Source organism: Carcharhinus amblyrhynchos, unplaced genomic scaffold (assembly GCF_965287045.1).
Source record: "Carcharhinus amblyrhynchos unplaced genomic scaffold, sCarAmb.v2.hapA chromosome_204, whole genome shotgun sequence".
In the NCBI taxonomy this organism is placed as follows: Eukaryota; Metazoa; Chordata; class Chondrichthyes; order Carcharhiniformes; family Carcharhinidae; genus Carcharhinus; species Carcharhinus amblyrhynchos.
The window spans coordinates 5001-110000 of record NW_027649944.1 but is presented as its reverse complement, the minus strand read 5'-3'; the positions used below and the strand labels follow the sequence as shown (position 1 = coordinate 110000).

The 105000-nt window shown below is 49.3% G+C and overlaps 1 long non-coding RNA gene across 1 annotated transcript; it reads left to right on the top strand.

The window, feature by feature from the left end:
* Positions 1 to 22867: 22867 nt before the first annotated feature.
* Positions 22868 to 86903, top strand: LOC145338872 (uncharacterized). Its single transcript, XR_013885920.1, has 4 exons — positions 22868 to 22969; positions 28512 to 28584; positions 75945 to 76172; positions 86809 to 86903. It is a non-coding gene; the product is annotated as an uncharacterized LOC145338872 (long non-coding RNA).
* Positions 86904 to 105000: the final 18097 nt, after the last annotated feature.

Genomic DNA, 105000 nt, shown 5'->3' with positions numbered 1-105000 from the left:
CACAGAGCTGATCCTGTGAGTGTACACAGGGCTGATCCTGTGAGTGTACACAGAGCTGAGCCAGAGAGTGTACACAGAGCTGAGCCGGAGAGTGTACACAGAGCTGAGCCGGAGAGTGTACACAGAGCTGAGCCTGTGAGTGTACACAGAGCTGAGCCTGTGAGTGTACACAGAGCTGAGCCTGAGAGTGTACAGAGAGCTAAGCCTGTGCGTATGCACAGATCTGAGCCTGTGCATGTACACAAAGCTGAACCTACAAGTGTACACAGAGCTGTGCTTGTGAGTGTACACAGAGCTGAGCCTGTGTGTGTGCACAGAGCTAAGCTTGCGAATGTACACAGGGCTGAGCCCAAGAGTATACACAGAAATAAGCCTGTGAGTGTACAAAGGCCTGAGTCAGTGTGTGTACACAGAGCTGAACCTGCAAGTGTACACAGAAGTTTGTTCTGTATCTAACCCTGTGCTGTACCTGTCCTGGGAGTGTTTGATGGGGGACAGTGTAGAGGGAGCTTTACTCTGTATCTAACCCCGTGCTGTCCCTGTCCTGGGAGTGTTTGATGGGGGGACAGTGTAGAGGGAGCTTTACTCTGTATCTAACCCCGTGCTGTACCTGTCCTGGGAGTGTTTGATGGGGGACAGTGTGGAGGGAGCTTTACTCTGTATCTAACCCCGTGCTGTACCTGTCCTGGGAGTGTTTGATGGGGGGACAGTGTAGAGGGAGCTTTACTCTGTATCTAACCCCGTGCTGTACCTGTCCTGGGAGTGTTTGATGGGGGACAGTGTAGAGGGAGCTTTACTCTGTATCGAACCCCGTGCTGTACCTGTCCTGCGAGTGTTTGATGGGGGACAGTGTAGAGGGAGCTTTACTCTGTATCGAACCCCGTGCTGTACCTGTCCTGGGAGTGTTTGATGGGGACAGTGTAGAGGGAGCTTTACTCTGTATCTAACCCTGTGCTGTACCTGTCCTGGGAGTGTTTGATGTGGGGACAGTGTAGAGGGAGCTTTACTCTGTATCTAACCCCGTGCTGTACCTGTCCTGGGAGTGTTTGATGGGGGACAGTGTAGAGGGAGCTTTACTCTGTATCCAACCCCGTGCTGTACCTGTCCTGGGAGTGTTTGATGGGGGGACAGTGTAGAGGGAGCTTTACTCTGTATCTAACCCCGTGCTGTACCTGTCCTGGGAGTGTTTGATGGGGGGGACAGTGTAGAGGGAGCTTTACTCTGTATCTAACCCCGTGCTGTACCTGTCCTGGGAGTGTTTGATGGGGGGACAGTGTAGAGGGAGCTTTACTCTGTATCTAAGCCTGTGCTGTCCCTGTCCTGGGAGTGTTTGATGGGGACAGTGTAGAGGGAGCTTTACTCTGTATCTAACCCCGTGCTGTACCTGTCCTGGGAGTGTTTGATGGGGGGCCAGTGTAGAGGGAGCTTTACTCTGTATCTAACCCCGTGCTGTACCTGTCCTGGGAGTGTTTGATGGGGGGACAGTGTAGAGGGAGCTTTACTCTGTATCTAACCCCGTGCTGTACCTGTCCTGGGAGTGTTTGATGGGGGGGACAGTGTAGAGGGAGCTTAACTCTGTATCTAACCCCGTGCTGTACCTGTCCTGGGAGTGTTTGATGGGGGGACAGTGTAGAGGGAGCTTTACTCTGTATCTAACCCCGTGCTGTACCTGTCCTGGGAGTGTTTGATGGGGGGACAGTGTAGATGGGGCTTTACTCTGTATCTAACCCCGTGCTGTACCTGTCCTGGGAGTGTTTGATGGGGGGGACAGTGTAGAGGGAGCTTTACTCTGTATCTAACCCTGTGCTGTACCTGTCCTGGGAGTGTTTGATGGGGGGACAGTGTAGAGGGAGCTTTACTCTGTATCTAACCCCGTGCTGTACCTGTCCTGGGAGTGTTTGATGGGGACAGTGTAGAGGGAGCTTTACTCTGTATCTAACCCCGTGCTGTACCTGTCCTGGGAGTGTTTGATGGGGACAGTGTAGAGGGAGCTTTACTCTGTATCTAACCCCGTGCTGTACCTGTCCTGGGAGTGTTTGATGGGGACAGTGTAGAGGGAGCTTTACTCTGTATCTAACCCCGTGCTGTACCTGTCCTGGGAGTGTTTGATGGGGACAGTGTAGAGGGAGCTTTACTCTGTATCTAACCCCGTGCTGTACCTGTCCTGGGACTGTTTGATGGGGACAGTGTAGAGGGAGCTTTACTCTGTATCTAACCCCGTGCTGTTCCTGTCCTGGGAGTGTTTGATGGGGGACAGTGTAGAGGGAGCTTTACTCTGTATCTAACCCCGTGCTGTACCTGTCCTGGGAGTGTTTGATGGGGGGACAGTGTAGAGGGAGCTTTACTCTGTATCTAACCCCGTGCTGTACCTGTCCTGGGAGTGTTTGATGGGGGACAGTGTAGAGGGAGCTTTACTCTGTATCTAACCCCGTGCTGTACCTGTCCTGGGAGTGTTTGATGGGGGACAGTGTAGAGGGAGCTTTACTCTGTATCGAACCCCGTGCTGTACCTGTCCTGGGAGTGTTTGATGGGGGACAGTGTAGAGGGAGCTTTACTCTGTATCGAACCCCGTGCTGTACCTGTCCTGGGAGTGTTTGATGGGGGACAGTGTAGAGGGAGCTTTACTCTGTATCTAACCCTGTGCTGTACCTGTCCTGGGAGTGTTTGATGTGGGGACAGTGTAGAGGGAGCTTTACTCTGTATCTAACCCCGTGCTGTACCTGTCCTGGGAGTGTTTGATGGGGGACAGTGTAGAGGGAGCTTTACTCTGTATCTAACCCCGTGCTGTACCTGTCCTGGGAGTGTTTGATGGGGGGACAGTATAGAGGGAGCTTTACTCTGTATCTAACCCCGTGCTGTACCTGTCCTGGGAGTGTTTGATGGGGGGGACAGTGTAGAGGGAGCTTTACTCTGTATCTAACCCCGTGCTGTACCTGTCCTGGGAGTGTTTGATGGGGGGACAGTGTAGAGGGAGCTTTACTCTGTATCTAACCCTGTGCTGTCCCTGTCCTGGGAGTGTTTGATGGGGACAGTGTAGAGGGAGCTTTACTCTGTATCTAACCCCGTGCTGTACCTGTCCTGGGAATGTTTGATGGGGGGCCAGTGTAGAGGGAGCTTTACTCTGTATCTAACCCCGTGCTGTACCTGTCCTGGGAGTGTTTGATGGGGGGACAGTGTAGAGGGAGCTTTACTCTGTATCTAACCCCGTGCTGTACCTGTCCTGGGAGTGTTTGATGGGGGGGACAGTGTAGAGGGAGCTTTACTCTGTATCTAACCCCGTGCTGTACCTGTCCTGGGAGTGTTTGATGGGGGGACAGTGTAGAGGGAGCTTTACTCTGTATCTAACCCCGTGCTGTACCTGTCCTGGGAGTGTTTGATGGGGGGACAGTGTAGATGGGGCTTTACTCTGTATCTAACCCCGTGCTGTACCTGTCCTGGGAGTGTTTGATGGGGGGGACAGTGTAGAGGGAGCTTTACTCTGTATCTAACCCTGTGCTGTACCTGTCCTGGGAGTGTTTGATGGGGGGACAGTGTAGAGGGAGCTTTACTCTGTATCTAACCCCGTGCTGTACCTGTCCTGGGAGTGTTTGATGGGAAAGTGTAGAGGGAGCTTTACTCTGTATCTAACCCCGTGCTGTACCTGTCCTGGGAGTGTTTGATGGGAAAGTGTAGAGGGAGCTTTACTCTGTATCTAACCCCGTGCTGTACCTGTCCTGGGAGTGTTTGATGGGGACAGTGTAGAGGGAGCTTTACTCTGTATCTAACCCCGTGCTGTACCTGTCCTGGGAGTGTTTGATGGGGACAGTGTAGAGGGAGCTTTACTCTGTATCTAACCCCGTGCTGTACCTGTCCTGGGAGTGTTTGATGGGGACAGTGTAGAGGGAGCTTTACTCTGTATCTAACCCTGTGCTGTACCTGTCCTGGGACTGTTTGATGGGGACAGTGTAGAGGGAGCTTTACTCTGTATCTAACCCCGTGCTGTTCCTGTCCTGGGAGTGTTTGATGGGGGACAGTGTAGAGGGAGCTTTACTCTGTATCTAACCCCGTGCTGTACCTGTCCTGGGAGTGTTTGATGGGGGACAGTGTAGAGGGAGCTTTACTCTGTATCTAACCCCGAGCTGTACCTGTCCTGGGAGAGTTTGATGGGGGACAGTGTAGAGGGAGCTTTACTCTGTATCTAACCCCGTGCTGTACCTGTCCTGGGAGTGTTTGATGGGGGGGACAGTGTAGAGGGAGCTTTACTCTGTATCTAACCCCGTGCTGTACCTGTCCTGGGAGTGTTTGATGGGGGACAGTGTAGAGGGAGCTTTACTCTGTATCTAACCCCGTGCTGTACCTGTCCTGGGAGTGTTTGATGGGGGAACAGTGTAGAGGGAGCTTTACTCTGTATCTAACCCCGTGCTGTACCTGTCCTGGGAGTGTTTGATGGGGGACAGTGTAGAGAGAGCTTTACTCTGTATCTAACCCCGTGCTGTACCTGTCCTGGGAGTGTTTGATGGGGGGACAGTGTAGAGGGAGCTTTACTCTGTATCTAACCCCGTGCTGTACCTGTCCTGGGAGTGTTTGATGGGGGGACAGTGTAGAGAGAGCTTTACTCTGTATCTAACCCCGTGCTGTACCTGTCCTGGGAGTGTTTGATGGGGGGACAGTGTAGAGGGAGCTTTACTCTGTATCTAACCCCGTGCTGTCCCTGTCCTGGGAGTGTTTGATGGCGGACAGTGTAGAGAGAGCTTTACTCTGTATCTAACCCCGTGCTGTCCCTGTCCTGGGAGTGTTTGATGGGGGACAGTGTAGAGAGAGCTTTACTCTGTATCTAACCCCGTACTGTACCTGTCCTGGGAGTGTTTGATGGGGGGACAGTGTAGAGAGAGCTTTACTCTGTATCTAACCCCGTGCTGTACCTGTCCTGGGAGTGTTTGATGGGGGGACAGTGTAGAGAGAGCTTTACTCTGTGCTGCACCTGACCTTGCCATGTTGGGTGAAAGTTGCTCTTTCTGTTTGATCAACGTGTGGTGTTGTGACATACACAGAGCTGTTGATTGTTTTGTGCTCGCTGTAGCTTTAGGTTTGTTGTGTGTGAGTTTGTGAACCTTGGCACTGTGTGATTTGGTACGTTATGGTCCTGTTGATTGTCAGCTGCACGTCCTTGCTGAACTGAGTAATCTGATTGTGTCGCAGACACGTGATCTGAGCCATTGGCAGCTGTCTGTGTCTGTACAGGAGGTATAGTTTTATCTTGTGTGGCAGGGCAGAACCCTCTGGTCACAAGGCCATTGGCTGACTCCCAGGATCCACTCACTAAGGCTGTGTTTACACTGAACCTTCTGCTTCCATCCTTGGAGAAACAGAAGGAGATCATTCAGGACCTGAAACTTGTGCTGTCATTGCAAAGGATTGAAGCAGCTTCGCTTATCACTCTCACATTGTCACCTCTCCCTCAGTCACTGGGTTTCTCTCAGACCGGAATGAAGGTGTGAATGGACACCTGCCCCCATTATTGCTTCAGGGGATTTCTGCGTTTGGGCTGAATCTGATGGAGATCTCAAAACATTTCCCACCCCCACCAGCCTGGCCCTGCTGGGTGTTTCCATCAGGATCAGCCTGTCTGACCCTGTGTCAGTGGGGAGACTCCCACAGGAACAGATTCCAGTCTCGAGTGATGGGTAAAAGTATTGAAACGTTTCTGTCAGCAGTCAGGCTGGGGAAAGCATGCCCAGCTCTCTCCACTTGTCCCTCATACTTGAATTTAAATTCACAGCAACTATCGAGAAGTTACAGCATTTGAGGTGCAGATTTTTTTAAAGTTTAGGCTCTCTGCCTCCTCCTCCAAAACAGGCAGCAAATTCTAAATATCCACAACCCTCTGTGTAAAGAAGTTCTTCCTCAGTCCCCTCTACACCTTCTGTCACTCACCTCAAATCTAAGTTGCCTGGTTCTAGAATTCTCCACCAAGGGCAACAATTTTATCCTGTCCACTCTATCTCTTCTTCTCATCATTTTGGACACCTCTATCAAGTCACCCCTCAGCCTACTTTGTTCCAAGGAAAATAATCCCAATCTAACCCTACTCTCCTCTGAGTTACTCTTTTCTAACCCTGGTAACATTCTTGTAAACCTCCTCTGCACTCTGTCTGGAGCAAATGTGTCGTTCCTGTAATATGGTGACCAGAACTGCACACAATACTCCAGTTGTGGCCTCACCAGTGCTTTACATAATTCCAACATTATATCCTTATTTTTATATCCTATACCTCTACCAATGAAGGAGCGGATCCCATACACCTTCTGTACGATCGTGTCTTCTTAAACTGCTGCCTTCAGGGATCTGTATTCTTGTACACTAAGATTTCTCACTTCAACCCCTCTTAGTATATTCCTATTTACTGTGTATTTCCTATAACTGTTCAAACTCTCTAAATACATGATCTCACACTCCTCTATGTTAAAATCCACCTGTCACTTTACCGCCCACTCTACCAACCCATTGATATGGTTTTGGAGATTATAGCTCTCCTCTACACTATCCACTACTCGGCTAATCTCTTTCTGTCGTCTGTAAATTTCCCAATCGCACCTCCCATGTTCATGTCCAAATCATGAATATATAACACAAACAGCAAGGGTTCCGACACCAAGCCCTATGGAACACCACGTGAGACAGCTTTCCATTCACAAGGACATCCATAGATTATTGCCCTTTATTTCCTGTTACAAAGCCAGTTTGCCACATTACCCAGTATCCCATGGCCTCTTACTTTTCTGACCAATCAGCAATGTGGGACCTTGTCAAACTCCTTGTTAAAATCCATGTACACCACATTGACTGAATTCCCTTCATCAACCCTTCCTGTCACTTCCTCAAAGAATTCAATCAAATTTGTGAGGCAAGACTTTCTTTTAACAAATCCATGCTGACCATCCCTAACAAGTCCATCCACAGGTATTCCCATTCCTCAGGATTCATTCTGTTAATCAGTGAACTATGGCGACTAGGAGCAACACATGATTCATAAGAACATAAGAACATAAGAAATAGGAGCAGGAGTAGGCCATCTAGCCCTTCAAGCCTGCCCCACCATTCAATAAGATCATGGCTGATCTGTCGTGGCTCAGTTCCACTTTCCCGCCCTCTCCCCATAACCCTTAATCCCCTCTCTTATCAAAAACCCATCAACCCGCGTCTTAAAAATATTTAGCGAGGCAGCCTCCACCACTTCAACAGGCAGAGAATTCCAGAGATTCACCACCCTTTGAGTGAAGAAGTTCCTCCTCAACTCCGTTCTAAACCGCCCCCCTTTATCTTGAGGCTGTGCCCCCTAGTCCTACTGTCCTTTCTGAGCGGGAAGAGTTTCTCCACCTCTATCCTATCCATCCCATTCATCATCTTATACGTCTCAATGAGATCTCCCCTCATTCTTCTAAACTCTAACGAGTACAAGCCTAGTTTATTCAGCTTCTCCTCATAGCTCAACCCCCTCAACTCCGGCATCAGCCTAGTAAACCTCCTCTGCACTCCCTCCAAGGCCAAAATATCCTTGTGTAAGTGCGGCGACCAAAACTGCACACAGTACTCCAGCTGCAGCCTCACCAATGCCCTATACAGCTGCAGCAAGGCCTCCCTACTTTTATATTCAATCCCCCTCGCTATGAAGGCCAGCATCCCATTCGCCTTCCTGACCACCTGCTGCACCTGCAAGCTGGGTTTTTGCGACTCATGCACAAGGACCCCGAGGTCCCTCTGCACCGTCGCCAGCTGCAGTTTTTTGCCACGTAAGTAATAGTCCTTCCTACCATTCTTCCTACCAAAGTGGACCACCTCGCACTTGCCAACATTAAATTCCATTTGCCAGTTCCTGGCCCATTCGCCCAGCCTATCTAGATCCTTCTGCAGACTCTCCACACCCTCCGCACAATTTGCCGTTCCACCAATCTTGGTGTCATCAGCAAATTTCGACACCCTACACTCGGTTCCCTCCTCCAGATCATCTATATAAATGGTAAATAGCTGAGGCCCCAGCACCGACCCCTGGGGCACCCCACTAGTCACCATCCGCCAATCCAAATAGCACCCGTTGACCCCCACTCTCTGCCTCCTATTTGACAACCAATCCTCTATCCACGCTAGCACCCTAACCCCAACTCCATGTCCCCTGACCTTCTGCAATAACCTCTTGTAAGGCACTTTGTCAAACGCCTTCTGAAAATCCAGAAAGACCACATCCACCGGCTCTCCTCTATCCACCGCCCTAGACACAACCTCATACAACTCCAATAAATTTGTCAGATACGACTTTCCCGTAACGAAACCGTGCTGCGTCTGCTCTATCAAGCAATTCTCCTCAAGATGCCTCGCTATTTCCTCCTTAATGACGGATTCTAACATTTTACCTACCACAGACGTTAAACTAACCGGCCTATATTTCCCTGCCTTTTGCCTGGCACCCTTCCTAAACAACGGCGTAACATTAGCCGTTTTCCAATCTTCCGGCACTTCCCCGGAATCCAGCGACGTTTGGAAAATACCCACCAAGGCATCCACTATCACCTCCGCCATTTCTTTCAGAACCCTCGGATGCATTCCATCCGGTCCTGGGGACTTGTCCACAATCAGTCCCTCCAGTCTGTCGAGCACCGCCTCTCTAGTAACAGTAATGTCATTGAGACCCTCCAGTCCTACCACCTTTCCATCGCTAACACCCGGCAAATTATTCACGCCCTCCTCACACTGCTGTCTCACGGTGCCAGGGACCCGGGGCAGCACGGTGACACAGTGATTCACGCTGCTGTCTCACAGTGCCAGGGACCTGGGGCAGCACGGTGACACAGTGATTCACACTGCTGTCTCACAGCGCCAGGGACCCGGGGCAGCACGGTGACACAGTGATTCGCACTGCTGTCTCACAGTGCCAGGGACCCGGGGCAGCACGGTGACACAGTGATTCACACTGCTGTCTCACAGCGCCAGGGACCCGGGGCAGCACGGTGACACAGTGATTCACACTGCTGTCTCACAGCGCCAGGGACCCGGGGCAGCACGGTGACACAGTGATTCGCACTGCTGTCTCACAGCGCCAGGGACCCGGGGCAGCACGGTGACACAGTGATTCGCACTGCTGTCTCACAGCGCCAGGGACCCGGGGCAGCACGGTGACACAGTGATTCACACTGCTGTCTCACAGCGCCAGGGACCCGGGGCAGCACGGTGACACAGTGATTCACACTGCTGTCTCACAGTGCCAGGGACCCGGGGCAGCACGGTGACACAGTGATTCACACTGCTGTCTCACAGTGCCAGGGACCCGGGGCAGCACGGTGACACAGTGATTCACACTGCTGTCTCACAGTGCCAGGGACCCGGGGCAGCACGGTGACACAGTGATTCACACTGCTGTCTCACAGTGCCAGGGACCCGGGGCAGCACGGTGACACAGTGATTCACACTGCTGTCTCACAGTGCCAGGGACCCGGGGCAGCACGGTGACACAGTGATTCACACTGCTGTCTCACAGTGCCAGGGACCCTGGGCAGCACGGAGACACAGTGATTCACACTGCTGTCTCACAGTGCCAGGGACCCGGGGCAGCACGGTGACACAGTGATTCACACTGCTGTCTCACAGTGCCAAGGACCCTGGGCAGCACGGAGACACAGTGATTCACACTGCTGTCTCACAGCGCCAGGGACCCGGGGCAGCACGGTGACACAGTGATTCACACTGCTGTCTCACAGCGCCAGGGACCCGGGGCAGCACGGTGACACAGTGATTCACACTGCTGTCTCACAGTGCCAGGGACCCGGGGCAGCACGGTGACACAGTGATTCACACTGCTGTCTCACAGCGCCAGGGACCCGGGGCAGCACGGTGACACAGTGATTCACACTGCTGTCTCACAGTGCCAGGGACCCGGGGCAGCACGGTGACACAGTGATTCACACTGCTGTCTCACAGTGCCAGGGACCCGGGACAGCACGGTGACACAGTGATTCACACTGCTGTCTCACAGTGCCAGGGACCCGGGGCAGCACGGTGACACAGTGATTCACACTGCTGTCTCACAGTGCCAGGGACCCGGGGCAGCATGGTGACACAGTGATTCACACTGCTGTCTCACAGTGCCAGGGACCCGGGGCAGCACGGTGACACACTGATTCACACTGCTGTCTCACAGTGCCAGGGACCCAGGGCAGCACGGTGACACAGTGATTCACACTGCTGTCTCACAGCGCCAGGGACCCGGGGCAGCACGGTGACACAGTGATTCACACTGCTGTCTCACAGTGCCAGGGACCCGGGGCAGCACGGTGACACAGTGATTCACACTGCTGTCTCACAGCGCCAGGGACCCGGGGCAGCACGGTGACACAGTGATTCACACTGCTGTCTCACAGTGCCAGGGACCCGGGGCAGCACGGTGACACAGTGATTCACACTGCTGTCTCACAGCGCCAGGGACCCGGGGCAGCACGGTGACACAGTGATTCACACTGCTGTCTCACAGTGCCAGGGACCTGGGACAGCACGGTGACACAGTGATTCACACTGCTGTCTCACAGTGCCAGGGACCCGGGGCAGCACGGTGACACAGTGATTCACACTGCTGTCTCACAGTGCCAGGGACCTGGGACAGCACGGTGACACAGTGATTCACACTGCTGTCTCACAGTGCCAGGGACCTGGGACAGCACGGTGACACAGTGATTCACACTGCTGTCTCATGGTGCCAGGGACCCAGGTCCAATTCCCGGCTTGGGTCACTGTCTGTGTGGAGTTTGCACATTCTCCCCGTGTCTGTGTGGGTTTCCTCCCGGTGCTCCAGTTTCCTCCCACATTCTGAAAGATGTGTTGGTTAGGATGTATTGACCCGAACGGGCACTGGAATGTGACAACTAGGTGAATTTTACAGTAACTTCATTGCAGTGTTAATGCAAACCTTACTTGTGACTAATAAATAAACTTTAACTTTAAACCTTTATCTAGGGTTCTGAAAGAAATGGCGGAGGTGATAGTGGATGCCTTGGTGGTTATTTTCCAGACGTCGCTGGATTCCGGGGAAGTGCCGGAAGATTGGAAAGCGGCTAATGTTACGCCGTTGTTTAAGAAGGGTGCCAGGCAAAAGGTGGGGAATTATAGGCCGGTTAGTTTAACGTCTGTTGTAGGTAAAATGTTAGAATCCGTCATCAAGGAGGAAATAGCAAGGCATCTTGAGGGGAATTGCTTGATAGAGCAGATGCAGCACGGTTTCGTTAAGGGGAAGTCGTGTCTGACAAATTTACTGGAGTTCTATGAGGATGTGTCTAGGGCGGTGGATAGAGGAGAGCCGGTGGATGTGGTCTTTCTGGATTTTCAGAAGGCGTTTGACAAAGTACCTCACAAGAGGTTATTGCAGAAGGTCAGGGGACATGGAGTTGGGGGTAGGGTGTTAGCGTGGATAGAGGATTGGTTGTCAAATAGGAGGCAGAGAGTGGGGGTCAATGGGTGCTATTCGGATTGGCGGATGGTGACTAGTGGGGTGCCCCAGGGGTCGGTGCTGGGGCCTCAGCTATTTACCATTTAAAAGAACATAAGAACATAAGAACATAAGAAATAGGAGCAGGAGTAGGCCATCTAGCCCTTCGAGCCTGCCCCGCCATTCAATAAGATCATGGCTGATCTGTCGTGGCTCAGTTCCACTTTCCCGCCCTCTCCCCATAACCCTTAATCCCCTCTCTTATCAAAAACCCATCAACCCGCTTCTTAAAAATATTTAGCGAGGCAGCCTCCACCACTTCAACGGGCAGAGAATTCCAGAGATTCACCACCCTTTGAGTGAAGAAGTTCCTCCTCAACTCCGTTCTAAACCGCCTCCCCTTTATCTTGAGGCTGTGCCCCCTAGTCCTACTGTCCTTTCTGAGCGGGAAGAGTCTCTCCACCTCTATCCTATCCATCCCATTCATCATCTTATACGTCTCAATGAGATCTTTCCTCATTCTTCTAAACTCTAACGAGTACAAGCCTAGTTTATTCAGCCTCTCCTCATAGCTCAACCCCCTCAACTCCGGTATCAGCCTAGTAAACCTCCTCTGCACTCCCTCCAAGGCCAAAATATCTTTGCGCAGGTGCGGCGCCCAAAACTGTACACAGTACTCCAGCTGCGGCCTCACCAATGCCCTACACAGCTGCAGCAAGACCTCCCTACTTTTATATTCAATCCCCCTCGCTATGAAGGCCAGCATCCCATTCGCCTTCCTGACCACCTGCTGCACCTGCAAGCTGGGTTTTTGCGATTCATGCACAAGGACCCCGAGGTCCCTCTGCACCGTCGCCTGCTGCAGTTTTTCGCCACGTAAGTAATAGTCCTTCCTACCATTCTTCCTACCAAAGTGGACCACCTCACACTTGTCAACATTAAATTCCATTTGCCATTTCCTGGCCCATTCGCCCAGCCTATCTAGATCCTTCTGCAGACTCTCCACACCCTCCGCACAATTTGCCGTTCCCCCAATCTTGGTGTCATCAGCAAATTTCGACACCATACACTCGGTTCCCTCCTCCAGATCATCTATATAAATGGTAAATAGCTGAGGCCCCAGCACCGACCCCTGGGGCACCCCACTAGTCACCATCCGCCAATCCGAATAGCACCCATTGACCCCCACTCTCTGCCTCCTATTTGACAACCAATCCTCTATCCACGCTAACACCCTACCCCCAACTCCATGTCCCCTGACCTTCTGCAATAACCTCTTGTGAGGTACCTTTATATAGATGATCTGGAGGAGGGAACCGAGTGTAGGGTGTTGAAATTTGCTGATGACACCAAGATTGGGCGAAAGGCAAATTGTGCGGAGGGTGTGGAGAGTCTGCAGAAGGATCTAGATAGGCTGGGCGAATGGGCCAGGAACTGGCAAATGGAATTTAATGTTGGCAAGTGTGAGGTGGTCCACTTTGGTAGGAATAATGGTAGGAAGGACTATTACTTACGGGGTGAAAAACTGCAGCAGGCGACGGTGCAGAGGGACCTCGGGGTCCTTGTGCATGAGTCGCAAAAACCCAGCCTGCAGGTGCAGCAGGTGGTCAGGAAGGCGAATGGGATGCTGGCCTTCATAGCGAGGGGGATTGAATATAAAAGTAGGGAGGCCTTGCTGCAGCTGTATAGGGCATTGGTGAGGCCGCAGCTGGAGTACTGTGTGCAGTTTTGGGCGCCGTACTTACGCAAGGATATTTTGGCCTTGGAGGGAGTGCAGAGGAGGTTTACTAGGCTGATACCGGAGTTGAGGGGATTGAGCTATGAGGAGAGGCTGAATAAACTAGGCTTGTACTCGTTAGAGTTTAGAAGAATGAGGGGAGATCTCATTGAGACGTATAAGATGATGAATGGGATGGATAGGATAGAGGTGGAGAGACTCTTCCCGCTCAAAAAAGACAGTAGGACTAGGGGGCACAGCCTCAAGATAAAAGGGGGGCGGTTTAGAACGGAGTTGAGGAGGAACTTCTTCACTCAAAGGGTGGTGAATCTCTGGAATTCTCTGCCCGTTGAAGTGGTGGAGGCTGCCTCGCTAAATATTTTTAAGACGCGGGTTGATGGGTTTTTGATAAGAGAGGGGATTAAGGGTTATGGGGAGAGGGCGGGAAAGTGGAACTGAGCCACGACAGATCAGCCATGATCTTATTGAATGGCGGGGCAGGCTCGAAGGGCTCGATGGCCTACTCCTGCTCCTATTTCTTATGTTCTTATGTTCTTCCCATTACTGATGTGAGACTAACTGGTCTCTAACTGTTAGCAATTCCCTCAATCCCTTTGAATCAATGAGTGTTTCTGGGTGACTCCATCAATGTTTTTACAGATAAACCCAGTGTTGTGAGGAGTTACCTCCTGATCCAATGGTGTCTGGATGGGTGACTCTGGATGACACTTGCTGCCTCACAGCTACCCAGAAAACTCCAGGCTATCTTGCAGAAGTTCTACAAGCTCCAGGTCCTGCATTTCCCTGGCCTTTAGCAGCAGCTGGGCACTGGGGACAGGGAGCAGGACATTAGTTACCTACTTCAGGAGCTGAGTTGGCTGTGGGGGGGTGGGAGGTCACCTACAGGTCACCTTCCCGCCAGGAATTTATTCAGGATGGAGATGGAAAGCTGGCAGAATCTCTACAGTGCAGATGGAGGCCAATCTGCCCATCAGGACTGTACCCATCCTCTGAAAGAGCATCTTTTCACAACCCCCCAGGCTGATTAAATCTATCCCAAACTCATAATGAGAGAGAGACACAAGGTTCTGCTGCTAATTTCACATCTGAAGCAGCTGGGACTAACATTTAACCTGTGTCCTTGTGAGGAACCCCCATCTGCAAGGATTCTAAGGGCAGAATTTTCCAAATGGCGACCGTTTGATAGTCACCATCCTGAGAGTCAACCCGGAGATATTCATGATACAATGAGACTGGTTTTACAGATACACCATAGAAAGCATTCTTTCTGGTTGTATCACAGTTTGGTCTGGGCTCCTGCTCTGCCCAAGACCACAAGGAACTACAAAAGGTCGTGAATGTAGCCCAATCCATCACACAAACCAGCTTCCCATCCATTGACTCTGTCTACACTTCTCACTGCCTTGGCAAAGCAGCCAGTGTAATTAAGGACCCCACGCACCCCGGACATTCTCCCTTCCACCTTCTTCCATTGGGAAAAAGATACAGAAGTCTGAGGTCACGTACCAACTGACTCAAGAACAGCTTCTTCCCTGCTGCTGTCAGACTTTTGAATGGACCCATCTCGCACTAAGTTGACCTTTCTCTGCACCCTTGTTATGGCTGTAGCACTACATTCTGCACCCTCTCCTTTCCTTTTCTATGAACGGTATGCTTTGTCTGTATCGTGTGCAAGAAACAATACTTTTCAGTATCTGTTACTACGTGTGACAATAATAAATCAAATCAAATGAGAAGCAAAAGAAAGGCTTTTAAAAATTACAAGGGGACCAACGGAGGCATTAGTGAGGCCCAGAAAGTGCAGGGTGGAGCTTGACAAAGCAATTAGGAGAACAAAGTGGGGATCTGAGAAAGCTCTGGCTGGTAAAAGTAGGGAAAAGCCCAAGATATTCTATAAGGATATCACTGCGAAGAGGATAACCAGGGAAAGAGTGGGGCCCGTGGAGGTGATCTGTGGGTGGAGCCAGAGGATATTGTTAGAATGTTGAAGAATGTTAGAATGAGGAGCAGCCTTTCCCTTAATTGAAGAATCAGTCACGCGGGGACATAGGTTCAATGTGAGGGGGAGGAGGTTTTGGGGGATGTGAGGAAATCCTTTTTACTGAGAGGGGGGTGAGGGGGTGGGATGTACTGCCTGGGAGGGGGGTGGGGGGTGGGATGTGCTGCCTGGGAGGGGGGTGGGGGGGGTGGGATGTGCTGCCTGGGAGGGGGGTGGGGGGGTGGGATGTGCTGCCTGGGAGGGGGGTGGGGGGGTGGGATGTGCTGCCTGGGTGGGGGGGTGGGATGTGCTGCCTGGGAGGGGGGTGGGGGGTGGGATGTACTGCCTGGGAGGGGGGTGGGGGGTGGGGGGTGGGATGTGCTGCCTGGGAGGGGGGTGGGGGGTGGGATGTGCTGCCTGGGAGGGGGGTGGGGGTGTGGGATGTGCTGCCTGGGAGGGGGTGGGGGGGTGGGATGTGCTGCCTGGGAGGGGGGTGGGGGGTGGGATGTGCTGCCTGGGAGGGGGGTGGGGGGGGTGGGATGCCTCACATCCTTTAAAAACGTACCTGGATGAGCAGTTGGCACCTCAGAACATTCAGGGCTATGGACCCAGTGCTGGCAGATGGGATTAGGTGGGAGTTCAGGTGTTTGTAATGTGCCAGTGGGGACTCGATGGGCCGAAGGGCCTGTACCGTGCTGGATGATTCTAAACAAGTTTATACTCCCCCTCCTCTGAACCTGCCTGGGGCCGCGTAAAATTCTGCCCAAGATTGTGATTTAAATTGAAAGAATCTTGTGTTATTTGCACTGGGGTTATTTTTATTGAGTTACTAGTTCACTTTGATCTGTGAGTAAAGTGCTTTCAGTAAGACATCTGGTGTGGAGAAAGTGATTTTTGTTTATTTGAGCTGGTGTAAAACATTCTGGTGACAGCCTCGTGCCGCTGAGCTGGAGAATGTTCTTATAAATTCCATGTCTGAGTCCTGTGGGTTGGAAATAAACCCTGAATGCAGATTACTGCTCTCTATCTCTCTCTCTCTCTGTCTCTCTCTGTCTCTCTCTATCTCTGTCTCCCTCTGTCTCTCTCTGTCTGTCTCTCTGTCTGTCTTTCTGACTCTCTGTCTCTCTCTCTCTCTGTCAGTCTCTGTCTCTCTCTGTCAGTCTCTCTCTCTCTGTCTCTCTGTCCCTCCCTCTGTCTCTCTCTCTCTCCCTTTCTCTCTCTCTCTTTCTGTCTCTTTCTGTCTGCCTGTCTCTCCCTCTCTCTCTCCCTCTCTGTCTCCCTCTCTGTCTCTCTCTCTCTGTCTCTCTCTGTCCCTCCCTCTGTCTCTCTCTCACTCTCTGGGTGGGATTTTATGGTGAGATAGTAAAATCCCACTTGAAGCTAACCCACTGCTGCACTGCTGCCTCACAGCACCAGGGACCTGGGTTCAATTCCAGCTTTGGGTCACTGCTTGTGTGGAGTTTACACATTCTCCCCATGTCTGTCTGGGTTTCCTCCGGGCGCTCCGCTTTCCTTCCACACTGTAAAGATGTGCGAGTTAGTTTGATTGGCCATGTTAAACTGCCCTTTAGTCTCTCACTGTGTGTAGGGGGATTACCAGGTTATATACCTGAGGTTACAGGGATAGACCTGGGTAAGATGCTCTGTCAGAGACCCAGTGCAGACTTGATGGGCTGAATGGCCTCCTTCTGCACTGTAGAATTCTATAATTGTAAGTCCATCCAGTCCCTCCTTATAACTCATCCCAGCCTGGTGACAGTCACATCCTTCAGGTGGGGTTTCCAAAGAGGCTTTGACAAAGGGTTATCTGGACTCGAAACATCTGCTCTTTTCCCTCCTCACAGTTGCTGCCAGACCCGCTGAGATTTTCCAGCATTGTCTCTTTTGGTTCCAAAGTGGTGTTCTCCTGCCTCGTGGGTGCTCTGAGGTGGAGGGATGGGGTTGGAGGTGAAATGCTAAACACTCAGTGGAACACTGCACCTTCCGGCTCCTCAGTAACCGTGAGCTGGGAGCCCTGGAGCCGTGGCCAAGTGAGGAGAGAGGTCCTCAGTCACTGAGAGGCTGCTGTCTTGGAGGAAGGGAACAGTCTGTGGGCTGATTGTTGACTGGATGAGGGTGAATGTGACCTCAGTTATGTGCTAGCCTTGGAGACCAATCAGACTGGGCAGTATGGGCTGACAGTTTAGACAGTGTGATCTCAGCCCTGTCACTCACCCTTAGATAAACCTGAACCAGAGCCAGGCAACAGGCTCAGAGTTATCCATCAGGAAGGTAACAGGAACAAGGTCAACTGATCGGTTGGTGAGTAACTGAGGTTCAGGACTGTGTTTAAATAGTTGAATCTAAAAGAAATGTATTATTTAATGGGAAAAGTATTGTTTATTATTTGTAATGGAAATGACCATCACCAATAAGGGGCACTCTAACCACTGCCCCATAACATTCAATGGAGTTACCATCACTGAATCCCCCACTGACAACATCCTTGGGGTTACCATTGACCAGGAACTCGACTGGACTCACCACGTAAACACAGTGGCTACAAGAGTAGGTCAGAGGCTGGGAATACTGCAGTGAGTAACTCACCTCCTGACTACCCAAAGCCTGTCCACCATCTACAAGACACAAGTCAGGAGTGTGATGGAATACTCCCCACTTGCCTGGATGGGTGCAGCTCCAACAGCATTCAAGAAGCTTCAACACCATCCAGGACAAAGATTCCTGATAGACAGGGGAATTAAGGGAGAAAGCGGGAATGTGGAACTGATCCACTTCAGATCAGCCATGATCTTATTGAATTGCGGGGCAGGCTTGAAGGGCTAGATGGCCTCCTCCTGCTCCTATTTCTTATGTTCTTATGTAACCCACTTGATTGGCACCCCACCTACAAACACCCACTCCCTCCACCACCAACACTCAGCATCAGCAGTGTGTACTATCGACAAAATTCACTGAAGCAATTCACCAAAGATCCAACACGGCACAGGGTGTCACAGTGGTTAGCACTGCTGCCTCACAGCACCAGGGACACAGGTTCAATTCCAGCCTCAGGCCTGTGGAGAGTCTGCGCATTCTCCCCATGTCTGCGTGGGTTTCCTCTGGGTGCTCTGGTTTCCTCCCACAGTCCAAAGATATGCGGGTTAGGTGTATTGGCCACGTTAAATTGCCCCTAGTGTCGGGGGACTGGCAGAGTAAATATGTGAGGTTACAGGAATAGGGCCTGGGTGGAATTGTGGTCAGTGCAGACTCGATGGGCCGAATGGCCTCTTTCTGCAGTGTAGGAATCTATGAACTTTCTATAATGTGTGGCTTGTCACATGTGGGGAGTTATAGATACTGCCAGTGTCCTAGCTGATCACAGGAAGTGCTCCCAGCTGTAGACGCTGAACCTCCACGTTCTATGGGCTGACCCACAATGCCATTAGGGAGGGAATTCCAGGATTTTGACCCAGCGACTGCGAAGGAACAGCGATATATTTCCAAGTCAGGATGGTGAGTGGCTTGGAGGAGAACTTGCAGGTGGTGGTGTTCCCATTTATCTGCTGCCCTTGTCCTCCCAGGTGGAAGTGGTTGTGGGTTTGGAAGGTCCTGTCTAAGGATCTTTGGTGAATTGTTGCAGTGAATCTTGTAGATAGTACACACTGCTGTTACTGAGCATCGGTGGTGGAGGGAGTGGATGTTTGAGGATTTGGTGACAATCAAGCGAGTGCTTTGTCCTGGATGGTGTTGAAGCTTCTTGGGTGTTGGAGCTGCACCCATCCAGGCAAGTGGGGAGTATTCCATCACACTCCTGACTTGTGCCTTGTAGATGTTGGATAGGGTTTGGGGAGTCAGGAGGTGAGTTACTCACTGCAGTATTCCCAGCCTCTGACCTACTCTTGTAGCCACTGTGTTTACGTGGTGAGTCCAGTTGAGTTCCTGGTCAATGGTAACCCCAAGGATGTTGTCAGTGGGGGATTCAGTGATGGTAACTCCATTGAATGTTATGGGGCAGTGGTTAGAGTGCCCCTTATTGGTGAATGGTCATTGCCTGGCATTTGTGTGACGTGAAAGTTACATGTCAGTCCAAACCTGGATACTGTCCAGATCTTGTTGTATTTGAATCCGATGAGAGCTTGTGGTACATGCAGCTACCAATGATATTAAGAACATAAGAACATAAGAAATAGGAGCAGGAGTAGGCCATCTAGCCCTTCGAGCCTGCCCCGCCATTCAATAAGATCATGGCTGATCTGTCGTGGCTCAGTTCCACTTTCCCGCCCTCTCCCCATAACCCTTAATCCCTTCTCTTATCAAAAACCCATCAACCCGCTTCTTAAAAATATTTAGCGAGGCAGCCTCCACCACTTCAACGGGCAGAGAATTCCAGAGATTCACCACCCTTTGAGTGAAGAAGTTCCTCCTCAACTCCGTTCTAAACCGCCTCCCCTTTATCTATATTACAGACATATCACTGGCTAACACATGTTCTCAGCGAGTCCATTCAGCACCGTTCTCACATTCCCTTTCTTCATGCCATCCCCAGCAATTGGCCCACAATCCGATTCTCCAGGGTGAAGGGTCATCCAGACTCGAAACCTCGCCTCTATTCTCTCCCCACAGCTGCTGTCAGACCTGCTGAGATGAACCAGCGGTTCCTGTTTTGGTTCAATTCTTCAGTACGCACTGTGATGAGGCCACAGTCTCCAATCTGGACACTATACTTCAGGGAAAATGTGAGTGTCCTGGAGAGGGTGCGGAGGAGGTCTCTCAGAATGGGCCCAGGAACGAGGGATTTTAGTTCCAAGGTTTAGTTGGAGAAGCTGGGCTTGTTCTCCTGGGAGAGGAGGAGGGGAAATCTGATTGAGACCAGTGAGCATAACGTCAGCACTGGGGAACTTCATCCATTATCAAGGACTTCCTAACTGGAAGGGATAATCCGACAAAGTCAGCATGGATTTACTAAAGGGAAATCATGCTTGATGAATCTTCTGGAATTGTTTGAGGATGTAACGAGTAGAGCTGACCGAGGAGAACCAGTGGATGTGGTTTATTTAGACTTTCAGAAGGCTTTCGACAAGGTCTCAAATAGCAGATTACTGTGTAAAGTTAAAGCACATGGGATTGCAGGTAATGTGTTGAGATGGATAGAAAGCTGGTTAGCAGATAGGATGCAGAGAGTTGGCATAAATGGGTCTTTTTCTGATTGGGATTCCACAGGGATCTGTTTTGGGACCCCAGCTGTTCACATTATATATTAATGATCTGGAAGAGGGAACTGAATGTATTATCTCCAGATTTACAGATGATACAAAGTTGGGTGGGAGGGTGAGCTGTGAGGAGGATGCAGAGATGTTTCAGTGTGATTTGGACAGGCTGAGTGTGTGGGTATCTGCATGGCAGATGCAGTATAATGTGGATAAATGTAGAAAGCATGTTCCCAATGGTGGGGGGAGTCCAGAACTAGGGATCAGAGTTTGAGGATAAGGGGGAAACCTTTTAGAACTGAGGAGAGGAGAAATTTCTTCACCCAGAGGGTGGGGAATGTGTGGAATTCACTCCCACTGAAAGTAGTTGAGGCCAAAACATTGTCTGACTTCAGGAATAAATTAGATAGAGCTCTTGGGGTTAAAGGGATCGAGGGATATGGGGGAGGGGGGAGGGGGATCAGGATACTGAATTTGTTAATCAGCCATGATTAAAATGAATGGTAGAGATCAAAGGGCTAAATGGCCTCCTCCTGCTTCAACTTCCTGACAAAATTCCAATAGGTTCGGATCAGGAGGATGAAGGAAAGTGGTTCCCATTGACTGGTATTTGTATGAACAATGAATAAGAAACATGTATCGAGCAAGAGATGCAGAGGGGATGGACAGAATTGTTTTATTACACTGACAGTGTGGCACTCCCTCAGCACTGACCCTCTGACAGTGCGGCACTCCCTCAGTACTGACCCTCTGACAGTGCAGCACTCCCTCAGTACTGACCCTCTGACAGTGCGCACTCCCTCAGCACTGACCCTTTGACAGTGCGGCACTCCCTCAGCACTGACCCTCTGACAGTGCAGCACTCCCTCAGCACTGACCCTCTGACAGTGCGGCACTCCCTCAGCACTGACCCTCTGACAGTGCAGCACTCCCTCAGCACTGACCCTCTGACAGTGCGGCGCTCCCTCAGTACTGACCCTCTGACAGTGCAGCACTCCCTCAGCACTGACCCTCTGACAGTGCGGCACTCCCTCAGCACTGACCCTCTGACAGTGCAGCGCTCCCTCAGTACTGACCCTCCGACAGTGCGGCACTCCCTCAGTACTGACCCTCTGACAGTGCGGCACTCCCTCAGTACTGACCCTCTGACAGTGCGGCACTCCCTCAGCACTGACCCTCTGACAGTGCGGCACTCCCTCAGCACTGACCCTCTGACAGTGAGGCACTCCCTCAGCACTGACCCTCTGACAGTGCGGCGCTCCCTCAGCACTGACCCTCTGACAGTGCGGCACTCCCTCAGCACTGACCCTCTGACAGTGCGGCGCTCCCTCAGTACTGACCCTCTGACAGTGCAGCACTCCCTCAGTACTGACCCTCTGACAGTGCGGCACTCCCTCAGTACTGACCCTCTGACAGTGCAGCACTCCCTCAGCACTGACCCTCTGACAGTGCGGCGCTCCCTCAGTACTGACCCTCTGACAGTGCAGCACTCCCTCAGCACTGACCCTCTGACAGTGCGGCACTCCCTCAGCACTGACCCTCTGACAGTGCGGCGCTCCCTCAGTACTGACCCTCTGACAGTGCGGCACTCCCTCAGTACTGACCCTCTGACAGTGCGGCACTCCCTCAGCACTGACCCTCTGACAGTGCAGCACTCCCTCAGCACTGACCCTCTGACAGTGCGGCACTCCCTCAGCACTGACCCTCTGACAGTGCAGCGCTCCCTCAGTACTGACCCTCTGACAGTGCAGCGCTCCCTCAGCACTGACCCTCTGACAGTGCGGCACTCCCTCAGCACTGACCCTCTGACAGTGCGGCACTCCCTCAGCACTGACCCTCTGACAGTGCGGCACTCCCTCAGCACTGACCCTCTGACAGTGCGGCACTCCCTCAGCACTGACCCTCTGACAGTGCGGCGCTCCCTCAGTACTGACCCTCTGACAGTGCGGCGCTCCCTCCATATTCCCCCAGTAGAGTTAAAGTTAAAGTTTATTCATTCGTCAGAAGTAAGCTTACATTAACACTGCAATGAAGTTACTGTGAAAATGTCCTTGTGGTCACAGTCCAGCCCCTGTTGGGGTTACACTGAGGGAGAATTTAGCACGGCCAATGCACCCTAACCAGCACAACTTTCAGACTGTGGGAGGAGACCGGAGCACCCGGAGGAAACCCACGCAGACACGGGGAGAATGTGCAGGTTCCACCCAGACAGTGACCTGAGCTGGGAATCGAACCCGGGTCTCTGAGGCAGCCCTGCTAACCACCTTGCTGCCGTCCTGCCCCGACACGTGTGTTAAATCTGACATGTGTTGTTCTGTGAAACATGTCTCATTACTTTTTGTGAGTGAGAGTCAGTGTTTCGTGTCAGTGTGGGTTCCAGGTGCCTGTGCTGAGTGTGTCGAATGGGTTGTGTCCTGGTCTGTATATTTGCCGGGGGGGGGGGGGGTTTATTGACAGGGAGACTGCAGCTTGCTTCCCTGGCTCTGTGTGTGTGTGGATGTGACGCTAGGACCTGCTGTCTCAGCACACACACAGCACAAGATTCATGTGAATTGGATCAGTGAGGTTATTGCGAGCTTTGGTGCGGTGGCAGCCCTGAGTGTCAGACAGGGAGATGGAGGTAAGGGGGTGTGGGTGTTGTTTTAGTGGCTCTACCTCTTTGCAGACGGAGTGAGGTTGAGATTATGGTGTGTGTTCTGGGGCAGGTTGTGGGAAGGTTCACATCGCTCCCCTCTCTCTCTCTCCAGCGACACAGGCAGCTGGGGGTGGGGACTGCTGTCGGCTCTTGCGGAGCTGGTTCAGGGTAACTCTGTCCCTGCGATCCTCTGCACCATCAGTCAAGGTCAGAGACAGAAAGAGAGTCAGAGCTACAGCTCCCTGTGAGGGGGGTGGGGGGAAGAGAGACTGACTTCCAATTTCACAAGCACTAAATCCGCCTCAGTGGATTCAAACATGCTTACAGTGTCCCTTTCTGACCGTTAGACAGTGTGTGTGTACCCATGACATGTGTCTCTGTATGTACATGGCATGTGTCCCTGAGTGAACATATGTGTCCCTGAGTGAACATGACATGTGTCTCTGTATGTACATGGCATGTGTCCCTGAGTGAACATATGTGTCCCTGAGTGAACATGGCATGTGTCCCTGAGTGAACATATGTGTCCCTGAGTGAACATGACATGTGTCCCTGAGTGAACATATGTGTCCCTGTGTATACATGACATGTGTCCCTGTGTGTACATGACATGTGTCCCTGTGTGGACATGACATGTGTCCCTGTGTGTGCATGACATGTGTCCCTGTGTATACATGACGTGTCCCTGTGTGTACATGGCATCTGTCCCTGTGTGTACATGACATGTGTCTCTGTGTGTACATGACTTGTGTCCCTGTGTGTACATGACGTGTGTCCCTGTGTGTATACATGATGTGTGTCTGTGTGTGTATGCACAATGTGTGCATGTTGTGCTGTGTGTATACATGATGTGGGGGGTGTGAAATTTGCCAATGCTATTCAGGGGGGTTTGAACTAATTCAGCAGGGGGATGGGAACCTGAATTGTAGCTCCAGTGTTCAGGAGGTTGAGAGTGATGAGGCCATGGATAATGTTTAAAGGTCGCAGGAGTGTACCCACAGGCGGGAAGGTGGTTTGAAGTGTGTCTACACTTCAAACCACCAGGAGCATTCGGAATAAGGTGGATGAACTTGCAGCCTGGATTGGTGCCTGGGACTTCGATATTGTGGCCATTTCAGAGACATGGATAGAGCAGGGACAGGAATGGTTGTTGCGGGTTCTGGGGTTCAGATGTTTCAGTCAGAGCAGAGAAGGCAGTAGAAGAGGGGGAGGCGTGGCATTGTTAGTCAAGGACAGTATTACGGTGGCAGAAAGGACGTTTGATGTGGACCTGTCTATTGAGGTAGTATGGGCTGAGATTAGAAACAGGAAAGGAGAGGTCACCCTGCTGGGAGTTTTTTATAGGCCTCCAAAAAGTTCCAGGGATGTAGAGGAAAGGATTGCAAAGATGATCCTGGACCGGAGCAAAAGTAACAGGGTAGTTGTTATGGGGGACTTTAACTTTACAAATATCGATTGGAAAAGCTATAGTTCAAGCGCGTTAGAGGGGTCAGTTTTTGTCCAATGTGTGCAGGAAAGTTTCCTGACACAGTATGTAGGTAGGCCAACAAGAGGTGAGGCTACATTGGATTTGGTACTGAGTAATGAACCAGACCAGGTGTTAGACTTGGAGGTAGGTGAGCACTTTGGTGATAGTGACCACAATTCGGTTACGTTTACCTTAGTAATGGAAAGGGACAGGTATATACTGAAGGGCAGAAGTTATAGCTGGGGGAAAGGTAATTATGAGGCTATTAGGCGAGATTTAGGATACATAGTTAGAATAGGAAATTGCAGGGGCTGGGAACAACTGAAATGTGGAGCTTGTTCGTGGAGCTTATTCAAGGAGCAGCTACTGCGAGTCCTTGATAAATATGTACCTGTCAGGCAGGGAGGAAGTGGTCGAGAGAGGGAACCGTGGTGTACTAAGGAAGTTGAATCTTTGGTGCAGAGGAAGAAGGATGCTTATGTAAAGATGAGATGTGAAGGCTCAGTTAGGGCACTGGAGAGTTACAAATTAGCCAGGAAGGAGCTAAAGAGAGAGTTGAGAAGAGCTAGAAGAGGACATGAGAAGACTTTGGCGGATAGGATCAAGGAGAACCCCAAAGCTTTCTATAGGTATGTTAAGAATAAAAGATTGGTTAGGGCAAGATTAGGGCCAGTCAGGGACAGTAGTGGGAAGTTGTGTATGGAGCCTGAAGAGATAGGAGAGGCACTAAATGAATATTTTTTATCAGTATTCACACAGGAAAGAGTCAGCGTAGTGGAGGAGAATACTGAGATACAGGCTTTTAGACTAGATGGGATTGAGGTACATAAGGAGGAGGTGTTAGCAATTCTCGAGAGTATGAAAATAGATAAGTCCCCTGGGCTGGATGGGATTTTTCCTAGGATTCTCTGGGAGGCTAGGGAGGAGATTGCAGAGCCTTTGGCTTTGATCTTCATGTCATCATTGGCTACAGGTATAGTGTCTGACGACTGGAGGATAGCAAATGTTGTCCCCTTGTTCAAGAAGGGGAGTAGAGACCATCCTGGGAATTATAGACCGGTGAGCCTTGCTTCTGTTGTGGGCAAAGTTTTGGAAAGAATTATAAGGGATAGGATTTATAATCATCTAGAGAGAAATAAATTGATTAGGGATAGTCAACACGGTTTTGTGAAGGGTAGGTCATGCCTCACAAACCTTATCGAGTTTTTTGAAAAGGTGACCAAAGGGGTGGATAAGGGTAAGGCAGTTGATGTGGTGTATATGGATTTTAGCAAAGGGTTTAATAAGGTTCCCCATGGTAGGCTACTGCAGAAAATGCAGATGCATGGGATTGAGGGTGATTTAGCAGTTTGGATCAGGAATTGGCTAGCTGATAGAAGACAGAGGGTGGTGGTTGATGGGAAATATTCAACCTGGAATTCAGTTACATGTGGTGTACCTCAGGGATCTGTTTTGGGGCCGCAGCTGTTGTCATTTTTATAAATGACCTAGATGAGGGTGTAGAAGGATGGGTTAGTAAATTTGCTGACGACACCAAAGTCGGAGGAGTTGTAGACAGTGAGGATGGATGTTACAGTTTGCAGAGGGACATAGATAAGCTGCAGAGCTGGGCCGAGAGGTGGCAAATGGAGTTTAATGTGGAAAAGTGTGAGGTGATTCACTTTGGAAGGAGTAACAGGAATACAGAGTACTGAGCGAATGGTAAGATACTTGGTAGTGTGGATAAGCAGAGAGATCTCGGTGTCCATGTGCATAGATCCCTGAATTCCAGTGAGTATAGCCCCAGTCTACTTAGTCTCTCCTCATAAACCAACCCTCTCAACTCTGGAATCAACCTAGTGAATCTCCCCTGCACCCCCTCCAGTGCCAGTATCTCCTCTCTATCCTTTCTCATGATCTCCACAAACTCCAGTGTGATTGAGAAATCGCCCAGAACTTGGTCATATCCCTTTAGTTAGCAGAGAATGGCTCCCTGCATATCTCACTTTGAGGACTTGGCAATGGTCTACATTATGAGCTTGATTAGTTATCTGGCATTCTCCATGGCAGCCCCCCAAATCAGTCAACCAACCCCCTATCTCCTGCAGCATAAATGGTGATTGTTTCAAATTTGGCATTCTTGTGTTTAATCTGATGAGTACAACATGAAAAACTTCAACAACATGTTGCTCTTTTCAGCAATGTGTCAAATCATGTTGGGGCCTTGCTGTGGAGAGAATTAAAATGCCATCTGTTGATTGGCCATGCTAAATTGCCCCTCAGTGTCGGGGGGGGAGCTAGGAGGGTAAATATGTGGGGTTTTGGGGATAGGACCTGGGTTGTTGTTGAGGGCTCAATGGGCCAAATGGCCTCTTTCCACACTGTAGTTCTATAACTATGAATTCTCTCTGCCTATGTGCTTGGCTTCTCTCCTTCTCAATCCTCCTTTAAATCTTCCATCTCTGACCATTCCACAGCTGTCCAATTCCCTCTTTGAAGGATCTTTGAAGTTGAGTTTTGATGTTAAGAGCAGTTGTAAAGTGTGAGAGGTCTTTTAGAATTCAGCTGCTCCCAGTGAACAGGGAGCGATGTATCACTCGCTGTTCCTTGTTGCGATTTGGTTCTTGGGCTGTTTTATGAGTTGAAGTCAGTGACTGGGGAAAGTTGACAACCTCTTGATGAACTATCAGCAAAAACATTCTGGAAGGCAGACAGCTGTTTTGGTCATAACGCTTGTAACATAAATGCAGAAATAATTTCAGAGCCTTGCTGTTCCCCCGGCTTCTCTGACTCCTATTTCACATTGCGTTCGTCCAGAGATGTGTGGAACAATTCGTCTTGGAAAATTTCACTCAAGATTCATTGCAAGTTATTGAAAAGAAGTACAAAAAAATCATTTTATTGCCTTTAAGCTGCATACCTGTTGTGCTACTAAAATATGATTCCATTAGGACCTTCCTCTCTGCTTTCTGTTTTTTGTGTAATAATTTTACATGTAAATAATTCCACTTCCCCAGCTGAACAAGATCCTACTGCAATTTTTGATAACCTTCCTCATTGTCTACAAGACCACCTATTTTAACATCATCTGTAAACATACTGATCATGCCTTGTACAACCTCATCCAAATCATTGATCTAGATAACAATCAGCAATGGGCACAGCACTGACCCCTGACGCACACCATTCGTCACAGCCTGACAAGCATCCTTCCACCATCACCCTCTGCTTCCTACCATCAGACTAATTGTATATCCAGATTGCCAGCTCTCCCTGGATTCCACACGGTCTACCCTTCCAGCCTGTCATGTGGAACCTTATCAAAGGTCTTGCTGAAGTCCATATAGACTACATCTACCGTCCTGCCCTTATCAACCTTCCCTGTATCTTCATCAAAGAACTCTAACAAATTTGGAAGGCATAATCTCCCATGCTGAGACCCGTGCTCACTACTCCTAACCAAACCCTGTCTTTCCACATGACTGGAAATCTTATCCCTCGGAATCCTCTCAGTAACTTACCCACCACAGGTGTTAGCCTTACCGATCTATAATGCCCAGGATTTCCTCTGCAGCTCTCCTTAAAGAAGGACACAACATTTGGTACCTTTCAGTCTTCTGATAACTCACCCGTGGCTAACGATGATGCAGATATATCAGCCAGGGCCCCGCAATTTCTTCTCGAGCCTCACACAGTGTTCTTGGATATACAGGGCCAGGAGATTTATCCACCTTTATACATTTTAATATGTACATCGCCTTCTCTTCTGTAATGTGAACTGTCCCTACTATACCGTCTCTAACTTTCCCAGTTTCCCATGTCTCACTCCACAGGGGAGAGATATTCATTGAGAACCTTGACCATCTCCTGCGGTTCCACATGTGTGTCCACTTTGGTCCTTGAGGGGTCCTATTCTCTCCGGCATTGGTAGCTGTACCTTCAATCTCCACGGTCCTGAGCCCAGGAACCATCTCCTGAAGTCACACTGCGCTGCCCCCTCTCTTTGCTGTTTTGACCAAGCTATTTATTGTCTGTACTTATAACTCCTTATGACGCATTTTGTTTGGCACTTTTTCACAGATGATAATTGTTCATCGGTCAGAACGTTGAATACAGGAGTTGGGACGTCTTGTTGAAGTTGTACAAGACATTGGTAAGGCTACACTTGGAATACTGTGTACAGTTCTGGTCACCCTATTATAGAAAGGATATTATTAAACCAGAAAGAGTGCAGAAAAGATTTACGAGGATGCTACTGGGACTTGATGGATTGAGTTATAAAGAGAGGCTGGATAAACTGGGACTTTTTTCTCTGGAGTGCAGGAGGCTGAGGGGTGATCTTATAGAGATCTATAAAATAATGAGGGACACAGATCAGCTAGATAGTCAATATCTTTTCCCCAAAGGTAGGGGAGTCTAAAACTAGAGGACATAGGTTTAAGGTGAGAGGGGAAAGATACAAAAGTGTCCAGAGGGGCAATTTTTTTCACACAGAGGGTGGTGAGTGTCTGGAACAAGCTGCCAGAGGTAGTAGTAGAGGTGAGTACAATTTTGTCTTTTAAAAACCATTTAGACAGTTACGTGGGTACGATGGGTATAGAAGGATATGGGCCAAATGCGGGCAATTGGGATTAGCTTAGCGATTTATTAAAAGGGTGGTGGTGTGATAAATTGAGGCTGTTTTCATGTTGTAAAACTTTATGACTCTGTAAAGGTGTTTATAATGAAATATTATAGCAATTAAAGGTGAGAAATCTCTAATTGGTCACACCCTGGATTTGACATTCAGCCAAATCTGTGTTTATGACGGGTGGGACCAGAGATTTCCACTGGGGTGAAGAGCTGGAATGTTCTGCCCAGTGCAACTTGATGTTGTAATCAGAGGTGACCTTTCATCTAAAGTTCAGGTCAGCGCGGGGGAACTGCACTTTGTAATGAACTCTGGACTCTGTGTGGCTGTCAGGTTAGTAAATGGAGTTTGGTGCTGAGATTGGACAAATTAGCCTGATTATATTAATGCTAATTGATGAACAGGAGTCAGTTGGATGGCAGCGGTGTGAGAGTTGGACAAGGGTTCCAGGGGATTGACAGGCAGTACTGGGAGAGTGTCAGCTCCCTGTCAGGTGAGCACAGGCATTTGTCCACATTAATTCTTCCAGAAAGTCCTGACATTCAGTTGTGTGGTATTGGCTGGAGTTGTTAACTGAATCTTTGTTCTGTCTGGGGTGTGAGCAGCCGTTTTGAGAGCAGTACTATTTATACTGAGAAAAGTGCTGGGGAAACAGATTCCAAAGAGCCAGTCAGACAGTGGCCAGGAACTGTGTTAGTCTGGCACTGGTTTCTGTCCAAAGGACAGCAGCTTCCCTCATGGACGAGTAACTCAGAGACATAGCTGTCTCCAATAATCTCAGCATTTTAACTCCAAGAGTTTCATTTTAATTCTTGGTCACTTTGTACTCAAGGAAGAATTTACTAATACCTGTCTGAGCTTGACCGTGTCTCTTATCTGATTTATTTATTTTAAAACAGTATTCTGGACCGAGCATTTCTTTATCTTAGTGTCCATTTGTGTCTAATTGGGTGAGGGCCAAATGACCTCCTCCTGTTGCAATGGTTTTTTTCACGGGAAGTTGTGATTTAAAAACCCTTACTGCCGGCTCTCCCTCCGTGCTAACCTTTCTCAAATATCCCCAATCGGATTCTGTCTTCAATTCAGCATCTCCCCAGACTGGAACTGTGTCCAGCTGGGTCACCCGAGACACAGTCAGGAGAAAGAGACCAGAACAGTCTGGGCTGGGATTCTCCCAAAAACATTCCGAGTCCCGAATTAGCTGGAAAACAGGACTAACTCTGGCTGTGCTTCTTTTAGTGGGATTTTCAGATTGTATCTCCAACTCTGACCACTGCCCTAGTGGGATTCCCCCTGAAAATTAGGGCCCTATTCCCACTGGAGAGGCCGGCAGTGTATCACTGAGTGCGCCACTGTGCGTGCGCCAATCGGTCAGCGATCAGCCTCCCCATCGCTGGCCAACCTCGCAACACCCCCCGGCCCGTCGCTGGCCTCCTGACAACAGCCCCCCCAACCACTGTCCTCCTGGAAGTCTCTGGGCCAGCACCAATGTCTCCCCCCAACTTCTCCAGCCAGCCCCAATCTCCCCGTCCACTGGCCAATCCCAATCGCCATCTTCCCTCCCTCTATCACCAATCCTGAATGCAGAGAGGCAGCGAGAACCCCCCCACTCTCCCCCACAAGAGCAGCGCAGTGGGCTGGGAGGATCTCCCCCATTGTGTGTGCGAGAGGAATGATTAAGGACACATTATTTTTATCCAATTTCATTGAAACTTCTGACAAATTAATGGAGAGGGCTGTTGAGGGTAAGGTGGTCGATACGTACATTCATTTCCAAAATATGTTTTGTGAAGGAAGGAGCGACATTCTTGTGAATGGAATGAAAGGTGAGAGGAAGCAGGGGAATGGGATGGATAGGAAGGGTATCATCATCATTAAAGAACGTTCTTCAGAGTTATAGGAAGGTTTACAGTGGGATTTCCCCCCCAGGGATTAGTGTTGTTTTCCCTGTGATATATTAATTTTACACCCAGGGATTTAGTGTCCCAATCTGTGGTGGGATTATGTACGTCCCACTGTCATATCTCAGTGTCAGGTTTAAAAGGCAGTCGACATCACTGACCCACTGCTGAAGGGAAACGTGAATCTCCGGGAATATTTGGAAAGCTTCTCAAAGAAACTGAAGCTGGGGATCCGGATAGATACCTCCCCCACCCCACCCCGCCACTGCTGTCCCTGTCCTGGGAGTGTTTGATGGGGGACAGTGTAGAGGGAGCTTTACTCTGTATCTAACCCCGTGCTGTACCTGTCCTGGGAGTGTTTGATGGGGCGACAGTGTAGAGGGAGCTTTACTCTGTATCTAACCCCGTGCTGTACCTGTCCTGGGAGTGTTTGATGGGGGACAGTGTAGAGGGAGCTTTACTCTGTATCTAACCCCGTGCTGTACCTGTCCTGGGAGTGTTTGATGGGGACAGTGTAGAGGGAGCTTTACTCTGTATCTAACCCCGTGCTGTACCTGTCCTGGGAGTGTTTGATGGGGACAGTGTAGAGGGAGCTTTACTCTGTATCTAACCCCGTGCTGTACCTGTCCTGGGAGTGTTTGATGGGGACAGTGTAGAGGGAGCTTTACTCTGTATCTAACCCCGTGCTGTACCTGTCCTGGGAGTGTTTGATGGGGGGACAGTGTAGAGGGAGCTTTACTCTGTATCTAACCCTGTGCTGTACCTGTCCTGGGAGTGTTTGATGGGGACAGTGTAGAGGGAGCTTTACTCTGTATCTAACCCCGTGCTGTACCTGTCCTTGGAGTGTTTGATGGGGACAGTGTAGAAGGAGTTTTACTCTGTATCTAACCCCGTGCTGTACCTGTCCTGGGAGTGTTTGATGGGGGGACAGTGTAGAGGGAGCTTTACTCTGTATCTAACCCTGTGCTGTACCTGTCCTGGAGTGTTTGATGGGGACAGTGTAGAGGGAGCTTTACTCTGTATCTAACCCCGTGCTGTACCTGTCCTGGGAGTGTTTGATGGGGACAGTGTAGAGGGAGCTTTACTCTGTATCTAACCCCGTGCTGTACCTGTCCTGGGAGTGTTTGATGGGGACAGTGTAGAGGGACCTTTACTCTGTATCTAACCCCGTGCTGTACCTGTCCTGGGAGTGTTTGATGGAGGGACAGTGTAGAGGGAGCTTTACTCTGTATCTAACCCTGTGCTGTACCTGTCCTGGGAGTGTTTGATGGGGACAGTGTAGAGGGAGCTTTACTCTGTATCTAACCCCGTGCTGTACCTGTCCTGGGAGTGTTTGATGGGGACAGTGTAGAGGGAGCTTTACTCTGTATCTAACCCCATGTTGTACCTGTCCTGGGAGTGTTTGATGGAGGGACAGTGTAGAGGGAGCTTTACTCTGTATCTAACCCCGTGCTGTACCTGTCCTGGGAGTGTTTGATGGGGACAGTGTAGAGAGAGCTTTACTCTGTATCTAACCCCGTGCTGTACCTGTCCTGGGAGTGTTTGATGGGAAAGGATGCAGGAAAGGATGTCCCCAGGGATGGTACATTGGGGAGACCATGCAGACGTTACAACAACGGATGAATGAACATGGCTCGACAATCACCAGGCAAGACTGTTCCCTTCCTGTTGGCGAACACTTCAGTGGTCACGGGCATTCAGCCTCTGACCTTCGGGTAAGCATTCTCCAAGGCGGCCTTCACGACACACGACAGCGCAGAGTCGCTGAGCAGAGACTAATAGCCAAGTTCCGCACACATGAGGGCGGTCTCAACAGGGATCTCTCACACATGAACAGGGTTCATGTCGCAATCGCACTATCTGTAACTCCCATGACTTGCCTGGGTTTGCAAAACCTCACTAGCTGTCCTGTCTGGAGACAATACACATCTCTTTAACCTGCGCTTAACCCTCTCTCCACTCACATTGTCTGCACCTTTAAGACTTGAATAGCAGGTTAGTTGTAAAGACTCACATTCTAATCAGTAATCTGTAAACTGTGTGTGACTTTATATGCACTGTTTGTGATCAGAACTCTGCACTCACCTGACAAAGGAACTGCGATTCCAAAAGCTTGTGGGTTGACTATCTAATAAACTTGTTGGACTTTACCCTGGTGTTGTGAGACTTCTTACTGTGTTTACCCCAGTCCAACACCAGCGTCTCCACATCAGTGTTTGATGGGAACAGTGTAGAGGGAGCGTTACTCTGTATCTAACCCTGTGCTGTACCTGTCCTGGGAGTGTTTGATGGGGACAGTGTAGAGGGAGCTTTACTCTGTATCTAACCCTGTGCTGTACCTGTCCTGGGAGTGTTTGATGCAGGGACAGTGTAGAGAGAGCTTTACTCTGTATCTAACCCCGTGCTGTACCTGTCCTGGGAGTGTTTGATGCAGGGACAGTGTAGAGGGAGCTTTACTCTGTATCTAACCCCGTGCTGTACCTGTCCTGGGAGTGTTTGATGGGGGGACAGTGTAGAGGGAGCATTACTCTGTATCTAACCCCGTGCTGTACCTGTCCTGGGAGTGTTTGATGGGGACAGTGTACAGGGAGCTTTACTCTGTATCTAACCCCGTGCTGTACCTGTCCTGGGAGTGTTTGATGGGGGACAGTGTAGAGGGAGTGTTACTCTGTATCTAACCCTGTGCTATACCTGTCCTGGGAGTGTTTGATGGGGACAGTGTACAGGGAGCTTTACTCTGTATCTAACCCCGTGCTGTACCTGTCCTGGGAGTGTTTGATGGGGGACAGTGTAGAGGGAGCTTTACTCTGTATCTAACCCTGTGCTATACCTGTCCTGGGAGTGTTTGATGGGGACAGTGTACAGGGAGCTTTACTCTGTATCTAACCCCGTGCTGTACCTGTCCTGGGAGTGTTTGATGGGGGACAGTGTAGAGGGAGCTTTACTCTGTATCTAACCCCGTGCTGTACCTGTCCTGGGAGTGTTTGATGGGGACAGTGTAGAGGGAGCTTTACTCTGTATCTAACCCCGTGCTGTCCCTGTCCTGGGAGTGTATTTTCTCTAACTGCGCTCTGTCTGTCTCTGTCTCTCTCTGTTCTGAAGGTCCCTGTTAGCTGTCAGTATCAGCCTGGTTATGCTGATTTCACATGTTGTGTACACCAGTGTAAGGGATCAGAACCTTTTTTGCAGACATGTTATGAGTACTTGCCTGTATTGTATGGGATGTGAAACTGGGGACTGAAGAGGATGTGAAACAGAGGCTGAGTTATTATCGCTTTCTTAAAGAAAGCCTGACGCACTGTAATACCAGCAGCTGTGGTTTCAGAACTGCTTGAGTTGGTGCTGTACTTTCTGTCACATGCAGTACTGCAGAATCAGGTCGGGACAGGGAGAGAGACAGCGAGACGGGGGGAGAGAGACAGCGAGACGGGGGGGAGAGAGACAGCGAGACGGGGGGAGAGAGACAGCGAGACGGGGGGAGAGAGACAGCGAGACACGGGGAGAGAGACAGCGAGACGGGGGGAGAGAGACAGCGAGACGGGGGGGAGAGAGACAGCGAGACGGGGGGAGAGAGACAGCGAGACGGGGGGAGAGAGACAGCGAGACGGGGGGAGAGAGACAGCGAGACACGGGGAGAGAGACAGCGAGACGGGGGGAGAGAGACAGCGAGACGGGGGGAGAGAGACAGCGAGACGGGGGGAGAGAGACAGCGAGACGGGGGGAGAGAGACAGCGAGACACGGGGAGAGAGACAGCGAGACGGGGGGAGAGAGACAGCGAGACACGGGGAGAGAGACAGCGAGACGGGGGGAGAGAGACAGCGAGACGGGGGGAGAGAGACAGCGAGACACGGGGAGAGAGACAGCGAGACGGGGGGAGAGAGACAGCGAGACGGGGGGAGAGAGACAGCGAGACACGGGGAGAGAGACAGCGAGACGGGGGGAGAGAGACAGCGAGACGGGGGGAGAGAGACAGCGAGACACGGGGAGAGAGACAGCGAGACGGGGGGAGAGAGACAGCGAGACGGGGGGAGAGAGACAGCGAGACACGGGGAGAGAGACAGCGAGACGGGGGGAGAGAGACAGCGAGACGGGGGGAGAGAGACAGCGAGACACGGGGAGAGAGACAGCGAGACGGGGGGAGAGAGACAGCGAGACGGGGGGAGAGAGACAGCGAGACGGGGGGAGAGAGACAGCGAGACGGGGGGAGAGAGACAGCGAGACGGGGGAGAGAGACAGCGAGACGGGGGAGAGAGACAGCGAGACGGGGGGAGAGAGACAGCGAGACGGGGGGAGAGAGACAGCGAGACGGGGGGAGAGAGACAGCGAGACGGGGGGAGAGAGACAGCGAGACGGGGGGAGAGAGACAGCGAGACGGGGGGAGAGAGACAGCGAGACGGGGGGAGAGAGACAGCGAGACGGGGGGAGAGAGACAGCGAGACGGGGGAGAGAGACAGCGAGACGGGGGGAGAGAGACAGCGAGACGGGGGAGAGAGACAGCGAGACGGGGGGAGAGAGACAGCGAGACGGGGGAGAGAGACAGCGAGACGGGGGGAGAGAGACAGCGAGACGGGGGGAGAGAGACAGCGAGACGGGGGAGAGAGACAGCGAGACGGGGGGAGAGAGACAGCGAGACGGGGGGAGAGAGACAGCGAGACGGGGGGAGAGAGACAGCGAGACGGGGGAGAGAGACAGCGAGACGGGGGGAGAGAGACAGCGAGACGGGGGGAGAGAGACAGCGAGACGGGGGGAGAGAGACAGCGAGACGGGGGGAGAGAGACAGCGAGACGGGGGGAGAGAGACAGCGAGACGGGGGGAGAGAGACAGCGAGACGGGGGGAGAGAGACAGCGAGACGGGGGAGAGAGACAGCGAGACGGGGGGAGAGAGACAGCGAGACGGGGGAGAGAGACAGCGAGACGGGGGGAGAGAGACAGCGAGACGGGGGAGAGAGACAGCGAGACGGGGGGAGAGAGACAGCGAGACGGGGGGAGAGAGACAGCGAGACGGGGGAGAGAGACAGCGAGACGGGGGGAGAGAGACAGCGAGACGGGGGGAGAGAGACAGCGAGACGGGGGAGAGAGACAGCGAGACGGGGGGAGAGAGACAGCGAGACGGGGGGAGAGAGACAGCGAGACGGGGGAGAGAGACAGCGAGACGGGGGGAGAGAGACAGCGAGACGGGGGGGAGAGAGACAGCGAGACACGGGGAGAGAGACAGCGAGACGGGGGGAGAGAGACAGCGAGACGGGGGGGACAGAGGGAGAGAATTGGTGTCTCGCGTAGAGAGAGATGGAGAGAGGCTGACAGACCGTCCATGGGGCAGGCAGAGGGGGGTAAAGAAAGGTCACATTTATTCCTTCATGGTATGTGGGTATCGCTGGCAAGGCCATTTATTGCCCATCCTTAATTGTCCTTGAACCAAGTGTCTTGCCAGGCTATTTCAGAGGGCATTTAGGGTCATACAGTCAGAGAGGTTTACAGCGTGGAATCAGGCCCTTTGGCCCAACTTGTCCATGCTGCCCTTTTTTGTTTTTAACCCTAAGCTAGTCCCAGTTGCCCACATTTGGCCCATATCCCTCTATACCCATCGTACCCATGTAACTGTCTAAACGTTTTTTAAAAGACAAAATTGTACCCGCCTCTACTACTGCCTCTGGCAGCTTGTTCCAGACACTCACCACCCTCTGTGTGAAAAAATTGCCCCTCTGGACACTTTTGTATCTTTCCCCTCTCATCTTAAACTGATGCCCTCTAGTTTTAGACTCCCCTACCTTTGGGAAAAGATATTGACTATCTAGCTGATCTGTGCCCCTCATTATTTTATAGACCTCTATAAGGTCACCCCTCAGTCTCCTACACTCCAGAGAAAAATAATCCCAGTCTATCCAGCCTCTCCTTGTAACTCAATCCATCGAGTCCCAGTAGCATCCTAGTAAATCTTTTCTGGACTCTTTCTAGTTTAATAATATCCTTTCTATAATAAGAACTGTACACAGTATTCCAAGTGTGGCCTTACCAATGTCTTGGACAACTTTAACAAGACGTCCCAACTCCTGTATTCAATGTTCTGACCAATGAAACCAAGCATGCCGAATGCCTTCTTCACCATTCTGTCCACCTGTGACTCCACCTTCAAGGAGCTATGAACCTGTACCCCTAGATCTCTCTGTTCTGTAACTCTCCCCAGTGCCCTACCATCCAGTGCCCAGCACCCAGTGCCCTGAGTAAATCCTGCCCTGGTTCAATCTACCAAAATGCATCACCTCACATTTATCTAAATTAAACTCCATCTACCATTCGTCAGCCCACTGGCCCAATTAATCAAGATCCCATTGCAATTGGAGATAACTTTCCTCACTGTCCACTATGTCACCAATCTTGGTGTCATCTGCAAACTTACTAACCATGTCCCCTATATTCTCATCCAAATCATTAATATAAATGACAAATAACAGTGGGCCCAGCACTGATCCCTGAGGCACATCGCTGGTAAATTCAGTAAGAAGTCTCCCAACGCCAGGTTAGAGTCCAACTAGTTTATTTGATAGTAAACCCACAGGCTTTCGGGGTTTGTCCCTTCATCAGGAGAGTGGAGAGTTCTCAAACTTTTGAGACCAGAACTCTCCACTCTCCTGACGAAGGGACAAACCCCGAAAGCTTGTGGGTTTACTATCAAATAAACCTGTTGGACTCTACCCTGGTGTTGGGAGACTCCTCACTGTGTTTACCCCAGTCCAACGCCAGCATCTCCACATCATAAACACTGCAGGTCACAGGCCTCCAGTTTGAAAAACAATTCTCTACAACCACCCTCTGTCTCTGTCAAGAAGCCAATTTTGTATCTATTTTGATACCTCACCCTGGATCCCTTGAGATTTAACTTAATGTGACACCCTACTCTGCATTACCGTGTCAAAGGCCTGGCTATATTCAGTTTGTTTTTTGCGAGACTTTTCCATCCTTGACACAAAGGCAAACACCAACAGCTGTCAGAATCAAAGTTCTTCATTTGTTCTGGGGAGGTAGGCTGGCGAACCTCAGTGCTGGAAGCTAGTCTGTAAAAAAACGCACAAAGCACCAAGGCTGACCCCCTTTTATACAGATTACAATCCCATCAGGTCAATGTGATTTCAAACAAGACTTAAACAAACATCAGGCAGATTGAGTTTAGGAGTCGGGAGGTAATGCTGCAACTTTATAAGACCCTTGTCATTACGAAAAACTGCAGCAGGCGACGGTGCAGAGGGACCTCGGGGTCCTTGTGCATGAGTCGCAAAAACCCAGCTTGCAGGTGCAGCAGGTGGTCAGGAAGGCGAATGGGATGCTGGCCTTCATAGCGAGGGGGATTGAATATAAAAGTAGGGAGGTCTTGCTGCAACTGTATAGGGCATTGGTGAGGCCACAGCTGGAGTACTGTGTGCAGTTTTGGGCGCCGCACCTGCGCAAGGATATTTTGGACTTGGAGGGAGTGCAGAGGAGGTTTACTAGGCTGATGCCGGAGTTGAGGGGGTTGAGCTATGAGGAGAGGCTGAATAAACTAGGCTTGTACTCGTTAGAGTTTAGAAGAATGAGGGGAGATCTCATTGAGACGTATAAGATGATGAATGGGATGGATAGGATAGAGGTGGAGAGACTCTTCCCGCTCAAAAAAGACAGTAGGACTAGGGGGCACAGCCTCAAGATAAAGGGGAGGCGGTTTAGAACGGAGTTGAGGAGGAACTTCTTCACTCAAAGGGTGGTGAATCTCTGGAATTCTCTGCCCGTTGAAGTGGTGGAGGCTGCCTCGCTAAATATTTTTAAGAAGCGGATTGATGGGTTCTTGATAAGAGAGGGGATTAAGGGTTATGGGGAGAGGGCGGGAAAGTGGAACTGAGCCATGACAGATCAGCCATGATCTTATTGAATGGCGGGGCAGGCTCGAAGGGCTGGATGGCCTACTCCTGCTCCTATTTCTTATGTTCTTATGTTCTTATGTTGTCAGACCCCACTTGGAGTACTGTGCGCAGTTCTGGTCGCCTCACTACAGGAAGGATGTGGAAGCTATTGAGAGGGTGCAGAGGAGATTTACAAGGATGTTGCCTGGACTGGGAGGCATGCCTTATGAAGATAGGTTGAGGGAGCTGGGTCTCTTCTCCCTGGAGAGACGAAGATTGAGAGGCGACCTGATAGAGGTTTATAAGATGTTGAGAGGAATAGATAGGGTGGATTCTCGGAGGCTATTTCCCAGGGCTGAAATGGTCGCTACGAGAGGACACAGGTTTAAGGTGTGGGGAGCAGGGACAGAGGAGATGGCAGGGGTAAGTTTTTCACTCAGAGGGTGGTGAGTGAGTGGAATCGGCTGCCGTCAGTGGTGGTGGAGGCGATCTCGCTGGGGTCTTTTAAAAGACTTCTGGATGAGTATATGGGATCTAATGGGATTGAGAGTTACAGATAGTTCTATGGCTCGGTAGGTATAGATGTGATCGGCGCAACTTGTGGGCCAAAGGGCCTGTTTGTGCTGTAGTGTTCTATGATCTATGTACTCAGTAATTACAGGAATTGCTGTGTTAGAAAGAACATCCTATTAAAATACACATTTACTATTTACACCCCCACCCATCAGAACAGAAACATCATGTCTTTAGGATGCACTATTTGTTAATGCAAAAGAGAACATTATCGCGTACTCAGCTAGCCTGGCTGGGATGGCAGTCATGATGTTAACCTGGGGTTGTGAGGCTTCTTACTGTGTTTCCTCTCAGCTGGGCTCAGCGAGCTGGAGCCTGTGGTTAACCTGTTTTGTTAGTTTGCTCCTGTTTCTCTGCCGTCCTCGCAAGCCCAGTAGCCCACCTTGCCCCCGATGGTGGACATTCACTCTCTAATATCTCATTCCCTCCTTTTCTCATCCCATGATGATTAACTCGTAAATCTTTTTACAGGGGGCTGTTGGAAGAACAGGACAAATAATTAGATAGGGCCTTTGACGGGAAATGAAATGATCAGTGCGAGCGATGGTAATGATTCCTAGATGTACTATCATTTCCCCCCAGTCTCCAAATATGTTACTGACCGGTTACCAGGGGGATTGTAATGATTGAAGTTCTGCCCTTCTGATCTTATCTGCTGTCTCTCTAAGGAGATTAACTCGGCTTGTTATATTTTTGGAGGAATCAGGGATATAGGTGCAACACTCTGTTCCCATGAGAGTGCGTGTGTCTCCCCATTCCACCAGTAAATAATCCAAAGCCATTAGTCGGGCTACCATTCGGATGGCGATCACTTCTGCCGGTAGCCCAGATATCTCCGTACCCACACCCCCCAGACCCTCTGCTGTGTTACTGGCAATTTTCTCCAGAGCTGAGGCCATATCGATCAGTTCTGGGGAAGCTTTGGTTGTACTGTAGAGAAGAGAGCGGAGAGACTGTCATCCAAAATCCCTGTGTTTTTCTGGTAGCCGGTTTTCATCTCAAAAGCTGTATCTCGGGGTGAAGGCGGAGGGAGTCATCACATTGGATATAGGGGACCACCTACACTCGATAGCAAGATGCTGCCCAGTCCCAAGGGAGCCACAGAACATAGAACACTACAGCACAAACAGGCCCTTCGGCCCACGAGTTGCGCCGATCACATCAACACCTACCAATCTATAGACCTATCTATAACCCTCAATCTCATTAAACCCCATATACTCATCCAGAAGTCTTTTAAAAGACCCCAGCGAGTTCGCCTCCACCGCCACTGACGGCAGCCGATTCCACTCACTCACCACCCTCTGAGTGAAAAAATAGATGGTCATGGATAGTTATTGTTTCCGCAGACAAAATAGGTACCATTACACATAATCCTATCGCTCAGTGGTTCAGCATCTACCCTTAGTTGGGCAGTACCGTTAGAACATTCAATTTTCAGCATGTCCCTTTGGTGACCCCCAGTGACAGTCTGGGTGCAGCTCCCACAGCCGACCAGCTCAGTCCCATTTCTAAGGGATATGTACAGATCCGTTCTGCTGATTCATGACAATAAAATGGGGTGGGGAGTCGGCCCTATTGTATTTGGGTTTGAAGCTATGAATTTGGGACATTGGATTACACCCAGCAGTTTCCAGAGTGGAAACATCACCTGTAATATCTACTTGGTAATTACCCCCGATAGTCTGGGACCTGCTTCATCTCCCATATTTAATCCCGTTTTGATGCAATATCCATCCTATAGTTTCCCATGTGGAGAAGGGGAACAAGGGGATCCCTCCTTTGGCCTTTCTAAACAAAGGCACAACATTTGCCACCCTCCAATCTTCAGGCTCCTCACCCGTGACTATCGATGATTCAAATATCTTGGCCAGGGGACCTGCAATTTCCTCCCTAGCCTCCCACTATGTCCTGGGATACACTTCATCGGGTCCCAGGGATTTATCTACCCCCCAGAATCTACCTGACCCTGGAGCTTTACCTCCACTTCCCCAGCTGCTTCCAACAGGACATAGAATGTAGAACACTACAGCACAAACAGGCCCTTCGGCCCACAAGTTGCGCCGATCACACCTATACCTAACAAGCCACAGAACTATCTGTAACTCCCAATCCCATTAAATCCCATATACTCACCCAGAAGTCTTTTAAAAGACCCCAGCGAGTTCGCCTCCACCACCACCGACGGCAGCCGATTCCACTCACTCACCACCCTCTGAGTGAAAAACTTACCCCTGACATCTCCTCCTTACCCCTAACATATTCCTCGCTTCCCTGCGAGACCAAACCCCTGTCTCCCCCAGCCTTAAATATATTCAATCCCACAACCTTCTGGGATGGGGAATTCCAAAGATCCCCAACTCTCTGAGTGAAGGGATTTCTCCCCATCTCAGGCCTCTTATCCTGAGACTCTGCCCCCATGTTTTAGATTCCCCACCAGCGGAAACAATCTCTCAGCATCTCCCCCATCAAACCCCTTCAGAATCCTGGAGCTTTCACTCAGATCACCTCCCGATCTTCATCCAGAGAATCGAGATCCAGTTTACTCAGCAGCTCCTTATAGGACAACCTCTGATCACAACCCTGGGGAAGAGCAGATGGTTTTGTGATACAGCATTGGGTGTTGGGGGTATATGGAGTGGAATTTGACACGAGGACAATGCTGCATCATCTAACAGATCGGCAGGAAGTGAGGTCCACACTCTGAAAGCAGCTTGAAGAAAGAGCAACCTCTACAGACACCAGAGTTTCCAGATTTCTGCCTGATTACCGAACAACCCCTCACATGACTCCCAAATAGCCCAGGCTGAGTTAGAATCATAGAATCCCGACTGTGTCATTGAGTCTGCACTGACAACAATCCCACCCAACCCCTATCCCTGTAACCCCACATATTTACCCGCTAATCCCACTAACCTACACGTCTCAGGACACTAAGGGGCAATTTAGCATGGCCAACCCACCTAACCCGCATATCTTTGGACTATGGGAGGAAACCCACGCAGACATGGGGAGAACGTACAAACTCCACACAGTCACCAGAGGTTGGAATTGAACCTGGGTGTGTGGGCTGTGAGGCAGCAGTGCTAATCACCGTGTCACCCTGAGTTGCTCAGGAACATACAACTCCACACCAGGTAGAACTGGTCTTCCCAAACCTCGAGGGAGGGGTGTGGGGGGGTGGAAAGAACCCAGTGCCAAGCCCACAGCAACCCCAGCTGGGAGAGACACTGACAGGCAGGGGATCAAATATCATTAAAAAGGCCCCATGTGGTTACGGTCAGCTGGAAGACAGAGCCTGTATTGTATAAAGTCCATCATTCTGAGGAAACACTCAGACCATTTGAGAGCCTTCGATTCTCAGGTTGTTCTGAAACCAGTGATGACCAGCACACTGGGCAAGTTAATGTTGTCTACATGGGCTTTAGCAAGGCCTTTGACAAGGTACCACATGGTAGGCTGTTGCATAAAGTTAAATCTCACGGGATCCAGGGTGAGATAGCTAAATGGATACAAAATTGGCTTCTTGACAGAAGCCAGAGGGTGGTTGTAGAGAGTTGTTTTTCAGACTGGAGGCCTGTGACCAGCGATGTGCCTCAGGGAACAGTGCTGGGCCCACTGTTATTTGTCATTTATATTAATGATTTGGATGAGAATATAGGAGACATGGTTAGTGAGTTTGCAGATGACAATAAGATTGGTGAACATAAGAACATAAGAAATAGGAGCAGGAGTAGGCCATCTAGCCCTTCGAGCCTGCCCCGCCATTCAATAAGATCATGGCTGATCTGTCGTGGCTCAGTTCCACATTCCTGCCCTCTCCCCATAACCCTTAATCCCCTCTCTTATCAAGAACCCATCAACCCGCTTCTTAAAAATATTTAGCGAGGCAGCCTCCACCACTTCAACGGGCAGAGAATTCCAGAGATTCACCACCCTTTGAGTGAAGAAGTTCCTCCTCAACTCCGTTCTAAACCGCCTCCCCTTTATCTTGAGGCTGTGCCCCCTAGCCCTACTGTCCTTTCTGAGTGGGAAGAGTCTCTCCACCTCTATCCTATCCATCCCATTCATCATCTTATACGTCTCAATGAGATCTCCCCTCATTCTTCTAAACTCTAACGAGTACAAGCCTACTTTATTCAGCCTCTCCTCATAGCTCAATCCCCTCAACTCCGGTATCAGCCTAGTAAACCTCCTCTGCACTCCCTCCAGAGCCAAAATATCCTTGCGCAAGTGTGGCGCCCAAAACTGCACACAGTACTCCAGCTGCGGCCTCACCAATGCCCTATACAATTGCAGCAAGACCTCCCTACTTTTATATTCAATCCCCCTCGCTATGAAGGCCAGCATCCCATTCGCCTTCCTGACCACCTGCTGCACCTGCAAGCTGGGTTTTTGCGACTCATGCACAAGGACCCCGAGGTCCCTCTGCACCGTCGCCTGCTGCAGTTTTTCGCCACGTAAGTAATAGTCCTTCCTACCATTCTTCCTACCAAAGTGGACCACCTCACACTTGCCAACATTAAATTCCATTTGCCATTTCCTGGCCCATTCGCCCAGCCTATCTAGATCCTTCTGCAGACTCTCCACACCCTCCGCACAATTTGCCTTTCCCCCAAAGTGTCATCAGCAAATTTCGACACCCTGCACTCGGTTCCCTCCTCCAGATCATCTATATAAATGGTAAATAGCTGAGGCCCCAGCACCGACCCCTGGGGCACTCCACTAGTCACCAACCGCCAATCCGAATAGCACCCATTGACCCCCACTCTCTGCCTCCTATTTGACAACCAATCCTCTATCCACGCTAACACCCTACCCCCAACTCCATGTCCCTCGACCTTCTGCAATAACCTCTTGTGAGGTACCTTGTCAAACGCCTTCTGAAAATCCAGAAAGACCACATCCACCGGCTCTCCTCTATCCACTGCCCTAGACACATCCTCATAGAACTCCAGTAAATTTGTCAGACACGACTTCCCTTTAATGAAACCGTGTTGCGTCTGCTCTATCAAGCAGTTCCCTTCAAGATGCCTCGCAATTTCCTCCTTAATGACGGATTCTAACATTTTACCTACCACAGACGTTAAACTAACCGGCCTATAATTCCCCGCCTTTTGCCTGGCACCCTTCTTAAACAACGGCGTAACATTAGCCGTTTTCCAATCTTCTGGCACTTCCCCGGAATCCAGCGACGTCTGGAAAATAACCACCAAGGCATACACTATAACCTCCGCCATTTCTTTCAGAACCCTCGGATGCATTCCATCCAGTCCTGGGGACTTGTCCACAATCAGCCCCTCCAGTCTGTCGAGCACCGCCTCTCTAGTAACAGTAATGTCATTAAGACCCTCCAGTCCCACCACCTTTCCATCGCTAACACCCGGCAAATTATTCACGTCCTCCTCCGTGAAGACAGAAACAAAAAAGTTATTCAAGACCTTAGCCATATCCCCATCCCCTACCACTAGGTCCCCTTTCTCATCCTCTAAAGGACCAACGTTCACCCTAGCCAGCCTCTTCCTTTTTATATATTTATAAAACTCTTGCTATCCTTTTTTATATTAAGCGCTAGCCCAGCTTCATAGTTTCTCCTACCCTCCTTTATCAACTTCTTTGTCAATCTTTGTTGACATTTAAACCTCTCCCAATCCTCTTCTCGCCCACTGCTCTTAGCTACTCTAAATTCCTCCGCTTTTAATTTAACACTTTCCTTCACCTCCTTCGTTATCCACGGCTGATTATCTCTCCTCCTACTGTCCTTTTTGACCATCGGAATAAATTTTTGCTGAGCACCAAGAAAGATCTCCTTAAAGATCCTCCACTGCTCCTCAGCAGACCCTCCCTCCAACGCGCTCCCCCAGTCCATATTCGCCAATTCCTCTCTCATCCTACCATACTCCCCTCTATTCAAACAAAGGACGCGTGTCCGGGAATCCACTTTCTCCTCCTCCATCTGCACCAGAAACTCCACCATACAATGATCACTCTCCCCAAGAGAATCCTTCACCACAAGGTCCCTAATTCTACCCGCCTCATTACATAGCATAGTGGACAGTGAGGAAAGTTATCTCCAATTGCAATGGGATCTTGATCAATTGGGCCAGTGGGCTGACGAATGGCAGATGGAGTTTAATTTAGATAAATGTGAGGTGATGCATTTTGGTAGATTGAACCAGGGCAGGATTTACTCAGTTAATGGTAGGGCACTGGGGAGAGTTACAGAACAAAGAGATCTAGGGGTACAGGTTCATAGCTCCTTGAAAGTGGAGTCACAGGTGGACAGAGTGGTGAAGAAGGCATTCGGCATGGTTGGTTTCATCGGTCAGAACATTGAATACAGGAGTTGGGACGTCTTGTTGAAGTTGTACAAGACATTGGTAAGGCCACACTTGGAATACTGTGTACAGTTCTGGCCACCCTAATATAGAAAGGATATTATTAAACTAGAAAGAGTGCAGAAAAGATTTACTAGGATGCTACTGGGACTTGGTGGATTGAGTTCTGAGGAGAGGCTGGATAGACTGAGACTTTTTTCTCTGGAGCATAGGAGACTGAGGGATGATCTTATAGAGGTCCATAAAATAATGAGGGGCACAGATCAGCTAGATAGTCAATATCTTTTCCCAAAGGTAGGGGAGTCTAAAACTGGAGGATATAGGTATAAGGTGAGAGGGAAGAGATACAAAAGGGTCCAGAGGGGCAATTTTTTCACACAGAGGGTGGTGAGTGTCTGGAACAAGCTGTGATGTGGAGATGCCGGCGTTGGACTGGGGTGGGCACAGTAAGACGTCACACAACACCAGGTTAAAGTCCAACAGGTTTATGAGGAATCACGAGCTTTTGGAGCACTGCCCCTTCACAGAGGATGCAGCAAAGGCGGGGGGGGGGATGGATGTGTGATATCTCTCTGGGGAATTTTTCAAGCTGGGAATATTTCTATTACAGTAACCTCTGCAGGAATATCAGGGACAATATCAGAATAAAGTGGCAGCTGATCTTACTGGGTCTCAAAAATCTCCTCCTGACATGTAAATGGCAGGTGTGTGGGACACCTACTGACCACCATCTCTCCATTTCACTCCCTGTTCTCTTCCTGTCTCCCTCCCTCTGTCCCCCTCTCTATCCTTTTCTTCCTCCACCCTCTCTCTCTCTGTCTCCTGCTGTGACCTTTGAGGTTCCTGATGACCAGGCCCTGTATATATTGATAAATTGGGGTGAGTAAGGGTGTTGCAGTGATCCAGTGTTTGGTGATTATTTGATTGGGGGGTGCTGCAGTTAGTCCAACGCGAAACTGCTGTTTTGAGAGGATGGGGCGTCTAGACATGTTTCACTGCAAGGTGACAATGTGACTAGACGAATAGTCCAAAGGTTCAATTGCGCAGCGAGGGGGCAGCTGGAGAATTTTAATGAAGTTTAAAGGGAAAGGTTTGGAAGGAATGAATTGGTCTGTTGCTGAAACTGACTTTCAGACTGTCAGCTTCTTAGAAATTTGTAGCTTTTCCATTTGTATTGCCTCTTTACAACGTGAGAAAACCTCTCAAACTGCTTCAGAATTGAGCCCAGCCTCAGAAGGAGATATAAATTCAGAAAGGGAGGGAGTGCGGTATGAGGAACGGATCAGGATATTTCACTTGGGTGAGGGGAGATTGGCTGATTATTAAATTGCATTAGAAAGTCCTCTTTCCCTGAAATGAACCTATTCCTCCGTATTTTGGTGTTATTAATTCTGTGGAGCAGGTTCCAATAACCACTCTCTGCTTCCAGTCACTATTTCAATGTCATCTTTCAGTAAACAATTGTAGCTGAGATGAATGGCACTCTGGACAAGAAACAACATGAGCTGAGGCTAAGCTGACTGGGTGGACGTGCACTCGGCAGAGAGAGGGAATTCCAGCCACCAAGGACACAGTCAACAAAACACCATCCAAGATTGGGAATAGCCCAGAGAGAGATGATCCAGAAACACAGCAACTAAACTTGGCATGGTTGAGGGAATGTTAGACTCAGTGTGCTGATTGTGCAGGAGGCAGGGTGGGTGAGAGATCAGAGGGTGGGAGGCACAGAGCAGCGTCTGTGAGCTGAGCTGACACAGGGACTGCTGGGTTTGGGGTGAGCTGAGCTTTATGGAAGGACAGCAGAACAGCAAGGACTGGACAGTCAACTCGAGATCTGAGAGAGGGCCAGAGGACAACTCAGCACAGACAACCTGCTGACACTGCGGCACTCCCTCAGCGCTGACCCTCTGACAGTGCAGCACTCCCTCAGCACTGACCCTCTGACTGTGCGGCACTCCCTCAGCACTGACCCTCTGACAGTGCGGCACTCCCTCAGCACTGACCCCCTGACACTGCGGCACTCCCTCAGCACTGACCCTCTGACAGTGCGGCACTCCCTCAGCACTGACCCTCTGACAGTGCGGCACTCCCTCAGCACTGACCCTCTGACAGTGCGGCACTCCCTCAGCACTGACCCCCTGACCGTGCGGCACTCTCGAACCTCTGCCTGAATGAAAATGTTCACTGTCTCTTGGGATAGTCAACACGGTTTTGTGAAGGGTGGGTTGTGCCTCACAAACCTTATAGAGTTCTTTGAGAAGGTGACCAAAGAGGTGGATAAGGGTAAAGCAGTTGACGTGGTGTATATGGATTTTAGCAAAGCGTTTAATAAGGTTCCCCATGGTAGGCTACTGTAGAAAATGCAGATGCATGGGATTGAGGGTGATTTAGCAGTTTGGATCAGGAATTGGCTAGCTGATAGAAGACAGAGGGTGGTGGTTGATGGGAAATATTCAACCTGGAGTTCAGTTACAAGTGGTGTACCTCAGGGATCTGTTTTGGGGCCACTGCTGTTGTCATTTTTATAAATGATCTAGATGAGGGTGTAGAAGGATGGATTAGTAAATTTGCTGATGACACCAAAGTCAGAGGAGTTGTAGACAGTGAGGATGGGTGTTACAGTTTGCAGAGGGACATAGATAAGCTGCAGAGCTGGGCTGAGAGGTGGCAGATGGAGTTTAATACGGAAAAGTGTGAAGTGATTCACTTTGGTAAGAGTAACAGGATTACAGAATATAGGGCTAATGGAAGGACTCTTGGTCGTGTCGACGAGCAGAGAGATCTCGGGGTACAGGTGCATAGATCCCTGAAAGTTGGCACCCAGGTTGATAAGGTTGTTAAGAAGGCGTACGGTGTGTTAGCTTTTATTGGTAGAGGGATTGAATTTCGGATCCGTGAGATCATGTTACAACTGTACAAAACTCTGGTGTGGCCGCACTTGGAGTATTGCATACAGTTCTGGTCGCCGCATTATAAGAAAGATGTGGAAGCATTGGAAAGGGTGCAGAGGACGTTTACCAGGATGTTGCCTGGTATGGTGGGAAGGTCTTATGAGGAAAGGCTGAGGGACTTGAGGTTATTTTCACCGGAGAGAAGAAGGTTGCGAGGTGACCTAATTTAGGCATACAAGATGATCAAAGGATTAGATAGGGTGGACAGTGAGAGCCTTTTACCTCGGATGGTGATGGCTAACACGAGGGGACATAGCTTTAAATTAAGGGGTGGTAATTATGGGACGGATGTCAGAGGTAGGTTCTTTACTCAGAGGGTAGTAAGGGTGTGGAATGCCCTGCCTGCAGCAGTTGTGGACTCACCAACTTTAAGGGCGTTCAAATGGTCAGTGGATAGGTATATGGATAACATTGGAATAGTTTAGGTTAGAGAGTCATTAGATTGGTTCCACTGGTTGGCACAACAGCGAGGGCCGAAGGGCCTGTACTGCGCTGGAATGTTCTATGTTCTGAGTTCTGGTGGTCACGGATCCTGGCTGACCTCGCAGATGTAAATGTTCTCTGAGTCAGAATGTCTCCTTGTATCAAGAGCAGAACCAGGGAAAATGTCATCTGCAGCATAATGAGACGAGATTTAATCCAGCTGCTATTCAGTTCGTACAAATTATTGAGTTTATTTCATCTCTAACCCCATGCTGTACCTGTCCTGGGAGTGTTTGATGGGGGGACAGTGTAGAGGGAGCTTTACTCTGTATCTAACCCCGTGCTGTACCTGTCCTGGGAGTGTTTGATGGGGACAGTGTAGAGGGAGCTTTACTCTGTATCTAACCCCGTGCTGTACCTGTCCTGGGAGTGTTTGATGGGGGGACAGTGTAGAGGGAGCTTTACTCTGTATCTAACCCCGTGCTGTACCTGTCCTGGGAGTGTTTGATGGGGGACAGTGTAGAGGGAGCTTTACTCTGTATCTAACCCCGTGCTGTACCTGTCCTGGGAGTGTTTGATGGGGACAGTGTAGAGGGAGCTTTACTCTGTATCTAACCCCGTGCTGTACCTGTCCTGGGAGTGTTTGATGGGGGGACAGTGTAGAGGGAGCTTTACTCTGTATCTAACCCCGTGCTGTACCTGTCCTGGGAGTGTTTGATGGGGGACAGTGTAGAGGGAGCTTTACTCTGTATCTAACCCCGTGCTGTACCTGTCCTGGGAGTGTTTGATGGGGGACAGTGTAGAGGGAGCTTTACTCTGTATCTAACCCCGTGCTGTACCTGTCCTGGGAGTGTTTGATGGGGACAGTGTAGAGGGAGCTTTACTCTGTATCTAACCCCGTGCTGCCCCTGTCCTGGGAGTGTTTGATGGGGGACAGTGTAGAGGGAGCTTTACTCTGTATCTAACCCCGTGCTGTACCTGTCCTGGGAGTGTTTGATGGGGGACAGTGTAGAGGGAGCTTTACTCTGTATCTAACCCCGTGCTGCCCCTGTCCTGGGAGTGTTTGATGGGGGGACAGTGTAGAGGGAGCTTTACTCTGTATCTAACCCCGTGCTGTACCTGTCCTGGGAGTGTTTGATGGGGGGGACAGTGTAGAGGGAGCTTTACTCTGTATCTAACCCCGTGCTGTACCTGTCCTGGGAGTGTTTGATGGGGGGACAGTGTAGAGGGAGCTTTACTCTGTATCTAACCCCGTGCTGTACCTGTCCTGGGAGTGTTTGATGGGGACAGTGTAGAGGGAGCTTTACTCTGTATCTAACCCCGTGCTGTACCTGTCCTGGGAGTGTTTGATGGGGACAGTGTAGAGGGAGTTTTACTCTGTATCTAACCCCGTGCTGTACCTGTCCTGGGAGTGTTTGATGGGGGACAGTGTAGAGGGAGCTTTACTCTGTATCTAACCCCGTGCTGTACCTGTCCTGGGAGTGTTTGATGGGGGGACAGTGTAGAGGGAGTTTTACTCTGTATCTAACCCCGTGCTGTACCTGTCCTGGGAGTGTTTGATGGGGGACAGTGTAGAGGGAGCTTTACTCTGTATCTAACCCCATGCTGTACCTGTCCTGGGAGTGTTTGACACTCCCTCAGTACTGACCCTCTGACAGTGCGGCACTCCCTCAGCACTGACCCTCTGACAGTGCGGCACTCCCTCAGCACTGACCCTCTGACAGTGCGGCACTCCCTCAGCACTGACCCTCTGACAGTGCGGCACTCCCTCAGCACTGGCCCCCTGACAGTGCGGCACTCCCTCAGCACTGGCCCTCTGACAGTGCGGCACTCCCTCAGCACTGGCCCTCTGACAGTGCGGCACTCCCTCAGCACTGACCCTCTGACAGTGCGGCGCTCCCTCAGCACTGACCCTCTGACAGTGCGGCGCTCCCTCAGCACTGACCCTCTGACAGTGCGGCGCTCCCTCAGCACTGACCCTCTGACAGTGCGGCGCTCCCTCAGCACTGACCCTCTGACAGTGCGGCGCTCCCTCAGCACTGACCCTCTGACAGTGCGGCGCTCCCTCAGCACTGACCCTCTGACAGTGCGGCGCTCCCTCAGCACTGACCCTCTGACAGTGCGGCGCTCCCTCAGCACTGACCCTCTGACAGTGCGGCGCTCCCTCAGCACTGACCCTCTGACAGTGCGGCGCTCCCTCAGCACTGACCCTCTGACTGCGGCACTCCCTCAGCACTGACCTTCTGACAGTGCGGCACTCCCTCAGCACGGACCATCCGAGTATGAACCATCCGAGATGTCCTCCCGCAGGCCAGCTGTGATATTCTCCTTAACCAGTAGTGCAACTCCCCCACCCGATTTACATCTCCCTCCATCCCGCCTGAAACATCAGTATCCTGAAATGTTAAGCTGCCAATCCTGTCCTTCCCTTAACCAAGTCTCTGTAATGAAAACAACATCATCGTTCCTAATACTAATCCAAGCTCTAAGTTCAGCTGCCTTACTTGTTACATTTCTCGCATTGAAATAAATACAGTTCAGTCCACCAGACCCTCTCTGATTTGCAATCCCACCCTGCCTGCTGTTTCTCTGAGTTTTACTGGCCCAACTCTCTTGAACCCCTTCAGCTAATTCACTTTGCTTGGGTTCCCCCTCTAACCTCCCGCTGCCAAACTAGCTTAAATACTCCCGTGACACTCACAAACCCGGTCCAACACACACAAGGAATGAGAGGAATTTCAATCACACAGTTTGTGTTTCAAAGTAAATGGGGGTCTCAGTGTGTGGCAGTGGGAGTGTTTCAGGGACCACCTGACACTTAATCCCAAAACACAGCTTTGGAAAAAAACTGGGAAACCCCCCTCCAATCCGATCGTCCAATCACAGTGGGGTACACAGCGAAGGGTGGGGCGGGTAACCTGGCACCACTAAGCTCACAGGGTCAACTCACACTGAGAGACCCCAACACAGAACCCAGATCAACTATCTCAGTACAGGACAGAGGGAGTGCCGCACTGTCAGAGGGTCAGTGCTGAGGGAGTGCCGCACTGTCAGAGGGTCAGTGCTGAGGGAGTGCCGCACTGTCAGAGGGTCAGTGCTGAGGGAGTGCCGCACTGTCAGAGGGTCAGTGCTGAGGGAGTGCCGCACTGTCAGAGGGTCAGTGCTGAGGGAGTGCCGCACTGTCAGAGGGTCAGTGCTGAGGGAGTGCCGCACTGTCAGAGGGTCAGTGCTGAGGGAGTGCCGCACTGTCAGGGGGTCAGTGCTGAGGGAGTGCCGCACTGTCAGAGGGTCAGTGCTGAGGGAGTGCCGCACTGTCAGAGGGTCAGTGCTGAGGGAGTGTCAAACACTCCCAGGACAGGTACAGCACGGGGTTAGATACAGAGTTATGAACCATTTGCTGTTCCTAATCTCCACCCACAACGATTCCACCCTCTGCTCCTTGGCTCCAATATCATCCCTTGCTACCACCTTGATGCTATCCTTAATCAGCAGAGCTACGCCCCCCCCTTTTCCCTCCTGCCTATCCTTCCTAAACACTTGATAGCCCTGTACATTCAGCTCCCAGTCCCTGTCACCCTGCAGCCACGTCTCTGTAATGGCCACCAGATCGTATCCATTTGTGCTGATCTGCGCCACCAGCTCATCCACTTTATTCCGAATGCTTCGTGCATTCAGATAAAGCGCTTTCATCCCAGCCTTCACCAGGACCCTATTTGCCGTAACGCCACCAACTATACTCACGCCCCCTACTCCCTTTATTATTGGGACATCCTCGGCCTCTTCCCTTACCTGTACCCTATCCTTAACTTTAGACCTCGTAACGTCACCTACCCTCGCACCCTCCCCCCTCAATTAGTTTAAAGCCCTGAGAGAGGCAAGGGAGGAAATTGCTGGAAAAATCTTTGTATCCTCACTGGCTACAGGGGAGATCCCAGAGGATTCAAAGAAATCATAGAACCCTACAGTGCAGAAGGAGGCCATTTGGCCCATCGAGTCTGCACCGAGCACAGCCCCACCCAGGCCCTACCCCCATATCCCTACATATTTTACCCACTAATCCTTCTCACCTACACATCTCACAACTCTAACCCGCACACCTTTGGGCTGTGGAAGGAAACCGGAAAACCCACGCAGACTCCAGGAGAATGTGCAAACTCCACACAGACAGTGAGCCGAGCCAGGAATCGAACCCAGGTCCCTGGAGCTGTGAAGCAGCAGTGCTAACTACTGTGCTACCGTACCACCCAGGTCCCTTCCTGGGGTGGATAGGCCGTAGGTTGGTGCAGGTTAGATGGGCTGAATGGCCTCTTTCTGTACTATCGGGATTCTATAATACTGCATACATTTAGAAATGTAATATATCAAAACATAGAAGATAGGAGCAGGAAGAGGCCATTGGCCCTTTGAGTCTGCTCCATCATTCATCACCATCATGGCTGATCATCCAACTCAATGGCCTAATCCTGCTTTCTCCCCATTACCTGTGACCCCATTCACCCCAAGTGCTCTATCCAGCCGCCTCTTGAATACATTCAACATTTTGGTATCAACTACAAAGCCTTCGACACTGTAAGCCGACAAGGCCTGTGGAGGATCATGTCAAAGTTCGGCCGCCCTCCCAAATTCATTCAGATGGTGCGCCAGTTCCATGATGACATGATGGCCAGAGTACTAGATGGCGGAGAATGCTCTGAGGCATTCCCAGTCACCAAAGGCGTCAAACAGGGCTGTGTGCTTGCACTCACACTGTTCAGCATGATGTTTACTGCCATGCTGAATGATGCCTCCCAGGACAGTGTTGCTGGAATCAGCCTCAAGTAGAGTGGATGGGAAGCTCTTCAAGCTATTACCAAAGTGAACATAGAACATAGAACATAGAACATTACAGCGCGGAACAGGCCCTTCGGCCCACAATGTTGCGCCGACCAGTCTTATTTTTAAAAAAAAACATTGACCCACTAATCTAAACCAATCCCTTTTCGTCCATAAACCTATCCACCAATCTCTTAAACGCCCCCAAACTAGGCGCATTTACAACTGCAGCAGGCAGGGCATTCCAGTCCCTCACCAACCTCTGGGTAAAGAACCTGCCCCTGACATCCGTCCTATAACTACCCCCCCTTAGTTTAAAGCCATGCCCCCTCGTGCTAGATTTCTCCAAAGTGAAAGAGACTGTTCTGAGAGATTTCCTCTTTGCCAATGACTGTGCCTTGTATGCTGGCTCAGAGCCAGAGATGCAATTCAGTATGGACAAATTTTCCACAGCTTGTGACAACTTTGGATTCACCATCAGCATTAAAAAGACTGAAGTCATGCATCAGCCTGTTCCTCATGCACCGTACACAGAACCCATAATCACAGTCAAAGGGTAGAAACTACAGACAGTGGACCAGTTCACTTATTTTGGCAGCACCCTCTCCCAAGCAGTGACTATTGATACAGAAGTTAACTGCAGAATAGCAAAGGCAAGTTCTGCTTTCAGTAGACTGCGCTCCACTGTATGGGAACATCGAGGAATCAGACCAGCAACAAAACTGAAGGTCTACAGCGCCGCGGTACTCACTACCCTCCTGTATGCCTGTGAAACATGGACTGTGTATCGAAGGCGTGCAAGACAGCTCAATCATTTCCACATGACTTGTCTTCACAGAAGATTACGCATCCGATGGCAAGACAAAGCACCAGACACTGAAGTTCTCTCTAGAGCAAGTCTACTATCAGTCCACACACTGCTGATGAGAGCGCAGACCCGGTGGGCAGGTCATGTCATCCGTATGTCAGACAAGCGCATATCCAAGCAGCTCCTTTTTGAGGAACTCTCTGCTGGAAGACGCTCACATGGAGGGCAGAAGAAACGTTTCAAAGACACACTCAAAGCCTCCCTGAAGTCGCTTGACATAGATGTGACCACCTGGGAAACGCTGGCACAAAACCGCCCTACCTGGTGCTGCCTCATCCACAAAGGCTGTCAAGCTCACGAAGCAAGGTGCATTGCTGAAGCACAACTTAAGCACGAGCTGCGCAAGTCCAGAGTCACCAGCGCAATAACTACACTGTCTACACAAATCCGTCCAATATGTGCCAGGACATTCTGTACCCGAATTGGTCTGATCAGTCATCTTCAGACACACCACAACCAGCCTCAAAATGACTAATGGTGTCAAGGTCCTCATCGATGACGATGGACAAGCAACAAATACATCCAATGTTTTCACATCAACTCCTTCCTGTGGGAATGAATTCCACAGGCTCACCACTCTTTGGGTGAAGAAATGTCTCCTCACCTCCATCCTAAATGGTCTATCCTGAATCCTCAGACTGTGACCCCTGGTTCTGGACTCCCCCACCATTGAGAACATCCTCCCTGCATCTACCCTGTCTAGTCCTGTTAGAATTTTATAAGTGTCTATGAGATTCTCCCCCCCCATTCATCTGAACTCCAGTGAAAATAATCCTAACCTGGTCAATCTCTCCTCATACTAGTGGATCACTTGAATCCCAAGGAGTGAAACACCTTATGTTCACCTGTGCCAAATTCAAAGGTAAAATCTTAGGGTTGAGACCTTGGAGTTCACCTTGGACTTTCTGGCTTGGGTCATATCTGGGAGCAACACATCCTTGGAACCAATGAGTGAGCAGGTTGTATTAGAGTTGGTATTGTGTAATGTGGCAGAGAAAAGGCACCTCCAGGTGGCAACAAGCACAATATGATTAAATTTTACATCCAGCTTGAAAGAGAGAAGGGTGGGTCTGAGACTAATATTTTAAACATAAATAAAGGTAACTCTGTGCGTATGAAAACTGAGCTAGCTGCAGTGAACTGGGACACTAGACTAGAGAATAGATCAATAGAGAAACAGTAGCAGAGATTTAAGAGGCTATTTCAGAATAAGAATATTGCTACCACACAGAAAAATTCTCAAGGGAGAATCCATCATCCATGCTTAATGGAAGAAGTTAAGGAAAGCATCAAACTTCAGGGAAAAACTTATCACTTGGTCAGACTATAAATTACAGCAGAGTTTCCCACACCAGCAGATAGAACATAGAACATAGAACATAGAACACTACAGCACAAACAGGCCCTTCGGCCCACAAGTTGCACCAATCACATCATCACCTACCAACCTACAGACCTATCTATAACCCTCAATCTCATTAAACCCCATATACTCATCCAGAAGTCTTTTAAAAGACCCCAGCGAGTTCGCCTCCACCACCACTGACGGCAGCCGATTCCATTCACTCACCACCCTCTGAGTGAAAAACTTACCCCTAACATCACTTCTGAACCTCCCTCCCCGCACCTTAAATCTGTGTCCTCTCGTAGCGACCATTTCAAACCGGGGAAATAGCCTCTGAGAATCCACCCTATCTATTCCTCTCAACATTTTGTAAACTTCTATCAGGTCGCCTCTCAACCTTCAATGCCCTTGGTTCAAGGGCAATTAGAGATGGGCAATAAATGCTGGCTCAGCCAGTGATACCCACATCCCCATGAATGAATAAGGAGTAAGAAATTAGGGGATGGAGACAAAGGTGCCCTGAAATGTAAATATAGATAGTAAGAGTTTCTACGGGGAAGTAAAGTGAACGTTAGCCCTTGTAAATGGTAGGAATAACAGCAAAATGGGCTATTATTTAAATAGTAAAAAATTGCAGCATGCTGCTGTGCAGAGGGACCTGGGTGTCCTTGTGTAGGAATCACAAGGAGTTGGTTTGTAGGTGCAGCAGGTAATGAAGAAGGCAAATGGAAATTTGTCCTTCATTGCTAGAGGGATGGAGTTTAAAAACAGTGAGGTTATGTTGCAGCTGTATAAGGTGCTGGTGAGGCCACACCTGGAGTTACTGTGTACAGTTTTGGTCTCCTTACTTGAGAAAGGATATACTGACACTGGAGGGGGTGCAGAGGAGATTCACTAGGTTGATTCTGGAGTTGGGAGGGTCGGCTTATGAGGAGAGACTGAGTAGACTGGGGTTATACTCATTGGAATTCAGAAGAATGAGGGGAGATCTATTCACCACTTATATAGATGATCTGGAGGAGGGAACCGAGTGTATGGTGTCGAAATTTGCTGATGACACCAAGATTGGTGGAACGGCAAATTGTGCGGAGGGTGTGGAGAGTCTGCAGAAGGATCTAGATAGGCTGGGCGAATGGGCCAGGAACTGGCAAATGGAATTTAATGTTGGCAAATGTGAGGTTGTCCACTTTGGTAGGAATAATGGTAGGAAGGACTATTACTTACGTGGCGAAAAACTGCAGCAGGCGACGGTGCAGAGGGACCTCGGGGTCCTTGTGCATGAGTCGCAAAAACCCAGCCTGCAGGTGCAGCAGGTGGTCAGGAAGGTGAATGGGATGCTGGCCTTCATAGCGAGGGGGATTGAATATAAAAGTAGGGAGGTCTTGCTGCAGCTGTATAGGGCATTGGTGAGGCCGCAGCTGGAGTACTGTGTGCAGTTTTGATGCAGTTTGGGATGGATAGGATAGAGGTGGAGAGACTCTTCCCGCTCAGAAAGGATAGTAGGACTAGAGGGCACAGCCTCAAGATAAAGGGGGGACGGTTTAGAACGGAGTTGAGGAGGAACTTCTTCACTCAAAGGGTGGTGAATCTCTGGAATTCTCTGCCCGTTGAAGTGGTGGAGGCTGCCTCGCTAAATATTTTTAAGACGCGGGTTGATAGGTTTTTGATAAGCGAGGGGATTAAGGGTTATGGGGAGAGGGCGGGAAAGTGGAACTGAGCCACTTCAGATCAGCCATGATCTTATTGAATGGCGGGGCAGGCTCGAAGGGCCAGATGGCCTACTCCTGCTCCTATTTCTTATGTTCTTATGTTCTTATCTTATAGAAACATATAAGATTATGATGAGAATAGATAAGATAGAAGCAGGGAAGTTGTTTCCACTGGCGGGTGAGACTCGAACTAGGGGGCATAGCCTCAAAATAAGGGGAAGCAGATTTAGGACTGAGTTGAGGAGGAATTTCTTCACACAAAGGGTTGTGAATCTGTGGAATTCCCTGCCCAGTGAAGCAGTTGAGGCTCCCTCATTGAATGTTTTTAAGGCAAGGATAGATAGATTTTTGAACAGTAAAGGAATTAAGGGTTATGGTGAGCGGGTGGGTAAGTGGAGCTGAGTCCATGAAAAGATCAGCCATGATCTTATTGAATGGTGGAGCAGGCTCGAGGGGCCAAATGGCCTACTCCTGCTCCTAGTTCTTATGTTCTTTAAAGATAAGAATGGGGAGTTAATAATAAGGAAATGGCAGATGAAATGAGTAAACATTTTGCTTTGGTTTTCACTATCGAGCATTATCAGTAACATTCTAGTAACAGCTGTAAATGGGGAGGTGGAAAGGACAGAGGAACTTGGTGAAATTATAATCACTAGGGAAGTGTACTGAGCAAACTAAGGGAGCTACAGGCCAACAAATCTCCATATCCTGATGGACTTCATCCTATAGGATCGGTAAGGATCGGCAACACCACCTCCTCCACAATCAACACCGGTGCCCCACAAGGCTGTGTTCTCAGCCCCCTACTATACTCCTTATACACCTGTGACTGTGCGGCAAATTCCCCTCCAATTTGATTTTCAAGTTTGCTGATGACACCACCGTAGTGGGTTGGATCTCAAACAGAGTACAGGAATGAGATCGAGAATCTGGTGAACTGGTGCGGTGACAATAATCTCTCCCTCAATGTCAACAAGACGACAGAGATTGTCATCGACTTTAGGAAGCGTAAAGGAGAACATGCCCCTGTCTACGTGAATGGGGATGAAGTAGAAAGGGTCGAGAACTTCAAGTTTTTAGGTGTCCAGATCACCAACAACCTGTCCTGATCCCCCCCCCATGCTGACACTATAGTTAAGAAAGCCCCACCAACACCTCTACTTTCTCAGAAGACTAAGGAAATTTGGCATGTCAGCTACGACTCTCGCCAATTTTCACAAGAACCATAGAAAGCGTTCTTTCTGGTTGTATCACAGCTTAGTATGGGGTCCTGCTCTGCTCAAGACCGCAAGAAACTACAAAGGATGGTGAACAAAGCCTAATCCAAGAACAGCTTCTTCCCTGCTGCTGTCAGACTTTTGAATAGACCTACCTTGCATTAAGTTGATCTTTCTCTATAAGAACATAAGAAATAGGAGCAGGAGTAGGCTATCTAGCCCTTCGAGCCTGCCCCGCCATTCAATAAGATCATGGCTGATCTGAAGTGGCTCAGTTCCACTTTCCCGCTTTCTCCCCATAACCCTTAATTCCCTTGCCTACCAAAAACCTATCTACCTGTGACTTAAATATATTCAGCGAGGCAGCCTCCACCACTTCAACAGGCAGAGAATTCCAGAGATTCACCACCCTTTGAGTGAAGAAGTTCCTCCTCAACTCCATTCTAAACTGCGCCCCCCCTTATCTTGAGGCTGTGCCCTCTAGTCCTACTGTCCTTCCTGAGCGGGAAGAATCTCTCTACCTCTACCCTATCGATCCCCTTCATTATCTTATACATCTCTATAAGATCCCCTCTCATCCTTCTAAACTCCAACGAGTACAGACCCAGTCTATTTAGTCTCTCTTCATAGTCCAACCCCCTCATCTCAGGTATCAGCCTAGTGAACCTCCTCTGCACTCCCTCCAAGGCCAAAATATCTTTGCGCAGGTGCAGCGACCAAAACTGCACACAGTACTCCAGCTGCGGCCTCACCAGTGCCCTATACAGCTGCAGCAAGACCTCCCTACTTTTATATTCAATCCCCCTCGCTATAAACGCCAACATCCCATTCGCCTTCTTGATCACCTGCTGCACCTGCAGACTGGGTTTTTGCGACTCATGCACAAGGACCCCCAGGTCCCTCTGCACCGTAGCATGCTGCAGCTTTTCACCCTTTAAATAGTAATCCCTCCTACTATTATTTCTGCCAAAGTGGATAACCTCACACTTGCTAACATTGTACTCCATCTGCCAGGTCCTCGCCCACTCACTCAGCCTATCCAGATCCCTCTGCAGACTTTCCACACCCTCCGCACAATTCGCTTTTCCACTCATCTTCGTGTCATCAGCAAATTTTGCAAATTTACGCCCTAGCTATGACTGTAACACTACGTTCTGCTCTCTCTCCTTTCCTTCCCTATCGCTGGTATGCTTCTAGTGCACAAGAAAGAAAAGTTTTCACCGTATGCTAATACATCTGACAATAATAAATCAGATCAAGATGGTTTTGTGAAAGGGAAATCATGTTTAACTGATTTATTCAAATTCTTTGGAGGAATGATATGCTGCAGATGAAGGGCCAGCTGTAGATTTTGAGGAAGTATTTGATAAGTTGCCCCATCAATAAGGTGATGGAGATGGAGAATGAATGTTGTCAGGGGTGCACGGAGAGAAGATTGTTAAGCTCACAGGAAGTGGGTATTTTTCTGATTGGAAGCTATGAATCCCACAGGGGTTTTTGCCGAGGCCAGAACTTTTTCAGTGGGGGTGGCGATACAGCCACTGGTTTAGTAATCCAGAGATCCAGGGTAATGATCCAGGGACTGGGTTCGAATCCCACTACAGCACATGGTAAATGTGGAATCAAGAAAAATCTGTCAACCATTGTCGATGGTTGTAAAAACTCATCTGGTTCACTAAAGTCCGTTAGGGAAGGAAATCTGCCGTCCTTACCCAGTCTGGCCTACATGTGACTCCAGAGCCCCAGCAATGTGGTTGATTTTTAATTACCTTTTTAAACAGCTGAGCTCAGTGTATCCAACCATTACAGAGAGATAAAAAGGAATGAAGCTTGACAGACCACCCGGCATCAACTGAGACATTGGAAAATGGCAAACCCAACCCCGTCAACCCAAAGTCCTCCTCACTAACATCTGGGAGCTTGTGCTAAAACTGGGAGTGCTGTCTCACAGACTGGTCAAGTAACAGCCTGATACGGTCATCATACTCTCAGAGTATTAGACCTTATAGAGGCCATCGTCACTATTCCTGGGAATATACAGCTGAGGTAGCAGCAGCACAGCGATATACAGTCAGGAGGGAGTTACCCTGGGAATCCTCAACATTGACTCTGGACCCCATGAACTCTCATCGCACCAGATCAGACATGGACAAGGAAACCTCCTGCTGGTTATCACGTACCGTCCCCCCCTCAGCTGAGGAATCGGCACTCCACCATATTGAACACCACTTGGAGGAAGCACTGAGGGTGGAGAGGGTGCAGAACGTGCTCTGGGTGGGGTTTCACTGTCCATCTCCAAGAGTGTCTCAGAGAGATATCACCACAGACCCAGCTGCCGGCTCCTAAAGGACATCACTGCGAGACTGGGACTGGGCAGGGGGTGAGGGAAAAGCAGACTGACCTCTTCCTCACCTGCCTGCCGCAGGTGTCCATGACAGGATCGGTAAGAGTGAGCACCGCACAGTCCTATCTTCACACTGAGAATCACCTCCATGGTGTTGTGTAGCACTATCACCGTCCTCAATAGGACAGACTTCAAACTGATCTAACAGCTCCAGGCTGGGTGTCCATGTGGACCATCAGCCCCGGGGCTGTATTCCAGCACAATCTGTAACCCCATGGCCCGGAATATCCCCCACTCAAACATTACCAACAAGCCAGGGGATCAACCCTGGGTCAATGGAGGGGGCAGGAGGGCACGTCAAGAGCAGCATCAGGCATACCGAAAAATGAGGTGTCCCCCTGGTGAAGCTACAACACAGGAATACTTGCAGCTAAACGGCATAAACAGCAAATGACAGACAGAGCGAAGGGTCCCACAATCAAAGGATCAGATCCAAGCTCTGCCACATCGAACTGTGAAAGGTGATGGACAATTAAACAACTCACTGCAGGAGGAAACTCCACAAATATCCCCATCCTCAATGACAGAGGAGCCCAGCACGTCAGTGTAAAAGATAAGGCTGAAGTATTCACAGCAATCTTCAGCCAGAAGTACCGAGCGGATAATCCATCTCCGCATCCTCCAGTGGTCCCCAACATCTCAGATACCAGTCTCCAGGCAATTCCATTCGCTCCCCGTGATATCAAGAAACAGTTGGAGGCACTGGATGCTGCAAAGGGAATGGGTCCTGATAACATTCCGGCAATAGCACTGAAGACTTGTGTTCCAGAACTTGCTGCTCCCCTAGCCAAGCTCTTCCAGCACAGTTACAACACTGGCATCTATCCAACAATGTGGAAGATTGTCCAGGTATGTCCTGTACACATAAAACAGGACAAATCCAACCCAGCCAATTACTGCCCAATCAGTCTACTCTCGATCATCAGTAAAGTGATGGAAGGGGTCATCGACAGCGCGATCCAGCAGCACCTGCTCAGTGACGCCCAGTTTGGGTTTCACCAGGGGGTCACTCAGCTCCTGACCTCATCACAGCCTTGGTTCAAACATGGACAAAAGAGCTGAACTCCAGAGGTGAGGTCAGAGTTACAGCCCTCGATATCAAGGCTGCAATCGACCGAGTGTGGTATCAAGGAGCCCGAGCGAAACTGGAATCATTGGGTATCGGGGGAAACCTCTCCGCTGGGTGGAGTCATACCTGGTACATAGGAAGATGGTTGTGGTTCTGGAGGGTCAGTCATCCCAGCTCCAGGACATCTCTGCAGGAGTCCCTCAGGATAGTGTCCTAGGCCCAACAATCTTCAGCTGCTTCATCAATGACCTTCCCTCCATCGTAAGGTCAGAGTGGGGATGTTCGCTGATGAATGCACAATGTTCAGCACCATTCCCCACTCCTCAGAGACTGAAGCAGTCCCTGTTCAAATACAACAAGATCTGGACAGTATCCGGGTTTGGGCTGACAAGTGGCAAGTGTCTATCTCAGCTTTGAACACACTTATTGACCCAGCCTGGATGGCTGGCTGTGATAAAGAACTCCACAGATTCCCTACTCTCTGAGAGAGACCGAATTATCCTCATCTCTGCCTTCAGTGGGTGACCCCGTACTCTGAGCTAACATCCCAGACTCTCCCACAAGGGGAAACAACGTCTCAGCATGTGTCTCAGTAAGATCACCTCTCCTTCTGAACTCCAATAAATACAGGCCCAATCTGCCTAATTTCTCCTCATAAGAAAATCCCTCCATATCCGTGATCAACCGAGTCAACCTCCTCTCGACAGCCTCCATTGGCAGGATATCCCGATTTTTATATCCATTCCCTATGGGATAAAGGCTAACATTACATTTCCCTAATCCTCGCTGAAGCTGCAGGCTAGCTTCCTGGGATTTATGCGTGAGGACCCCCCAATCCCTCTGTGCTGCAGCTTTCTGCAGTCTTTCTCCATTTAAATCATATCCAGCTCCTTTATTCTTCCTCCTTCTGCATCAATCCTGGTCCACTCCTCCATCAACCCCCCTCACCCCTGTCTCACAGCACCAATCCCTGCCTTCACACAAGGGGCAATACCTGCCCCTGTCCCTCCCCCCTCACCATTCAACACCTCAAACAGGATTTGAGAAGGAGCGTTGAACTGGCACCTCCTTCAATGACCTCTCACTGGATTCACCGCCCCCAATGCTCTCTACACTGGCAAAATTAAACACAGAGAAGCTGATTGCTTTGTGGAACACCATTACCCTGCCCAAAATCCATTCCAACTCGGGAAAATTACACCATGGAGTTAAAGATAGAGTAAAGCACCCTCAACTGGGCAGCACTCCCTCAGCACTGACCCTCTGACAGTGCGGCACTCCCTCAGCACTGACCCTCTGACAGTGCGGCGCTCCCTCAGTACTGACCCTCTGACAGTGTGGCACTCCCTCAGCACTGACCCTCTGACAGTGCGGCACTCCCTCAGCACTGACCCTCTGACAGTGCGGCACTCCCTCAGCACTGACCCTCTGACAGTGCGGCACTCCCTCAGTACTGACCCTCTGACAGTGCGGCACTCCCTCAGCACTGACCCTCTGACAGTGCGGCACTCCCTCAGCACTGACCCTCTGACAGTGCGGCACTCCCTCAGCACTGACCCTCTGACAGTGCGGCACTCCCTCAGCACTGACCCTCTGACAGTGCGGCGCTCCCTCAGCACTGACCCTCTGACAGCGCGGCACTCCCTCAGCACTGACCCTCTGACAGCGCGGCACTCCCTCAGCACTGACCCTCTGACAGTGCGGCACTCCCTCAGCACTGACCCTCTGACAGTGCGGCGCTCCCTCAGCACTGACCCTCTGACAGTGCGGCGCTCCCTCAGTACTGACCCTCTGACAGTGCGGCACTCCCTCAGCACTGACCCTCTGACAGTGCGGCACTCCCTCAGCACTGACCCTCTGACAGTGCGGCGCTCCCTCAGTACTGACCCTCTGACAGTGCAGCACTCCCTCAGCACTGACCCTCTGACAGTGCGGCACTCCCTCAGCACTGACCCTCTGACAGTGTGGCGCTCTTGAACCTCTGCCTGAATGAAAGTGCTGTGAGTTCTGGTGGTCACGGATCCTGGCTGACCTCGCAGATGTAAATGTTCTCTGAGTCAGAATGTCTCCTTGTATCAAGAGCAGAACCAGGGAAAATGTCATCTGCAGCATAATGAGACGAGATTTAATCCAGCTGCTATTCAGTTCGTACAAATTATTGAGTTTATTTAATCTCTAACCCTGTGCTGTACCTGTCCTGGGAGTGTTTGATGGGGGACAGTGTAGAGGGAGCTTTACTCTGTATCTAACCCCGTGCTGTACCTGTCCTGGGAGTGTTTGATGGGGGGACAGTGTAGAGGGAGCTTTACTCTGTATCTAACCCCGTGCTGTACCTGTCCTGGGAGTGTTTGATGGGGGACAGTGTAGAGGGAGCTTTACTCTGTATCTAACCCCATGCTGTACCTGTCCTGGGAGTGTTTGATGGGGGACAGTGTAGAGGGAGCTTTACTCTGTATCTAACCCCATGCTGTACCTGTCCTGGGAGTGTTTGATGGGGGGACAGTGTAGAGGGAGCTTTACTCTGTATCTAACCCCATGCTGTACCTGTCCTGGGAGTGTTTGATGGGGGACAGTGTAGAGGGAGCTTTACTCTGTATCTAACCCCGTGCTGTACCTGTCCTGGGAGTGTTTGATGGGGGACAGTGTAGAGGGAGCTTTACTCTGTATCTAACCCCGTGCTGTACCTGTCCTGGGAGTGTTTGATGGGGGGACAGTGTAGAGGGAGCTTTACTCTGTATCTAACCCCGTGCTGTACCTGTCCTGGGAGTGTTTGATGGGGGACAGTGTAGAGGGAGCTTTACTCTGTATCTAACCCCGTGCTGTACCTGTCCTGGGAGTGTTTGATGGGGGGACAGTGTAGAGGGAGCTTTACTCTGTATCTAACCCCGTGCTGTACCTGTCCTGGGAGTGTTTGATGGGGGACAGTGTAGAGGGAGCTTTACTCTGTATCTAACCCCGTGCTGTCCCTGTCCTGGGAGTGTTTGATGGGGGACAGTGTAGAGGGAGCTTTACTCTGTATCTAACCCCGTGCTGTACCTGTCCTGGGAGTGTTTGATGGGGGACAGTGTAGAGGGAGCTTTACTCTGTATCTAACCCCATGCTGTACCTGTCCTGGGAGTGTTTGATGGGGGACAGTGTAGAGGGAGCTTTACTCTGTATCTAACCCCATGCTGTACCTGTCCTGGGAGTGTTTGATGGGGGGACAGTGTAGAGGGAGCTTTACTCTGTATCTAACCCCATGCTGTACCTGTCCTGGGAGTGTTTGATGGGGGACAGTGTAGAGGGAGCTTTACTCTGTATCTAACCCCGTGCTGTACCTGTCCTGGGAGTGTTTGATGGGGGACAGTGTAGAGGGAGCTTTACTCTGTATCTAACCCCGTGCTGTACCTGTCCTGGGAGTGTTTGATGGGGGGACAGTGTAGAGGGAGCTTTACTCTGTATCTAACCCCGTGCTGTACCTGTCCTGGGAGTGTTTGATGGGGGACAGTGTAGAGGGAGCTTTACTCTGTATCTAACCCCGTGCTGTACCTGTCCTGGGAGTGTTTGATGGGGGGACAGTGTAGAGGGAGCTTTACTCTGTATCTAACCCCGTGCTGTACCTGTCCTGGGAGTGTTTGATGGGGGGACAGTGTAGAGGGAGCTTTACTCTGTATCTAACCCTGTGCTGTACCTGTCCTGGGAGTGTTTGATGGGGGGACAGTGTAGAGGGAGCTTTACTCTGTATCTAACCCCGTGCTGTACCTGTCCTGGGAGTGTTTGATGGGGGACAGTGTAGAGGGAGCTTTACTCTGTATCTAACCCCGTGCTGTCCCTGTCCTGGGAGTGTTTGATGGGGGACAGTGTAGAGGGAGCTTTACTCTGTATCTAACCCCGTGCTGTACCTGTCCTGGGAGTGTTTGATGGGGGGACAGTGTAGAGGGAGCTTTACTCTGTATCTAACCCCGTGCTGTACCTGTCCTGGGAGTGTTTGATGGGGGGACAGTGTAGAGGGAGCTTTACTCTGTATCTAACACTGCTGTTACCATAGAGACAGACCATGAACCGTTTCTGGGTCTATTGTCAGAATAGAGAATAAATCCCCGATGGCTTCAGCTAGAATGCGATGTTGAATGTTATTATTAGCCGCTTCCATTCTGGAACGCCGTTCCGGGACACCAACCATGGAATGAGAATCCTGAAATCATCTGGGATAAGGTCCTCAGATTTTCAGGTTTGAGGCCGGTACCACCCCATGGGGAGGGGTGGGTTTACCATGCCCACCCCGTGGGGAGGGGTGGGTTTACCATGTCCACCCCATGGGGAGTCTGGGTGGGTTTACCATGACCACCCCGTGGTGAGGGGTGGGTTTACCATGACCACCCCGTGGGGAGGGGTGGGTTTACCATGACCACCCCGTGGGGAGGGGTGGGTTTACCATGTCCACCCCATGGGGAGTCTGGGTGGGTTTACCATGACCACCCCGTGGTGAGGGGTGGGTTTACCATGACCATTCCAGCGAGTAGTTCCCCACAATGTACATAACAGCCATCCTGCGATCTCCAAAATGAAAATGCCAGCTCGAAGCTCTGTTTGATGGTCTGGTATTGATGGAGACATAGACAAGTTGTTACAAATATCCAAAACTTGCCCAGACAACCAGGAGGTGTGATCAGCTGCCTCATTACATCCCTGGGAATGGCCGGGAGACCCTGGGTGTGAGAGGAAGCAGATACAGCAGGACCATTTACAGGATCTGTTCCCCATATTGATTCATGGCCCCTCCAGGTGAATTAATCTTCTCCAGGAACCTCCACCACTTGTCTGAACACCAGAGAAAGGCTGAGGCACTCCTTCAGCACACGCTGGGAGTCTTCCGCCTGGACCATGGGATCGCCGTTTACCCGTGGACAATTCAAAACATTCATGACCACAAATGGAATGAGACGTGTGTGTCCGGTACCCTATCACCTGTCGCTAAGTGTCCTGGGGGAGTAAGCAGTTTAAAAACAGCATGATAAACAAATTCCTGGGATACAGAATGAGCGCAGTTCCCTTTATAACTCCAGGGCAACACCGTAGATGAAACCAGGTTTCCCCTGGTGAACAGGCCAGGCCTCACTTTTCCACAGCTGAGTGGGGAAACGGAGGGAAAGTGAGATGCCCAGAGAACGGGGGCTGTGATTGGTGTGAGTCTGATGGGGTTTTTAAATTGGAACATACTCTCCATGTGTGAATTTGAGGAGACAGCAGCCCACGGATTCCAGGAATAACCCTCCCAAGAACAGAACCAGGGTCAAACACCGTCAGAACTGGAAAAAAAATCATTCAAAAAGGTGTTGACTGCCTTGGCCTCCAGAAACACCGGACATACTATCATTGGCAGTGTACATATCGAGGGGTAACTATACCCACCGTGGGCTTATAGGAAGGCCTCTGAGAGGGAAACACACCTCTCCTCTCTCTCTCTCCCCTCTCTCTCTCACTCTCTCTCTCTCTCTCTCTCTCTCTCCCCTCTCTCTCTCTCTCTCCCCTCTCTCTCTCTCTCTCTCCCCTCTCTCTCTCTCTCTCTCTCCCCTCTCTTTCTCTCCCCTGTTTAATTCTGCCTGTCTGTGATTTTGGCCTTTCCTTGTCCAGTTGCAGTGAGGGTGAAGCTGTATTTGTGTCAGTTGGTGTTAGTGATGAGCTGGGAGGGCGGTGGTGGCTGTATTCTCTGTATTTCTCAATGACCCTCTTGTAGTCAGTGTGCAAAAGTCAGTTGCTGATCCCCACGTGAGGAATATTACTGCAGTCAGCCAGATCCCGTCCAATTAACCGTCACTGAGATCACACTGAAATACACATTTCCAGGAGGCAGCTCACACTCGTATCAACAACCTGCAGATATCAACTTGCTGCTGGTAAAGGGAGCACATTACTGTGACCAGGTCCCTGACAGAGCTGGGAGGGGGAACCATGAGGCAGGACAGAGGACAAAGCTCTGAGGGTAAGGGCAGGTCCGACACTCAAACATTCGTCATGAGTGGAGGGAGCTTTACTCTGTATCTAACCCCGTGCTGTACCTGTCCTGGGAGTGTTTGATGGGGACAGTGTAGAGGGAGCTTTACTCTGTATCTAACCCCGTGCTGTACCTGTCCTGGGAGTGTTTGATGGGGACAGTGTGGAGGGAGCTTTACTCTGTATCTAACCCCGTGCTGTACCTGTCCTGGGAGTGTTTGATGGGGGGACAGTGTAGAGGGAGCTTTACTCTGTATCTAACCCCGTGCTGTACCTGTCCTGGGAGTGTTTGATGGGGACAGTGTAGAGGGAGCTTTACTCTGTATCTAACCCCGTGCTGTACCTGTCCTGGGAGTGTTTGATGGGGGACAGTGTAGAGGGAGCTTTACTCTGTATCTAACCCCGTGCTGTACCTGTCCTGGGAGTGTTTGATGGGGGGACAGTGTAGAGGGAGCTTTACTCTGTATCTAACCCCGTGCTGTATCTTGTATCCAGTTGTTTGATTGGGACAGTGAACAAGTCCGTTCCTTTTGGAACCTTGCTGTTAGTTTTTACCTTACATGAAAACATTGAATATAGGGGCAGGAGGAGGCCATTCGGTTCATCGAACCTTGCCCACCATTTGTTATAATCTTGCCTGATACCCTTACTCAGCAGCCTGATCTTGCCTTCCCCCATGACCTTTCACCCCCTTCACCCCAGAAGCTCTAACTCCTCCTTGGAAACATTTGGAGTTGAATATTCTCCTCATCTCTGCCCTACACAGTCTGCCCTCCGAACTCAGTCTGTCACCCCCCAATCCTGGACACCCCGACCATCTGCAACATTCTTCCTGCGTCACCCCTGCCTGCTCTTGTTGGATTTTGATGTTTCTCTGTGATTCCCCCTCATTCTTCCCAACTCCAGTGAAAACAATCCAGCTGCTTCTGTCTCCCCTCGTATATCAGTCCCGCAGTCCCTGGAATCAGCCTGGTAAACCCTTCGCTGCACTCCCTCGAGAGCGAGATCATCCTTCCAAAAGGAGACCAAAACCAAAAATTCCAATGAGTATAACCCCAGTCTATCAGCCGCTCCTCATAAGCCGACCCTCTCAACTCCGGAATCAACCTAGTGAATCTCCTCTGCACCCCCTCCAGTGCCAGTATATCCTTTCTCAAGTAAGGAGACCAAAACTGTACACAGTACTCCAGGTGTGGCCTCACCAGCACCTTATACAGCTGCAACATAACCTCACTGTTTTTAAACTCCATCCCTCCAGCAATGAAGGACAAAATTCCATTTGCCTTCTTCATTACCTGCTGTACCTAGAAACCAACTCCTTGAGATTCCTGCACAAGGACACCCAGGTCCCTCTGCACAGCAGCATGCTGTAATTTTTTACCATTTAAATAATAGCCCATTTTGCTGTTATTCCTACCAAAATGGATGATCTGACATTTACCAACATTTATTCCATCTGCCAGACCCTCACCCATTCACTTAGATTATCTGTATCCCTTTGCAGACTCTGTGCATCCTCTGCACACTTTGCTCTTCCACCCATCTTAGTGTCATCTGCGAATTTTGACACACTACACTTGGTCCCCAACTCCAAATCATCTGTGTAAATCGTAAACAATTGTGGCCCCAACACTGATCCCTGAGGCACACCACTAGTCACTGATCGCCAGCCAGAAAAACACCCATTTACCCCCACTCTTTGCTTTCTGTTGGTTAACCTTCCAGGTGGTTCGAACCTTCAACACTTGAAGCCGAGCCTTTAAAACCACCACAACACTTTCCCCCTTCCAAAGAATTAGAACTATTTCTGGTTTATGTTCATGTCAGTCACGTTACGTTAGAATATGGACTTTACGAGAACTGTGAGCCTTGAAAGCTGAAAGGTTACCCAATAGTACAACCAGTCCCAGTAATGGTCACCTAACCTGGACGTTGTACTTTTTGCTTTCAGCGATTGTCATTCTAGAATTTGGTCTCTGGTCACATTTTGCATCTTGTCCGCAATGCAATTGGACTCATGATGATTGAGGAGCTGGAATCGATCAGATTTCTCCCCAGTTTGACCTCACCATTGTGAGTTTGTGTGCAATAATAATGGGCAAGTCCTTGGTGACAACCCCGGGTGTGGAATCCTGAATGCAAACTTGTCCCAGCTGTGAATTTGGTAATTCTGGATATATTTTTTATCATGTATATAGTCTTAGTTTGCAGTCTGAAAAGTTTATGATCGAGTGTAATGGGTACTTTCAATAAATTGGTCCACACCGATCTGTCAAAGATGAGCTCTGACAGATATGGAATAGTTGTTCTCAGATCCAACATTGCAATGTGTAAATCTTACTTCGTTTGTCGACATTAAGAATTAGGGTTTTTACCATATGAATCATTTACTCAGGCTGTTAGATTTTGGGTAATGGGAAGAAGAAGTAGTGTGTTCGATATTCCACTTCTCAAGGCATTCTTAAATGGCTTACCACTAAAGTACAGCCCATCATTCATGATGATTTCTCTCTGCATATTAATAAATTGAAAATAGCCCTTTGAGTGTGCAGGGCAGTTGTGCTTGACATTTGGAAAATTGTTGAATAATGGGGTACTTGGTACTTTGACAAGATGATGCTGGTGAAATCAGTAAGACATGAGAAAGGGGTTTTTGGATGGAGGATGGGCAGGAACTTCATGTGGAATGAGTGGTGTTTCATTCCGATTTGGGAAATGCTCTGGAATGACTCAGATTTCCTCAATATCATTGTCCTTTCCCAGCCAATAAAGTGTGTCTCTTGTGAGTCTTCTTGTCTGATACATGACCGTGTGATGAATGATGGCCGTGTTGAAGAGAATCGTGTTGCAAAGATTCCAGAGTGATGAGCTGGCTGCCTTTAAAAATGACTCGCAGGAGATGCCTCCTTCAACCAGTCAGATCAGAGTCATCTGTTGGTGCACATTGAGTCTGGTCCCCTTTCAGTCATAGTTTTCCGCAGTGTCTCGGGTGTCGAATCTTTTGCTGTTTCTCCTTGTCACTGTTGACATTTGCACTGAGTGAAATACACCACATCGGTTTAATGAGCTTGTATTCCCTTGTCCTTGATACAGTGCTACACAGCAGACTTGTGAGAAAAGTTATAGCTCCAGGACTAAAAGGGGCAGTAACGATGTGGATACAAAATTGGTTGAATATCAGGAAGCAGAGAGTAATGGTCAAGGAATATTTTTGGGGCTGGAGGAAGACTGGAATGGAGTCCATGAAGGTTCAGTATCGGTTCCTTTGCTTTTCCTATGATATATATTAATGAACTAGGTCTTGGTGTGCAGGACAATTTCAAAGTTTGCAGATGATACGAAAATTGGAAGTGTTGTACTCTGTGAGGAGGACAGTGTAGAAGTTTGAAGGAATGTGGACACGTCTGTGGAGTGGGCAGAGAGTTCAGTGTCCAACGTGGAGGGACAATATGAAGTCAGGGGTAAAATTGTGAAAGGAATGCAGAGGGATCTGGGTGGAACTGTGCACAGATCAGTGAAGAGAACAGGACAGGTGGAGAGAGCCGTCACTGAAGAGAACAGTCTTCTGGAATAGAAACATAGAGGATCGGAACAGGAGCAGGCCATTCGGCCCTCCGAGCCTGCTCCATCATCATCATAGCTGATCATCCAACTCAATAACCTCGTCCTGCTTTCTCCCCAAAACCTTTGATCCCAAGTGCGATATCCAGCCGCCTCCTGAATACTTTCAATGTTTTGGCATCAACAACTTCCTGTGGGAATGAATTCCACAGGCCCACCGGGTGAAGAAATATCTCCTCACCTCCGTCCTCAATGGTCTACCCCCAATCCTCAGACTGACCCCCTGGTCCCGGACTCCTGAGACAGATATCACTTATTTAAACAACATTTATTTTATCAACATTTAAACTATCTTTAAACTCCTTAACAGATTAAACTGCATTTATTTCAATGCAAGAGGCCTGATGGGCAAGGCAGGTGAACTCAGGGTATGGATGGGCACATGGGACTGGGATATTATAGCAATTACTGAAACATGGCTAAGGGAGAGACAGGACTGGCAGCTCAATGTTCCAGGGTACAGATGCTATAGGAAAGATAGAACAGGAGGTAAGAGAGTAGGGGGTGTTGCATTTTTGATCAGGGAAAGCATCACGGCCATACTGAGATGGGATATATCCGAGGGTTCACCCACTGAGTCTATATGGGTAGAACTGAGAAATAAGAAGGGGGAAATCACTTTGATAGGGTTGTACTATAGGCCCCCAAATAGTCAGCAGGAAATTGAGGAGCAAATATGTAAGGAGATGACAGATAGCTCTGAGAAAAATAGGGTGGTAATAGTCAGAGATTTTAACTTTCCCAACATTGACTGGGAGAGCCATAGTATTAGAGGGTTGGATAGAGAGAAATTTGTAGAGTGTATTCAGGAAGAATTTCTCATTCAGTATGTGGATGGCCCGACTAGAGAGGGGGCAAAACTTGACCTCCTCTTGGGAAATAAGGAAGGGCGGGTTACAGAAGTGTTAGTGCGGGATCACTTTGGGACCAGTGACCAGAATTCTATTAGTTTTAAGATCGCTATGGAGAATGATAGGTCCGGCCCATAAATTAATATTCTAAATTGGGGCTAGGCCAATTTTGATGGTATCAGGCAGGAACTTTCAAAAGTTAATCGGGGGAATCTGTGGGAAGGCAAAGGGACGTCTGGTAAGTGGAAGGCTTCCAAAAGTGTGTAAACCAGGGTTCAGGGTAAACACATTCCTCTTAGAGTGAAGGGCAAGGCTGGTAGAAGTAGGGAACGCTGGATGACTCGGGGTATTGAGGTCCTGGTCAAGGAGAAGAAAGAGGCAAATGACATGTATAGGCAGCTAGGATCAAGTGGATTCTTGAATAGTATAAGGGGTGCAGGAGTAAGGTTAAGAGAGAAATCAGGATGACAGAAGCCAGAGGGTGGTTGTAGAGGGTTGTTTTTCAAACTGGAGGCCTGTGACCAGCCGTGTGCCTCAGGGATCAGTGCTGGGCCCACAGTTATTTGTCATTTACATTAATGATTTGGATGAGAATATAGGAGGCATGGTTAGTAAGTTTGCAGATGACACCAAGATTGGTGGCACAGTGGACAGTGAGGAAAGTTATCTCCAATTGCAATGGGATCTTGATCAATTGGGCCAGTGGGCTGACGAATGGCAGATGGAGTTTAATTTAGATAAATATGAGGTGAAGCATTTTGGTAGATTGAACCAGGGCAGGATTTACTCAGTTAATGGTAGGGCATTGTCTACCTTAATGTTTCTCAAGAAGCCCAATACCTCCTCCTTTTTGATCTCAACATGACTCAAACTATCTACACATTCTCTCCCAGACTCATCATCCACCAAGTCCTTCTCTTTGGTGAATATTGATGCAAAGTACTCATTTAATACCTCACCCATTTCCTCTGGCTCCACACATAGATTCCCTCCCTTGTCCTTGAGTGGACCAACCCTCTCCCTGGTCACCCTCTTGCTCTTTCTATATGTGTAAAAAGCTTTGGGATTTTCCTTACTCCTACTGGCTAATGCTTTTTCACGACTCCTTTTAGCCCTCCTTATCCCTTGCTGAAGTTTCTTTCTCCTTTCCCTGTATTCCACACTTGCTTCGTGCGTTCCCAGCTTCCTACCTTTAACAAATGTTTCCTTTTACTCTTTGACTCGGTTCACAATATCTCTCATAATCTGAGATTCCCAAACTTGCCATACCTATCCTTCATAAGAACATAAGAACATAAGAAATAGGAGCAGGAGTAGGCCATCTAGCCCTTCGAGCCTGCCCCGCCATTCAATAAGATCATGGCTGATCTGTCGTGGCTCAGTTCCACATTCCCGCCCTCTCCCCATAACCCTTAATCCCCTCTCTTATCAAAAACCCATCAACCCGCATCTTAAAAATATTTAGCGAGGCAGCCTCCACCACTTCAACGGGCAGAGAATTCCAGAGATTCACCACCCTTTGAGTGAAGAAGTTCCTCCTCAACTCCGTTCTAAACCGCCCCCCCTTTATCCTGAGGCTGTGCCCCCTAGTCCGACTGTCCTTTCTGAGCGGGAAGAGTCTCTCCACCTCTATCCTATCCATAGAATAGGATAGAGGTGGAGAGGCTCAAGCTCCGTGACCTGGGCCTCGGCTCCTTCCTCTGTGACTGGATCCTGAACTTTCTAACTGACAGACCACAATCAGTAAGGATCGGCAACAACACCTCCTCCACAATCATCCTCGACACCGGTGCCCCACAAGGCTGTGTTCTCAGCCCCCTACTATACTCCTTATACACCTATGACTGTGCGGCCAAATTCCCCTCCAATTTGATTTTCAAGTTTGCTGATGACACCACCGTAGTGGGGTCGGATCTCAAACAATGTCGAGACAGCACAGGAATGAGATAGAGAATCTAGTGAACTGGTGCGGCAACAATAATCTCTCCCTCAATGTCAACAAAACAAAGGAGATTGTCATCGACTTCAGGATGCGTAAAGGAGAACATGCCCCTGTCTACATCGCCAGGCAGTAGAAAGGGTCGAGAACTTCAAGTTTTTAGGTGTCCAGATCACCAACAACCTGTCCTGATCCCCCCCCATGCTGACACTATAGTTAAGAAAGCCCCACCAACACCTCTACTTTCTCAGAAGACTAAGGAAATTTGGCATGTCAACAATGACTCTCACCAACTTTTACAGATGCCCCATAGAAAGCATTCTTTCGGGTTGTATCACAGCTTGGTCTGGGCTCCTGCTCTGCCCAAGACCACAAGGAACTACAAAACGTCATGAATGTAGCCCAATCCATCACACAAACCAGCCTCCCATCCATTGACTCTGTCTACGCTTCCCACTGCCTCGGGAAAGCAGCCAGTGTAATTAAGGACCCCACACACCCCGGACATTCTCTCTTCCACCTTCTTGCATCAGTAAACGATACAGAAGTCTGAGGTCACGTACCAATCGACTCAAGAACAGCTTCTTCCCTGCTGCTGTCAGACTTTTGAATGGACCTACCTCGCATTAAGCTGATCTTTCTCTCCACCCTAGCCATGACTGTAACACTACATTCTGTACTCTCTCTTTTTCTTCTCTATGAACGGCATGCAAGAAACAATACTTTTCACTGTATTTAATACATGTGACAATAATAAATCAAATCAAATTTTAAGTTCTGCAATTTAAATTGGTTTAGGATGAGCATGTGATGTTTCACTTCAAATAAGATTCAAATGACCCACTAGGGAGCTTTTATCAAACAAAGTTTATTTAAGAATATAGTTAACATGTACAGAAAGAAAATTAACAAAAACTTTTACAAACAAAAGTAACAATTATGATATTGTCTAACCCTTACCAAATATATGAAATGTTCCAACCAAATAAACTTCCCCGTATAAAATTCTTGCCACAGGTTTAGCACAAAAGATACGAATGCTCACGTGATGCTGAATCTCAATCCTTTGGGTGGAGAATTCAAACTCTGACTTCCCAGCCTTGTAACTTCTAGAAGCCCTCTGGATATACTCACAGATCAACTCAACATCAGAACAACTTCCCAAAACACCAGAGACTCGAGGTAAGCCAAGCAACAACAGGAAATTTTTCACTCCAGGGGACCGACTTCCAGCTAACCAGCAAGGTCAGTAATACCAGGGAGAGAGAGGGAGAGATAGTGCTTGTCACTTGATAGTCAGGGTAGCTTCCAAAACCCAAACTGAAAGGAAGTCCTTAAATTTGTAGAATCCTACACAGCAGAAGGAGGCCATTTGACCCATTGAGTCTGCACCGAGCACACTCCCACCAAGACCATATCCCCATCACCCGATGCATTCCCCGAGCTGTTGGGTCTGACATTGGGTCAACTTAACATGGTCAATCCATCCAACCCACACATCATTGGACAGTGGGAGGAAACCAGAGCTCCCCAACACACAAACTTCACACAGACACTGACCCAAACCCTGAATCAAACCCAGGCCTGGCACCGTGAGACACCAGTGTGAATCACTGTGTCACCGTGCTGCCCCGGGTCCCTGGCGCTGTGAGACAGCAGTGTGAATCACTGTGTCACCGTGCTGCCCCGGGTCCCTGGCACTGTGAGACAGCAGTGTGAATCACTGTGTCACCGTGCTGCCCCGGGTCCCTGGCACTGTGAGACAGCAGTGTGAATCACTGTGTCACCGTGCTGCCCCGGGTCCCTGGCACTGTGAGACAGCAGTGTGAATCACTGTGTCACCGTGCTGCCCCGGGTCCCTGGCGCTGTGAGACAGCAGTGTGAATCACTGTGTCACCGTGCTGCCCCGGGTCCCTGGCGCTGTGAGACAGCAGTGTGAATCACTGTGTCACCGTGCTGCCCCGGGTCCCTGGCGCTGTGAGACAGCAGTATGAATCACTGTGTCACCGTGCTGCCCCGGGCCCCTGGCACTGTGAGACAGTCGTGCTACCCACTGTGCCATTTTGTTTCTCCCTTCTGGGGAGGAATCATCTTTCTTTGACTTGTCAATGAATCTTCCCCCAACAATGCAGGATCATAAAAGATCCCAGAAAATATCTGAGGCCCAAAGGAAAAATAAACAAACCCCCGTTTAAGCCATTGAGGCACAATAAAAGTTATTTAACAAACAGCTAGTGCCACAATGAACCCAAAAGGCGAGCTCACAAACTGCACAGAACATCATTAAATAAAAACCTTTCTTAAAGGTCACTCCTGTGTTTTAATCTGTGCCCAGTCCCGTTCTACTAGCAAACTGTACATTGATTCCTGCTTTAACAATGTCTTGATTTTAAAATTCTAAACCCCTCCCTGGCCTCACCTTCCCATATCGCTGTCATCTCCTCGAACAACACAAACACCAAGATAACTGTGTTCATCCAATTCTCCCCAGTATCTCCCATTTTAATCTTGAAATAACTCTTGTGATGAGAGATGTTATTATGTTAAATATTTTGGGATCCGCACTGTCGATGAAGCAGTCTTGTGTTTTTTCTGAGTGTGAAGATGATGGAATGAAGCTGGTTATTGAATGTCTGGTAGGTTTGGGACATGTAAAAAGTGTGAGTTTGAAAGGCGTGCATCTGAAGGAGATTTGGCCAAGTGACGTTTCGATAAGTAAACCAGCAGTTTGCAGAAATTTGCTTTAGGAGATAAGTAGGGATTTGGATTTTCAGCTGTTACATTTCAAAGGGGAGTAAAAGGTTTTACAACTCAAAAAAAGGTAATAAATAAACAGGACAAGATTATTAAATTTAATCTGACCCAAAAGTGGGTGCAAATGGTAAAGTTGTTTAAAATGGTGCTCAGAATAATAGCATTAAAGATAAAAGAGGCAATTTGGAGGAGTCTTGTGTTATATTTTTCATACAGCAATAGTGGGCTTGTGGTAATATTACTGGGATTTTGAGGTTGAATGTGTATAAGGGAGAGATGCCGAGAGGGAGTTCACCTGTACGTCTCACCAAGTGAGTTTCTGTTGAAGAATGCTCCATGCATTTGAGGCATACAAGGTGATCAGAGGGTTAGATAGGGTGGACAGAGAGAGCCTTTTACCTTGGATGGCGATGGCTAACACGAGGGGACATAGCTTTAAATTAAGGGGTGGTAATTATAGGACGGATGTCAGAGGTAGGTTCTTTACTCAGAGGGTAGTAAGGGTGTGGAATGCCCTGCCTGCAGCAGTTGTGGACTCGCCAACTTTAAGGGTGTTCAAATGGTCAGTGGATAGGCACATGGATAACATTGGAATAGTTCAGGTTAGAGGGTCATTAGATTGGTTCCACTGGTCGGCGCAACATCGAGGGCCGAAGGGCCTGGACTGCGCTGGAATGTTATATGTTCTATGCAGCAAATTTAACCGTGTAACTATAATATCATGTGCTTAAGTCTTAGCTTCTTTTGTTCACAACTTTTTTTTAATTTATTGTTTAAAATCCCTAAAGTGTTACTGGAATGTCGGCCTCTGAATTCAGAACATTCTTTTCATCATTGTCAGAATTGAAAAAAGATTGTGGAGTGTGCCTCAAATTTCACCTTTGGGATTTGTTTTACAAAGTAATTAATATCAGCTGGATTATGACATTGTTCAATGTTATCACCCTTTCCTTGTTTCCTGTTCATTCCCCAGTCCAACCCTCTAATCGAGACCATTCCGCACTTTAATTACTCTTTCCCTTTTTAGATACTAACGGAAAATCTTACAATCTTACTAGGATGCGCCTAGTTTGGGGGCGTTTAAGAGATCCATGGATAGGTTTATGGATGGAAAGGGTTTGGTTTAGGTTAGAGGGTCATTGCTTTTTAACTGGTCAGCACAACATCGTGGGCCGAAGGGCCTGTTCCGCGCTGTAATGTTCTATGTTCTGTGTTCTAATCCATTTTAATATTTCTTACCATGACAAACCTCGGCAATATTGCATATTTTTTTCATTTGTAAGTACAGATTCAAACTGAATCTACCCCTAACTTACTCAGTTACCCAGGCACAGTATTCATAAAATCTTTCTTTCTCAATGGAATATATCTTTGCTGAGACTGAGGAACTATCTCCTCAGATGACTCTTTCTCGACTATCCTACATTTTAAGCTACTTTCCCAGTTCACGTTCGTTAACCTGTCTGTACAACTTCACAATTCCCTTTACTTAAGTGTAGGACACTAGTCTTTGACCCACACATTTCACCATCAAACGGAATGTGAAATTAAATCATGTTATGCACAGCAACCACTTCCATCCAGTAATCCTGTCACGTTGCACATTAGCTGGCCGGCAATTTCCTTCTCCTGGTTGGCACGAGAATGTATTGCACTGAGCACGAAAAGTGACAAAGTCAGTGACTATGATGCTGAATAAATAGTGACTCCACACGGTGACTCCACACGGTGATTCTGTACAGTTACACAGTGAGTGATCCTTACCCTGCTGAATAAACAGTGACTCTGTACAGTTACACAATGAGTGATCCTTACCCTGCTGAATAAACAGTGACTCTGTACAGTTACACAGTGAGCGATCCTTACCCTGCTGAATAAACAGTGACTCTGTACAGTTACACAGTGAGTGATCCTTATCCTGCTGAATAAACAGTGACTCTGTACAGTTACACAGTGAGTGATCCTTACCCTGCTGAATACACAGTGACTCTGTACAGTTACACAGTGAGTGATCCTTACCCTGAATAAACAGTGACTCTGTACAGTTACACAGTGAGCGATCCTTACGCTGCTGAATAAACAGTGACTCTGTACAGTTACACAGTGAGTGATCCTTACCCTGCTGAATAAACAGTGACTCTGTACAGTTACACAGTGAGTGATCCTTACCCTGCTGAATAAACAGTGACTCTGTACAGTTACACAGTGAGTGATCCTTACCCTGCTGAATAAACAGTGACTCTGTACAGTTACACAGTGAGTGATCCTTACCCTGAATAAACAGTGGCTCTGTACAGTTACACAGCGAGCGATCCTTACCCTGCTGAATAAACAGTGACTCTGTACAGTTACACAGTGAGTGATCCTTATCCTGCTGAATAAACAGTGACTCTGTACAGTTACACAGTGAGTGATCCTTACCCTGCAGATTAAACAGTGACTCTGTACAGTTACTCAGTGAGTGATCCTTATCCTGCTGAATAAACAGTGACTCTGTACAGTTACACAGTGAGCGATCCTTACCCTGCTGAATAAACAGTGACTCTGTACAGTTACACAGTGAGTGATCCTTACCCTGCTGAATAAACAGTGACTCTGTACAGTTACACAGTGAGTGATCCTTACTCTGCTGAATAAACAGTGACTCTGTACAGTTACACAGTGAGTGATCCTTACCCTGCTGAATAAACAGTGACTCTGTACAGTTACACAGTGAGTGATCCTTATCCTGCTGAATAAACAGTGACTCTGTACAGTTACACAGTGAGCGATCCTTACCCTGCTGAATAAACAGTGACTCTGTACAGTTACACAGTGAGTGATCCTTACCCTGCTGAATAAACAGTGACTCTGTACAGTTACACAGTGAGTGATCCTTATCCTGCTGAATAAACAGTGACTCTGTACAGTTACACAGTGAGTGACCCTTACCCTGAATAAATACTGACTCTGTACAGTTACACAGTGAGTGATCCTTACCCTGCTGAATAAACAGTGACTCTGTACAGTTACACAGTGAGTGATCCTTACCCTGAATAAACAGTGACTCTGTACAGTTACACAGTGAGTGATCCTTACCCTGAATAAACAGTGACTCTGTACAGTTACACAGTGAGTGATCCTTACCCTGCTGAATAAACAGTGACTCTGTACAGTTACACAGTGAGTGATCCTTACCCTGCTGAATAAACAGTGACTCTGTACAGTTACACAGTGAGTGATCCTTACCCTGCTGAATAAACAGTGACTCTGTACAGTTACACAGTGAGTGATCCTTATCCTGAATAAACAGTGACTCTGTACAGTTACACAGTGAGCAATCCTTACCCTGCTGAATAAACAGTGACTCTGTACAGTTACACAGTGAGCGATCCTTACCCTGCTGAATAAACAGTGACTCTGTACAGTTACACAGTGAGCGATCCTTACCCTGCTGAATAAACAGTGACTCTGTACAGTTACACAGTGAGCGATCCTTACCCTGCTGAATAAACAGTGACTCTGTACAGTTACACAGTGAGCGATCCTTACCCTGCTGAATAAACAGTGACTCTGTACAGTTACACAGTGAGCGATCCTTACCCTGCTGAATAAACAGTGACTCTGTACAGTTACACAGTGAGTGATCCTTACCCTGAATAAACAGTGACTCTGTACAGTTACACAGTGAGCGATCCTTACCCTGCTGAATAAACAGTGACTCTGTACAGTTACACAGTGAGTGATCCTTACCATGAATAAACAGTGACTCTGTACAGTTACACAGTGAGTGATCCTTACCCTGCTGAATAAACAGTGACTCTGTACAGTTACACAGTGAGTGACCCTTACCCTGAATAAACAGTGACTCTGTACAGTTACACAGTGAGTGACCCTTACCCTGAATAAACAGTGACTCTGTACAGTTACACAGTGAGTGACCCTCACCCTGAATAAACAGTGACTCTGTACAGTTACACAGTGAGCGATCCTTACCCTGCTGAAGAAACAGTGACTCTGTACAGTTACACAGTGAGTGATCCTTACCCTGCTGAATAAACAGTGACTCTGTACAGTTACACAGTGAGTGATCCTTACCCTGCAGAATAAACAGTGACTCTGTACAGTTACACAGTGAGTGACCCTTACCCTGCTGAATAAACAGTGACTCTGTACAGTTACTCAGTGAGTGATCCTTACCCTGAATAAACAGTGACTCTGTACAGTTACACAGTGAGCTATCCTTACCCTGCTGAATAAACAGTGACTCTGTACAGTTACACAGTGAGTGATCCTTACCCTGCTGAATAAACGGTGACTCTGTACGGTTACACAGTGAGTGATCCTTATCCTGCTGAATAAACAGTGACTCTGTACAGTTACACAGTGAGCGATCCTTACCCTGCTGAATAAACAGTGACTCTGTACAGTTACACAGTGAGTGATCCTTACCCTGCTGAATAAACAGTGACTCTGTACAGTTACACAGTGAGTGATCCTTACCCTGCTGAATAAACAGTGACTCTGTACAGTTACACAGTGAGTGATCCTTATCCTGCTGAATAAACAGTGACTCTGTACAGTTACACAGTGAGTGACCCTTACCCTGCTGAATAAACAGTGACTCTGTACAGTTACACAGTGAGTGATCCTTATCCTGCTGAATAAACAGTGACTCTGTACAGTTACACAGTGAGTGATCCTTACCCTGCTGAATAAACAGTGACTCTGTACAGTTACACAGTGAGTGATCCTTACCCTGAATAAACAGTGACTCTGTACAGTTACACAGTGAGCGATCCTTACCCTGCTGAATAAACAGTGACTCTGTACAGTTACACAGTGAGCGATCCTTACCCTGCTGAATAAACAGTGACTCTGTACAGTTACACAGTGAGTGATCCTTATCCTGCTGAATAAACAGTGACTCTGTACAGTTACACAGTGAGTGATCCTTACCCTACTGAATAAACAGTGACTCTGTACAGTTACACAGTGAGTGATCCTTACCCTGCTGAATAAACAGTGACTCTGTACAGTTACACAGTGAGTGATCCTTACCCTGAATAAACAGTGACTCTGTACAGTTACACAGCGAGCGATCCTTACCCTGCTGAATAAACAGTGACTCTGTACAGTTACACAGTGAGTGATCCTTACCCTGCTGAATAAACAGTGACTCTCTACAGTTACACAGTGAGCGATCCTTACCCTGCTGAATGAACAGTGACTCTGTACAGTTACACAGTGAGTGACCCTTACCCTGCTGAATAAACAGTGACTCTGTACAGTTACACAGTGAGTGATCCTTACCCTGAATAAACAGTGACTCTGTACAGTTACACAGCGAGCGATCCTTACCCTGCTGAATACACAGTGAATCTGTACAGTTACACAGTGAGTGATCTTACCCTGCTGAATAAACAGTGACTCTGTACAGTTACACAGTGAGTGATCTTACCCTGCTGAATAAACAGTGACTCTGTACAGTTACACAGTGAGTGACCCTCACTCTGAATAAACGGTGACTCTGTACAGTTACACAGTGAGCGATCCTTACCCTGCTGAATAAACAGTGACTCTGTACAGTTACACAGTGAGCGATCCTTACCCTGCTGAATAAACAGTGACTCTGTACAGTTACACAGTGAGTGACCCTTACCCTGCTGAATAAACAGTGACTCTGTACAGTTACACAGTGAGTGATCCTTACCCTGAATAAACAGTGACTCTGTACAGTTACACAGTGAGTGATCCTTACCCTGCTGAATACACAGTGACTCTGTACAGTTACACAGTGAGCGATCCTTACCCTGCTGAATAAACAGTGACTCTGTACAGTTACACAGTGAGCGATCCTTACCCTGCTGAATAAACAGTGACTCTGTACAGTTACACAGTGAGCGATCCTTACCCTGCTGAATAAACAGTGACTCTGTACAGTTACACAGTGAGCGATCCTTACCCTGCTGAATAAACAGTGACTCTGTACAGTTACACAGTGAGCGATCCTTATCCTGCTGAATAAACAGTGACTCTGTACAGTTACACAGTGAGCGATCCTTACCCTGCTGAATAAACAGTGACTCTGTACAGTTACACAGTGAGCGATCCTTACCCTGCTGAATAAACAGTGACTCTGTACAGTTACACAGTGAGCGATCCTTACCCTGCTGAATAAACAGTGACTCTGTACAGTTACACAGTGAGCGATCCTTACCCTGCTGAATAAACAGTGACTCTGTACAGTTACACCGTGAGTGATCCTTACCCTGCTAAATAAACAGTGACTCTGTACAGTTACACAGTGAGTGATCCTTACCCTGAATAAACAGTGACTCTGTACAGTTACACAGTGAGTTATCCTTACCCAGAATAAAAAGTGACTCTGTACAGTTACACAGTGAGTGATCCTTACCCTGCTGAATAAACAGTGACTCTGTACAGTTACACAGTGAGTGATCCTTACCCTGCTGAATAAACAGTGACTCTGTACAGTTACACAGTGAGCGATCCTTACCCTGAATAAACAGTGACTCTGTACAGTTACACAGTGAGAGATCCTTACCCTGCTGAATAAACAGTGACTCTGTACAGTTACACAGTGAGTGATCCTTACCCTGCTGAATAAACAGTGACTCTGTACAGTTACTCAGTGAGTGATCCTTACCCTGCTGAATAAACAGTGACTCTGTACAGTTACACAGTGAGCGATCCTTACCCTGCTGAATAAACAGTGCCTCTGTACAGTTACACAGTGAGCGATCCTTACCCTGTTGAATAAACAGTGACTCTGTACAGTTACACAGTGAGTGATCCTTACCCTGCTGAATAAACAGTGCCTCTGTACAGTTACACAGTGAGCGATCCTTACCCTGCTGAATAAACAGTGCCTCTGTACAGTTACACAGTGAGCGATCCTTACCCTGCTGAATATACAGTGACTCTGTACAGTTACACAGTGAGCGATCCTTACCCTGAATAAACAGTGACTCTGTACAGTTACACAGTGAGTGATCCTTACCCTGAATAAAAAGTGACTCTGTACAGTTACACAGTGAGTGATCCTTACCCTGCTGAATAAACAGTGACTCTGTACAGTTACACAGTGAGCGATCCTTACCCTGAATAAACAGTGACTCTGTACAGTTACACAGTGAGTGATCCTTACCCTGAATAAAAAGTGACTCTGTACAGTTACACACTGAGTGATCCTTACCCTGCTGAATAAACAGTGACTCTGTACAGTTACACAGTGAGTGATCCTTACCCTGCTGAATAAACAGTGACTCTGTACAGTTACACAGTGAGCGATCCTTACCCTGCTGAATAAACAGTGACTCTGTACAGTTACACAGTGAGTGATCCTTACCCTGCTGAATAAACAGTGACTCTGTACAGTTACACAGTGAGTGATCCTTACCCTGCTGAATAAACAGTGATTCTGTACAGTTACACAGTGAGCGATCCTTACCCTGAATAAACAGTGACTCTGTACGGTTACACAGTGAGCGATCCTTACCCTGCTGAATAAACAGTGACTCTGTACAGTTACACAGTGAGCGATCCTTACCCTGCTGAATAAATAGTGACTCTGTACAGTTACACAGTGAGTGATCCTTACCCTGCTGAATAAACAGTGACTCTGTACAGTTACACAGTGAGCGATCCTTACCCTGAATAAACAGTGACTCTGTACAGTTACACAGTGAGAGATCCTTACCCTGCTGAATAAACAGTGACTCTGTACAGTTACACAGTGAGTGATCCTTACCCTGCTGAATAAACAGTGACTCTGTACAGTTACTCAGTGAGTGATCCTTACCCTGCTGAATAAACAGTGCCTCTGTACAGTTACACAGTGAGCGATCCTTACCCTGAATAAACAGTGACTCTGTACAGTTACACAGTGAGCGATCCTTACCCTGCTGAATAAACAGTGACTCTGTACAGTTACACAGTGAGTGATCCTTACCCTGCTGAATAAACAGTGACTCTGTACAGTTACACAGTGAGCGATCCTTACCCTGAATACACAGTGACTCTGTACAGTTACACAGTGAGTGATCCTTACCCTGCAGAATAAACAGTGACTCTGTACAGTTACACAGTGAGCGATACTTACCCTGCTGAATAAACAGTGACTCTGTACAGTTACACAGTGAGTGATCCTTACCCTGCTGAATAAACAGTGACTCTGTACAGTTACACAGTGAGTGATCCTTACCCTGAATAAACAGTGACTCTGTACAGTTACACAGTGAGTGATCCTTACCCTGCTGAATAAACAGTGACTCTGTACAGTTACACAGTGAGTGATCCTTACCCTGCTGAATAAACGGTGACTCTGTACAGTTACACAGTGAGCGATCCTTACCCTGCTGAATGAACAGTGACTCTGTACAGTTACACAGTGAGTGACCCTTACCCTGCTGAATAAACAGTGACTCTGTACAGTTACACAGTGAGTGATCCTTACCCTGCTGAATAAACAGTGACTCTGTACAGTTACACAGTGAGTGATCCTTACCCTGCTGAATAAACGGTGACTCTGTACAGTTACACAGTGAGCGATCCTTACCCTGCTGAATGAACAGTGACTCTGTACAGTTACACAGTGAGTGACCCTTACCCTGCTGAATAAACAGTGACTCTGTACAGTTACACAGTGAGCGATCCTTACCCTGAATAAACAGTGACTCTGTACAGTTACACAGTGAGCGATCCTTACCCTGCTGAATAAACAGTGACTCTGTACAGTTACACAGTGAGTGATCCTTACCCTGCTGAATAAACAGTGACTCTGTACAGTTACACAGTGAGTGATCCTTACCCTGCTGAATAAACAGTGACTCTGATAACTGTGAGCAGTGTTACCGGGACTCTGGTGCAGCTCTGTGTGTGTGTGTGTGTGTGTGTACGCTGCTGGTTTGGTTTTGGAGCTACACTGTTGAATGTTTTGCTCCTATAATCCTGTCCCAAAACCTTGCCTTGTTTCTCTGAATGTTCATCTTCCGTTGGGTACTCGGTATTGAAGAGGGATCAGAGATCAGATCTGCCTCCACCCTCTGGCCCTCTGCACTCTCCCTGATAGGCTGGATGGACTGTGGGTGCCTCCCTGTTAACACACTGACATCTCTGCTCACAGACAACTCCTGGACACAGTGATACCGAACTGCCTGCTGTTTTCTATATTTCCCTCCAAGAGGCTGCAGACAGCAAGAAGGAAGGTCCCGTTTCTCCTCAGGTCAGTCCTGTCATCAGTTTCATTTCTGTTGGGAAGTGTGGGGAAAGCTGCCAAGAGGTGGGGGAGGGACAGGAGTCAGGGTGTGGGAGATAGGGCCTGACAGAGAACATAAGACCATAAGAAATAGGAGCAGGAGTAGGCCATCTAGCCCTTCGAGCCTGCCCCGCCATTCAATAAGATCATGGCTGATCTGTCGTGGCTCAGTTCCACATTCCCGCCCTCTCCCCATAACCCTTAATCCCCTCTCTTATCAAAAACCCATCAACCCGCGTCTTAAAAATATTTAGCGAGGTAGCCTCCACCACTTCAACGGGCAGAGAATTCCAGAGATTCACCACCCTTTGAGTGAAGAAGTTCCTCCTCAACTCCGTTCTAAACCGCCCCCCCCCCTTTATCTTGAGGCTGTGCCCCCTAGTCCTACTGTCCTTTCTGAGCGGGAAGAGTCTCTCCACCTCTATCCTATCCATCCCATTCATCATCTTATATGTCCCACGGGACAGGAGGAAAGAGCCACACAGCCGGGCTTTGGAGAGGGACTGGGGATGTGAAACCGTACTCAGAAACAGGCTGAGTATCCAACAGCCATGGGGAGAGGTTCATCACACAGTCAGTCGGTAGAGTCTGGTGGAGGAAGCTTTAACCCAGGTATTATAGAGGAAATGTAGAGCTATCTGTGAAGCAGGAATGTGCAGTGTTACGGGGAGAAAGTGGGGGAGTGAGACAAGATACATTGCTGTGCCTTAGAGCTGGTGCACACATGATGGACTGAATGGCCTACATTCTCTCTGTCCCCCTCTCTCTGTCTCAGTCTGTCTCTCTTTCTCTCTTTCTGTCTCAGTCACTCTCTCTGTTATTGGACAAGGTCCCACATGGCACACTGGTACAAAAACTAAATTCTAATGGGATTTGGGGTGGATGGATACAGAACTGGTTTGGTTATAGAAGTGTTGTGGAGATGCTGGTGTTGGACTGGGGTAAACACAGCAAGAAGTCTCACAACACCAGGTTAAAGTCCAACAGGTTTATTTGTCGCAAACACCACTTTGGAGCGCTGCTTCTTCGTCAGGTGAGTGGGAGCTCTCGCCTGGACTTGCAAAATCTCACTAACTGTCCTGTCTGGAGACAATACACATCTCTTTAACCTGTGCTTAACCCTCTCTCCACTCACATTGTCTGTACCTTTAAGACTTGATTATCTGTAAAGACTCGCATTCCAACCATTATTCTGTAAATTGAGTTTGTGTCTTTCTCTGCCCTGTTTGTGAACAGAACTCCCACTTACCTGACTAAGGTGCAGCGCTCCAAAAGCTCATGGCTTTTGCTACCAAATAAACCTGTTGGACTTTAACCTGGTGTTGTGAAACTTTTTACTTGGTTTTAGAAGACAGAGAGTAGCGGTGGAAGGGTGTTTTTCAGAATGGAGATGTGTTGGCAGTGATGTTCCGTGGGAATCAGTGCTGGGACCTCTGTTATTTGCAGTATGTATAAATGATCTGGAGGAAACTGTGGGGGGATCTGATGATACGAAGATTGGTGGAGTTGCTGTTAGTGCCCGGGATTGTCAGAGGATCCAACAGGGTATCGATAGATTGGAGACTTGGACACAGAGATGGCAAATGGAGTTTAATCCGGACAAACGCGAGTGATGTATTTTGGAGAATCAAATTTAGGTGTGATTATACTGTAAATGGCAGAACCTACAGGAAATTAGTAACCAGAGAGATTTGGGTGTGCAGGTCCACAGTTCCCTAAAAGTGGCCACACAGGAAGCCAAGGTGATTAGAACATAGAACACTACAGCACAAACAGGCCCTTCGGCCCACAAGTCACGCCGATCATATCCATACCGACCAGGCCATAGAACTAACTATAACTCCCAATCCCATTAAACCCCATATACTCATCCAGAAGTCTTTTAAAAGACCCCAGTGAGTTCGCCTCTACCACAACCAACGACAGCCGATTCCACTCACTCACCACCCTCTGAGTGAAAAACTTACCCCTAACATCTCCTCTGTACTTGCTTCCCCGCACCTTAAATCTGTGTCCTCTCGTAGCGACCATTTCAGCCCTGGGAAATAGCCTCCGAGAATCCACCCTATCTATTCCTCTCAACATTTTATAAACCTCTATCAGGTCGCCTCTCAACCTTCGTCTCTCCAGGGAAAAGAGTCCCAGCTCCCTCAACCTATTAAGAACATAAGAAATAGGAGCAGGAGTCGGCCATCTAGCCCTTCGAGCCTGCCCCGCCATTCAATAAGATCATGGCTGATCTGAAGTGGATCAGTTCCACTTTCCCGCCCTCTCCCCATAACCCTTAATCCCCTGTCTATCAGAAACCTATCTACCCGTGACTTAAATATATTTAGCGAGGCAGCCTCAACCACTTCAACGGGCAGAGAATTCCAGAGATTCACCACCCTTTGAGTGAAGAAGTTCCTCCTCAACTCCGCTCTAAACTGCCCCCCCCGCTTATCTTGAGGCTGTGTCCTCTAGTCCTACTGTCCTTTCTAAGCGGGAAGAATCTCTCTACCTCTACCCTATCCATCCCCTTCATTATCTTATACGTCTCTATAAGATCCCCCCTCATCCTTCTAAACTCCAACGAGTACAGACCCAGTCTATTTAGCCTCTCTTCATAGTCCAATCCCCTCATCTCCGGTATCAGCCTAGTGAACCTCCTTTGCACTCCCTCCAAGGCCAAAATATCCTTGCACAAGTGCGGCGACCAAAGCTGCACACAGTACTCCAGCTGCGGCCTCACCAGTGCCCTGTACAGTTGCAGCAAGACCTCCCTACTTTTATATTCTATCCCCCTCGCTATAAAGGCCAGCATCCCATTCGCCTCCCTGACCACCTGCTGCACCTGCAAGCTGGGTTTTTGTGACTCATGCACAAGGACCCCCAGGTCCCTCTGCACCGTCGCCTGCTGCAGCTTTTCACCCTTCAAATAGGAATCCCTCCTACTATTATTTCTGCCAAAGTGGATAACCTCACACTTGCTAAAATTATACTCCGTCTGCCAGGTCCTCACCCACTCGCTCAGCCTATCCAGATCCCTCTGCAGACTTTCCACACCCTCCGCACAATTTGCTTTTCCACTCACCTTTGTGTCATCAGCAAATTTCGACACCCTACACTCAGCCCCCTCCTCCAGATCATCTATATAAACGGTAAATAGCTGAGGCCCCAGCACCGACCCCTGGGGCACTCCACTAGTCACCAACCGCCAGTCAGAATAACACCCATTGATACCAACTCTCTGCCTCCTATTAGACAATCAATCCTCTATCCATGCTAACACCTTACCCCCAACTCCATGCCCCCTAACCTTCTGTAGCAACCTTTTATGCGGCACCTTATCAAACGCCTTCTGAAAATCTAGAAACACCACATCCACCGGTTCCCCTCTGTCTACCGTACTAGTCACATCCTCATAGAAATCCAATAAATTCGTCAAACACGACTTCCCCTTAACGAATCCGTGCTGCGTCTGCTGGATCAAACCATTCTTTTCTAGGTGCCTCGCTATTTCTTCTTTGATGACGGATTCAAGCATTTTTCCAACAGACGTTAAACTAACCGGCCTATAATTCCCTGCCTTTTGTCTGCTACCTTTTTTAAACAGCGGCGTAACATTAGCCATTTTCCAATCTTCCGGCACTTCCCCGGAATCCAGCGACGTTTGGAAAATAATCACTAAGGCATCCACTATCACCTCCGCCATTTCTTTCAGAACCCTTTGATGCATTCCATCCAGTCCCGGGGACTTGTCCACAATCAGTCCCGTTATTCTATCAAGCACTACCTCTCTAGTGACAGTAATCGCATTCAGTGATTAAGAAGGCATTCGGCATGCTGACCTTCATCAGCTGGGGCACTGAGTACAAGAGTTGGGAAATCATGTTGCAGCTGTATAAAACCTTGGTTAAACCATATTTGGAGTGTTGTGTGCAGTTCTGGTCACCAAATTATCAGAAGGACATGAAAGATTTGGAGAGAGTGAAAAGAATGTTACCTGGTCTTGAGGGTGTTGGCGATGGGGAGAGGTTGAATAAACTAGGATTGTTTTCACTGGAAAGACAGAGGCTGAGGGGAGACCTGATAGAGACTTACACAATGATGAGAGGCATAGACAGGGTGGACACTCAGAGACTTTTTCCAAGGATAGACGTGTTAATTACAAAAAAATAAAGTTTATTAAATTGTCTCAAGTAGGCTTCCATTCACATTGTAATGAGGTGATTGTGGAAATCCCCGAGTTGCCTCACTCCGGTGCCTGTTCGGGTACACTGACAGAGAATTCAGCACGGCCAAAATACCCAACCACTGCTTCTTTCAGACTGTGGGGGGAAACTGGAGCGCCCGGAGAGAGCCCACACAGATATGGGGAGAACATGCAGACACTGCACAGATAGCTGGGAATTGAACCCAGGTCCCTGGCACTGTCAGACAGCAGTGTGAATCACTGTGTCACCGTGCTGCCCCGGGTCCCTGGCACTGTGAGACAGCAGTGTGAATCACTGTGTCACCGTGCTGCCCCGGGTCCCTGGCACTGTGAGACAGCAGTGTGAATCACTGTGTCACCGTGCTGCCCCGGGTCCCTGGCACTGTGAGACAGCAGTGTGAATCACTGTGTCACCGTGCTGCCCCGGGTCCCTGGCACTGTGAGACAGCAGTGTGAATCCCTGTGTCACCGCGCTGCCCCGGGTCCCTGGCACTGTGAGACAGCAGTGTGAATCACTGTGTCACCGTGCTGCCCCGTGTCCCTGGCACTGTGAGACAGCAGTGTGAATCACTGTGTCACCGTGCTGCCCCGGGTCCCTGGCACTGTGAGACAGCAGTGCTAATCACTGTGTCACCGTGCTGCCCCGGGTCCCTGGCACTGTGAGACAGCAGTGTGAATCACTGTGTCACCGTGCTGCCCCGGGTCCCTGGCACTGTGAGACAGCAGTGTGAATCACTGTGTCACCGTGCTGCCCCGGGTCCCTGGCGCTGTGAGACAGCAGTGTGAATCACTGTGTCACCGTGCTGCCCCGGGTCCCTGGCACTGTGAGACAGCAGTGTGAATCACTGTGTCACCGTGCTGCCCCAGGTCCCTGGCGCTGTGAGACAGCAGTGTGAATCACTGTGTCACCGTGCTGCCCCGTGTCCCTGGCACTGTGAGACAGCAGTGCTAATCACTGTGTCACCGTGCTGCCCCGGGTCCCTGGCACTGTGAGACAGCAGTGTGAATCACTGTGTCACCGTGCTGCCCCGGGTCCCTGGCACTGTGAGACAGCAGTGTGAATCACTGTGTCACCGTGCTGCCCCGGGTCCCTGGCACTGTGAGACAGCAGTGTGAATCACTGTGTCACCGTGCTGCCCCGGGTCCCTGGCACTGTGAGACAGCAGTGCTAATCACTGTGTCACCGTGCTGCCCCGGGTCCCTGGCACTGTGAGACAGCAGTGCTAATCACTGTGTCACCGTGCTGCCCCGGGTCCCTGGCACTGTGAGACAGCAGTGTGAATCACTGTGTCACCGTACTGCCCCGGGTCCCTGGCACTGTGAGACAGCAGTGCTAATCACTGTGTCACCGTGCTGCCCCGGGTCCCTGGCGCTGTGAGACAGCAGTGTGAATCACTGTGTCACCGTGCTGCCCCGGGTCCCTGGCACTGTGAGACAGCAGTGTGAATCACTGTGTCACCGTGCTGCCCCGGGTCCCTGGCACTGTGAGACAGCAGTGTGAATCACTGTGTCACCGTACTGCCCCGGGTCCCTGGCACTGTGAGACAGCAGCGCTAATCACTGTGTCACCGTGCTGCCCCGGGTCCCTGGCACTGTGAGACAGCAGTGTGAATCACTGTGTCACCGTGCTGCCCCGGGTCCCTGGCACTGTGAGACAGCAGTGTGAATCCCTGTGTCACCGTGCTGCCCCGGGTCCCTGGCGCTGTGAGACAGCAGTGTGAATCAGTGTGTCACCGTGCTGCCCCGGGTCCCTGGCGCTGTGAGACAGCAGTGTGAATCACTGTGTCACCGTGCTGCCCCGGGTCCCTGGCACTGTGAGACAGCAGTGTGAATCACTGTGTCACCGTGCTGCCCTGGGTCCCTGGCACTGTGAGACAGCAGTGTGAATCACTGTGTCACCGTGCTGCCCCGGGTCCCTGGCACCGTGAGACAGCAGTGCTAATCACTGTGTCACCCTTTCTGTCGCTCTCTCTTTCTCTGTTTCATTTTCTCACTGACTCAGTCTCTCTTCCCTTTATCTCTCTCTCTCTCCCCCTCTGTCGCTGTCACTCAGGCTCCCAGTCTGTCTCCTCCTGTTTCCCCCTCTCCTTTTCTCCCACTGTGTCTCTCACTCTCCTTGTCTCTCTCTCTGTCTGTCTCTCTCTCTCTGTCTCCCTGTCTCTGTCTGTCTGTCTCTTTCTCTCTGTGTCTCTCTGTCTCTGTCTCTCTGCTTTTCACTATCTGTCTCCATCACTCTCTCTTGGTGTCTGTCTCAGTCGATCCCTGAGTGTGTGTCTCTCTCTGTCTCTCTCTCTTTATCTCAGTCCCTCTCTCTCTCTCTCACTCTATCTATCTCAGTCCCTCTCTCTGTGTCTCTCTCTCTCACTCTATCTATCTCAGTCCCTCTCTCTGTGTCTCTCTCTCTCACTCTATCTATCTCAGTCCCTCTCTCTGTGCCTCTCTCTCTCTCAGTCTCTATCTCAGTCCCTCTCTCTCTCTCTCTCTCAGTCTCGATCGCAGTCCCTCTCTCTGTGTCTCTCTCTCAGTCTCTACCTCAGTCCCTCTCTCTCTCTCTCTCAGTCTCTATGTCAGTCCCTCTCTCAGTCTCTATCTCAGTCCCTGTCTCTGTCTCTCTGTCTCTCTCTCTCAGTCTCTATCTCAGTCCCTCTCTTTCTCTCTCTCTCAGTCTCTATCTCAGTCTCCCTCTCTCTCTCTCTCAGTCTCTATCTCAGTCCCTCTCTCTGTGTGTTTCATTCTCTCAGTCTCTATCTCAGTCCCTCTCTCTGTGTCTCTCTCTCTCAGTCTCTATCGCATTCCCTCTCTCTCTCTCTCTCTGTCCCAGTCTCTATCTCAGTCCCTCTCTCTGTGTCTCTCTCTCTCAGTCTCTATCGCAGTCTCTCTCTCTCTCTCTCTCAGTCTCTATTTCAGTCCCTCTCTCTGTGTCTCTCTCTCTCGAAGTCTCTATCTCAGTCCCTCTCTCTCTCGAAGTCTCTATCTCAGTCCCTCTCTCTCTCAGTCTCTATCTCAGTCCCTCTCTCTGTCTCGCTCTCTCAGTCTCTATCTCAGTCCCTCTCTCTCTCTCTCTCTCAGTCTCTATCTCAGTCCCTCTCTCTGTGTCTCCCTCTCAGTCACTATCTCAATCGCTCTCTCTCTCTCAGTCTCTATCTCAGTCCCTCTCTCTCTCTCTCTCAGTCTCTATCTCAGTCCAGCTCTCTCTCTCTCTCTCTGTCTCTCTCTCAGCTTCTATCTCAGTCCCTCTCTCTGTCACTCTCTGTCAGTCTCTATCGCAGTCCCTCTCTCTCTCTCTCTCTCAGTCTCTATCTCAGTCCCTCTCTCTGTCACTCTCTGTCAGTCTCTATCGCAGTCCCTCTCTCTGTCTCTCTCTCTCAGTCTCTATCTCAGTCCCTCTCTCTGTGTCTTTCTCTCTCAATCTCTATCTCAGTCCCTCTCTGTGTGTGTCTCTCAGTCCCTCTCTCTCCCTCTCTCTCAGTCTCTATCTCAGTCTCTCTCTCTGTCTCTCTCTCTCAGTCTCTATGTCTGTCCCTCTCTCTGTGTCTCTCTCTCAGTCTCTATCTCAGTCCCTCTCTGTCTCTCTCTCTCTCAGTCTCTATCTCAGTCCCTCTCTCTCTCTCTCTCTCAGTCTCTATCTCAGTCCCTCTCTCTGTGTGTCTCCCTCTCAGTCTCTATCTCACTCCCTCTCTCTCTCTCTCAGTCTCCATCTCAATCTCTCTCTCTGTCTCTCTCCCTCAGTCTCTATCTCAGTCCCTCTCTCTGTCTCTCTCAGTCTCTATCTCAGTCCCTCTCTGTCTCTCTCTCTCTCAGTCTCTATCTCAGTCCCTCTCTCTGTGTCTCTCTCCCTCAGTCTCTATCTCAGTCCCTCTCTCTCTCTCTCAGTCTCCATCTCAATCCCTCTCTCTGTCTCTCTCTCTCAGTCTCTATCTCAATCCCTCTCTGTCTCTCTCTCTCAGTCTCTATCTCAGTCCCACTCTGTCTCTCTCTCTCTCAGTCTCTATCTCAGTCCCTCTCTCTGTGTGTCTCTCTCTCTCAGTTATCTCAGTCCCTCTCTGTCTCTCTCTCTCTCAGTCTCTATCTCAGTCCCTCTCTCTGTGTGTCTCTCTCTCAGTCTCTATCTCACTCCCTCTCTCTCTCAGTCTCTATCTCAGTCCCTCTATCTGTGTCTCTCTCCCTCAGTCTCTATCTCAGTCCCTCTCTCTCTCTCTCTCAGTCTCTATCTCAATCCCTCTCTCTGTCTCTCTCTCTTAGTCTCTATCTCACTCCCTCTCTCTCTCTCCCTCAGTCTCTATCTCAGTCCCTCTCTCTGTGTCTCTCTCTGTCTCTATCTCAGTCCCTCTCTGTCTCTCTTTCTCTCAGTCTCTATCTCAGTCCCTCTCTCTGTGTGTCTCTCTCTCAGTCTCTATCTCACTCCCTCTCTCTCTCTCCCTCAGTCTCTATCTCAGTCCCTCTCTCTGTGTCTCTCTCTCTCAGTCTCTATCTCAGTCCCTCTCTCTGTGTGTGTCTCTCTCTCAGTCTCTATCTCAGTCCCTCTCTCTCTCTCTCAGTCTCAAACTCAGTCCCTCTCTCTCTCTCTCAGTCTCTATCTCAGTCCCTCTCTCTGTGTGTCTCTCTCTCAGTCTCTATCTCAGTCCCTCTCTCTGTGTGTGTCTCTCTCTCAGTCTCTATCTCAGTCCCTCTCTCTCTCTCTCAGTCTCAAACTCAGTCCCTCTCTCTCTCTCTCAGTCTCTATCTCAGTCCCTCTCTCTCTCTCTCTAAGTCTCTATCTCAGTCCCTCTCTCTGTGCCTCTCTCTCAGTCTCTATCTCAATCCCTCGCTCTCTCTCTCTCTCTCTCTCAGTCTCTATCTCAGTCCCTCTCTCTCTGTATCTCTCTCTCTCTCAGTCTCTATCTCAGTCCCTCTCTCTGTGACTCTCTCTCTCTCGGTCTCTATCACAGTCCCTCTCTCTCTCTCTCTCTCTCAGTCTCTATCGCAGTCTCTCTCTCTCTCTCTCTCTCGGTCTCTATCACAGTCCCTCTCTCTCTCTCTCTCTCTCTCTCAGTCTCTATCTCACTCCCTCTCTCTCTCAGTCTCTATCTCAGTCCCTCTCTCTGTGTCTCTGTCTCTCAGTCTCGATCTCAGTCCCTCTCTGTCTTTCTCTCTGTCTCAGCCTCTCTCAGTCCCTCTTTCTGTCACTCTCTCTCTGTCTCTCTCTCAGTCCCTCTCTCTGTGTCTTTCTCTCTCAGTCTCTCTCTCAGTCCCTCTCTGTGTGTGTCTCTCAGTCCCTCTGTCTCCCTCTCTCTCAGTCTCTATCTCTCTCCCTCAGTCTCTATCTCAGTCCCCCTCTCTCTCTCTCTCTCAGTCTCTATATCAGTCCCACTCTGTCTCTCTCTCTCTCAGTCTCTATCTCAGTCCCTCTCTCTGTGTCTCTCTCTCTCTCAGTCTCTATCTCAGTCCCTCTCTCTCTCTCTGTCCCAGTCTCTATCTCAGTCCCTCTCTCTCTGTCACTCTCTGTCAGTCTCTATCTCAGTCCCTCTCTCTGTGTCACTCTCTGTCAGTCTCTATTTCAGTCCCTCTCTCTGTGTCTTTCTCTCTCAATCTCTATCTCAGTCCCTCTCTGTGTGTGTCTCTCAGTCCCTCTCTCTCCCTCTCTCTCAGTCTCTATCTCAGTCCCTCTCTCTCCCTCTCTCTCAGTCTCTATCTCAGTCTCTCTCTCTCTCTCTCTCTCTCAGTCTCTGTCTCAGTACCCCCCCTCTCTCTCTCTCAGTCTCTATCTCAGCCCCTCTCTCTCTGTGTCTCATTCTCTCAGTCTCCATCACAGTCCCTCTCTCTGTATCTCTCTCTCTCTCAGTCTCTATCTCAGTCCCTCTCTCTGTGTCTCTCTCTCTCAGTCTCGATCTCAGTCCCTCTCTCTGTGTCTCTCTATCTCAGTCTCTATCTCAGCCTCTATCTCAGTCTCTCTCTCTGTCTCTCTCTCTGTCCCTCTCTCTGACTCTGTCTCTCTCAGTCTCTATCTCAGTCCCTCACTCTCTCTCTCTCAGTCTCTATCTCAGTCCCTCTCTCTGTGTGTGTCTCTCTCTCAGTCTCTATCTCAGTCCCTCTCTCTCTCTCTCAGTCTCTATCTCAGTCCCCCTCTCTCTCTCTCTCTCTCAGTCTCTACCTCAGTCCCTCTCTCTGTCTCTCTCTGTCTCTCATTCTCTATCTAAGTCCCTCTGTCTGTGTCTCTCTCTCAGTCTCTATCTCAGTCCCTCTCCCTCTCTCAGTCTCTATCTCAGTCCCTCTCTGTGTGTGTGTCTCTCTCAGTCTCTATCTCAGTCCCTCTCTGTCTCTCTCTCATTCTCTATCTCAGTCCCTCTCTCTGTCTCTTTCCCTCTCTCAGTCTCTATCTCAGTCCCTCTCTCTCTCTCTCCCAGTCTCTATTTCAGTCCCTCTCTCTGTGTCTCTCTCTCTAAGTCTCTATCTCAGTCCCTCTCTCTCTCTGTCTCTATCTCAGTCCCTCTCTCTCTCTGTCTCTATCTCAGTCCCTCTCCCTCTCTCTCTCAGTCTCTGTCTCAGTCCCTCTCTCTGTGTGTCTCTCTCTCTCAGTTTCTATCTCAATCCCTCTCTGTCTCTCTCTCTCAGTCTCTATCTCAGTCCCTCTTTCTCTCTCTCTCAGTCTCTATCTCAGTCCCTCTCTCTCTCTCTGTCTCTATCTCAGTCCCTCTCTCTCTCTCTGTCTCTACCTCAGTCCCTCGCTCTCTCTCTCTCAGTCTCTATATCAGTCCCTCTCTCTGTCTCTCTCAGTCTCTATCTCAGTCCCTCTCTGTGTCTCTCTCTCTCAGTCTCTATCTCAGTCTCTCTCTCAGTCCCTCTGTGTGTGTGTCTCTCAGTCCCTCTCTCTCCCTCTCTCTCAGTCTCTATCACAGTCTCTCTCTCTCTCTCTCTCTCAGTCTCTACCTCAGTCCCTCTCTCTGTGTCTCTCTCTCTCACAGTCTCTATCTCAATCCCTCTCTGTCTCTCTCTCTCAGTTTCTATCTCAGTCCCTCTCTCTCTCTCTCTCTCAGTCTCTATCTCAGTCCCTCTCTCTGTGTGTCTCTCTCTCAGTCTCTATCTCAATCCCTCTCTGTCTCCCTCTCTCTCAGTCTCTATCTCAGTCCATCTCTCTGTCTCTCTCCCTCTCGGTCCCTATCTCAGTCCCTCTCTCTGTCTCTCTCTCTCTCTGTCTCTATCTCAGTCCCTCTCTCTCTCTCTGTCTCTATCTAAGTCCCTCTCTCTGTCTCTCTCTCTCAGTCTCTATCTCAGTCCCTTTCTGTCTCCCTCTCAGTCTCTATCTCAGTCCCTCTCTCTGTGTCTCTCTCTCTCTCTGTCTCTATCTCAGTCCCTCTCTTTGTCTCTCTCTGTCTCAGTTGCTCTCTCTCTCTCTCTCTGTCTCTATCTCAGTCCCTCTCTCTGTGTCTCTCTCTGTCTCTATCTCAGTCCCTCTCTCTTTCTCTCTCTGTCTCTCTCAGTCTCTATCTCAGTCCCTCTCTGTCTCTCTCTCTCTCAGTCTCTATCTCAGTCCCTCTCTCTGTGTGTCTCTCTCTCAGTCTCTATCTCAGTCCCTCTCTCTCTCTCTCAGTCTCTATCTCAGTCCCTCTCTTGGTGTCTCTCTCTCTCTGTCTCTATCTCAGTCCCTCTCTCTCTCTCAGTCTCTATCTCAGTCCCTCTCTCTCTCTCAGTCTCTATCTCAGTCCCTCTCTCTGTGTGTGTCTCTCTCTCTCAATTTCTATCTCAGTCCCTCTCTGTCTCTCTCTCTCTTTCAGTCTCTATCTCAGTCCCTCTCTCGGTGTCTCTCTCTCACTCAGTCTCTATCTCAGTCCCTCTCTGTCTCCCTCTCTCTCAGTCTCTATCTCAGTCCCTCTCTCTGTCTCTCTCAGTCTCTATCTCAGTTCCTCTCTCTCTCTCTCTCTCTCTCTTAGTCTCTATCTCAGTCCCTCTCTCTGTGTGTGTCTCTCTCTCAGTCTCTATCTCAGTCCCTCTCTCTGTGTGTGTCTCTCTCTCAGTCTCTATCTCAGTCCTTCTCTCTGTCTCTCTCTCTCTCAGTCTCTATCTCAGTCCCTCTCTCTCTCTCAGTCTCTATCTCAGTCCCTCTCTCTCTCTCTCTCTGTCTCAGTCTCAATGTCAGTCCCTCTCTCTCTCTCTCTATCTCAGTCCCTCTCTCTCTCTCTCTCTCCCAGTCTCAATGTCAGTCCCTCTCTCTCTCTCTCTCTCTCTATCTCAGTCTCTCTCTCTCTCTCTCTCTCTCAGTCTCTATCTCAGTCCCTCTCTCTCTGTCTCAGTCTCTATCTCAGTCCCTCTCTCTGAGTCTCTCTCTCTCTCAGTCTCTCTCTCAGTCCCTCTCTGTGTCTCTCTCTCAGTCTCTATCTCAGTCTCTCTCTCTCTCTCTCTCTCTCTCTGTCCCTCTCTGTGTCTCTCTCACACTGTCTCAGTCTCCTCTGTTTCTGTTTGTCTCTGGCTCCTTCTCTTTTCTCTCTTTCAGGCTCTCGTTCTGTCTGCTCCTCCCCTCCCCCTTTGCCCCCTTACCCCATCTTGCACTCTCCCTCTCTCACTATCTCTATCTCTTTCCCATTATCCCTCTCTCTTCATCACTCCCCATCTCCCTCTGTCCCTCTCTCTCTGCCCCTCTCTTCCCCTCTCTATCTCACTGTCTCAGTTCAGTTCTCTCTCTCTCTCTCTCTATCTCTCTATCTCTCTCTCTTCCTTTCTCTACCTCTCTCTCTTTAAGAACATAAGAAATAGGAGCAGGAGTAGGCCATCTAGCCCCTCGAGCCTGCCCCGCCATTCAATAAGATCATGGCTGATCTGTCGTGGCTCAGTTCCACTTTCCCGCCCTCTCCCCATAACCCTTAATCCCCTCTCTTATCAAAAACCTATCAACCCGCGTCTTAAAAATATTTAGCGAGGCAGCCTCCACCACTTCAACGGGCAGAGAATTCCAGAGATTCACCACCCTTTGAGTGAAGAAGTTCCTCCTCAACTCCGTTCTAAACCGCCCCCCCTTTATCTTGAGGCTGTGCCCCCTAGTCCTACTTTACTTTCTGAGCGGGAAGAGTCTCTCCACCTCTATCCTATCCATCCCATTCATCATCTTATACGTCGCAATGAGATCTCCCCTCATTCTTCTAAACTCTAACGAGTACAGACCCAGTCTATTTAGTCTCTCTTCATAGTCCAACCCCCTCATCTCCGGTATCAGCCTAGTGAACCTCCTCTGCACTCCCTCCAAGGCCAAAATATCCTTGCGTAAGTGCGGTGCCCAAAACTGCACACAGTACTCCAGCTGCGGCCTCACCAATGCCCTATACAGTTGCAGCAAGACCTCCCTACTTTTATATTCAATCCCCCTCGCTATGAAGGCCAGCATCCCATTCACCTTCCTGACCACCTGCTGCACCTGCAGGCTGGGTTTTTGTGACTCATGCACAAGGACCCCGAGGTCCCTCTGCACCGTCGCCTGCTGCAGTTTTTCGCCACGTAAGTAATAGTCCTTCCTACCATTATTCCTACCAAAGTGGACCACCTCGCACTTGCCAACATTTAATTCCATTTGCCATTTCCTGGCCCATTCGCCCAGCCTATCTAGATCCTTCTGTAGACTCTCACCACCCTCCGCGCAATTTGCCGTTCCACCAATCTTGGTGTCATCAGCAAATTTCAACACCATACACTCGGTTCCCTCCTCCAGATCATCTATATAAATGGTAAATAGCTGAGGCCCCAGCACCGACCCCTGGGGCACTCCACTAGTCACCAACCGCCAATCCGAAAAGCACCCATTGACCCCCACTCTCTGCCTCCTATTTGACAACCAATCCTCTATCCACGCTAACACCCTACCCCCAACTCCATGCCCCCGACCTTCTGCAATAACCTCTTGTGAGGTACCTTGTCAAACGCCTTCTGAAAATCGAGAAACACCACATCCACCGGCTCTCCTCTATCCACCGCCCTAGACACATCCTCGTAGAACTCCAGTAAATTCGTCAGACACGACTTCCCCTTAACAAATCCGTGCTACGTCTGTTCTATCAAACCATTCTTTTCTCGGTGCTTCACTATTTCTTCTTTGATGACGGATTCAAGCATTTTTCCAACAACAGACATTAAACTAACCGGCCTATAATTCCCTGCCTTTTGTCTGCTACCTTCTTTAAACAGCGGTGTAACATTAGCTGTTTTCCAATCTTCCGGCACTTCCCCGGAATCCAGCGACGTTTGGAAAATAATCACGAAGGCATCCACTATCACCTCCGCCATTTCTTTCAGAACCCTCGGATGCATTCCATCCGGTCCTGGGGACTTGTCCACAATCAGTCCCTCCAGTCTGTCGAGCACCGCCTCTCTAGTAACAATAATGTCATTCAGGCCCTCCACTCCTACCATCTTTCTATCGCTAACACCCGGCAAATTATTCACGTCCTCCTCCGTGAAGACCGAAACAAAAAAGTTATTCAAGGCCTCAGCCATTTCCCCATCCCCTACCACTAAGTCTCCCCTCTCATCCTCTAAGGGTCCAACGTTCACCCTAGCCAGCCTCTTCCTTTTTATATATTTATAAAAACTCTTGCTATCCTTTTTTATATTAAGCGCTAGCCCAGCTTCATAGTTTCTCCTACCCTTCTTTATCAACTTCTTTGTCATTCTTTGTTGACATTTAAACCTCTCCCAATCCTCTTCTTGCCCACTACTCTTAGCTACTCTAAACGCCTCCGCTTTTAATTTAACACTTTCCTTCACCTCCTTCGTTATCCATGGCTGATTATCTCTCCTCCTACGATCCTTTTTAACCATCGGAATAAATTTCTGCTGAGCACCAAGAAAGATCTCCTTAAAGATCCTCCACTGCTCCTCAGCAGACCTACCTTCCAACGCGCTCCCCCAGTCTACATTCGCCAATTCCTCTCTCATCCTACCGTACTCCCCTCTGTTCAAACAAAGGACACGTGTCCGGGAACCCACTTTCTCCTCCTCCACCATACAATGATCACTCTTCCAAGAGGATCCTTCACCACAAGGTCCCTAATTCTACCCGCCTCATTACATAACACCAGATCCAAGATAGCTCGCTCCCCCGTCGGCTCCAACACACACTGTTCGAGGAAACTATCCCGGCAGCATTCCAAGAACTCCTCCTCAAGCCCACTGCGTCCAACGTGGGTCAACCAATCAATACGTAGATTGAAATCCCCCATAATTTTCACCGTCCCATTCCTGCACGCCGCATTTATTTGCGCGTTAACAGCCCGCCCCACCTCCAGATCATTATTTGGGGGCCTATAGACGACATCCACCAGCGTTTTCCTCCCTTTGCTGTTCCTAATCTCCACCCACAACGATTCCACTTTCTGCTCTTTGGTTCCTATATCATCCCTTACTACCACCCTGATGCTATCCTTAATCAGCAGAGTTCCCCCCCCACTTTTTCCTCCTGCTTATCCTTCCTAAACACTTGATACCCCTGGACATTCAGCTCCCAGTCCCTGTCACCTTGCAGCCACGTCTCTGTAATGGCCACCAGATCGTATCCATTTGTGCTGATCTGCGCCATCAGCTCATCCACTTTATTCCGAATGCTTCGTGCATTCAGATAAAGTGCCTTCATCCCAGCCTTCACCTGTACCGTATTTGCCAGAACACCACCAACCATACTCACGCCCCCTACTCCTTTTATTATTGGGACATCCTTGGCCTCCTCCCTTACCTGCACCCTCTCCTTAACTTTAGACCCCGTAATGTCACCTACCCTCGCACACACACACCCCCCCCCCCACCCCCCAATTAGTTTAAAGCCCTGTCTACAGTCCTATTTACTCGATTCGCCAGGACTCTGGTCCCAGCACGGTTCAGACCAACCCCATCCCACCCGAACAGGTCCCACCTGCCCCAATACTGATGCCAATGCCCCATAAATTCAAACCCATTCCTCCCACACCAATCCCTGAGCCACCCATTCACTTCCTTAATCTGATCAACCTTACGCCCGTCTGCACTCGGTTCAGGCAGTAGTCCGGAGATAACCACCTTGTCGGCTCTACTTTTTAATTCCATTCCCAGTTTTTTATACTCCCTCCCCAGATCCTCAGTTTGCATTTTGCCTACGTCGTTGGCACCCACATGTACCACAACGACCAGATTCTCACCCTCCCAATCCAGGTTCCTCTGCAGCCCAGATGCGACATCCTGGACCCGAGCATCAGGCAGACAACACACCCTTCTGTGCACTTTGTTATTGTGACAAAGGACAGTGTCAATACCCTTAACCACACTATCCCCAATCACTACTATGTTCCTTTTCACCTTCTCTTTGCCTATGACCTGTGTCTGCATCACTGTACTGTGTGCAGTTTACTCACCAACCTCACCTCCCTCGTTCTCGTCCAGACTGGAAGCAAGAACCTCAAACCTGTTATGCAGATTGAGAGGCTGAGGCATTTGGTCCCCACCCTCCTTCCTCCGGTCCCCACCCTCCTTCCTCCGGTCCCCACCCTCCTTCCTCCGGTCCCCACCCTCCTTCCTCCGATCCCCACCCTCCTTCCTCCGCTCCCCACCCCCCTTCCTCCTCTCCCCACCCTCCTCTCTCCACCCTCCTTCCTCCAGTCCCCACCCTCCTTCCTCCTCTCCCCACCCTCCTTCCTCCTCTCAGCAGCCCCCTCTTGTTCCTGACCCTTAGAGTTAGCCAGTCTAGGGGGGGTGGATGTCTCTTGCACCCCATTGTCAATGGCACCCTCTCTCCCCCTGATGAGCCTCAGTGTCTGTAGCTCAGAGGCCAGCTCATCTACCTTGAGCTGGAGCTCCTCCAGCAACCTGCACTTTCTCTCTCTCTCTTCCTCTATCCCTCAGGCCCCTTCTCACTCTCTGTCTCTCTCTCTTCTCTATCTCTCTCTCTCTCTCTCCTTCTCTCTCTCCTCTATCTCTCTCTCTTTTTCTCTCTCTCTCTCTCTCTATCTCTCAGGCTCCTCACTCTCTCTCTCTCTCTCTTTCTCTATCTCTCAGGCTCCTCACTCTCTCTCTCTCTCTCTTTCTCTATCTCTCAGGCTCCTCACTCTCTCTCTCTCTCTTTCTCTATCTCTCTGTCTCTCTCTTTCTCCCTCTCCCTATCTCTCAGGCTCCTTCTCACTCTCTGTCTTTCTCTCCCCCTCCTTCTCTATCTCTCTCTCTTTCTCTCTCTCTCTTTCTCTGTCTCTCAGGCTCCTTCTCTCTGTTTATCTCTCTCTTTCTTTCTCTAATGTCTCGAGATGGATAGAAAGCTGGTTAGCTGATAGGAAGCAAAGAGTCGGCATAAATGGGTCTTTTTCTGATTGGCAGACAGTAACGAGTGAGGTTCCACAGGGATCTGTGCTCGGACCCCAGCTGTTGACATTATATATGAATGATCTGGAAGAGGGAACTGAGTGTATTATCTTCAAATTTACAGATGATACAAAGTTGGGTGGGAGGGTGAGCTGTGAGGAGGATACAGAGATATTTCAGTGTGATTTGGACAGGCTGAGTGTGTGGGTATCTGCATAGCAGATGCAGTATAATGTGGATAAATGTGAGGTTATCCACTTTGGGAACAATAATAGGAAGTCAGATTACTACTGGAATGGGTGTAAATTGAGAGAGGTGGATACTCAGCGAGACCTTGGAGTCCTTGTGTATCAGTCGCTGAGAGTAAGTGCGCAGGTACAGCAGGCAGTAAAGAAGGTAAACGGTCTGTTAGCCTTCACAGCGATAGGATTTGAGTAAAGGGACAGGGATGTTTTGCTGCAATTGTACAGGGCATTGGTGAGGCCACACCTGGAGTATTGGGTACAGTTTTGGTTTCCTTATCTGAGGAAGGATGTCCTTGTTATAAAGGGAGCACAGCGAAGGTTTACCAGGCTGATTCCTGGGAT